Here is a 140,647-nt window from a genome sequence, read left to right as displayed (position 1 = left end):
ATGCCAGCTCCTCCCGCTCAGCAATGCGAGATGGCCCCGACTCTAGCAATTCTGTGGGCGCCTATTAAAGTTTCATGACGATCACTTACATTTAGAGAGCCTTTCTTGGTTTACAAAGCTCTCTCCGTCCATTATCTCTTTTCATCTGTGGGACGGAAGAAGGTTTTTCTCCATTTTATAAATGAAGCAAATAAAACTGAAGTGTAGCATCGTTGCCCGTTAATCAGCAGCAGAGATGGATTCCCAGCCGTGGTCTTAGGTTCCAAAGCGTCCAGCCTGGAGGTAAGTAGCTCACCTCGCCCAGTGTTCTTCTACAATACAAATCATCGGCAAATGAGCCTGGATCTCTCTGGGGGTAATGCACCTGATTTAGGACTATAAAATCTGAGGGGCTGGAGTGATAGCACAGCGGGTAGGGCATTTGCCTTGCATGCGGCCGACCTGGGTTTGATTCCCAGCATCCCATAGGGTCCCCTCAGCACCGCCAGGGGTAATTCCTGAGTGCAGAGCCAGGAGTAACCTCTGAGCATCGCCAGGTGTGACACAAAAAAAAAAAAATCTGAAATGACTGGAATAGAGAGGGGCTCACTAAGACAATGATGGTTGGAGGGATCGCTCGGGATGGGAGATGAGTGCTGAAAGTAGAGAAAGGACCAAATCTGATAGCCGCTCAGTATCTATATTGCAAACCATAATGCCCAAAAGTAGAAAGAGAGAGAGTCTGGGGGAATTTGTCTGCCATAGAGGCAGGGGTAGGGTTGGGAAGGGGGGTAATACTAGGGACATTGGTGGTAGAGAGTGTGGACTGGTGGAGGGATGGGTGTTTGATCATTGTATGATTGAAACTCAAACATGAAAGTCTGTAACAGTACCTCATGGTGATTCAATAAAAAAAAATCTGAAATGAAGGAGTTGGAGCAATAGTACAGTGGGTCCAGTATTTGCCTTGCATGTGGCCAACCCGGGTTGATCCCCAGCAGCCCTGAGCCCCCCCAGGAGTGATCCCTGAGCACCACTGGGGCAGGTTCCCAACACCTCCCCACCCAAAAACAAAATCTGAAGTGACAGAAAGCCAAATCAAACTAAGTGAGAACTGAATTTCTTGCTCACTTAACAGAGTACTACGGCGTTGACTGCGAATGGGTCCAGGCACTTAAACTATGTCCTCACGACTGTCTCGATCCCTTCCTTAGCTGCACGTGTGCTATGTACGTGTTATGTGGCCGGTTTTGCTCTGCTCTCCGTGTCCTTTGGATTAAGAGGTGCTTCTCTTGGTGTGTTTTCGCAGTGGCAGAGAAGCATGGGCAGGGCGGAACCGGATACCAGCAGGAAACTAACAGGCAGGAGCTCTGAGGGACCCACGCTGGAAAGCAGGGAAGATGAATTGGCCAGACATCACAAGTTATTCTTCTGTTTATTTTTGTTTTGGGGTCACACCTGGTGATGTTCAGGGGTTACTCCTGGCTCTGCACTCAGCAACCACTCCTGGCAGTGCTCAGGGGGCCCTTTGGGATGCCGGGGATGGAACTCTGATTAACTGTGTGCAAGGCGAGCACTCTTATCTGCTGTACTATATCTGATCCCTGTTGATCTTATTCTTAACCAATTTCTGCTTGGGGTGTCAGCAGAAAGAAAAACTCTGCAGAAAGAGAGCGCCTCCAGGGGGCTGGGCGGGACTTAGCGGCAGAGCCCGGATTCCACCTTCCCATCCCCCTCCCTGGGTACATACACACACACACACACACACACACACACACACACACACACACACACACTACCTTTGAACGAGAGCAGCTCCATCTTTGAGTGACAACCGGAGGTCTGTCTGTCAGGCATGGCTATTTGAGCTGGCTTATGGCCAACCAAGCCTTGTCTAGGACTGCGGAATATTCCCATTACCTTGGCCTGATTGGATCCCCTATCTGAAGAGAACAGTGACGGGTGGGGCTGGGAGCAGTGACTGGCTGAGTTTTACTAAACTCAGGGACTGACGAGGCAGGCAAGTTTCTTTAAAGAAAAGAAACGGGCCAGAGCATTCACCTTGCACAGGGTGGACCCAGGTTCGTTCCTTGGCACCTCCTAGGGTCCCTGGGGCCCACCAGGAGTGATCCCTGAGCACAGCGCCAGAAGAAAGCTCTGAGCGCTCCTAGGTGTGACCTCAAAACAAAAGATTAAAAAAATCAATGTGGGGGGACAGGGCGGAGCAGGCCCGAGGGACTGAGCCCTGCAGCAGGGGCAGCAGAGAAAGGAAGGCTGGAACGTGGGCTCGGAACCCGGGGCCAGGAGCTCCCACGCAGGACACTCGGAGACAGTCACCGGGACGGCCGCTTCCTGGCAGCATCTTTGGTTTCTCCCTGGGGTCTCCCCCTCGGGTCTCTCTCCTTTGGGTCTCTCTCCCTCGGGTCTCTCTCCTTTGGGTCTCTCTCCCTTGGGTCTCTCTCCCTCGGGTCTCTCTCCTTTGGGTCTCTCTCCCTTGGGTCTCTCCCTCGGGTCTCTCTCCCTTGGGTCTCTCCCTCGGGTCTCTCTCCCTTGGGTCTCTCTCCCTCGGGTCTCTCTCTCGGGTCTCTCTCCCTTGGGTCTCTCCCTCGGGTCTCCCCCTCGGGTCTCTCTCCTTTGGGTCTCTCCCTCGGGTCTCTCTCCCTTGGGTCTCTCCCTCGGGTCTCTCTCCCTTGGGTCTCTCTCCCTCGGGTCTCTCCCTCAGGTCTCTCTCCCTTGGGTCTCTCCCTTGGGTCTCTCCCTCGGGTCTCCCCCTCGGGTCTCTCTCCTTTGGGTCTCTCTCCCTTGGGTCTCTCTCCCTTGGGTCTCTCCCTCGGGTCTCTCTCCCTTGAGTCTCCCCCTCGGGTCTCTCTCTTGGGTCTCCCCTTGGGTGTCTCTCCAGGAAGACAGGGAACCATAGCTCTCTGCCATCCTCTCCTCCCGGTGCCCGGCAGGGGGTTGGCGCTTTCCCTGCTCAGGGCACTGATGGAGAAGAGCATAAGTCAGGACTGAGCGCCCCTAAGTCAGCCCCCTTTGGCCTCTGTTCCCCATCCGTCAGGAGGGAGGAGGTGTAGAATGAGTCTCTGCTCTCTCCATCACCCAACATCCCTCCAGTGAGATGCCCAAGTCTTAAGGCCCCAGATGCTGGCAGCTTTGTTCTCTGCCAACGACCCCGAGAAATAAACTGAGTCGACCGCCTGCCTTCACCTGCCTCTGAGCTTCCCAGCTGGCACAGTGTACAGATCTGACAATGCTTAAAATTCGGGGCTGGGATAATGATGCCACATCAGGACAATTTTAGAAAGCTACTGCCTATCCCATCATTTCTTTAGGAGCAGCCCAGGAGGGCGCTCGGAGGGTTTATACTGTGTCCTGCCTATGATCCCTCACACTCCCGGCTGCTACCCAGGGACAGCCCCGGAACCCCCAAACCCACCACCAGCGCCCTAAATAGCACGTAGCTGAGCACAAAAAGTCAGATCTGGCAACAAACAGGTTGAGCAGTGCTGGGACCCTCTCCGAGCCGGAAGATCGTAACCTCAGGGAAAGGTCCTCAGCCACGGGACCCCAGGGCGCGCAGGACACTTAGTGACCTTACATGCTTCTCGTTTGAGTCGCTGGTTGGAGATTCCGTCCGGCTGCCCGCTGAGTGGGTGCCGCCTGCACGGCTCCCTGTCTGGCTATTTTTACCCATCACCCCCTGGGAAGCGGGGCTTCATCTGCCCACTTTACAGATGGGGAAACAGTTTCAGCGCGCAGATGCCAGAGACAGCCGTCAGGGTTTGTCCAGGAGCCGAGCCAGATCTGCGCGGCAGATGCTAAAGCCAAAAGCTATTTTCTGCAGGGAAGGAAAAGTCCCACAGCCCCTGGCGTCCCCGCATCCCGGGGCCTAACCCCGAGCCGGGGGCTGGCGGCACGTGTCTGTCTGTCACTCCGGGCCCCCCAGGTCCCCGGGGCTGCGGGGCTGCGGCTCCGCCGGGCCAGGTACTCACCGCGCAGTCCCGGCAGGGACGCCCCCCGCGCGGGCGTGGGCGGATCGCAGCTCAGGGGTCCCCGTTCCCGGGGGACCTTCAAGGCCCCGAAGACCCCGGCGCGGGGGCACAGGGCGGGGGTGCAGAGTCCCCGTTCGCCCCCGACCCCGCCGCCGCCCGGCCGCGCCGCGACCCTGCAGCCGCGCGAGCCTCCCCGCGCGCCTCCCCGCGCCCCGCCCCGCACGCCCGCGCGGGAGCGCGTGTCCGCCGCGCGCGCCGCCGCCCGAGCGCGCGCCCCGGCGCGGGAGCGCGCCCCGGGGAGAACCCGAGCAAGATGGAGGCCGCGCCGAGGCCGCCTCCAGGGCCGAGGCCGCCGCCGCGGGGAGCGCCGAGCCGGGCCGCCTAGGCCGCGCCCGCCGAGCCCCCCGGACCGCACCAGGTGGGTCTCCCCGCGCCCCCTCCCGCGGCCGTCCGCGCGCGCCCGGCCCGGCCTGGGCGCGGGGCAGCCGCCCCCCCACCCGGCCCTGCCCGGGCCCGCCGGCCGCCCGCGCCGGCCCCCCGCGCCGCCGGGCCCCGCGCGCCCCTTCCCGTTCCCGGCCCGCGCCGCCGGGCGCCCCCAGCCCGCATCCACGCCTGGCTTCGGGGGCGCCCCCACCCCGGCCCGGTGTCCAGAGCCTGCAGCCAGCCCCGGGCTGCCCCGGAGCCTCATCCTGATTCTTCTCGGCCCGCCGAGACCCCAGGAGCAGCCCCCCTCCCCGCCGCCCCTCCCCCCAGGGCAGGACCCTTCGCCGCCCGCTTAGCGGCTCCCGGGGCGCCCACCCGCTCTCCAGTGCCCCCTTCCTGGACGCCAGCCCCCGAGCTTCTCCCTGATCCAGCCCCCAGGCCCCTGCCCGGCTCCGCTCCTGCCCTTCGCTCAGTGCCTCGCCCGCAGCCTCCGTCCCCTCTCCCCAGGGCCCCTCTGGCTCCCCGCAAGCCGCCCCCCTCCGCCCCGGCTGCCCCACGACCACTTTCTAGACGCTCCCACACGCTCCCAGCTCCCCCATCCTCAGTCCTCGGAGTCCTTGCCCCCCAGCTTTCACGTGGCACTTCCCGGGCTCTCTAATTGGAAATCCCTGCGGGCCCCTCCAGACACCGCCCCAGCGCTCCGCTGACCCGCAGCTAGCGTCCTCGCCGGCCCCGCCCCGGCCCCGCCCCCAGGGCCCGGCCCCGCCCCCAGGACCCTCGCCCCGCCCCGCCCACTGGCCCCGGGGCCCCGCCTCCAGCGCCCGTCTTCGCCCCCCCGCCCCCGCCCCTGCCCCCAGCCCCGCCCCCAGAATCCCGGCTCCGGCCCCGGGACCCCGGCTCCGGCTCCGCTCCGCTCCCAGCCCCCAGCCCCCAGGCCCCGCCCCGGCCCCGCCCCGGCCCCGCCCCGCCCCAGGCCCCGCCCCCGAGCCCCGGCCCCGCCCCGGCTCAGCGCCTCTCGCGTGCTCCCCAGCTCCCGGCCTCAGTCCCGGGCCGGCGGCCCGCAGCCCCGCAGCCCCGCCGCCGGCCCCGCCCCCGGCACCATGCTGCCCTCGCAGGAGGCCTCCAAGCTCTACCACGAGCACTACATGCGGAACTCGCGGGCCATCGGCGTGCTCTGGGCCATCTTCACCATCTGCTTCGCCATCATCAACGTGGTGGTCTTCATTCAGCCCTACTGGGTGGGCGACAGCGTGAGCACCCCCAAGCCTGGCTACTTCGGTCTCTTCCACTACTGTGTGGGCAGCGGGCTGGCGGGCCGGGAGCTCATCTGCCGCGGCTCGTTCACCGACTTCAGCACCATCCCGTCCGGCGCCTTCAAGGCGGCCGCCTTCTTCGTGCTGCTCTCCATGGTGTTGATCCTCGGCTGCATCACCTGCTTTGCGCTTTTCTTCTTCTGCAACACGGCCACGGTCTACAAGATCTGCGCCTGGATGCAGCTCTTGGCAGGTAGGGGAGGGGCGGGCGGGCGGGGCCCCCAGGTCAGGCGCGGGTCAGCCCCCGCCTCGGGGGAGCCGGACGCGCAGGCTGCTGCTCCGCCGCGGTGACCATCAGCTGCCCGGGGAGGGACTCTAGGAGGCGGCAGCGGCGCCTCTGCGGGTCTTTGGGTCCGCGCGGTTCCTGCTGTGCGAGCACCGTGCGACTCTCTGAAGGCGTCTGAGTGAGGAGTTACTGGAGGTAACGTCCAGAGATTGGGTGTTGACCTGCACTGGCGGGCACCAGCGGCCCCCCTCCCCTGCTTGTCGGTGGACAGCGCTCCTGGTCTTAGGAAGAAGAGGCGGACCCCGGGAAGTAGGTGCGCGTGCGCCGGAGGAAGGGCCGGCGGCGAGCCCGCGCCTGGGGAGTCTTTAAAGGGTGTGTGAGGCCGGGGGACAGCAACGGGCCGCAGCAGAGACTTTGCGTGCAGGGCCCCGCGCTCGCGCCCCTGCCGGGCTCGGAGTCCGAGCACTGTCAGATGTGGGCCCCAGACCAAACTCGAATAACGTGCGGGGTCCTCGTGGGAGGGCTGTGTCCCGTTTCCCCGAGGTTGGGGGTGTGGCTGGTTGGGCCTCGCCTCCCCCCAGGATGCAGAGAGTTCTGGAACTGCGCCCAGTGAGAATGAGGGCCTCCCTGGGGATGCCCAAGTGTTGGGTTGACACAGACGTCTTACCCTGGCGCCAGAGAAGGGCTTTCTGGAAGGGAGAACTGCTGAGCCCACTTTCCGGGGGCCATTAGTGGCCGCGTCCCCACCCACCCTTCGATTGAAGGCGGATTCCGAAGACTCAGCACCTTGGGCCTTTGCCTAATTGCTGGGAGGGAAGAGGCTGGGCTGGGGCGGGCGGGGAGTCTAGGGGCGAGGGTGCAGGAAAGTGTGCGGGGCGTGTAAGCTGCGGGGGCTCACCTGGCAGTGCTCAGGGCGGACTCCTGGCTCTACTCAGGAGCTCCGCAGGGCTTGGGGGACCATACGGATTCTGGGCTTGGGTCCTGGACCTCCCCGCTGTGCGGTGTCTCCATCCCCTACACAGGCTGTGTGAACAGCGCTGGCCCCTTCCACGCAGACCCCGAGGAGGGCGTCCTCTCCCTCTCACTGAAGGGTCCGTGCACTGCGCAGAGCTTTGTGGGGAATTGTCTTCAGAGCTTGGGGTGATTCTCTCGCCCGTCATCCCTGAGGGTCCCCTCTGCCGTGCAGCGAGGGGGATTTTCAGAAATGGTTGGCAGCCGCTCAGGGTGGAGGGTGGGAAATGCGGGGTACGGCGACATGGGCGTAAGCCAGCCGTGAGGTAAGAGTTGGGGCCACTTAGGACCCTGAGGAGGCTTGCACAGGACTTGCTCCCCCAAGTCCCCACCCCCGAAGCTCCTCCTGAAGAGGCAGATTGTGGATGTCCCGCTGGGCTGGCTCTTTGCCCCCCACAGGAAGTGAGGGTATCTTAGGGCACTTGGGCATCTACGGGGTGTGGGCATCCCTTTGTTTCTCAGAGGTCCCCAGAAAGTGACCTTGTGCACTCTGCTGGTGGGAATAGAGCTGATGGAACCGCGTGTCACCCGGCCTGGACCAGACCCACGGGGCTGCCCGCCACTCAGCCTCCCACATGGGTTTAATCCGGGGGTTTTGGGGCGCTGCCTGCCCACCTCCATGCAGTGATAGAACTCAGGATCAGCTCCTTTAAAGCCTGCCTTCCTAGCCCCCGTTCTACTCATTCATTAGTATTTTTTGGGGGGCACACCCAGCAATGCTCAGGGCTTACTCCTGGTTTTGTGCCCAGGGATCACCCCCCATGGACTCAGGGGACCCGTGGGGTGTCGGGCATCGAACCCATACTGGCTGCTGAGATTTGCCTGCATATCTCTGCTTGATAAAGCGGCCCAGGACAGGAGCCTGGGACTCCTCAGCCAGGTCTGGCCATGGGTTTGGTGGGAATCTGTTTCCTCGTTTGTATGTTGGGGGACTAACCTATATTAGGTGAAGACATTTGAAGCATCTGTCTCTCTCTCTCCTCCCGCTGCCCCGTCTCTTTTTCCTTTTTGGGTCACACCTGGTGGTGTCCAGGGTTTACTCCTGGCTCTTTGCTCAAGAATTACTCATGACGGGGCTCAGGGGACCATATGGAATGCCGGGAATTGAACCCAGGTCAGCTGTGTGCAGGACAAATGCCCCCCCCGCGCCAGCCCCTGAAGCATCTCTTTGCCCCCGGGGCTCCTGGAGCAACTCTCTTATGGGACTATTTACCCTGAGACGGGCAGAAACCCCTCCTGCATCCCTGCCCTCAAATGAATTTGTGTCCAGGTGCTTTAGGGTCCCGGAAGTGGCGTGCACTGGGCCGGTGGGGAGCTGTTCCTCATCGTGTCTTGGTGGCCCTGTGGGCATACAGCACCCGAGTTCCAGGAGTGTGGGTGAAGCCCTGCACTCGGGCGCGTCCCACTGCTGCGACCTTCCAGTGGCCGGGACAGAAACCAGGCATGGGCGAGCTTAGGGCAAGGCCCTGGCCAGGCTCCATCCCCGCCACCACACAGAGTCCCCTGAGCCCCACCAGGAGCCAGTCCTGAGCACAGAGCCAGGAGCAAGCCTTGGGCACCGCCAACTGTGGCCCCAAAGGCAAAAACAACAAAAGAAATGGAAAACAAAAACAAAAACAATAACCCAGAGCAGTGGGCTTGAATCAATAAAAACGTCAAACGAAGGGGAAGGGTTTGGGGGTCCCAGAATCTCCGTGGATCTGGCCATGGCGTGGGTGTGGGACTTAGTTAGTCCCACTGGGGATGAGTCTCTAGGGCATGTTCTCCGTGCTGGGGGCGAGGGGGGTCACCAACTGTCCTCTTGGCCTCATCTGCGCTGGAACACCTGCATTCATTCTCCAACGCCTCTGTCTGTCTGTCTGTCTGTCTGTCTATCTCTGTCTCTCTGTCTTTTTTTTTTCTTTTTTGGTCACACCCGGCAATGCACAGGGGCTACTCCTGGCTCTGCACTCAGGAATCACTCCTGGCGGTGCTCAGGGGACCCTAAGGGATGCTGGGGATTGAACCTGGGTCGGCCGCGTGCAAGGCAAACGCCCTCCCCGCTGTGCTATTGCTCCAGCCCCCGTCTCTCTCTGTCTTTATGTCTCCTGTCTCTATCTGTCTCTCAGTTTTCACTCGTTGTGTATGTGGGCAGAGGGGTTGGGGGGCTCCCAATCTCTGCTCCCTGCTGGAAGGCTTCACACAGCAGGAGTGCAACATCTGCTCCTTTGTGGAGCCTGCTGCCATGCCAGGCGGCTTCTCACTGGCCCACCTGACCAGGTGCCCACCTCTTCCCCATCTCCGTGTGTCCAGGATCGAACCCAGGGCCAGAAACCTCCAAGGCACATGTCGCACTGCCCCGTGTGTCCACTCTTCTGACCAAGCAGCGGGCCGCCCTGCTCACATGTGCTGGCCAGGAGGCAGGTCCCGTGGGCGGGGAGGTATGGCCAAGGGCCCTGGACAGTCCAAGCAGGGCCCAGGTGGGGTGCGGCCACCTGGGTGAGAGCAGCCTCAGCCTAAGCGTGCTGTCTACCTCTGGACAGCTGCAGAGGCGAGCTGGGAGGGGCCCGGATTGCCCAGGACCTCCCAGAGCTGGCAGGGATGCTCAGGTCTGTGCAGCTGTGGGGGGCCCAGGAGGAGTTTGTTAGGGGGACTCCTGAGCCTCAGAGGGCGAGCCACTCGGCCAGGGCCAGACAGGTGGCCATGGGGGTGGGCGCTCTGGAGGGGACGCAGGGTTCAGGCCACTGGGGGTGATGCTGTTCCTCCCTGCCCGCCTCTCAGCTGGGAGTCAGCACGCGTCTCAGAGGGACGTGCTTGGGGGCGCTAATGGGGTCCATCCCCGGCAACTCCCTCTCCACAGAGCACTAGGAATATCCCCCGAGCCCTGCCAGCTGTGACCCAGAACAGAACCCCCAAATGGCCATGCCAGGGCCCAGGTGCGTGAAGGAATCCGGGAGAGCACTGGCTCCCAAGTCCCTGCTGTGCGTTGTTCGCCCCGGGCGGGGGACTGAACCCCAGTGTGGGGTGTGGGATACTGCTCCCCAAGGCCTGGACCCCGGCCCTGCCCACCTCTGGGCCTCAGGCCTGCTGCCGGCCCACTCGTGGGGAGCCCTTGTGGCAGAGAGCTGGGCTTTTCTGGGGTGATCAAGGCCTTGAGTGGAACGTCTCTGGAATCTGCTTCGCCCCTGTGAAGGGATAGAGACCACAAGTGTCGGCCCACGCGTGATCGCCAGCGGGCTGGGGACGCTGCAGAAAGGGGAGGTGTGGTGGGCGTGGCCAGAGGGGACCCAAGGGGCTGCTGGCAAGGGCTTGAGTGGCCGTCAGAGGTCACCCCCCCCCCCCCGTCTGCGGGGCCGCAGGCCCTCCCAGGATGACCCCAAAGAGGACACAGCTCGGGTCTTAAAGGAGGGGGGCAGGGGCCGTGTATGTTGGGGGGCGTTGGGAGGAGCCACACAGCCTGGGGACAGGAAGCCGGAGCGTCCAGAAGTGTCCAGACCTTCCCTTCCCTCTGGGAGCAGTTCCCGCCTGCCTCTGTCTTGTCGCCTGTGGCACCGGCCTGTGTGGCGACTCTCCCTTCGAGGACCCGCCCAGGAATCGAGAAGCAAACGGAGACGCCCCTTTAGACAGCTCTGCACGTCAGTTAACTACCCATGAGATGAGCGCTTCAAACTTTCTCTCTCTTTTGGTGTTTTGGGGGACACCAGCTGTGCTCCGGGATGACTCCCGACTTTGTTCTCAGGGAGCTCTCCTGGCGGGATGTGGGGGGACATACGGGGTTCCTGCGGATGGAACCAGAGCCGGCCATTTGCAAGGCAGACCCCCAGCCTGCTGTGCTTTCTCTCCGGCCCCCAGTGCGCCTGAGCTTAGGGGCTGAGGGCAGCAGGACTTGAGCATCTGTTTCTGCCAGTGGTGGCCCTGGGAGCACTGGGGTCGGGAGTACTGGGTGAGGAGCACTGGGGTGGCCCTGGGAGCACTAGGCAGGCCTGTAGCACTGTGGTGTCTCCCTCCCCCCCCAGCTCTCAGGGCTGGCAGGGCTGGAGAGTCACTTCCTGTGATTGCTCAGAGCCTGGCGGTGCTTAGGGGACCCTGTGCCATGTCAGGAATCAGGCCCAGGTTGGTGGGATGGGACAGTGGCGCCTCGGCCCCCGTCCTGTCTCCCCAGCTCACTCATGGGCTGGCTGGAGGCCTGAGAGAGAAAAGGAAGAAGCTGCACTGGCCGGCCCGCTTTGGGGAGTCAGCTGGACGCTCCCCCTTAGAAAATATGCAGGTCTGGGGCGGAGCAGTAGCACAGCAGGGAGGAATCTAGCTTTGCATGTGGCTGATCCGGTTCAGTCCCCAGTATCCCAAACAGTCCCTGGAGCACCACCAGGAGTAACCCCTGAACCCCTGAGCACCGCCAGGTGTGGCCCCAAAACAGAAATTTAAAAAATGTACAAGTTAGTGGGTTTTTTTCTCCCCCCCCCTTTTTTTTCCTGCTTTGGCAGGGGTCCTCCCAAGAGATGCTGGGGACCACCCAGAGTTTACCTGGCAGTGCTTAGGCAGTGCTCAGAAGACCATGGGGTGTCCAGGTTTGAACCCTGGGCTCACTGACAGGCATGTGTCCCAGTCTTCAGAGCTGTCTCCCTGGTCCCAAGTTTCATTATAAAGGGGTCGTGTCTGGCGGTGCACTGTGTAACCTGTATATAACTGAATAGCCGCCTTTTTAAAAAAACTGTACTATTGCTCCAACCCTTTAAAATTTTTCTTTTTTGGGGCCAGAGAGAGGGTACAGTGGGTAAGGCTCTTGCTTGGCCATGGCCGACCCAGGGTCGGTCTCCTGAGCCCTCCCAGGAGTGGTCCCTGAGTGCAGAGCCAGGAATAAGCCCTGAGCATCACTTCAACAATAAAAACTTTTCTTTTTCTTTGGAGGTCACACCTAAAGGTGCTCAGACCTTACTCTTCACTCTGACTTCAGGGATCACTCCTGGCGTGCACCAGGACCACATGGGGTGCTGGGGATCAAGTCCTGGTTGGCCATGTGTGAGGCCAGCACCCTACCTGCTGTGCGGTCACCCCGGCCCCCTAAGTCTTTTCTAATGTACTGGTGGGGGGGCATGTTCCAGGCCACACCCAGTGTTGTGAGGGGCCACTGCCACTCCGTGTTGGAGCACTCTTACCCCCTGCCACTCCGTGTTGGAGCACTCTTACCCCCTGGCAAGAATTCTTACGAACCGGATCTGAGCCTCGATGGGCTGTTCCACTCACCACGTTGTCTCCCAGTCTCTGGCTCTTTCCTCGCTTCTTCTGTTCCTTTGAAGTGAAGCAGCGGCGTCTTCGATGCAGGGGCAGCCGCCCGGAGCCCCGCGTCTTCTTCCGTTGCCGTGTCTCCTGTCAAAGTCAAGGTCACGTTTCTGTCTCAGGGCCTCAGGGCTCCGGCTTTTCCTTCCAGTCTCTGGTTTGTCTTGTTTTGAGGTGAGGGTGGACTCCCCTTGACCCCGCATCAGCGGGGCGGGGGGTCCCGGCATCCTTGTGATCCATCCGTTGGTCATGGACACGGGGTTCCCTCTGGCCCTCGGTCCTGCTCCATCGTCCGTACGTCTGTCTTGTGTGTGTCTCGTCCTGCCCTGTGCTCGTCATGCTGCCTTTTCTCCCCCGTTCTCGGCCGCCACAGCCCATCCACTCTGCCAGGCTCGGGGAGGTCGGGGAGGTCCAGCCCGGGAGGGGGAACCCTGCGTCTCCGCCTGCGATCCGGGCCCGAAACAGGCTGCAGGTTTGCTGCCCCCTTTCCGCGTCACCCCGGCGCTCGGCCTTTCGCGAGCTCCCGAATGTGCTTTTCTTGGGGTGGGGCAGTGTCCGCCCTTAGGGCATCTCCCTAGCTCGGAAGTGGTTCTGGATCCATGTATGACTGTTGCTTTACACAGTATATAGACCGATTCAAGAGATTATGGGGCTGGAGTGATAGCACAGTGGGTAGGGCGTTCACTTTGCACGCGGCCGACCTGGGTTTGATTCCCAGCATCCCATGTGGTCCCCAAGCACCGCCAGGAGTAATTCCTGAGTGCGGAGTGAGGAGTAACCCTTGTGCATCACCGGGTGTGACCCAAAAAGCAAAAAAAAAAAAAAGATTTTTCTGTAACAACAGTGCATGATCAGACTGTCACCTTGGGACCATGCAAATGCAGCCATGACCTGTATCTCGTACCTTGCCCCGGGAGCGGGGCCTGAGTGCCTTCTCCCGAGGCGAGACAGACGCGGGGGCCAGCCTCGCCCACGCAGCGTGCCTGCAGATACTCTGCCAGATGATCCCCGTGTGCAGTGGAAGCTGGTCTCTCCTTTTGAGCGCTGACAGACACATCTAGGTGGCCCAGACGTGGCTCAGGGGCTGGGCACCTGCCTGGCAGGCGTGGCGCGGGACATGGATCCTTGGCATGGCCCCCACCCCTGCCAGTGCCCGGTACAATGATGACAGCGCTAGCGATCGGGACCTGAAGAACTCAGCGATGACAGAGAGGAAAGGGGGACGGGGTGACAGCTGGGAAGTGCCGTGGCTAAGCGGTTCCCCCACACCTCTGGGTCCTGGAGGGTCCCTCGCAGTCAGACACCCCAGCGCCTGAATCCTGGCATGGGGAGGAGGACCAGGTGTCCCGGGGCCCCTGTGGACGAGCAGGCACCCCAGCCGCTTCCAGGGGCTTTCCGGTGGGTAACCATGTGGACAGACCCTGGTACCAAGGGGACCCTTGGGAGTGAGTGTGATGGCTGTAAGTGGTTGGGCCCCGGGTCCTGTCACTGGGTCCTGCTTCGTGGCCTGAAAGGGACAGGGGTGGGGTGAAGGGGACTGCCTTCCAGAGAGTTGGGGTCCGAGTTCTCTTACTTACTTATTCTCGGAAGTGCCAGGGGGAGGGGCAGGGCCTGGTGAGGGATGCTGAGGAGACGAGGCGGTCTGGCAGAGAAGGGCGGGAGTTAAGGCCCCTCTGGGTGCCTGGAGCCCCGGAAGCAGAGTGCAGGGGAGGCTTCCGTGGAGATGGAGGCGCAGGGTGTTGCCCGGAAGTGAGCGGGCGAGGGCGGGCACAGCTTGGACACTCTTGGGCAGCTGTCTTGGGCCAGTGCTCAGATGAGGCGGTGCCTGCCTGGAGGAAGGACCATGTCCTAGAGCCGGAGCGTGTGGCGATGGCGCAGAGGGTGGGCGGAAGGGGAGGGTTGGTGGGAATGGCTGTGGGGACCACATCCGGGCTGAGTGCAGCAGAGCCGAGGGGGGCTCAAGGTCACGGAGGCTCCAGTGTGTGGTGGACAGTCCGGAGGGATAGGGGAGGCGGTGACCCTTGTGGCTGGGACCCCGAGTCTGGCCTTGGGAATGCTGCAGACAGGGCCCAGGAACTGGAGGTGTGTCCAAGGGAGGGTTGGGAGCGTCCAGGCCACAGCAGGACTGCAGGGGACAGAGGGTGTCCAGTGCCCGAGGCAGCGGGTGCAGGGGGAGGTGGGCCATCCCGGACTCCCTGGGGCTGGGGCTGGTGGGCAGGGAGCCGCCCGGCTGTTTCTGGAAGCTGCATAGGCTGGGCTGGGCTCAGGGTGGGCCTTGAGGTGGGCAGCAGGGGGTGAGCCCCTTAAGAGCCCCTTAAGCATGCAGATGCGGCCTGGGGCCCGCCATGGCGGGGGGGCTGGGTCTCGACTGGCCACGGGGGCTCAGACTTGTGCTGGGGTGCAGACCTGGTGGGGAGAGGCCCGAGGATGACCCGAGGCTGGGGCTTCCCTTCCACCGCCTCCTCTCGGAGCCAGACCTGGCCCTCGGAGTCGAGCACTGTGGGGGAGCATTGCCTGGCATGCTTGAGGCCCTCAGATTGGTCCCCGGCTCCTCCCCAGTGTGATGTGGCCCCCCTGGCTTAGCCCCACATGCCCTGAGCATGTCCGGGACCCCCGAGGTCACTGAGGCTGGCGGGCTAAAGTGCTGGTCGTTGGCTGCCTCTGCAGCCAGGCAGGTTCTGGCCATCTCAGCTGCAGCTGTGGCCGCCACCGTCTCCACGCTCAGCCTGAGGGACTCAGAGCTGTGCTCGCATGGCACATCCTTCAGAACTCCTTATTTTGTTTTGTGGGTCACACCCAGCAGCGCTCAGGGCTTACTCCTGGCTCTGTGCTCAGGAATCACTTCTGGCGGGGTGGGGGGACCACATGGGGGCCGGGATGGAACCCGGGTCCGCTGCGTGCAAGGCAAACGCCCTGCCCGCTGTGCTCTCCCTCTGGCTCCTCTCTGTAACTCTTTGCTCTGTGTTTTTCCCAAAATAGAGTCACATCTGGGGGTCGGAACCAGGCACACAGCCGGCCACTTGGGCGTGCCAGAATTTCCCAGTTAAGCAGCCGCGCCAGCCTTTGTTGTTTAAAGTTCACAAGAAAGACGGTTCAGGGCAACAGTGCAGTGGCCTAGGGCCCGGGTTCGATCCCCGGCACCGCCAGGGGTAATTCCCAAGCACAGAGCCAGGAGTGAACACTGAGCACCACCGGGTGTGGCCCCCAGTTTTATTTTTAAACCATAAATAAGAGAAAAGAGGAAGGAAGGAGTCCACAGAGGCCCACAGCCCCAGCCAGCGCCCCCCCATAGCAGACAGCCCCTCCATTTAGGCTTCTCCTGCAGTTGCTCTGTCCACCCCCCCCCCCCACACACACACACACACAGCGTTGGGCGTGGAAATGGGTCCCACACAGGCAGGGCAGGCCCGCAGCCTGCCAAGCCGGCTCCCTGGCGGTGAGCTTGACTTTTGACGCTGTCCATGGTCCTTGTGAGCTTTGCGCTTCCCCTGGTCCTCAGGACTCCCTGCTCAATGGAGCCAGCACAGCTGCGCCCCGCCCCGCCCCCGCCCTGCCCATCCCACCCCTCCCGGCACTGTCCATCCCGCCCTCCGTCCAGCACTGCCCGTCCTGCCCGCCCGTTGGTCCCGGTATTGCTCCCGGCGGTTCCTCTGGGGGGGGGGGGTGGCTGAGGGCGCAGCCCTCCCCGCGACCCCAGAACTTTTTGTGGGAAACGGCCGGGCCCTGGGCGGAGACCAGGCCAAGACGCAGCTGGGGACCCGCCGGGAACCAGGAGCCCGGAGACCAAGGTGGACCCTGGTCCAGCGGGGACCCTGACCTGCCCCACTGTCCTTGGGCAGCGCTTCCTCGCGCCCTGCCCGTCTCCGGGGCTGAGGGGGGGCCGTGCCGCTTTCCCAGCTCAGCCCACCGCTAGGGTCGCAAGGGACCCAGCCCCTCCGTGGGTCCACGCCTCCGGGAGTGTCCGGGCGTACTGGGGTCGGGTGGGCTACATCGGCTCCCTCTGCAGTGGGTCCCTCCTACTGTCCCCACCCGCGGACAGAGCCTCACCTGAGGGGACGGAGCTGTAGGGCAGCAGGTGGCCGTTCGCCTTGCATGCGCTGACCCGGGTCCCGTCCAGTCCCGTCCCCTCATGGTGCCCCGAATCTGCAGAGTAGGCCCCTGAGCACGCCAAGTGTGGCCCCAAGGACACCCCCCCAACCAGATCATCCTCCCAGGTGCGTAGAACAGGGGGTGGCACCGGTATGGAGCTGAGACCTGTGATCCCGCAGGACCATTCTGGGTGGGGGAACCTGCCCAGGGGACTCCTGGCAATGCTGGGAGACATTTTGGTGATGGAAACGGGGATGCTGGTGTCCGCATCTGGGATATTCCCCCTGGTGTCTGACCTCTGCCCCCCAGACCGTCCAGATGTAGCTGAGAAGCCCTAAGGGTACTGCCCTGGGTTTCGAAGGGGGGCTCCAGCTACTGGGTGTGGAACCCCCAATCCTTCCCCCACCCCCGGCAGAGTCTCCAGTGCGGCAGGGAGTCCAGGCTGGCTGTGAGCACCTCTGGGTTGGGGGGCGCCCTTCCATTCGAACGTCGCCGTGTAGTTCTGCATGCAAGCACCCAACCCCCCAGATTTGCACCCCGACCCTCGGCCTTCATCTGGGCAGCGCGCGGAGGAGGGATCAGGTGGCGGGGCAGGGGGAGAGCCAGCGTGGCCGGTGTGCGCTGCCTGGCAGTGCCAGAACTCCCGACTGATGGGGAGGAGGGGGCCCGGCGCGGACGTGAGCAGATGGAGCCTGGCCCAGAGCGGGGGGTGCGCGCGGGGAGACCCCAGCAGGGAGAGAGCGGGAGCGACGCCCGCGAGTGAGCTCCGCGGTGGTGCAGCGAAGGGGCTGCAGCTGAGTGAGGCCTGCGAGCCTGGAGGCTGGCGCGGTTTCCATGGAGACGGGATGCTCCCGCCGGAGGGGAACTGCTGCACCGCAGAGAGGCGGTGGAGGGGGGAGGCGGGGCGAGCCGCTCTCCGCTGCGCGCGGTGGAGCCCGGGAAGGGGGCCCCGGGGGAGGGCTGGGGCGCTGCGGGGAATCGAGGAGCGTGACTGCGGCTGCGGGCTCAGGTGCCCCCGCGTGCCCGCCCCGGGCTCGCCCCGCACCTTCTCTGCAGCGGCCGCAATGCCCCATCCGTCCCCCGCCCCCACCGCTCGCTCGCGGGCGCATCCCGCACCGGGCGCTGCCCGGAACCCTTCCGGCTGGGGGCGGGGCCGCCCCGGGAACCGCGCGGACAGCGGCAGGTCCCAGGTCCGAGCACCCGCCAGCCCAGGCGCGCGGCCCGCACGGACGCTCCACGCTCCGGGTCGGGTCGTCGAGGCGCCTTGGGCCCGAGGGCCGCGGCCGCCCGGGTACGGGTGCAGGCGGGGCTTCGGCGAGCTGCGTTGGCTCTGATTGGCTGCGCGGGGCTTCCCCGAGCCAATCGGGTGTCAGGATGGCAGCAGGTGCCGATTGGCTGGGGTTCGGCCCCGCCCCTGCGCGGAGGCGCTGCCCAGAGCGCAGGCCCCGCCCCACGCGGTGAGGGACCCATTCATTGAAGGACGGTGGTCGCCCCCTCCCCCCACCCCCAGAATTGTTTCCCGGGTCTTGAATAAAAGGGGGCTGGAGCCATAGGGCGCTTGCTCGTGCACCGCCGGACTGGGTCCCCCAGCACCCCCAGGAGCGATCCCAGAGCACTGATGGGGAAGAGCCCCCTTGGTGGGGCTCACCGATCATTTGAAAGAATAATAATAGAATGGGGCAGAGGGGCTGGAGCGATAGGATAGCGGGGAGGTCGTTTGCCTTGCACGAGGCCAACCCGGGTTCAATTCCCAGCATCCCGTATGGTCCTCCAAGCACTGCCAGGAGGAGCAGAGTCAGGAGTTCCCCTGCGCAAAGCTGGGTGTGACCCAAAAAGAAAAGAAATAGGGGCAGAGAGACAGTCCAACTAGGTTAGGGTTTTCACCCTGTGTGCAGCTGACTCGGGTTCGATCCCAGGCATCCCATTTGGTCCCCTGAACCCGCCAGGAATGGTCCTTGAGCACAGAGCGGGGAGTAAGCCCTGAGCACTGCTGGATGTGCCCCCCACATAAGCCGTGTCCCCAGGGAGGGTGTGCACAGAGCATCGTGTGTCACTACCCGAGGTATGAAGCCTGGGTTTGACTCTGCACCGCGGGCAGGCGGGCAGGGCTTGCTGGATTTCTCTTACGTCCAGGCAGGCTTGTTGGAGGAGGTGACTTGACGGCCGAGGGAAAGCTCGGTGGGTTTCAGGGGGGTGCTCCCGTGCCCGAGGTTTCCGGACCCCTCAGGACGATGCCTGACCCCACCGCTGGTGCTCATCATGACCCTCTCTCCTCTCCACCCCCACCCCCAGCTTTGTGCCTCGTCCTGGGCTGCATGATCTTTCCCGACGGCTGGGACGCCGAGACCATCCGGGACATGTGCGGGGCCAGGACCGGGAAGTACTCGCTGGGGGACTGCTCGGTGCGCTGGGCCTACATCCTGGCCATCATCGGCATCCTCAACGCCCTCATCCTCTCCTTCCTGGCCTTCGTGCTGGGCAACCGGCAAACGGACCTCCCGCAGGAGGAGCTCAAGCAGGAGAACAAAGGCGAGTGCGGGCCGGGGCGGGGGCGGCCGGTGCGGAGTCCCGGAGAGGAAGCAGAGATTGGAAACGGAGAGGACAGTGGGACCCCCTGGACAATCATGGGTCACTACCCCACACATCCAAACGCGGGTGCCTGGAGCCCAGGAAACAGCCCTCAGCACACGCCCTGGAGAAACGTGCAAGAGAAGTTTCACACTGAACCCCGAGGGGTGGGCGGGAAGGGGGTGGGCTGACTGAGCCTCAGTGTGGAGCCGAGACACGTCTTGGAGGGCTGATTGGAAGAGGAATAAAATCACGTTCCATGAAACGAGAGGCGTATCTTTCTGGAGCCCGGGCCCTCAGCAAGACGCATTGCTCGTTGAAGCGTGCACCACCTGTGGCCACGCTGTGCTTTTGATTGACCTGTGGCCTTGGGGTCACGCCCGGCAGTGCTCAGGAGCTTGGTGGGCCCTTGCAGGTGCTGGCGGTCGTGTCAAGACAGGTGTGATACCTGCCAGCCCCAAGTTAGTGCTTTTTAGAAGAACCAGGTGGGCCCAGATCAGGGGCGCAGGGTCGAGATGCCTGCCTGGGATCCGGCATGTGGGCCCGTCCCTGGCACTGCGTGGTCCCTCAGCACCGCCGCCAGGTGGCCTGATAAATCTGGCACCACAGCCCGGGTAGCACCAGATCTGGGGGGCTCACGTTGACCTGCCAGTGGGTCACCTGAGGGTGGGGCGGGGCGGGGCGGGGAGGGGCAGGCCGCCGCCCCAGATACAAATAAATAACCGAGTGAGGGTGGGGAGCATAGTGCAGAGGGTTGAGGGCCTGGCACATGCTGGCCCTGGGTCTGATCCTGGCACCGTGTGGCCTCCCAGAGCCCCGGAGTGGAACAGAGGAGGCTGCCCCCAAGGAAAGAACTCAGGTGTGAGAAGCAGGAGAGGTGCGGCGAGTGCCAGTCGAAGGGGGCAGGAGCGTGAGGGGGGCTTAGTCCGTTGGGGTCTCCCGGCTGAGCCCACAGTGGTCCCCGTTGCGGGTCTGGTCCCCAGCGCGGGCCAGGGGTGAAGCGGCCTTAAAAGTGAGGAGCCGCGGACCGCACCCCCCTCTGCGGGGCTGGTCTGCACCCCAGTAAAACAGTGTGGAGGAGCGCGTGCCGCAAGCCCTGTCCTCCGCGGCGCCTCTGGGGACCGTGCGGGCCTGCCGTCCCAGGGGGCACCCCGCGCCCGGAGTGCGGGCCGGGCTGCTTGGGGGGTGGGGGGCAGACACCCACGTGTCCCATGCGCCTGGGTCTGCGGCAGGAACCCGGAGTCTCGCCCGCCGCCGCGTCCTCGCGCCAGCAACGCGCTGGGACTGCCGTGGGCCCTGCACTAGGGCCGCGTCTCCCGAAGATGCCCCCTCTGCCGCGAGGGGGTCTTTTTGGTGGAGTCCCGTTCCCGGGGCCACACGCCCCCCGACACCACCAAGTACCCCGGGGGTCCCGGCACTGGAAGTCGGACCCACCCGCACAGCTGGGCGAGTACCACTGGGAGCGGCCCGCAGCCCCCCAGACTGTGGGGAGCAGGTGAGCGCAGCGTGGAGGCCCCCACGGGGGAGAGGAGGTCGGGGAGGCTGACGGTGGGCCGCGTCCCCGCCCCTGCCCCGCGCTGTCCGCTCCCTCCGGCTGCCTCACCCCTGCTGAGCCCAGGTGATGCGGGGACTCCCCGGTTCCGCGGTGTCACGCGTGTGCGGGCGGGGCCCCCTGGTGGCCGTTCCCGGGAGTGCAGGTCGGAGGCCTGGGGCCCGGGCGGCCCTGCGGGGCCCGGGGCGCGGTGGGCGGCGGGCGGCGGCGTCTGACTCTCTCCAATTCTCTCTCTCAGATTTCGTGGGCTCCACGGTCAGCTCCGTGCTGCGGCCAGGGGCCGACGTCTCTGGATGGGGGGTTCTGCCCTGTCCCGTCGCCCACTCACAGGGGCCCTGAAGGCTCACGGCCGGCAGCTGACCCGTCCAGCTTGTCCTGTCTCCTGCCCTCGCACCCTCCGTTCAGGCGCCGAGGGAGCCCCCAGATCTCCGCGAACTCACCTGCCAGCTGCCTGCGAGCCCGGGGCGGGTGCGGCGGGGGGTGGCCGGGCCCGCTGCTGCCTGTGTGACCTAGGGGAGCCGGACCCGTCCTCAGCCTCTCCTGAGCTCTGGCGTGGCCAGGAGTGGCCCCAGCCGGCCCCTGACCCCGGCCCGGGCTTCTGCCTGCCTCGCGCTCAGCTCCTGCGCCCGGCGAGCGCCTAGACCTCGCCGGCTGACCGTGACCCACTGCAGGCCTGCTCGGAGCAGAGCCCGGCCCGGCCGCTGCCCACGGGACTGTCCAGGCCCAGGTGCCCCTCCCCCCCGCCGCCGCACCCGGCCTGTTTTGTACAGCACAGATTTCTCGGCCCTGGTGTCAGGGAGGGGGGCCGGGAGGGGGGCCACAGGGCATCAAGGGATGCGCCCCCTCCCGCGTCCCCTCGCCCTGGGCCTCTGCCAAGGGCAGAGACTGTCTCGCCTCTGATAATTTTCTGCGTAACTTGAACTTGCAGGTCACCTCTGAACAGGGTACCCCTGCCCCCCCAGGCCTCGTCACCTCTGAACAGGGTACCCCTCCCCCTTTGTCCTCTGTCCCCTGCCCTTCCTCGTCCTCGTCCTCGTCGTCGTCCTCTTCCTCCTCCTTGCCGGGCGGGCAGTGCTTTAGAGCTGAGACACGTGTGCGTGTGTGTGTGAAGGCCGTGGCGGGGGGGCAGGGAGACCTCTGAGGGGCCCCCAGATCTCCCAGTGCCACCTGCTGTTTCCCTGCAGGGGGTGGGTGCAGGGGTGCGGGCCTGCCTCCCAGGGGGTGGCGCAGGAGGCGGGGCTGGTGCCCAGGTCACAGCTGGTCCCCGTGCATGGTGGGGGTTGGGGTGCAGGAGTGATGCTTCTCCGTGATGTAAACCAAAGCCCAGGGCTGGGGGAGTCTGGGGACCCCGACGGTGCCTGTGCCCAAGTGGGGCAGGGGCATGAGATCTGTCACCCTGAGAGGGCGGGCCACCCCCCGGGGGACAGGCCAGGGCAGCCGGCAGCACCCGCAGTCCCCACCAGCCGGACCCAGGAAGGTCCCAGTGGGGGGCTGGGCCCAGCTGAGACCCCTGCAGAAGACTCCGCCCCAGGAAGGAGTCCACATCCCTGGGACAGGTGACCTGGCTGTCACCTGGTGGAGACCAAGCAATGCTGTGACCCCGAGCGCAGCGTGGTCTCCGGACCCGAGCTTTGAGCAGCCTGCCTTGGCCTCCCACCCCAGAACGGGGGCTCTCAGGACAGTTGGGGCGGCCCATGGCTGCCCAGTCCCTCCCCCCAGGGAAGGGGTGAGGACTGCGGGCAGGTACCCCAGTGCTTGCTAGTGCGCTGAGCAGGGCTGCAGGGGCCGGCCCCGCGGGGCTCTTCCCCCCCACCCGCCACTCCAGAACCTTCCACGGGCCTGGAATTGCCTGTGAAGGTGCCGGCGTGTCGTAAGGGTGGCTCAGTGTCATCCACACCCGTCGGTCAGTCCTGTCCAGAAGTGTCCTCTCCTTCAGCGTCCAGTTTAGTGACATTCATTTCGGCCCAAGCCCTCCGCTGCCCGCCGAGTGCCCGTGCAGGCAGAGACGTTTGAATAAATTTTCTGCCACCCGTGCCAGCCGCTCCTTCTCTGGGTGGGCCCCGGCCTGCCGAGGGGCCAGCGCTGCCCCTTCCTGCTGGGCCCTTCAGGTCTCCAGGTACCTCAGGGCCCGAGGCTGGGGCTCTGGCTGCCCTCCCGTCACCTTCATTTCTTCTGAGGGGGAACATTCTGGAAACACCGCAGGACTGAGCCACAGCTTGGGGGGACCTGAGAGATGGTCTGGTGTCTGGACATGTCGCCGCACGAGCATCCACGGAGGAGGCCCTGCACCCCACTGACTCGGGACCCTCCCCTGGCCCCGGGCCCCTGGACAAGTCCCCTTGCCCCTGCAGCCCTGCCCGGGTAAGGGAGCTGCTGAGCGCCGCCTCAGCTGGGGGACGCGCGTGGCGGTGCCTGGTGCTGGCCTGTGTGTCCCCACGGCCGCGCCGGGTCGGGACTCTCCGCCCTGTGCCCCGGAGGAGCTGAGCACTTCGGCTCCCGGGAAGCCAGTCCAGGCTGGAGAGCTCAGTGCTTTGCGCCGCGCTTCGCAGCGGCAGGCCCGGGTTCCAGCCCCGCACGCATGGTCCCCCGAACGCCCCTGGGCGCAGAGCTGGGGGAGGCCCGGAGCACCTTCAGGTGTGGCCCACAAACAAATAAAGTCTTTATTAAAAAAACGCACAGAGGTCAGCGCGCCTGCTGGAGTTGCGATTGTCAAGGTAGGAGCTCGGGGGCGTCGCTCAGCCCAGAGCCGGTGACGGCGGGGTTGGGACTGAAGGTGGGGGCGGGGCACGCGGGTCGGCCCAGGAAGAGGAAGCCGCTTTGGGTGCAGGGCGCAGCGTTTGGGGACACGTCTCCTCAGAGACGGAATGGACGGGGTGTGCGGATGGGCAGGACCGAAAGGAGGCGGGGGAGGGGGAGAGGCAGGGGGCCGGTGGGCTGCTCTGCTGAGCTGGAACCCGGAACGGCCGCCTTGAGGAGGCAGCTGGCCGGACAGGGGCCAGAAGGCGGGGAGTGGGCCCCAGCGCTCTGCATGACCCTGGACACGGGGGCAGGGGTGCGGCAGGGCAGGCCCCAGATGAGGGCGTGTGCAGACATCTGGGATGAGCGCAGAGGGGAGGCGTGGCAAGAGGGCTGGGAGCTAAGCGGGCTGGGGGCACCCACCAGCAGCTGGGGGTGGGGGGGCCCACATTCTCCTCACACGCCAGCTTCAGCCCGCCCGTCACCCCTCCTGGTGCCAGGCCGAGAGTGTGGGGCTTGGCGGCTTCCCCTGCCAGGTGGGTCTGATCAGGGCTGCTGTCCCTGCTGCCCGTGGTTCCAGCTGACCCATCCGCCCACCCCTAGACCCACGGAGAGATAACGTTTTCTGGAGGGTGAGTTTTGGGGTGACGCCTGGCAGTGTGCAGGGGCTGTTTCTGGTGCTCTGGATTGAACCTGGGTGCAAGGAAAGCCCCTTGCCCTCTGGACTGGCTCTCTGGTCCCTGGTCAGTTTTTGAAAGCAAAGCCGGTTCCCCAGTTCTACCAAGAGGAACAGGAATGATACTTTGGTTCTTTCCGTTCATTGGAACGGTGCTAACACGGCCCCATGGTGGGCCAAGGAGATAAAACAGGGATATTACCTTGCACTCAGCTGACCTGGGCTTGATCCCCTGAATCCCACATGGTCCCCCAAGCCCTTCCAGGAGTCATCCCTGAGCACAGAGCCAGGAGTAAGCCCCGAGCACTGCTGAGTATGGCCCACAAAACAACTAAGCCCCCTGCGGCTGATATTAGTAGGTTTTTTTTTTTTCTTTTTGGGTCACACCCAGAGGTGCTCAGGGGTTCTTCCTGGCTCTGCACTCAGAATTACTCCTGGCAGTGTTTGAGGGACCATATGGGATGCCGGGAATCGAACCTAGGTTGGCCATGTGCAAAGCAAATGTCCTACCCGCTGTACTGCCACTGGCCCCTGATGAGCAGTTCTTTACGTTGGCCTGAGACCTTGGCCCTAGCATGAATAGGGTACACAAGGCAGTACTGGGGGCCAGAAGAGTCGCACTGGTCTCCTGGCGCAGGGAAGAAACCCAGGGCCCAAGTCACATGAGGACTGGGTGGGACTGTTGGTTTCTCAGGGAACTGTTTGAGCTGGGCAGCGGGCACAGCTTACTGAAGCACAGACGGCAGAGGTGAGGGTTCGTGCTGCCGTTTGTCGGGGCCGAGCACCCAACCTAGGGCTCTTTCAGGCAAGACCCAAGTCCCACCACAGGGTCCACCAGTACCTCCACAGAAGGCTCTGTGCGACCCTTCCTGCCCCTACTTCCTCGTCCCTTGCACCCTGCAGACTTCCTCCTCACTGGCCGTATCTTGAACAAAAGCCAGTTTCAGACTGCCCGTCATCCCTCTCTGATGACGCGTGATAGGAAGCATCTTCTCAAACGCTGGGTACCGGGGGCGGAAGTGAGAGTCCAGCATACAGTGGACGGATCCTTCGCAAACTTTAACAATCCAGTGTGGGGCTGGAGTGAGAGTCGTGTGTGACTTTCGAATTCATTCATGTCTTATCGAATCCCCACGAGACAACAAAGTTGCTCACGATCGGGTTTCAGTCAGACGGTGATCCGGCACCCGTCCCTTCACCAGCCTACACCTTCCACAGTTCCACTGTTATTAAACACTGTTTTGTTTTTTTGGCCCACCTTCTGGGCAATGCTCAGGGAGGGCCCACGGGCTGCATGGGTCGGACCCGGGTTGGCCACGTGCAAGGCAAACGTTCTCCCCGCTGGACTCTCGCACCCCACTGTTCTTAACACCATTTTCATCTTCCAGGTCTATCTGAAATTTGTCATAGATTATGCTTTGTGGCCTCCAATTTACCTGCTGGATTGTCTTAACAAGTCAGGAAAGCCCACCTTGCTCCGCTTTTCAATCTCCTTCAGGTCATGTGACCAAGTTAAGCACATGACCATGAACTCAACAGATAAGCACAGCAAATCCAGACGTTCCAAAGACTGCCAGGGAGGGTTTAAATTGAGGCGCTAGGGCCAAACGAATAGGCTGGAGCTACACTGAAAGCTGTTTGCTGCCGCCCTGTGATGACAGATTCGTGAGAATATGTACCTGGGATCACCAAATGCACTTACCAGGAACAGGCTTGCTTTCTTAAAGAAATCTTGAAGATTTATACTTAGGAATTTGTGCATAGATGACCAGCCAGGCACAGGTCTCCAGGGTTGGCCTAGCTGGGGACTGAAGGCCTTTGGCTGGCTCAGCACCTCTCACCTCCCACCAACCCCCACCCAGGGGTGCTCAGGGCTTCCTCCTGGCTCTGTACTCGGGATCACTCCTGGCGGGCCCTTGGGGTGCTGGGGATGAAACCTGGGTCAGCAGCGTGTGGCCGCTCTCTCAGGCCCCCGGTAACTCGGAGCTTTGTTTTGGTAAGGAGTCTGGTTAAGGGTCCCACTGGGAATCGCAGGGGAATCTGAGTTCTCTCTACTCCTGCCGCAGTCAGGAATATCTGAAAACGCTTCCCGTTCACTCCTCCCAGAAAGCGCCAATCAAGAGGTTCAAATCCTCACATTCGTTTTGGTTTTTGAGCCACACCCAGTGGTGCTCAGGATCACTTCTACTAGTGCTCGGGGGAAGCTTCGAGTTAGTGTAAGAGCACTGCTTCCACCCAGGTCCTCAGGAACACGTGTAACCCAGAGCCGCCACCCGCGGGTTGAGAAACCATGAGTCCCTCTGTGACCCCGGGAGCTGCAGAGATCTCAGGGGTGGGGGGTGGGGATGGGAGTGAAGAGGTGGGGGGGGGCCTGGTTTGCTCCCCGGCACTTACAGGGGAGAGGAGTCAGGAGTAGGTGCCGTGCACCGCTGGCTGTGTGGCCGCTAAACTGGCCCCTCCCCACCACGCCAACAGGAAATATCAATGGTGGAACTTCGGTCTACCAGTGGGCTGGAGGCAGCGTTGGAAGCCAACAAACGGGGCTGCAGCTTTACTGCGTGTTACAAGCACAGGGCTGTGTGGAACGAGGGACTAACAGACCCTCTGTCGCTCAAAGGCCGGCGTCCAGCCATCTGCAGGGTGGGATTATGCAGGTGAGCCCCTCCACGCCCACCTTGGGACGTTCTCCTCAAGCAGAACCGGACGGAGGCTGCAAACAAACCAACAGGCGCCTGGAACAAGTCGAGGAGCCCAAACCTCAGCCTTGAGCAAATCCAATAGCAGATGCAGAACAAAGGTGCCTCGGATCTCTTACGTGGCGTTTGTCTCACTGACGTAAGAGAGGGCCCGAGAGACAGTCACGTCACGCCACGGGCTTCTTCCACGTCCGTCCAGTATTTCACCGCGTACATAGTTCTTGATTATAATAGTTTCTGAGCCACAGCCAGGAGTGCTCAGGGCTTAGTCCTGGCGGCCTTGGGGGACCGCATGTCGTGTTGGGGCTTGAAGAGAACGAGGCGCATGAGAGTAAACACCCACCCACTGGGCGACGTGGCCCCAGTTCTCAGATTCTGGATTGGTCCATCAGCTAATGGACACTCGTCAGCAGTGAACATGGGGCGCAGGTACCGTTTTATTCAATACCCAGGAGCAGAATCTCTGGCTCATGCAGTTTTTATTAGTGGTTGGCAGGACCGAAGGCCCGTTCTCTACAGGGGCATCACCCTTCCCACCACGGCTGTTCTCACCCCACAGTTCTCACATTTCTTAATTTTGCTTTTTGGGTCACACCTGGCGATGCTCAGGGTTACTCCTGGCTCACGCACTCAGGAATCACTCCTGGCGGTGCTCGGGGGACCATATGGGATGCTGGGAATCGAACCCGGGTTGGCCGCGTGCAAGGCAAACGCCCTCCCCTCTGTGCTGTCGCTCCAGCTCCAGTTCTTACATTTTTTGCCTCTTTCAGTGTGAGGTGAAGACTCAGGGACAGGCTTTTATCTTTTGGGCTGCGTCTGGGGGTGCTCAGGACGGACTCCTGGCCGGGACTGGAGGACCATATGTGGCGCTGTGGATTGAACCCAGGTCAGCTGCGTGCAAAGCGCCTTACCACTGTGCTCTCTCTCTGACCCCTAATTAAAAACAAAAAAACCTTTTCTATGTATGCTATGAGTTATTTTGGATATCGGCTACAGGATGTATGATTTGCGCATATTTCCGTATGTCTGTGGATTCTTTATTTTATGGCTTACGTTGCTATGCAAAGAAAGACACTCCTGAATATCACTTGGTAACGCTGCTGCTGGCATGCGATGGAAACCCTTCATCCTCACGCCGGTCAGGAGCTCTGTCGTTTCCTTCCGGGGCTGGATGGTTTCAAGCTGCATCGCGTGTCCAGGGTGAGACGGCGGGGCCCTTCCCCATCACCACGCGCCGAGTTCCTCTGCCCGCAGCTCCTCTGCGGAGGGAACGGACCCGCCAGCTGTGTGGCTCACCGCTGGGCTCCTCATCCATCAGTCCATGTTTGATGTCACAACGTGACATTTTAATGTTGCACTGACTCTTCAGTTTTTTTCCTTCTTTTTTGGGTCACACCTGGCGATGTACTCCTGGCGGTACTCAGGGACCATATGGGATGCTGGGAATCCAACTTGGGTTGGCTGCGTGCAAGGTAAACGCCCTACCCGCTGTGCTATCGCTCCAGCTCCTTCATCCCCCCCCCTTTTTTTTTTTAAGTTTCTGACTTATTCCTGGCTCTGCACTGAGGAATTAGTCCTGGCAGTGCTCAGGGGACCTATGGGATGTTGGGGCTTGAACCCGGGCTTGGCCGCGTGCCAGGCGATCTCTCCAGCCCCTCTTCAGCGCATTCTGTCCTCGCGTGCAAGCGTCAGCAATTCGGGGTCTGCTCCCTGGCCGCAGTCCTTTGGCGCACGCAGAGGTGCTCAGGGTCTGTGCCAAGCTCCACATGAATCACGAAGGCCCGAAGGACTGTGAACCCCCAGTCCCGAGCCCGCTGAGGGCACCTCTAGCCGTGCACATGACAAAGAAAGTCTCGATGTGATCATTATTATGGTTAAGAATTTTATTATCAAAATTATTACATCTCTTGTGAAAGTTCAAATGTTACAGCAAGGTGTAAACACTCCACTTGAGAAAGAAGCGACGCTTCTTCTCTTCCAAGAGCCCCCCCGCCCCCCGCCCCGCCCCCCAGAGGTCTGGTCTTGACAGCACCCTGCCCACACGGAGTGGCTGGGGCTCTGCACGCGGCAGGCAGGGTGAGGGCTGCCTGCCCGCTGGCCCTCCCCGGCCGCAGCCCAGGGGAGATGCAAACCCCAGCGAATGGAGACATTTACATCCATTGTAGAGAATATACAAAGAAACCGGCATCCCAGGCAACAGAATCCACTCCCAAAGCTCTCCCAGACGGACGGGTTTGTGGGGAACCAAAGTACTCCGCTGAGGTCTCAGCATTCATTAAAACAAAACGAAACAGAACAAAACAAAAACAAAAAACAAAAACAACAAATCTCCCCTCAATTGAGCAAACACCTGATTTCAATTTTGAAAAAGTGAAATTTCGTAACAGTCACACACAGAGAGAAGACTGTGCATATGATGGGCAGAGGGTGGGGCGGGGGGAATTGGGGGGAGGAGAGGGAGAGGAGGGGGGTGGGGCGGGGGAGACAGGGGGGAAGGAGGCTGGGGGGGGCGGGGAGGAGAAAACGAGCCGGGGAAGGAAGGGAGGAGGGAGACTCACAGTATTATCTTGTCCCAAAGAAAAGAAGGTCCGCTGCAGCACCAGGATCGACCTGCCTTACATCTGCTACCCTACCATGGTTATAACTGAATACAAAATTAGATAAATAAAAACACGCCGGAGATTACAGTAAACGAGTGAAAGGAGGAAGCTGGCAACCGTATGGAATTAAGAAGGTCGTGTAGCGCCCGGGCTGCGCGGGGCCACACAGGCACAATGCACTGATGGGGACGCGGCTGCTCGCGCCTCAGTGTCGGGGCCCCGAGAAGCGCCCCCAAAGCAATCACACAATCAGTCCTGTCGGTGCCCGGCCTGCCGCGGGCCGCCCACTCCTGCCTCCCGGGGAGCAGAAAAATCCACCCGAACGTTTCCCAGACGCGCCGGCCGGGGCGGAGTGGGCCTTGCCTCCCGCCTCCCCCGGCTCGCGCCTGCTCCCGGCAAACGGTGCGGCCGGTGCGGGGTGGGGATCCCCCGGGAGACTCTGCCCCGGAAAAATCAAGCCGTGACCACGCGCCCCGCGGAGAGCCAGGCACCCCGGGCCAGCGCCCTTCCCGAGCTCCGCTCCCCCTGCCGCCTGGTGGTTTAAGACACTGGTGGGGAGCGTTCCGGGGCACCCACATACCTACCTTTCTCCTTAAGTGCACAAAACCCTGACACTAGCGGATGGCTTGGGGCTTTGAGATGGGCTCTCTTCGCTTTTTGCCTTTGAAAAGAAAACTTTTTAAAAATTAAAAAAAATTTATTTAAAAAGATGTCCTCACTGCACAAGTGACTACAGGCTACAGGCAAGGGCGGGAGACAGGCGCAACACGACTCATTGCACTTAGAACCGTTACTAACCCAAACACCACTGGCTGCCAACACGGGGCCCTTCGCAGCAGGGAGCACTTCTTTAGAGTCTCTGCTTCAGACAAGATCTCCACCTTTCCCCCGGCCAGCGCCGGCCGCGAGCACAAGTCCTGTTTCTTGTCGACCGGCCCCTGCCCCGGGCCCTGGGCCCCGGCGCCCCCGCAGCGAGCGAGCGGGCGGGCGGCCGTCCCGGGCTCGCGGCGGCTGGAAGGAAGCAGCTGTGGGCTCGTCCCGCCCAAGTGCCCGCGCCTAGGAGAGGCCTGTGTGCGTCTCGACGCCGGAGCCCGCGAGCGGCTGCAGCCGGTAGGGGTGCAGGCCCCCCGCGCCGCGGTGCGGGTAGTGCTGGGAGCTGGCGGCCGCGGGGGCCCGGGGGGCCGGCTGGGCGGCGGGCGCGCTGATAGTCCGCAAGTCCGACGGCAGCGAGGCCCGAGAGTTCTGGGGGTGGGGGGCGGAACTGGGCGTTCCTGTGCTGGACTGAGAGACGGAGTCTGAGGCGGGGGAGTCGGGGGGCCCCTGCGGGGTCGGGCTAGCAGCGGTGGACGAGCAGCTCCGCCGGGGGAGGCCGCTGCCCGAGTGCGGCTGGCTGCTGTAGTAGCCCGGGGTGCCCGCGAAGGGGGCCGAGTCTGTGGACACGGGGTGGGCGGGGCTGGAGTAGGACGCGGAGGACAGGGAGGACTCGGAGGGGCCGAGGGACGGGGGGTTGCCGGGCCGGAGCGAGGCAGTCCGGAAGCTGTGCCCTGGAGACTGGGTGGGGTGGCCCCGGAAGGGCGAGGAGCCCGGCTGCAGGAGGCTGTGGGGGTCCGTCCGGGGGCTGTCGCACTGCACCAGCTGCGGAGAGGCGGGGAGCGTCCGTGAGCCCGTCCCCGCCGCCGCCCCGCCCCCACCCGGCGCGCAGCCCCCTCACCTGGTAGCCGTAGCGGGAGGGGCTGTACACGGCTCCCCGGGCTGAGCTCAGGCTCTCGGGGCCCTCGGCGTCTGTGGGGTCTGCCGGGAACGGACACTCAGAGAAGTGCTGCCGCCGCTCGCGAGCCACCAGCGCCCCCTCCACCCGCTGCTCTCTGGGGACGGCCCGAGTGGGCGAAGCGTGAGCACTGCGGGCTAAGCTGCAAACACCCGATCTGGCCTTTTGGGTCTGGGTCACACCCGCGGTGCTCAGGGGCTCCTCCTGGCCCTGCGCTCAGGAATCACTCCTGGCGGCGCTCGGGGAACCGTATAGGATCCCGGGGATCGAACCTGGGTCAGCCGCATGCAAGGCGAGCGCCCTCCCCGCTGTACTATCTCTCAGGCCCCTGACTTGTCTCCTTTCCTCTTCGTCCTTTAAGGTAGATTTCCAGGCTTTGGAAAGACGAGTGACAGATGAGTAGCAGAGCCGAGAGAGCAAAGCGACCGCTACATCTTGCGGCTGCTCCGCGAGTGTGCCGGGCCTGGGGCTCACCTGCGTCCTTCTCGGCGCTCGTGCTCTCCCACGTGGGCGACGGCTCTCCCTTTTGGGTCACCCGCACGCTGTTCCGGAGGGCCTTGGGGATGCTCCCGCCTTCTCGGAGCCGCTCTACTGACGTGGGGACCATCCTGCGGAGGGACAGGCTGTGAGTGGGTGGCACGCAGAGAGCGCCCAGAACCTGCCCACCGAAGCGCCTGCAGAGAGGCACACAGTCACCGCTGGACCACACCCGGGGGCGCTTGTGGCTCAGGACCCCCGGTTTGGGACTTGTTCCCCCACGGAGAGCACGTGCCCAGCCCGCCGAGCAACCCCCAGGTCCTCAAGAAGCGCTTGGTCTTGCTCGGTTGTCTGTGGGTCCCCCAGGTGCGCACAGCCCCCAATCGCTGCTCCCACAGATCACAGAGCACAGGGGCGCCGTCGCGAGGGGACAGTCTAATCGGAGGGAGACACACGCAGCGGCTGCTCCTGCCCCACCTGGCCCGGGCAGTGTCGGACCAACTGTTCGGTCACGAGCTTCACTCACTGGACTCGTATCTCGTGTCTCCTGGATGTCACTCAGGAGTCCGGAACTGCTCTGCCCTCACACTCCCTCGTCCATTCTCTCACTTTCACTCTCACTCGCCGACTCTCTCTTTCTCTCTCCCACACTCTCACTCTCATGACTCACTCACGGGACCCACGTACTGAACGCCAGGACCACGGATCAGGGGTGTCCCCGAAAGCAGCTGAAGGCCTGAGTTCCGTCTCGGGAACAGTGAGGAAACAGAAGAGGCCATTTAGGGCTCGGCCAATAACGCAGAGGACCCGGGCCCAGGGCCAGGCCAGGCCAGGGCCAGGCTCTGCAGCTGCTACCCTGCATCGCCGAAGGTCCCCCGCCAGCGGCACGCTCCTACGCACAGACACGGCCACGAAGGGCACTCACCAGCGGCTGCTGATACTCTCCTGGGGTCTGCAGTGAGACGACGAGCCTCTGGAATCGGTCGGGCTCGCGGCCTCCAAGTGAGACATAGAGGAATGAGACGGGGAGAATTTCTTGTGAGGGGAAGACGGGGTTCGGGACGAGGAGCCCTGCACGCCGGCGTCAGACAGCGAGTTGCCGCCCTGCCCGGCGCCCGCAGACTTGCTCCGGCTCTGCGCAGAGTCGCCGGCCCCTCCCGCGGAGTTCTCCTTGGCTTCCTGTTTCCGCTTGCGATACTCTAGCAGGGACACCTAGAGGGAGCCAGACAGCGCCATTCAGGAGGGACGACGGGCTCTGGCGGGCCGCGCGGGGGAGCCAGGCACCAACGCCCCGACCGCTGCCCTGGGGACGCCTGGGGACGCCCCCCGCCGCCCCACGACCCCTCGTGTGTTGTGCAGATCAGAGAGCACCGTTTGTCCTATAGATAGGAAAACGAGGGAAAGAAACAAACAGTTACCTGTTTATATCTCGGCAAGCTAGTTCTAAGAAAGCAATGTTTGGAAACGTCTCCACTCATCACTTCTCCGCCTCCCCTTCCTAATGCTCACCGGGCGGCCGCCGTCCTCCGGCTCCTTCCCTTCCCGGCTCTTCCCAGTCGCGCTGAGTGTGCGACTCTGCCCCCCACGACCCACTCCGACCGTCTTCCCGGTACAATATTTTGCTTGTTCCCAACTAGCCTGAAACTCTGCTAGGGCAAAGGCCGTGCTAATTTGGCTTTTTCGCTTTAATATGAAACACAGAATTTGGCAACAATTTTTCTGAAACAAACCACGATTTTAATCTCTTCTGCACGAGATAAATGAAAAACAAACGAACACCCCCCCCCCCCCCACAAAGACAAACAAAAAAAAAAACCCCAATGTTGTTTTTCCCTTCTGGTTGCTGCTGTCCACACAACTGTCTTCAAAGCCAATTCAAATGTGTTTTTCTGTCTTGGTTTTTGGGTACCAGCTGGTCGTGCTCAGTCACTCCCGGCAGCGCCAGGTGGGACTCTAAGGGGTGCTGGGAATCAAACCTGGGCTGTCGTGTGCAAGGCAAATGCCCTGCCTGCCACCAGGGAGTGGGAGTGGGGGGTGCCCACCCTGCCTGCTCTGCTCCTACATGCAAGAATCGCTCAGCTTCTGTTGGAGACGCGTGATACCAGTCTCCTTCCTTGAGGTACTCTGGAACATGCATTGCCATGGTAACCAAGCGATGCTCAGACAATGCCACCCCCCCTCCCCGCAGCTACCAGAGCCATTAAGGAAGCCCAGGGAGCACAAGGGCACAAGGCAGATGGGCCGGCAGCCCTGCGGTGTGCTGGCTGTGACCAGAGCGAGCCACACAATTGGCCGACGGGGACGGGAGAAGCCAGCACACGGGAACTGCGCGTGACAGACGCCCAGCACCCCGCCCCCTCCTGGCCGTGCCCGTGCAGCAGCACTCAAGTGGGGATTTCAATTTGCTGAAGAGTCACAAAACCCACCCAGTTCTGCTTAACAGCTCACACAGAGCGCCACGGTCGGCTTTGTTTCACTACGTCGAGAGCAGCGCCATTGAACTGACCCACCCACAGGCTGCACAAGGGCCCAGGAGGGCACTCGCCTTGCATGCAGCCAACCCGGGTTCGATCCCCGGCATCCCATAGGGTCCCCTGAGCACCGACACACAGAAGGGCCTGGAGTGAGAAGTGCTCACCTTCTTCCTCTGGGGGGGGTTCTGGGGTGCGGATGGCAGTCCGTCACAAGCCCTGTCGCCGCCCGGCGACATGGATCCGCGGGAGAGGTCTTTCATAAAACCATGTTCGTATCTGCTGGCAAAGCCCTCGGCAGGGGAGCAATAGCCCCCGTCCAGATGTAGAGGCTTCCGATCCCCGAGCAGGGGGGACCCCCGGTACAGCCCGTCCGCCCGGGGCATAGCGTTCAGCGGGGAGTAGGCGTACATCAGGTTAAACTCGGTCCGAAACGAGGCCTGCTCTGAGTTCCGCCCGTCGCCTGCATTCCTGCTGGGAAAGCCGGTGTCCGCCGCGGCGCCGTGTGCAGCCAGGTCCGAGTGCCCCGCGCTGATGAGGGAGGGCCGGTCGGCGCAGCTGTTAGTGTTCGAGTCCAGGTAGCCCACTTTTGTCAAGTCCAGGTCTTTCCGGTGACAAAGCTGAAAGAACAAGAATCAACGGAGACATGGGACAGGGGGGAAAGGACAAGGCGGAAGGGAAGAGGGGACAGAGCAGAGGAGAGGGTCATTAACGGCTGTCGCGTCCACGCGGCCGACAGTGCTGAGAGCCCCGGGCCTCCCGCCCACGTCTGCCTGGGCAGAACACGGACAGTGGCAGATCAGGGAACTGGCCAGCGCCACTATCCTGCCTCTGAGCCTTACACAGGTCGAGCGAGTCTCCTTCAACGGCATCCACATGACTGCGACTGGCCACCCCGTTAGGGTCACCTGAATCCCGGGATGCTGACAGACGGGGCCGGTCAGGAGGCTTATGGCATTAGTCATGACTACGTTAGGACCGATGGAAGGTGGTGGCGGGGGGTGGGGGGAACAGAAGCAGATGGAAAAATCGAGCTCTTAAGTTACGGGTTCAGGAAAGCGAAGTGGCATCGATGACAGCAAGCAACCAGCTCTACATTCGTGTTTGGTACGAAGTCATTTCTCCTAAAAACTGACAGCTATTCTTCTTCCTCTGTCCTTAACGTGACCCAGGCACCTCACTGCGGACGGCAGCGACGGGAGAGGCCGCCACCGCGCCTCAGCTCCTGTCTGGCTTCGTCACGCCTCAGCGCCAAGCTGTTCTCCCGCTGGGCCACCTGCAGCGGCCTCGTAAGGAGGACGGGGAGCAGAGAGCGCGCCGTGCCGGCCTCGAGGCGAGGCTGGGAGGATCCCTCGAAGCTCAAGAGCCCAGAAACCCCGAGGACCGGAGGAAGGGACTTTCTCAGTTCCGTCCAGATCCATGCACATGCCGGACTCAGTGGCCGTGCAGGATCATTTACTGGCGGAAGTGGCGCTGGTTTCTAAGCCTCGTCGCCCAAGAGACTCACAGGCTTCCTTAAAGCCGGAGCCTGGTGTGCCCACGGCACGAGCTCCTTGTCCACAGCACGCCGACGCGCGGACACGCCAAGGCCAGGGTGACGCCATTCCCCCGCGCACCCAGTGAACTCAGACACAAACTACAGCGAGGCTGAGACTCCCTGCCCGGCAGCGGCTCCATCTGAGGAGTGAAGCCCGCGCCTGCAGCCAAGGGACAAGCTGCGGCTCCCGTTCCCGACAGCCTCAGGCCCTGGGCTCTACCTCCAGCCTCCCTCCCACGTGGCTTCTAGGCTTCTGGATTGCGGCCCTGAACCCCTCAGCAGCCCCCTCCCCCCAACAGCTGCTTCATCTTCCTCCACCTACATCCGGAGTTGAGAGAGATCAGTCACCCGTGAGAAGGGCCGCTCCGCTGTGACGGCAGGTCACCCCTCAGCCCATCACCCCAGTCACGCAGCCCCCGGCCTCCCCGCACACTCACTCTCCGATTCCAAGTGACATTGAGATGGTGTGATAACTACCTCGGGTGACAGGGACTCGGGCCTATTCGCAGGGGAACTCTCGGGGGAGGATATGTTCTAGAGGAGGGAAAAGCATCTTGTTACTCATCTACTCAAGAAGCAAAACAAAACAAACAAAAAATAAAAGCAAAGCAAGCATAGGTTGTTAGCCGGCACTTTTTCTTTGGTGGGGGGGTGGGGGCGCGGGGTGGGTCGGGGGAAGAACAAAGATGTGCAAGGGAAACGTTTAATCGCAGAACTCATCTCAGCGAAGAGAATGACTTTGAACATGCTTCCGGGCGTCTCCGGAAGCATTCAAGGGTAAACTTGTTATGACTGCATGCTTGGCGTGAGCATCAAGTGGCTGTCAGTGAAGCGACAGGGAACCTCGTGCCATTCCACTTTTATTTCAGGTGAGAGTTTAGTGGCCGACAGGTGTTAGAGGGACGCCCGGCCTCGACGCCTTCCGAGGGCCCTTCCCTGCACTCGCGCTACCCCAGCCCCGCGGCTCGACCTGCTCCAGCTCTGCTTAGCACGCTGGGGGCCACCTGGGTCCTTCTTTGGGGGAAAAGGCCCAGCTGGCCCTGGCCCTGCGCCCTGCACTGAGAGTGTGCTCGGCTGAGCTCCTCAGGACGAGTCACGGGAGAAATGACTGACGGACACTCCAGCTCACAGACCAGATGGTCCTGGGCAAGATGACACCGAATCTGTCCGCCCCTCACAGTGTTCTCTGATCCCATTCGCATGCTTGGAGGCTCTGTGTCCGAAAATGAAGCAGCCGCCCTGTGGTCAACAGACACTGGGCAGCGGGCTCTGATGGTGCAGGATGATGGAGACAGCATGTCGGGGCAGATCCAGTTACTGCCTGTGCCTGGGTGGGAGACCCCTCGGGCCGCTGCCGTTCACTGAACACGCGGGGAGGGGAGGGTCACTGGTGCCAAGGAGAGGCTGTGCTACGCACGCCCCGAGCTCTGCTTCTGGCCCCACCCAGCAGCTCACCGCTGGTCCCTGCTACTCTCTACTCCTCCCGCGCCACGAGAGAGATCTCTCGCTTTGCCTTTCTTCACAAATATTCCTCCCCCGGGAAGATGAGCGTTATCTGTGACACAGCTTTCCGAGATCTGCCTCATAGTCTTGAATGGAAAAAAGGGATCTCACTTCCTTATGCTCAAATGGAGGGAGGGCATGGTCAAATCTTAATAACAGTCGACTTTCCTTAGATGACAAGAATAAAACAGTAAACAGGTTTAATTCTGGTCACACCTGGAGGTGCTCAGGGACGGAATCTGGGCCCCACAGGGTGAGCGCGCGCTCACGACCCCTCCCCCGGCCTGGGACCGCTGAAGGGGCGGGGCTTCCTAATGCGAAGGCCCCTTGCCCTGCTGACCTGACCGGCTGCCATCATGTTCGACTCTGCGCTACCGGGATGATTTCTGATCTTCCCTTTATCAAGAAAGTATTGTTTCAGTTTGTATGGAGTTCTACTGTTATCCAAAATGCTAGAAAGAGTCTAAGGGGAACGAAACTGGGCTGTTCGAGAGGGTCACTAGCCCCTCAACTCCAATTCACCTTTATCCATACACTCTGAAGCCCCATCTCGTAACCTACAGCGGGAACGCAAGGGCCCTTGGGGGAAGGTCCTTTCACTGACTGCCTGCTGGGTGAAAGGCCCCTGCATCGGCAGCGAGGCCCAAACCAGCAGCACTACTGTCTGGCTAAAGGGCACGACACGGGAGTGTGGTCGAGTGACCCCTAGGAAGCCAACGAAGCCAGCTCCGACCCCCAGCCCAGAGATGCTCTACAAGGCTGCTGCCTGGCCGAGACAGCCACCGCTTTCGGCGGTGTGAGTGCCTGAGGCCAGGCACTTGACGACATTCTCTTGGTCTCATAATACTACAAGGGGGGGGGGGGTGCACTGGATGGAACACTCCCGTTTTTCCAAGAAAACGGAGAGAAATGCAAACCAGGAGCAAAGCTGTTTACAGGCCAGAAGCCAGTATTTTCCCATGAAGGAAGAAACAGATTTAATTACAACTCAAACGTTCAATAAAACAAACAAAACCCTCACATATATTCTATTCATCAAATGTGCTGTCACTGAAACTTAATCAGAATTACTTTTTGAAGTAGTAATCCGGTGACTATAATAAAGTTTCTTTTTCAGTGACGTTTTTGGCCGCGTCTGGAACTGCTCTGGGGGAACACTAAATGCAGGGACTGGACACAGGGGGCTGCGCTGGGGACCATACAGCGAGGGCTGGACACAGGGGCCTGCGTTGAGCCCATGCTCCAATCCTGAGCTTCACCTAAGGCTGGAACAGCCTTTTATAACATGTTTCCACCTGCTTTCTACTTCTCATTCCTAACATACTATTACAAAAAATCCCAAAACCCAACCCCCCCCCCCCCCCAATATATATAGAGAAAAAGATCTCCCATAAACGATGGCCCAATGCATGCTAATGCCTAAGGACACCAGGAGGAAGAACAAGAAAGAGCAACAGGGGAAGACACGTCCCTGACTTAAGTCCTAGAACGGAAGGCACGGGCTGCACACCTGGGCCTCGGGCGGGCGCCAGGAGACTCCTGGCAGCGCCTGGGCCGTGTGGCTGGGCGCGGGGCACCACGTGTGCTGTGGGGCAGTGCCCAGAGCCTGTCTGACAGAGAGCCGTGGCCAGCAGGCAGCAGAGCTCCGGCAGCCCCGACCCGCTGGCCCTGTGCGAGGGAGGAACGCTCTATCGGGGCGCGACAGGTTCCCAACGACCCAGAGCAAATGCCGTCCAACGGGGGATGAGGAGGCACACGATGACTTCCGGATCCAGCACTCCCGACAACCAAGCCCAAATCACCTCGAACTGCAGAGGCGTGTTGCAGCGGCTGGCGGTGGTCAGCGAGGCCACGGGCGAGAACAGGAGGCTGTAGCCGTTGCGACACTCGTCCTCCCCGGGGTGGGCCGGGCCAGGCCTGCTCCGCTGGGGGCTCTTGGAGTCGGCGTTCGGAGGGGGCGGCGTGACGGGAGAGAGAGGCTGCAGTAACTTGGTGACGTTCTGCTCCATCAGGTAGCGCGACTTCCATTTCTTTAAGGGGCTTAGCAGGTCTGGGAAACACAAAGGGGGAAGGCTGAGCGGCCAGGGGAGAGGGGGGTTCTGGCGCGACGCCCTCAAACCAGCCCTCCCAGCCCCCCAGCCGAACCGCAGCCCATCAACGCCAGGAACCATCGCTCAGAGAAACAGAGAAGCTCTGAACGGCTGATACCTGGGGCAAACGGTCTCTCCAGAGGAAAATTAACTTTATTTTTCTGGGTTTGTTTTTGGGCTACACCTGGCGGTGCTCAGGGCTTACATCTGGCTCTATGCTCAGGGATCACTCCTGGGGCTTCAGGGACCATGCGGGACGCCAGAGCCCGAACCTGCTGTACTCTAACTCTTTTTTTTTTTTGGCTTTTTTGGGTCACACCCGGCGATGCTCAGGGGTTAGTCCTGGCTCTGCTGCACTCAGGAACTGCTCCTGGTGGTGCTCAGGGGTCCATGTGGGATGCTGGGTATCAGATCCACTTTGGCCGTGTGCAAGTCAAACGCCCCCACCCTCCGCCCCCGCTGTACTATCTCTCCAGGCCCTGTACTCTATCTCCAGCTCCAGAAAAGAAACGTTTTTTTTTCTTTAAAAAGTTTCTTTCTCAATCTCCAGCAGTCAAAATCATCCTCTGCCAACATCTTAGTTATCAACTCAAGCCAAAACACACATCCTTCTTTCTCAAACCAAAATCCTACTTTTACTTAATAGTTTAAAGGCATTTGTTCATTTAATACTAGAATATGGGAACTGCTGAACTAGATACGTGGGGGAAATTATCACATAAGAGTTTTACCAGAGAAAATACACATAAGCCACATGTAATGCCTCAATAGAGGTGATTATACTGCTTCTGCGTTGGTGAACAATCAGGACGACTTTCAGGCACCGAATAAGTGGCATTTAGCATCAATTACCAGCTTTAGTTAGAAAAACTCCACATATCAATATTAGCATCACCATCATTTTATTTACGTGTTTTGGGTTTGGGGGCCATTCCTGGTGGTACTCAAGGCTTACTCCTAGCGCTGTGCTCAGGAATCACTCCTGGTGGGGCTTGGGGGACCACATGGGGTACTGGGGATCGAGCCTGGGCAGCATACAAAGCAAGCGCCCTGCTGTGGTACGATCTCTCCAGCGCCATCACCTCACTTTAAAGCAGTAAGGACGAAGTCATCGGAATCCCATCTATATTCACAATTCAACTACTAATTCCAAGGGTGGTGAACGAGGCCACTTTTGTCCAGCCTTCAAGGACAAGTTCTGAGATAGCTGTGCTTCAGGAAAATCAACCTGCGGCAGGGATTAGAGGGAGGGAGGCCAATGGGGAAACTGTTTAAAGTCTCTACAATGCGGTCAGCAAAGAATCACGAGGCACTGAGCTAACAGCAGCTACTGAAATGGAGAGGGGGAAAAATCAACGCGAAACACACGGGTGAGGCACATTTTTCTTTCTGTTAACTGAGACTTTTTAACGTTCCTAGATTGGAAGTACATTCGTATTTTCCTTTTGTTCCAGATACTAAGTTTTCTTATTTTCCTTTTCTCCTTTTGAAAAGCGCCTAGGTATAAAAAACAAAACAAACAAACGTGATTTATAACTTATATTTAGAATACTTTTTATATATTTCAAGAATCTCAGACAGTGTCTTGTTACAAAGACTTGCTATACTGCAGGTCTACTACAAACACGTATGTGAGGAAGTTCACTAGGAGGAGCTGGGAAATACAAACAGACGTTGCCCACCCCTCGATCCACTTACAGGTCATTCGGGACACACTTAGCATGAGCTCTCGCCGTGAGCAAAACAGAGCTGATGTTCTACCCTCAACTGAGATTTAGGGACCAATGGGCCAAATTCATGGTCATACTATTACTCATTAATAGTTCCATATTAAAAAACAACAACAACGAAAACAATTCCACTTTTCTATTTTTTTCCCATATCTTACAGTTTTCAACTATGCAAAAATGTCCAAGATAATGTTTATGAACATACCTATACAGACATTTGTTTTCTGGGTTTTGGGGCTACTCCTGGCTCTGAACTTGGAGTCACTCAGTACTCAGGGCACCATGTGGGATGGGGGAGCGAACCCCGGTCAGCTGTGTGCAGGGCAAGGGCCCTCCCCAGGGCACCATCTCTCCAGCCCCAAACACGTCCAGCCGTGCTCAGAGGGAAGTTACTCTTGGCTTTGCACTCGGGAAGCCTGGTTTCTCCGGTTAAACAGGCATATCATTTGTACATAATAACACAACCGCCTAACTTACCAGTGTTTTAGTTTTAGTTTTTGAGCACGACTGGCTGTGCAAGGCTCAGGGTGCAAGAGGTTGGCCAGTGCCAGGCAAGCGCCCACCTGCTGCAATGTCTCTCTGGCCCTTTAACCAACATTTCTTCCAAGCCGGCTGGGGATGTGTGAGCGTGACTTGAAGGATACTTTGTTAAACAGTGATGGTCTTAGTGGGATAATGGACAGCCCAGTGTGAGGGCTAATGTAATCAGTTCTCCCCAGGAAGCAAGATAACTGGTAACTGTTTCCAGACACGTATCAGCACATTTGCTGCACTAATCACCCCCTCTTCCTTCTGGTTTGCTAATAAATTACATGAGCATATTTTTGAAGAGTGAACTATCTTTTATTTTCACATATTTATTTCAAAATATTTACGTTTTTTCATTGTAACATGCTATTCTTCATTTTCTTATAAAGATTTTTATCATCAAACTATAACTGCAAAGAGTATGGTGTGATTTTTGGTGGAAGGAGAGGTATTAATTTGATGAACTGAAATAAAATTTTGGTGTCAATATAATATTCCCTCAAAAGTATGTGCAAGGGGCTGGAGCGATAGCACAGCGGGTAGGGCGTTTGCCTTGCACGCAGCCAACATGGCCGACACAGGTTCGATTCCCAGCATCCCATATGTTCCCCTGAGCACCGCCAGGAGTGATTCCTGAGTGCATGAGCCCCTAAGCATCGCTGGGTGTGACCCAAAAAGCAAAAAAAAAAAAAAAAAAAAAAAAAAAAAAAGTATGTGCAAAAAAAGTAACCTAGTTCTTTTTATCAGCTGAAATGGGCTGTCTTTATTCTGTAGGTCGTATGAAAAACACTACAAATAAGTTCTAGTCCACACTCTACTTTTGTGGAACAATTAACCAATTTTTTTTTTTTTTACTACTTTGACTTTTGGCTCATGCCTGGCCGTGCCCATGGACTATCAGAACCGCAGGACAGAGTCCAGGCTCCCTGACGAGGCCAGCACTGCTACCCACTCTGCTTTCTCTAGCCCAAGTAGTAGATTTTTTAAAAAAAAATTTAGTTTATTTTAATAAAGTTGTTCACAGTAAATTATTACATTTATTATTACAACACCAATCCCACCACCATTATTACAAATACTCCCACCGCCCCCAAAGCCCGCCCTAATTTGTTTTGTATTGCTTGTTATGAATCCGCTAAAAATGATTCAAAAGAGTTTCCATAGAGGAAAGTGTGTGAAGGCGGTTGTAGCTCACCCTGGAGTCACTAAACCAAGTAATATTTTAAACTCAGGTTATAAATCTTAATCAAATTGTCAACAGGGATATAACGCTCCTAAACACCAAAACGGAATCACCTTGAGGTTGTTACAAAGTTGTTCATGACCGAGTTTCAGTTAGGAAAGTCCCAGCATCCAACCCTTCCTTCATTACTGTACATTTCCTGCCACCAGTGTCCCGTTTCTCTCCCCCCGGCCCCCACCCCCAGCCGGCCTCCGACAGGCACTTTTCTTCTCCCTCCCTCCCTCTTTCCCCTTTTCCTTTCAGGCTCTGGTTCGTAATTCGGTTCCCGAAAGGGTATCGTGTGCATCCCTTTACCACCTTCCAGCGCCCGGTTCTTGTCCAGAGGGATCATCTCCCACTATCACTGTCACCGCAGTCCCATCTCTGTCCTAACTGCCTCCCCTCCTCCCCGCACTATGGCAAGCTTCCTACCACAGACCATTCCTCCTAGTTATGGTTCCTATGGTCTGAGGATTATTCTCGCATTATGTTTTTTATGTCTCACAAATGAGTGCAATCATTCTGTGTCACTCTCCTTCTGACTCTGTTTTACTCAGCATGATACTCTCCATGTCCACCCACGTATAAGAAAATTTCATGACTTCATTTTTCTTAATGGTTGCATAGTATTCCACTGTGTAGATGTACCACAGTTTCTTGATCCATTCATCTGTTCTCGGGAACTTGGATTATTTCCAGATTCTGGCTACTGTGAACAGTGCTGCAATGAACACAGAATGCAGACAGCTTTTCTGCAATGTGCTTTGGGCTGCTAGGGTATATTCCCCGGAATGGGATTGCTGGTTCGCATGCAAGCTCAGTTTCTAATTTTTTGAGGAATATCCATATTGTTTTCCCAAAAGGCTGGGCCAGTCGGCGTTCCCACCAGCAGTGAATGAGTGCTTTCCTCCTCACATCTGCATTAGCACTGGTTGTTCTTTTCGTTTTCATGTGCCAGTCTCTGTGGTTTGAAACAAGATCTCATTTTTATTGTGATTTGTAGTGCCCCAATTATTAGTGATATAGAGCATTTTTTCATGTGCCTTTTGGCCATTTGTTTTTATTCTTTGAGGAGGTTCCTGTTCATCTTTTGGCCCCTTTTTTTGGATGGGATTAGATTTTTTTTTTCTTGTAAAATTCTACTAGTGCCTTATATTTTTTGGTGATGTATTAGCCCCTTATCAGATAAGTGTTGAACAAAGAATCTCTCCCATTCTGTGGCTGTCGTTGCATCACGGCCACTCTGACCTTTGAAGTGCGAAAGCTTCTTAAGTTTAATGCAGTCCCATTTGCTTGTCTCTGCCTGGCCAGCAATGTTTTATCCTAAAAGATGCGGTTGGCTTCAATGTCACGGAAAGCGTTGCCTACATTTTCCTCTATGTACCTTATGGATTCCGATCTGACACTGGGTCTTTAATTCATTTTGATGTGACACATGTGCATGGCGTTAGAAAGGGATCTGAGTTTATTTCGTTTACATCCCGTGGACTTTGCGAAGCACCGCCTGTTGAAGAGGCTTTCTTTGCTCCACCCAACATTTCCTTTTATTGTAATTAAAACATTTAAAAGACTTTTTTATTGAATCACTGAAATAGACCCTTTTAAAGCTGCTCAGAATGAGGCCTCAGTCATACAGCGTCCGAACACCCATCCCTCCGCCAGTGGACGTTTCCCAGCACCAGGGTCCCCAGGTTCCTTCTCATCACCCCCCACCCCCAGCCTGCCCCCAGGGCAGGCACTTTTCTTCTCTCTCTTTTTGGGCGTTGCGATTTGCAACACAGATACTGAAAGGTTATTATCCACCTCACATTTCTTGCTTCTTTATCATAAATTCGAAAGTCGTATCTCAATATTCAACTCTGTTTCACTGAATTGAGGGTCGGTCTTTATCCTATTTGTTGTTTTTGGGCTACAAGCAGCAATATTCAGGGGTTACTCCTGGTTGTGCACTCAGAGATGACCCTTGGCAGTGCTTGAGGTCTAGGACTGAGCCTGGGTTGGCTGCACACATGGCAAAAGCCTTACCCACTCCGGGGGATGGAGGGGGAGATGGAGTGGGGGGGTGGGAGGTTACTGGGATCACTGGTGGTGGAGAATGGGCACTGGTGGAGGGGTGGGTACTCGATCGCTGTACAACTGAAACCCAAGCACAAAACTTTGTAAGTTTACAGCTGTTCCTCATGGTGTTCCATTAATAAAAACTAAAAAAAAAAAAGCCTTACCCACTCTTCAGTCCATGCTGTTTAATCGCTACTTTGTAGTACAGTTTGAACTTAGGTTAAGTGATGCCTTCCATCTTTTTCTTCCCAAGAATTGGGGGAGGGGAGTGGAGAAGTTACTGTTTCATATGAATTTCAGGAGTGTCTAATCTATTTCTTTGAAAACTGTCACGGGTATCCATAGAGGGGCTGCACTGAATTTGCACAATACTTTGGGGGAGTATTGCCATTTTAATAATGTTAAATGTTAATGAGCAGGGGGTCTATTTCCATTTCCCTGTGTTCTCTTCAGTTCTTGGAGTCGCATTTTGTAGTTATCTTCGCATAGGTCTTTCACCTCTTTCATTAAGCTGATTCGAGGTATGTGATTTTCTCAGGCACAATTTTGAATGAGATTGTTTTACAATCTTTTTTTTTCCACTTTGTGTGTAAGAAAGCAATGGGCTCCGGCATATTAATTTTTTTCTTATTTTTTTTTCCTTTTTGGGTCTCACCCGGAGATGCTCAGGGGTTACTCCTGGCTCTGCACTCAGGAATTACTCCTGGCAGTGCTCGGGGGACCATATGGGATGCTGGGAATTGAACCCGGGTCGGCCGCGTGCAAGGCAAACGCCCTACCCGCTGTGCTATCACTCCAGCCCCCGGCATATTAATTTTGTAACCTGCAAGTTGCTATATAAATCTCGATTCTAACAGTATCAAGTCGCCTGCAAATAGTGAGAGACCGACCTCTTTGTTTCCTATCTTGTGCCCTCGAGATCACTCTCTTGCCGACTTGCCGGGGGCAAGGACTCCCAGAACTATACTGAACAGGAGTGGAGAGAGCGTCTTGTGCCTGGTCTCAGAGGCAAGGCTTTCAGTTTTCCCTCACCGAGTATGTTTGCTGTGGGCTTGTGGTAAGTGGCTTAAACTATATTGAGGAAAGGTCCTTCCGTTTTATTGAGTTTTCATCATGAATGCATGCTGGATCTTATCAAATACTTTCTCTGCTTATACTGATTTTGCTTTCTTATTGACAGGGTTTATTATGTAGACTGCTCTGTGTATGTTAAACCATCTTTGCATCCCTGGCATGCATCCTACGTAATCAGGCTGTACGATCTCTCCGATGAATTGTTGGATTCTCTTTGCCAGTAATCTGATGAGAAGCCTTGTATTAGCCTATACTTCTCTTTTTCTGTGGTATCTGTTTTTGTATCAGGGTGAAGTTTACTTCATTCAAAGTGTTTCTGTTTCTTTAAATTTCCTGGAAGAGGTTGAAGAGTTTTGGCAGTAGGTCCTTTTTAAAGGTTTGGAAGAATTCACTAGTGAATCCATTTGGACTGGGACTTTAGTTTTTGAGAAGACCTTTGACTACCATTTCAATTTCCTTGCTAGTGTCAGTTTTGTTCAGGTACTCGATAACAACTTGGTTCTGCACTGGCATATTATAGAACTCCAAGAATTTATCCATTTCTTTTAGCATGAATATTTTTTCTGGCACGAAGATTCTCAAAGTAATCTCTGAGGATCATCTGAATTTCTCTGGTGTCTGCTGTAATGTTCCCTTTTCATTTCTGATTTGGTTTTTCAGCCCCCCCGCCCCCCCCCCGGTAATCTAGTGGTTTATCAAGCTAGTTTACTTGACCTGATACTCTTACTACAAATTCATTCTCTCAATCTATCAGTACAATACTAATTCAAATATGATATAAAGAAACATTATTTACGCAAATCGATTTTCTACAAAATTTCAATTTTTCTAGAGTTTGTATTGGCAAAGATCTAATTCCACCACATATACATGTCTAGTGGTCTTGGGACGGACCCCACAGTGCTCAGGTCTTTCTGCTGGCCCCGCGGACAGGGCTCACTCCTGTCTACTAGGGAAGGGGATGTTACTTACTGGGAATCAAGCTTTAATACATGCAAGAAGGGCCTGACTTTCCTGTTCTGTTTTTAGGTCACACCCCGCAGTGCTCAGAACTTCCTCCTGGCTCTGCACCCAGGAATCACTCCTGGTGTGGAGGAGGAGACATGTGGGATGCCAGGGATCGAACCTGGGTCGGCTGTGTGCACGGCAAGCGCCCTCCCCTCTGTATTTTCATTACAGATAATACAGATAATAATGTATTATCATTACCTATCTCTTTTTCGCCACTCACGTAAAACTTGCAAAATAATTTATCCTCCACTATCATTTTATTTTGCCTATTGCCCTCTGTTTCATATTCACATACATTTTTGCGGCAATGACCACTGAGCTTGTACCTGGCCCTGATAAGTATCTTCTCAGAGTAACTTCGAGGTCCTATAATCGAACCTCAGAAACAAACTCGTTTCCCCAAGTATGAGTGGTGCTAGCTGTCACTGTCCAACAACCTTCCATCGTCATCGCATGCACAAGTCCATTCTGGTTGGTAGATTACAAGTGACATCCCCACTCTTCACCCCGAAAAGCTCAGAACGATTCTGATGCTCTTTGAAGCCAGAGAGTGCATTTATTGTTCCCGTCAAGGAACATGGAACTTCATTTCCTCAGTAACGGCTTATGCTTATGCCTCACTAGTTGCAAGTCTGACGAGGAGGGGTCGAGAGAGAAGGCGGTAGGCTGGAGTCAAGCATTCCAGAGATGTCCCCAACCACTGCTGTGTGTGACCCCAGAGCAAAAACTCAAAAAGAAGTTGGGTTGAAAAAAAAGTTCATTTTCTTAACAGTTAAATACTATTAAATTTTCACCTAGGTAGCTAGCAATTATACCTCACAATGGCTAACTCTGAGCTCTGAAGTTCGTCGGTGAGGCTCTCCTAGACACAGACACCGACACCGACCATACCTTGCCCCTGTCAGGACAATTCCATAAAACTTGAGCTGTCGGAAACTTCAGAACGTTTACTTATTCTCTGTATAGTTAACTGTGGTGATGAATTCGGGGGTGCAGAGGTGGTGAGTATTGGGATTTCACACTGGCTTTGTCACATTTACACTTGGGACTGGGCCAAGGCCCTGTAAGCAGGGGCTTGACCAATGGCTACATCACTGACACTGTAACTCAGAATCTTCAATGTACCTGAATTCTCTTTCTTTGGTCTTTGGGCCACACCCAGTGATGCTCAGGGCTTATTCCTGGCTCTGTGCTCAGTACTCACTCCTGGCAGTGCTCTGGGACCACATGGGATGCTGGGGATCGAACTTGGGTCAGCCATGTGCAAGAAAAAAATCCTACCAGTTTACTCTTGCTCCGCCTGGTAGCTATATCATTTCTGTAAATGGTCCATGAATTATCCTTAATTAACAGCATTCAGTACAGAATGAAAGAGCAGAATTTCTAGCTTGGGATTTGATACTCTGAGCAAATACCATACATTTTACAACCAGAACTGAATTTTTTTTTTTTTTTTTTTTGGTGCATGGGGGATGGCTTGGGCTGGAGCAACAGCACAGTGGGTAGGACGTTTGCTTTGCACACGGCTGACCTGGCAGACCTGAGTTCGATTCCTCCTCCCCTCTCGGAGAGCCCGGCAAGCTACCGAGAGTATCTCACCTGCACAGCAGAGCCTGGCAAGCTCCCCGCGGCGTATTCGATATGCCAAACACAGTAACAACAAGTCTCACAATGGAGATGTTACTGGGCCGGTTCGAACAAATCAATGAGCAATGGGACGACAGTGCTATTTGCATGGGGGATGGTTTGGGCCACACCCAGCAATGCTCAGGAATCATTCCTAGCGGGGTCCGGGGACCCATATGGGATCAAGCCAAGGTTACCTGCATGTGAGCTGAGAGCCCCCGGCAGCATCACTATGTTGATTCACAGACGTGGCCAAGACTGTCACAAAGGGCCCGATCTCAGAGTTAGGGAAAGGCAGGCCGGTTCATCAGGCCAGCTCACTCAGCCTCTATTATAATAATCAATCCTTGTTGCTTTGTTTGGCTTTGCAGTGCCCAGGGACGTCTCCTGGCAGGGCTCTGGGGACCGTGTGCGGTGCCAGAGCTGGCACCCGGACTGGCACCCCAGTTGGCTGCATGGAAAGCCAGAGCCTTAACCTCTGTGCTGTGGCCAGCTCCATGCCCCACTTTCTAGATGCAAGTCTCCTTGGTCTTCCTACCGACACAAAGCACGGCTCCTGATTTATACTGACTAGCAGGATACCATGCTGCTCGCGCGAGTCCTTCAGGGCAAGGTGTGTCTGTGGAACGCTTCCCACTGCTTACGCTTGGAGCAGAAGCAGCTGAACAAAAGCTGGTGGCTAACAATTCTAATTTCATTCCAATCAGGGCAGGTAGTAACAAAAACACTTCCCTGGCCAGTCTTTGCTTGTCAGGACACGACTGCACACAACCTGCTTTTCTTGAATGCAAACACACACACACACACACATACACACGCGCGTGCGCGCAACTGCACACCCACGCATCCACAGCCTCCGCCCAGGATTTGTGTGTATATCTGACACAAGATTTCCCGAGCTTAAATACACATACATAGCACATATGCGCACACCCCTCCTCCACCCATGATTTGTATACATATTTCAGACAAGAGCTCCCAAACTCATATACACACACCACAAGTAAAAATGTTCATTTGTGGACATATTTGAGATATGATTTCAGTGAAGTTAACCAGAGATAAAAAAATAAAAAAAATGGGGGCCGGAGCAATAGCACAGCAGACAGGGCGTTTGCCTTGCACGCAGCTGACCTGAGTTCGATTCCCAGCATCCTATATGGTTCCCTGAGCATCGCCAGGAGGAATTTTTGAGTGCAGAGCCAGGAATGACCCCCGTGCACTGCCAGATGTGACCCCCCCCAAAAAAAGAACACACAACCAAAACTACGTAAATCACACGGATCTTCCCTTTCTCCAAATACAGGATCATAAAGAGCTTACATTCTGAGGGGAAGGGCCACACCCACGGGTGCCTGGGTGTTATTTCTGACTGTGCTGAGGCGTGAGCCCTGGCTGTGTTTGAAGGGCCATAGGTGGTGCTGGGGATTCAAACCCAGGACCTCTGAGTGCAAGGCAAGCACCTCACCTGTGTACTATCTCTCCAGCCCACCTATACAGAACTTCTATAAACCAGATTGCATCAGTAGAAGTCATTCTCAGAAGACATTCTTTAATCCAAGAGTGTCTCCACGTGAGTTACGCAGGCGCAACATAGCTACGCCCCAGGGAGCCCAATGCAGTTCCAACCTTTTTCAGGGTCACTGGGAAAAACAACGGGCCAGGAAGTGTTGGATGACCCTCTTGTCTAAATTTCCTCAGGACTCTGAGCTGGATGAAAGCCTGTGTCTTCTGGAAATAATGCGGCACTGACGGCGCAGCCCGGAGGAGCAGAGCGACAGCCCGAACCACGCGTGGCCATTCCTAGTCTGTGACCACGCATCCTTCACCCAAACTCCCCCCGCCAGGCACCTACGTTTCCGTGCCTTCCTGCATTCTCATAGCCCACTGCTTTACTGGCCTTGTTCCCTCATCAACAGGACAAAGATTCCCTGAACTTACTACTTAAAATGCATCTAACCTTTGAACAACCATTTCTGCTGTTATCTGTATACTGTCTAGTTCCTCTTTGTCGTCCTGGGAAACTGATCCCTGCCTTGAGATCTCTCTCTTCCTCTGTAAAGACAGACGTAAAGTGACTATTTAGAGAACAAGGCTATTCATTAACTTTTGGTAGTAGATTTTTAAAGTAATCATACTGAACAATTTATGGAGGCCTGGAATAATCATTGCTAATGTGATCAGAAAAGCTTGAAATACATACCTGCATTATCTTTGCAGATACTCGAGGAGCTACTTTCATTACTTTGGTATAGGTGCTGAGTTCGAGTCTCTTGGGGTACAGGTGATGTCTGCGTCATACCTTCTTCTAAGGCTTGCTTTATCCAGCGCTATAACAGGGGAAGAATCAGGGAATGATTAGTACTCATTTACAACTACACTTTTTAAGAAGTATCTTTCTATTCCTCTCTTAAACGTATAAACCAAGTCATTCCAGGGTATTAGACGGCTAGAGAGGCAACGGAACATCCATTCTGTTGATTCCACTGTCAAGTACTTTAGGCGGGTGTTTCGGCAGATTATTCTGCCAGGCCAGGCAAAACTGAGAAAATACAGATTCCAAGCAAAAATCAAAACCGACAACAAAAAATGATTCCAATTTAGCTTTCAAAAAGCTTAGAGCACCAAAGCCAAAGGTAAGACGCATGGAGAAAGACGTGGGTCACGGAGAGCAAAACAAAGATACAAAGCAGGCAGGGAGGGAGTGGGCCGGGCATGCGCGGGCTGGCGTGTCCGAGTGGACACGGGCAGGAGTCTCGGACTGGGTGAGAATGAACAGATCTTCGACAAGTCCCAAGTACTCCCCGGCGGGCTGGACTCTGAGCTGTCTCCTCCTATCAAGCAACCGGGTAAACTATGTACCAAGAACGCCAATTACCACAATAAATACCCTTCTGCTGAAGTCAAGAACAGAAGAGAGCCAAAGGGCTTGAATCAGCTGCATTCTGTGTAGTGAATGCTGGAAGTTAGGATGACGAGAAGCAGATTCTGTGAGAAAGCAAGCTTGCACAGATGAGGACGCGGCTGTGTTCAGGGCAAAGCGAAACCTCACTGATTCTGGTCTGAGAAAGGGCTACAGGGTTCTCACTCATTGGAGTATCTCTCCCTTTCCAACACGATACTGATTAGAGGCTTTTGGGGGCTGTTTTGTTTTGAGGCCATACCAGGCAGTGTTCAAGGCTTACTCCTGGCTCTGTGCTCAGGGCTCACTCCTGGCACCTGGGCCTTCAGCTGGGCTTGGCAGGATTCTATGGCTCACAAAGAGATTAAGTTTTGGTAAACACCAAATTCAGAGTCAGAATCCCCCCAAACACAACAGCAGAGGGGACTACAACCCTACATCTTTAGAGAACCAATAGTAGATGCAATGTTCTTCACCAAAGAAAGTCAGTGATGAGCAGTTTCACGGCACGTGAAATAATACTGGACCCCTACGATGCAGAGGACCAGATCACAGACCAGATGCAGAGGCAAGCCCAGACCACAGATGGGCTCCAGCACAGAACGCCGTGAGCACATCACCAGCGGAGACTCCAAAGAGGCCCTCTGGTCGCCTGGATACAGAGCTCCAGGGACAGGCAGGGAGGGCGAAGGCCGAGAGCCTGTGACGCACACCTGGAGGGAAGCGGCCCCCTTCCGAGCAGGTGAGCAGCCTCACGTGGGCTCCTGTCTCTGGCCCAAGAAGCTCACTTCCTGTAGTCGGGTACCCAGCAGATGCACTGTGAAATACGTGTATGTGACAACTACGACAGAGGAAAATGGACCGGGCCAGGGCACTCGGGACGAGGTCGGCTGCGCTTCCCTAGAGCAGAGCCAGCCAATGCCAGCAAAGCCATCCGCTGAGACCGTCTGGGCCGAGGAGAACACAAACGTCGGCCGGATCCAAGTCTCAATCACCTCTATGAATAATGAATTAACTTCAGAGCTCCTCATAATTCCAGAACCATCCCGGGCCCTGGAGTTCTTTACGCAACAACTATTCCAACATCACAAAAAACTTGCCTCCTTCTGAAGCTCTGTATTACAGCTTTAAGATACTTTAAATTTTTAATTCTCTCTCCAGAGATGAAGAGCTAAAAATGCTTTAAAAGGACTCGTTAGGGGCTGGAGTGACCGCACAGTGGGTTGGGCTTGCCTTGCTCAAAGCCATCCCAGGTTTGATCCTCAACCACACACAGTTCCCCAACACCCCCGGGAGTAACCCCCGAGCATCGCAGGGCGAGGCGAAACAGTCATTAGTCTGGGGAAAGAGCAAAGCAGCATTCAGGATCTGGAGTCCAAAGATCCGGCTGTGCCTCCTTCTTGGCCGAGCCCGGCCTAACTCTGGGCAGCTCACTGAACGCTTTACCAGGTCATAAGGGCGAAGAGAGCTGGTTCACGTGGAGAAAGAGGCCACACGGCAGGAGGCTCAGCGAGGGCTTGTTCAGTGGAGACTAGAGCTGGGTGCTCAGGCGCACGCTCGGGCCGTGAAGGGCCGGCTGAGGCCTCGCACGTAGCCCCACGCTCGGGCCCTCACCCTCATCCTCGCCTTGGGCCGTGGGGTTTCTTCTCCAGGATGGTTTGACTGGGTTTCTAAGAAATCCCGGAGATCAAACAGCCCACAAACATGATCACAAGGGTGAGCCGAGCGGGGAACAGGACAGACCCCGAAGGCTTCCTTTCCGAAGTGAGTGAGGGCAGCGCTGACAAAGGGCGCAGAGCAGGCTTCGTAAGAACTATGATTCAATTTAATACAGAAACGCCGGGAGCATCAGGAAGCATCTGGGTGCAAACATATATATAAAACCGGACACTTCCCTCATCCTCATGAGAAGATGCCCCCTTTAACCAGAAAAGACCAGCAGCCTAGTAGTGAAACACACCCTCAAACTATTTCCGCAGAAGTAGCTTTTTTCTCTCCAGTCTATTGTTCTGGGGGGCTCTGTTTTCTGGGCCACACCTGTCGGTGCAAGAGCTTACTCCTGGCTCTGAGCTCAGGGGTGCCGTGTGCAATGCCAACATCCTCCCGGCTTGCACTATTTCTCCGGACCCTTGCCCATCTATTTCATCTATGACCTTCCTCTGGTTCTTTTTTTCTTCAGAAATGCATTATAATTTTGCTTAATTGGGAAATGTTCTTTACGTCCCTGTGCTTGAGTCCTTTCTGACCAATAGGAAAAGAATTCTATTCCATTCTCATCCAGGATCAAGCTGATTTCAATCTCTGGATGAAAAACCCAACTTCACTAATTATGCCAAATAAAAGCTATCTTTGCATAAGGCATACGACACGTTAATAAGTATTAAAGCCGCGATTTACAATAATTCACATCTAAAATAATCTTAAAAGACCTAATTTAAGCCAGAATCTTGCTATTATCATTCAGCATACACAGCTTGAATTCTTCTAAACCTATGACGACACCGGGATAATGCCTGCGCAAAGCCTATTGAAGGCAAGATGGAGCACGGTCAGGCCACTCACGGGACAGAACAGGGGTGAACTACGTGGGGCTGCTACTTACAAGGGGGAGAGATCAGTGCAGTCCCGAGACCTCCACTGCGAACCGCACGCGCCTCTGAGCTGGACTTTCTACCACCAGATTTCTACACAACTAAAAAAACCCCATTTTTAAATTTCATGGGACTCATGGGAAAAGCAATATACAAAGATCATAACTGGGCCCAAGAGGACCCAGATGGCTTTACCACAACAGGCCAGTCTAGTCTATCACTTAAGACTTCACCATTCACCTTCAGCATTTGTCCACCCTTCCGGAGGGGCAGGAAGAGGCTCTACACTAAATGGCTCGATGGGATGCGTCAACGGGCATCCTAAGTCTAGCACTATGTTCAGACAAAGGCAGAAGAAAAGGTAAGCTGTAATTTATTTATTTTGGGGCCGTACAAAGTGGTGCTCAGGGGACAAAATGGGGTGCCAGAAACCAGCCCAGGCCAGCAGCGTGGAAGGCAGACGCCTGACCTGCTGTACTTTCTCTCCAGCCCCTGTGAGTTGGTCCTCTTTTGTATCTGGCCACATCCAGCAGTGCTCAGGGCACACCCGTCTCCACACTCAGGAATCATTTCTGGGGGAGATGGGGAGACCCTCTGGGGAGGCTGGCTGGAAACCGGGTTTCGCAGTGTGCACGGCAAGCCCCTGCCCGCTGGACTATCTCCCCAGCCCCCGTGAGTCGTTACTGTTACTGACAGACTGGACCGAGCTCTGCGTGCCACACCGGAGTCCACGCGACTGCAGCAGTTACCGCAGGAGAGAGGATGCGAACATGCAGCAGTTTCCCTCCTGCCCAGAGACGCCCAGGGCCCAAGGGATAAGGGGGCCGGTTTGTAAGAAACCATCTTCAGAGAATCTGGTCCCCTTTCATCACTTAAGCAAACTGCCAGCCCTCTCTTTCCGATGAGCGCGGCCTCTGAGGTCATCTGTGTCAACGGCATCACCCACAAGTCCTTTTGGAAAAGATCTCAAGGTCGCTTTTCTCCCTCTTTTTTAAATGCAGGAGTACTGCTATGTATTCAGCCACCGATTAGCTGATTATGAATTGGGCATGAACTCCACCTTACTCCCCCCCCATTTTTTATAATTTTATTTATTGAATCACCGTGAGAGCGGTTACAGAACTTTCGGGTTTAAATCTCGGTCATACAATGAAACACCCGTCCCTTCACCAGTGCCCATTTTCCATCCCCCAAACCCCTAGTATACCCCCATCCCACACCCTCCCCCTACCTGTAGGGCAGATGATTTCCACATTACTCTCTCTCTACTTTAATTACATTCAGTATTTTGACACCAGACCCACCATTATTATTTGGACTTTTACCCCAACATTCAGATCTGCTGAAAAGGCAACAGTAGACAATCTGTATCCTATTGCTGGTTATGAATAACATATGATGTCGCGTGGCTGCAGCGTGTGATTTTGAAATTACGAAATTTTAACAATTAAATCCGGAGGGATTTCTGCCAAAACCTGCTGGGTTCCGAGATTTGTTCCCGAGTTTCTTGGATCATGGCCGTTAAGCAGCTTGATAAAGACCCAGAAAGGCCATTTGTGGGCGGCGACACGGGGTCTCGTTGGGACAGGGAGGAAAGGGCTGGCACCACCCCCATCCCGTGAAGCCCCACGTGTCTCGTCACTGAGAGCCCAAACCTGACTGTCCAACGGCCTCTGGAGGATGGTGGCCACCAAGCTGCCTAGGGGCAGCAGGCGGAGGGACAGCACCCTTTCCCCCCCTGGAGTGAAGGCTGCTTTTCTCTTTTTGAGTTCTGGTTAGGAATTTCACCCAAATCGGCCAACAGCGACTCCAATCCTCAGTGAACAAGCGGTCGGGATTTTGTCTTGGGTGTATGGGTCCCCGCTGCCTCCTCCCCTGCGGCCCACAGCTCTCGTGCCCTGCCATCCTCCCTCTGAGGAAGACCTGCTCTTTGGGGACAGCGAAAAGCTTAAGAGTGGAGGAGGGGGGAAGGCCTGCCCGAAGGCGCAGGTCGGAGCAGCGAACAATCTCCAGCAGCATCCTTGGGCACAGAGGCTGGCACTGAGGGAGGCAGCCTGGGGCTTGAGGATAAGAGAAAAGGCACAGACTTGACCTCAAAGTTAGACCCAAGGAAGGGGTGCCCTAGCTTCGAAACGTGAAAACAACCATCTATCTGCGGGAATGAGCTATCCCCAGGAGACGCCGTTGGAAAGTCTTCAGGGCTCCAGGGAATAAGAAAGAGAGCTCCAAAAATAAACAGCCATGAAAAACCACTGCCACTGTCGCCCAAACAGCCGTATCTCCAGAGAGGCAGCGAGGGAGGGCGTTTCAGAGGAGGCTCTGCGGTCCAAACGGAACGGCGGTCCAACTGCTTAATTCCAAGGAACAGAAATTATGCCACTGCAACAGGACTCTTGCCTTGTGCTCAATCATCTGACGACAGTGACGAGGTTAAGTCAAACACTGGTTCCATTTTCTTTAGTTGCTCCAGAGCAGAGGCTTTCAATGGCTGCCCCAAGGCCCCCCATCTCGTGTACCCGGGGTCCAATCTCAGCAGACCGTCCCAAACGGACTTACTATCCAACACCATGAGAGCACCCAGGAGAGAGTCCTTTGTGCCGCGCAGACTCACTCAGCAGTCCTGAGATTTCTCACAGAGACAACAGTGAACCCTGAGCACCAGACACGCAGTCTCTGCCCCACCTCAGTCCACCTGCGGTCTCCTGGCTGGACAACGAACTCTTCAGGAACTCTGGTGGGCAAAGTGTGGCTACCGAGAAAACCGTCAGCTGTGCCGGACGACAGGCACTTCGGGTTCAGAACCAAGCAAAGAGCCAGGCGAGCAGAGCCGTGGCGGGACGCAGGGGACATACCTTCTTACAGGAGCTGAACATGCCGTCAGGCAGAAGCGGCCGGCGTCGCCTCTCGGGGATGAAGGGGGAGCCGAAGCGAATGTAGTGTTTGGGGGTGGTGCAGATGAGGGGGGAATGGACCAGGCCGGGCAGCATGTTCAGAGTCGTGGCCAGGACAGTTGGGTCCGTGGTGATGCGCAGGGGACACTCCACGGGGCACTCCTGCTTCTCCGCTTTGTCGTTCAACCACTCGGTCACAAGGTACTAGGGCAGGAGGACACCCGAGTCAGCGCTGCGGCCGGCGGGCGAGAGCGCGGGCACTGTCCTCCCGCCCTCTCCACCGTCACCGAGGCGGGGCTGATCCCGGCCACCAGCAATTTAACTCTGCCGGAAGCCAAGGACAGCAGGGGACGGCTCGGGCCCCGCCCAAGCTCCTGGCCGGCGCCCCTGACCTCTGCCAACAGGAAGCGCGCCGTGGGTCATCACGCACCTTTTTGGTTTTGGGGTATTTCGCGGCGGCGCGGTTGACATGGGCCCCGGTGACTGAGGCAAGGGCCGGGTCGGCCCCCGCGGCCTGCCGGCTCTCCCCCGCGCTGTCCGTGCTCCCGGGCTCGGCAGGCGCGGCCGAGCAGTGGGCCCCGCCCTCCTCCAGGGCCGCCTGCGCCGCCTCGGCCTGCTGCGCGCTGGCCTGCCGCTGGCGCTTCAGTCTCTGGGCTGAGCTGGCCCGGTGCCGGGAGATGCGGCTTTTGGGCCGGGGTCTGGAAGGCTTTGCTGGGGGGGGCCTGGGGATGGGTTTCTCTACGGCGGCCTCCTGGAACGAGAGAGAAAAGAAAGGCTCAGCAGGCATCGGCCAGGATTCCATCCCGTGTCTCTTCATTTTAAGAATTCAGAATGTTAAGCAATGAAAAAGCAAGCATTTAGAAATTTTAAATATGACTCTTATTGAAAAATAAACAGACACTGAAACCAGCTAATGTAGCTGCAGGTAGATGCCGGAGTCATTTCTTTTCCTAATATGTACTCATGAAATAGCCAACAAAAGCCAGCTGAGGCGGGGCGGCTAATTCTAGGGTTCCCAGCAAGGAGGACAGGAGAGAGGCGGACAGGAGCTCATCTGGAGGTACCGGACAGGGCTGGCTTTCGGGAGCGCGGCTGTGCCGAGAGGCGGCCGGGCGGAGTGAGTTTCAGCAGCTCACCGCCAAAAACTTACCTGGCACTAACAGGATGAAGAAGGCTTATTTATTTATTTATTTTGGGAGTGTTTCGGGGTGAGGGGAGAGCGCTACACAGGGTGGTGATCCTAGCTCTGCACTCAGGAATTACTCTTGGCGGGCTCGGGGGACATTATGGGATGCCAGGGGTCAAATCCAGATCAGCCACATGTCAGGCGAACGCCCCACCCAGTGAACCCTCGCCCTGGCCCCTGAATGGTTTCTTCTAGTGTCTGACCATTCAAGCCTTTTCCCCGCAGCCCACACATCACTCACAAAACGCCTTCCGTCCCAACGACCTCATCAAATACAGTAGGAGCGAAACCAAAAATGTCAGCTTCGTTCCCAACACAGGCAAGCAAGGCGTGCAAGCCCCCTTCACCCTCTTACCCCTGCTTGAGAAGACCGCCGGGTGTTCACGCCCACACTCTGGGGCGTGCTCGGGACAGTGACGTTGGGGACAGGGTTGCTGGCTTCCGCTTCGGGGGCCTCTGCTTTCTGCTCTTCTCCCGCAGGAGTCTCTGAGGCGGCGGTGGGGACCTCGAGGTCAGAGCTGCTCTGTTCCAAGGGCTGATCCCGCCGTTTCTTCCTTCTCTCCAGGTTCTCAAAAGCATGCATGATGGCTTCGACCTTCCGATCTTCCCGGGTCTGAGAAAGAGCACGAGCATCAGCGCCAGGTCGCGGGTAGGGGGTGCAGGGCGAGGCAGGTTTTTAGAAATCTTGCTACTGGAAAACTATTTCAGAGACCATTAAGATGACACATGTGTCTTACGAAAACAGGAAACTAAAAGCACTTCCCCAGCATCCCCCGACGGTTCATGAGCACTGCTGGGTGCGCCCCCCACCCCTCCTAAAAAAAGGTAAAAGAGAATTGAAAAGGCAGGCTAGGTCAAAACTGAACTTGAAAAAGGACATTTTGAACCTTTCCTTTTGGGCGGTGTCCCACTCAGCCCAGGGGCTCCTCCTGGCGTAGTACTTGGGGGTCAGCCCAAGGCTCCCACATATAGAATGTGCCCCTAGACCTAGGCCCCAGGACAGTGGGGGAGGGCGTTGGCCCTGCACACAGCAGACCTGGGTTCAATCCCCGGCACCCCTCTGGCGTGATCCCTGAGTGCAGAGCCAGGAGTCAGCCCTGAGCACCCCTGGGCATACAACTTCCCCCCCCCCCCAACCGCCAACCTTTGGGTCTCTCTGGGCCCGGGACGCTCTAATACATAAGCACAGTCCCCAGGGCTCACTGCGGCTGAGCCCTCCCTCGGGCGGCTCAAGGCCTTTCTCCATGGCTCTCTGCTCACCCATTTCCACTCCGGAGAAGCCTGTGTTCTCCCGAACACACACTTCTCCACTTCTCTCCCCTCACATCTTTTGTTTATTTTTATTAAAACACTGTGATTTACAAAGTTATTCATAATACAGTTGTTCCAGCCTACTTAGTGTTCCTCACATCTTTCTGAATTAATTCTCAATAAAAATTACCTTGCTTCACTAAAGGAGGAAAAAAGTCATCAAAACTAAATATTTTCTTTGCATTTTCAGAGTACAAAAATAAGCAGAATTTATTATACTTTTCCCAAGCATGTAAATACATGTGGGTAGCTTTGGTGACAAAGAGTTTAAGTTCACATGACTGAGTTTTAAATTATTTTTGGTCTTGGGGATATACCAGTGGTGTTCAGGGATTAGTTCTAGACACTGGTACTGCTGGGGGTGCTTGGGATGGTGGGACCAAGGGCATCGAGACAGAGCCTCCCGAATGCAAAGTGGGACGCCCCCCCCATGTTCTGTGGGGGGACCAAGACTGAGCCTCCAGAATGCAAAGTGCCCCCCCCCCATTCTGTGCAGGGGATCAAAATTTAGCCTCCCGAATGCAGAGCATGCCCTCAAACCAATGAATTATTTTTCTAGCCCATGACCAAGTATTTAAAACAATTAAGACAAAATTCTGGAATTCCTGGATGGACATCTCAAACTACAACACTGATACACCAGGAGCAGCACAGCGGACTGGATGGGATAGAAAGGAGAAGACAACCGACCTCGATCAACAAAACACAAGCACCTGTTGTCGTAAGCCTGGAACAGCGCTTTCATACACGGACACAGTGAGATACAACAGATTTTCACTTTCTTCTAAGTAAATGTTTTTTTGATCATTCTGTTAGCAAATTGTTGATAACACACAATATAAAATAAATTGAGAGTCTGCTATGGGGGCACGCTTAAAGGATGGTTGGGAAAACTGGAGACAATGGTGAAGGGAAGGTTGTGGGTGGCAGGATTGGTGCTGGAATATTGAGTGCCTGTAACGAATCATCACGGACAATTCTGTGAACCAGTGTTCATATAAAGTTAAGGGGAAATTCTCCATATGGCTTACCTACTCCATGTAAAATCCAAAATATATTAACAGATAATTGCTTTAAAAGTGTGATGAATCACAGGATTATTACCATAACAAGATTCAAGTATAAAGTAAAATTTAACGCAGTATTTTTAGATTCCAGAGTTGGAAAAGTGTATGTGTAAATGAAAGTGGGCATTTTTTAATATTATACTGTAGCTCTGTAGCACTGTCCTCCCGTTGTTAATCGAGTTGCTCGAGCGGGCCCAGTAACATCTCTTTGGTGAGACTTGATACTGTGTTTGGCATATTGGATATGTCACGGGTGGCTTGCCAGGCTCTGCCGTGCGGGCACGATACTCTCGGTAGCTTGCCAGGCTCTCCGAGAGGGGCGGAGGAATCGAGCCTGGCTAGGCCGGGTTTGCTGCACGCAAGGCAAATGCCCTACCGCTGTACTATCGCTCCGGCCCCAATATTATACTAAGTGGTTATAATTTTATTTACGTCAGTCAAAATCATACAGTAATCACTAACTGGCCCTTATCTGTTTTCTGATCATTCTATTTGCCAGTTCTTAAAGTGGTGTTGGAATAAGCAATAGAAAGTAAACTTGTTATGTGCCGAAGGGGCAGGTTGGGAGGGAAACGGGGGGTATTGGTGGAGGGAAGGCCACACTGGTAGTGTTGGAAGACGAAATGCCTGAAACAACCGTATAGTGAACAACTTTATAAATCATGGTACTTTTAAATAAAAATCAACAATAAAAATTGAAAACGTAATGCCTCGGAATTGTGTTTCGCTATGCAGACCTCCTCATCTTTCTGTGCACTGAGGTAGCGAGCGACCTGGCGTCCTCCTACTCAGCCACCCCGGGTCCCAGTTCACTTCTGCTCTTGTTTTACTTTGGGGGCCACACCCAGAGGTGTTCAGGGGCCCTGTGGGATGCCAGAGATCAAAGTGAGAACAGCCACGCAGTGACAAGTGCCTTATCCCCGCGCAATGTCTCTGCTCCCACACCCCCAAGGATTTCTGGTTCAAAGAAAGGAAACCAAAACCCAAGCTGCCAGTGACGGACGCTTTGGAACCACCACCGGCTAACAGACACACAGAAGGACAGACTGACAGCTGTGCAGGCATGCATGGATGAGGCCCAGCGCTTAGCCTACAGGTCATGGTGCAAAGAACACAAGCTGCAAGGCCCACGCCCACAGGCTGTGGGCAGCAGCAGGGAGGACGGGGCAGACCTACCCTGCGGCCGTGAGCAGGGCTCTCCTGCGCGTCGGCAGCCTCTTCTTTCTCCTCTGCCACCTTTTCTTCAGGATTGTCTATTTCCTTTAAGACAGAGGCAATATGCATATATATATATATATATATATATATATATATATATATATAGTTCTACTCTGAAGTTTTAAGAAAAATCAATTTGGTTTTTCCTCCCCTAGTAGCTAAACCTTCTGGAAACAATTTCTGGTGCGTCATGATATTATGCACGAGAGGCGACCAGGTAAAGTCATGCTAAGACTCCCGTTCGTTGGGCCGGAATTAGGAAAGGAAGTGGAGTGTGTTCTTGACAGTGTGAGAACCCAAACCCCCATGTGCTCAGCCACTTTCCCATGGCTGCGATGCTCTACCCCGAGTGGCCCGGAGAGGGGGGAAGGGACGCCTCACAGTTCCGTGCTCGCGCGATTACCTCGTTGTCACTGGCCACCGGGGCCTTCTCCGGAGCCTGTTCCGGCTGCTGGCTGCTGTCCTCCTCGGCCGCCTCATTCTGCTGCTCCATCTCGAGCTCTTTCCGTCGTGCTTTCCGGCGCCGAGTTTCGGCGCCGACGGTCGGGAGGCTGGGAGGGGGTGGGAGGGGTGGGTCTGCAGCATTCGGGTTCCTCTTCTGGATAGGGCAGTTCCGGTTCCCCTTGTGACACGCACAGTCGACCTTATAATTACTGTCCCAAAGAAAGAGCGACAGCACCTGTGTCAGGACTCTGGAAATCAGGCAAATCACCATTCGCTCTAGTGAAACTCGCACAGCAATTTCCTCTCGTTTGTTTTGTTTGCACCCCCCCCCCCCTTTTGGTTAATTTCCTGGTGTTATCTATTATTTTTTCAGCCCTACCCTGCAGTGCTTGTGGGTTGCTCCTGATCATGGAATGCCTGGAATGGAATCTGGGATGCCGGGGCTACAGACAGCAGGTAGGGCACTTGCTGGCCTCACACCCCACTCCACCAGGAACGATTTCCTGACCGTCATCAGATATGCGTCGCCCCCCAAACCAGAACAACCTCAAGAACCCGATACAAATGTGGAATTCTGGTGTGGGAAGATGCACTCTCACCCTCTGAGCTGTGCTCCAGCCTGTGGCCCTCATGCTGCCTGCGGGAGGCCCGTGAACACTCTCGTGTTGTTTCTACAAACAACCCTTCCCCACCCATAGGCAACAGAAAGAAAAGCCCTCACGGAATTCAACTGTCTTCATTTGGTCTAACAGGTAAGAGTAAGAGTGCGAAGTGTTAACCTGTGAAATAGTATACAGTACTGATGCTAAACATCAATTCAGCAAATAAGCTTTTTTGCCTAAAATGGCCCAGGGAGGAAAAAACAATCCATTTCTAAAGCCCAAAAACCAAAAACAACAAACACTGTCCTCCCGTTGTTCATCGACTTGCTCGAGCGGGCCCAGTATCGTCTCCATTTTGAGACTTGTCGTTACTGTGTTTGGCATATCGGATACGTCACGGGGAGCTTGCCAGGCTCTGCCGTGCGGGCGAGATACTCTCGGTAGCTAGCCGGGCTCTCCGAGAGGGCGGAGGAATCGAACCTGGCTCGGCCGGGCTGGCTGCGGTGCAAGGCAAACGCCCTACCGTTGTGCTATCGCTCCAGCCCCCATCATAATTTATGAATATTCATGAGCTGGCACCTGTATTTTACACTGCCATCCACAGGTAGGTTACAAGACTTGACTGGACATGAAGATTCTTTAGATTGGCATCCCACAGGGCCTCTGGCACAAACGCCGTGTCTGTAACAGATACTTCTGTACTTCCCAGGAGTATTGCGATCATACTCTTGGTCATTCTTACTATACAGGCATAAAAGCCAAAACAAAATCTAGTGCTAAGTAGTATAGTATCAGGCAAGTGCCTGTTTTTAAAACCCGTGCCCCAGAGTGACTCTGACTATCCCTCCAGAGCTGGTAAGCAGAAAACCCACTACTCAGCAAAAGATTACATTTAAAAAAAAAGGGGGGGGGGGATTGGCAAGGGACAAATGCAGAGGCGTGGGATAGCTCCGAAAGGTTCTGGGCCTTACCAGTTACTATACTCATAATCAAAGGCGATGGTGACCTCGGCGTCCTTAGTGATGGCAGATACGGCGTAGATGCAAAGGTGGATCATCCCGTCGGCAATCATGTGTCGCACCTGTGTGGACAAGACTCGTGGTTGGTGACTTGTCACACAGCCTGGGAACACGCCTTTCACCCACGGGGGCTTCCTCCCACTTCGCTCTGGGAGCCTATTATTTAAGCGCTCCACTTCATTGGCGATTACTTAATGGCTTGAAAACTTCTCGAAAGAAATGAGAGAAACCTCAAGATGTTAGAAACCAGGTCTACATCATATTTTCCATTGTGCAAGAGAACACAAATTCCTTCGACTGTAAACACCCCCCCCCCCCCCCCCCCGTGGGTTTTCTCCCTGTACTTGATGTGGGCATGGATTCTACAGGCAGTGACGAGCTCGCGACGTGCCCGGGCTCTCCTGGAACAGGACTCCCAAAAGGACTGAATTGCAACAGTCTGGCCTGATGACCCGCTGCACTGTCCCACGAACTTCTTCGCTGTAACCCCCTGACTCCCAACAGCTCTCTGTAACAGGCGAGCCTGGCGATGCTCAGGGGTTACTCCTCGCTCTGCACTCAGGGAACCATAAGGGATGCTGGGAATCGAACCCGGGTCAGCCGCATGCAGGCAAACGCCCTACCTGCTATGCTGTCGCTCCGGGGCCCTGGTGGTCCCATTAAAGAGAGGTGGCTACCGAAATCTCACCTCTGCGTTGGGCGTGCACGACCTCCTGATGAAGCGAGCATCGTTACCGAAAGTGCGCGCGTCCACACACATCTCGACACCATTGAATTTTGAGTAGAAGAGCACGAAGGGGTATGGTCTAGGGACACAACGAAAATGTCTGTGATTCTCAACACAAGTAAAAAGGCCACCCCACACCTTCAGACAGGAAGCATGTGCTGGCAGAGGCGAACACCCAGGTCCGCCTGCTTCTGATCAGAGTGAGCGCAAAGCGAGGGGCACTTCCCTTGGCAAGGCGCCGGCGCCGGCACCGTGGAGCTTCAGCTGCAGATAAAGTGACGGGCCCCGGATCCCGAGCACCTCCTCGCCCCAAGCCATCCCCGGCAGGGCAGCCCGTGCCCAATCAATGATGTTCTTACTTTTTGAAGAAATGCCCGTTGACCTCGAACTGCTGCCGCAGCATGACCTTCCCGCGGTACTCGATGATGAGCGTGTCCAGGGCCAGGTCGCGGGCGGCCCTCAGGATCTTCCGGTGCTTCTGAACGCGAGTGACTCTTCCCAGCTGGAGCTGCGGCAACCAGAGTCCCCGTGTCAGGCAGCCGCAACGGCTCACAGACGCCCGAGCCTCTGGGAACCCAGGAAAGCGCGCCCAGATTCCGGGCTTTACTTACAGACACTCTAGCTCAAATACCGCAGGTTTTTGTAATTTGATAAAAGTTCATTTTTTTAAGAAAAAAATGCTGTTTTGTGAATCTGCCACCCACCAGAAAAAAAGTCAAAAGATGTAATTATGATTTTTGGCATCTTTACATTTAATGTAAAGTGAAACAGATTAAAATATCATTCATATTAATTTTTTGTTCTGTTTCTATGCCACAACTCCTGGCGGGCTCAGGGGACCACACAGGATGCTGGAGATTGAATGCAGGTTAGCTGCAGGCAAGGCAAACGCCCTACCCACCCCACTGCACTGTCTCCCCAACCCCTCATTTCAATTATTAAAAAATTATTCCTATTGATATTGGATGTAAGTTTTGATTCCAATTTATCTATTCTTATTTTGAGGGGGGGAGATTACTTGTTTTTACTGGGCCACAGCTGGTTGTGCTTGGTGGTATGTGGTACCAGGGACCAAATCAGAGCCAATGGCATCCAAGGCAAACTCTTGACCCCTAAACCGACTCTCTGCCCACGCTGTTTTACTTCTTTTTTTTTTGTGGGCAGGGGAGGGGGTGTCCCACACCTGGAGATGCATGGGGGTTACGCCTGGCTCTGCACCCAGGAAATTACTCCTGGTGATGCTCAGGGGACCATGTGGGATGCTGGGAATCGAACCTGGGTAGGCCGTTTGCAAGGCAAACGCCCTACCTGCTAGAGCTATAGCTTTAGCCCCCCACCCCCAGCTGTTTTTTAATGAATAAACAAAATTTTATAAAATTATATTATATTAAATTATATTATAACATATATTCGGATAGCTTCCGGTTACTATGACCTCATTTTGGCTAAAGAAGACCAGTAACCAAGCTAATTTGCTGGTCCGATTATTTGAAAGAAATTCCATAATATGTTCTCCTCCTTAAAAAACCCTACTACTTACTGGAGTCTTTAAAGCTCTGGACCCTTACCTGCATTTGGGAACCAATAACAGTATTATTACAGGCCAACTCAGTCTTATTAATGGTGTCTAAAATAGCAGGCTTGCCCACAAACTCCTTGCTCGAGTGGAGGTGCTGTTCCAGGGCGTTCTGCACGTCGGCACTGTACTGGTTAGCAAAAGCTTCTTCATACTCATCAGTCCACAGTCTGATGCGATTTTCCCATCCCTCGGTTGTATTCTCATCTAAGTTCTGGGCTTCGGAAGGAGAACTCTGTGGAAAGCAAAGGTCAGGCAGGTCAGGAGAAAGCACGACTGGACAGCAGAGGATGGGGACGGGCGGGGCGGCTGCCCAGGCTTGTGAGTTGTGAGGCCCGGTCTACCGTCGCAGGAAAGCTCCGTTTCCTCAGAAGTAAGAGAGACACTCATCTGAACCAAAGCCCAAGGCCATAGCTTTGATTTGATGACCATCCTTAAGTCACAAACATTTTGTTCATAACCAAGAAAACAACACCAGTGTTTTCAATGAGGGAATGGCAGACTGAAAACGCCCTGTCACTTCAGTTCTAATACCGAACTCGTGCGCCAGCCCACTCTGAGTATTATTAATCTCAAAGGGAACATCTTTTCCTCATGGGTGATTCATTCTTTCATCAATACAATTAATATACATGCACCTCTAACATCCACGTGACCTCAATAAAGAATCTCATTTCTCAAAGATAAATTTATCATTTTGGAATGTGTCTTTTTAGCATCCGATTCTTGATGTGAGGGAAGGAGGATGGCTGGCCTGGCGGAGAACTTGTTGAGGAACTAGGTTGACCTCTGGTGCGATGGTGTCTCAGTTGCATCACTCCAGTGTGATAGGCCCAGCTCAGGTCTGACACCGAGGACTTAAGGGGCAATCGAAGAGCAAACATAGAATGGGACAATGTCATGCCAGTGACCAACAGAAGGAAAGAAAGGCACCGTGACACCAAAACCACTTGTAAGCTCACGGACACATGAACTGGGCAAAAACAGGTCAAAGAAAGTTAAATATTGGCTCCATAAATGATCTGGAAAGCACTGCTGGCCTCTACCAACTGCTTTGAGCCACCGCTTTTCATTTGTTTGTTTTGGGGCCACACTTGGCGATGCTCGGGATTACTCCTGGGCTTGTACGACTGCTTCATGTGGTCTGTTACGTGTAATACACGGCTGCACCTGGCAGGAATTCACCAGTCAGGGACTCATGAACATGTCTGTCTGCTGTGGCCGTTCTCTGCTCACTGAAGACACCGCTTCAGCTAAGTTCAGAGCAGTGGTTTCGAGTACCCAGGTACATCTGCTGATACCGGGTCATACCTTATTATCATACCTATGTGTGTGTACATAACACCGGCAGCTAATCGTTATTCCAGGAGGCTGTCAAAGAGCATCCAAAGAAAGACGGTCCCCGTTCCCCAACAGAGGACCATCTGGTTCAAAATCTCTGCATGACGAGACTAAGAAACCCAGGCAAGGGCAAAGCCTCCTGTGGGAAAGCCTCTGAAACCATTCTGCGTGCTTCCACTGGGCTGTCTAAAGCTCTTACAAATAAAATGAATTCTGAGGACAAAATCTGTGACTTAGAACTGTGGTAGAAATGATATCTTTTACTGCCTAGTTTTAAATATGGCTAAAAGGGTTATCTGTTAACAAGTGAAAGCTGAATATTATTTGCAATTTGCATATGTTTTTTCTGGGAGAGCCTGTCCACAGCTTTCAAAAGGTGGCAAGTTCCAGTGACAAGCCTATCCAAGAAAAAGGGCTTATCAGCTGGGATTTAAGATCACCGCTAAGAGAGGAAATAAAGAGGCAGTCACGGGGCTGGAGGAATAGCACAGCGGGTAGGGCGTTTGCTTTGCATGCGCTGGATCCGGGTTCGATTCCCAGCATCCTATGTGGTCCCCTAAGCACCGCCACGGGTGATTTCTGAGGGAGTCAGAACTTACAGTTCTGCCTTCAGTACATGAGTACATGAGTACACGAGTACATGTACCTGGGTACATGAGTACAGTATAGGAGTATATGCCTTACAGTATATGAGTACAGAAATATGTTGTGTTCTAAAATGTCCTAGCATTTGGGGTCCTCTCTAATAATACACATAAATGCACCCCTCTTCATAAAACTTATTTTCACTAAAAAAAAAAAAATTTGGGGGGTGGGAGGAACCTTGTTGGGTCACCCCTGGCAGGATGCTGGGGATTGAACCGGGGTCGGCTGTGTGCAAGGCAAATGCCCTCCCCGCTATGCTACCATTCTGGCTCTTCAGTGAAAGACTTTAATGTTTATATCATATAACAGGGAAAATCTTGCTGTGATATGCACATATTTAGAGACCTGGTAGCACTGTAGCACAGTCCTCCCGTTGTTCATCGATTTACTCGAGCGGGCCCAGTAATGTCTCCATTGTGAGATTTGTTGTTACTGTGTTTGGTATATTGAATATGTCACAGGTAGCTTGTCAGGCTTTGCCGTGCAGGCGAGATACTCTCGGTAGCTTGCCGGGCTCTCTGAGAGGGGCGGAGGAATCGAACCCGGCTTGGCCGGGTTGGCTGCGCGCAAGGCAAACGCCCTACCGCTGTCAAACAAGGTCTTAATTCTAATTAAATGTGTTGAAGCCACATGCAATGACTGAAAGTATGCTATCCCCCTCCATACAAGGATGAAGAAAGACTAGCCAAGGATCTTTGAGACCCTTTCTTCCTTTCTTTCTTTTCAGTGGGGGGAGGCGGCCCAAACTCCGTGTGTTCTGGAGACCACATGGGATGCCGGCGACCCAATCCAGGTCTGCTGTGTGCAAGGCAAGCGCCCTCCACGGTCTTATCACTCGGTCCCCGATCTCTTTGCTTTTAATCACCATGCACCTGAAAGTCTCTTCTGTTTGTTTGTGCTTCTTGGGTCCCACCGAGCAGTGCTCAGGGGAGCACCTAAGTACCGGGGATGGAGCCTGGGCCTGCCGGGTGCCAGGCAAGCGCCCTGCCACTGTGCTACGACTCTGGTCCCTAGAAAGGATTTGAAACCACTTGTGTGATTTGAAGAAATTTTTTTTGAAGAATTTTTAAAAGCACATACTTTTTTTATTCTTTCACTGGCCAAAAATCATGTTTCACAAGTGCTTTTGTTAGATAAATGACGAAAATGAACAGGCGAGCAGCCCCTGGTCCGACTCTAGGGTGAGTGTGCCGGGGCTGAGGGCACTCCACAGGCACCGCAAGGCGAGTCACCCCGACCCACAGCCGGAGACGCTCCCTCCCTCCCCTGGGCACTGAAGCCCACCTCGCACCGAAAGATCCCGGTCACGAAAACACAGAGTTAGGTAAAGGGACACTGATTTTACAGGAGAAGTAGCTAATGAGAAACTAGTAACAGAGAGTTGATTACCAAAAGGGACACTCGCAGAATGGCCAAGAGAAGCTGCTTTAGAGAAGGGAGAGAAGTTCTGTGAAAACCTGAACAACAATCACAAGCCCAGAAGAGCAGGCCAGAGAGGCAGCACAGCAGGAGGCGCTGGCCCTGCATGCAGCCGACCGATTTCAGGCCTCAGCACCGTATCCGGTGCCGGGAACACTGCCAAGAGTGAGCCCTGCGCACAGCTGAGTGTGGGAGGGAGGGGAGAGAGGAGAGTGAAGTAAAGGGAAAAAGAGGAGTCCAAGACTCCCAGACCCTTGTTGCTGGGAAAGATGCTGAAGAAGACGCACAAGAGGAAATGCAGTGAAACACAGAGAGCTGAAACGCAGCGTGGAACAGTGGCCCCAAGCTTCACGCGCAAGGACGCCAGGCCCCTCTGGAAATGCCCCAAGAGGAAAACGAGGAGAACAAAGCAGAGAGCGAACCCGAGACTAGAACACCGAGACGGCCAGAGCGAGTGTTCTAGTATCCGTCCCCTTTTCCTGGGCAACCAGGACAATGGAACTCGCCACACCTAAGCAGAGTCGCGGAATTCAACGGTCATATGATGGAGCCGGGCTTCTGGGCGGCCACCCCACCCCAAACACACTGCTCAGAGGAGCCTCTGCTGTGCCGTGTTCACTGACGCTCTGTGCGGTAGCTGGAAGCCACCTGAGTGCTGAGCAGGGTTGCACCCGCGGGCTGCAGCTACACGGTGGGATACTCGGGGCCGAGGAAAGATGAAGGCATGAACCCGCTGGCACATGTCGGGCCGAGGGGGTCAAGGCGAGTAAGAGGGACAAACCAGAGGGCGCTGTGCTGTCCCCTGTGCGGGTCGTAGGAAGCACGGTGGGGAATAACAAACGCCGAAGCCACAGAGACAGGAAGCCTAAGGCGGGCTGGGACGTGGGGGCGGGGGAGAACCAGCCAGGGGACAGGCCAGCGGCACAGAGGGGAACAGGGAAGTCTTCACGGCTCAAGAATTCCCAATTTTGGAATTCAGAAGGAAACAAAGAGCACTCCCCTTCGCACACGTGGGAGCAACCACGCTGCTGCTCTGGCAGTGAGAAAGATTTCCTTGAAAACTCCGCCGAGAACAGAGTGAGGCACCGCAGCACCACGGAAGCGCGGGCTACTCAAGACAAGCCTTTTGGCTTTTGGGGGGCAACAAGGGCGAAAACATCAATCCACTCAAATGTGGCGGAAGAAGACGGTCAGATCGTGTGAGGGGCGAGGCGCCAGGGAGCCACTGCAGGGACGGCGGGGACAACACCCCGGGGCTTCCGTGCCACACGGGGCCGGGTGTCGGCCTGCCGGGGCACCGCGGGGAGAGAAGTCGGGCCGCACACCCCGCGCCAGGAGGAGCCGAGATCCGCACGCGAGCTCCAAGAGCGAGCCCCGATTCCTCCCGGCCTCACACCCGACACGCGCGTCTCTCTTCCCCATACCTTGATTTTCTTCGTCTTTGCTGCTGCGCGACCCTTTTCTGGACTCTTTTTCCGCTTCTTGGGTTTGGTTCTTCTAACGGTTAGGGTGATGCTTGTCGGCGTGTGCTGTGTTGCTGTGTACAACACCGTGGAGGGAGAAAGCTCCTCATCCCAGCTCTCGGTTGCGCTGCTGTCCCCACCTGGAAGGTGGCGTTTAGAGTTCACGCTGTGCCAACAGCCTGGAAGGGGAACTACAAAGAGCCCCAAGCCCGGGAAGCCACGACTGCTGCTCTCAGCTCTGGCACGAGGCGGGGGTCTGCCGGCGGCCCCGTTGGGCAGAGAGCCCCATGCCGGCCCTGCACGGAGGCCCCGAGGTCCGCCTTGTCATGGGACAGGCGGCGGTTATCTGAGGGTGTTCCCAGGCTGCTTCGACCGTTACGGGGCCAAAGGAAAGGTGGTTTCCGCCACGCTCGGCCCAGGACCAGAGAACGAAATGAGGTTGCAAGATGACTGCTGGGGGAGGGGCCGGGCGGAGGGGTGCGGGGAAGCGCTCACCTGATATGTTGTCCTGCTTCCGCCGGTGGAGTCTAATAACCTTCCCCCTGCTCATTCCCCTGGAGAGGGAAAAGAAACTCGCATAGTCCTGGGGTAGCGCCTGGCGCGGCACGGCGGGCGGGAGAAGCGGCTCTGTGGACACTGCCCCCTTCCGCCCGCCCGCCCGCCAGAGGCTGCCTGGACCTTCATCTCCTATCAAAGTCAACTGCTTTAGCCTCAACCTCTCTTTCCTTGCGGCCAGCAATTCTCACCTAGTGCAGAGAATTCGCGCCAAGGAGCACTAAGGGACCATCTACATCGACAAACACAAGAGAGAAGACTTTGAGCTGCGCCCCCCACCCCACGACCGGGAGGAGCCCAGCGCCCAGACCCACCTGCACTTGTCGCAGTTGAGAAGGAAGCCATCCTGAGAAAGACCACAAGGACACCAGGTGGGAACGGTCTCTCCTCCAGAGTTCGGGCTATCTCCGCAGCGCTCCTCCACGGGCGACGGCAGGCCGTTCAGGTCCGAACGAGGGATGATCGTCTGGACAGGGGGAGAAGCAGGAGGTGTCGGAGGAGGAGGGGCTCCGTAAGTATGGTCCTGAAAATAAGATTTTTTAAATCAACAGTGTCCAAACACTGGCCCCTCTCTCCCCTAAAGTAAGAACACGTGGAAAGAAAGAAGAAAGCGGTACCCTTCGTTTGGGGGGCTTCAACCAGCCAAGTGATAAAACGAAAGGCCAAGGTGAACTGGGGCATAAAAACAAGAGCAATGATGCAGGGCTGGACGTCCGCTGGAGCCCAGAAGTGCGAAAGGGGCAACTTCGTCATGCTGCAGGCGCACATTCCGAGAGAGTCCCGCTGCGTGGGAACGGCCACGCCGCAGGAGGCTGGCTGCGGGGAGAGACGCGGAGGCTACTCACAGCGTAAGGCAGTCCTCGGCACCCATGCCTCTGAGTGGTCCCATAGTTAGGAGTGGAATACACGCTCTTCTCATTAACTGCTGGACTAGCTTCCACAGATTCAGGGCTGCACAGGGGCGAAAAGCAACGCATGATAGCATAGCACCTAACCTCCCGGCAGCCGACACTTAACCTCCCCTCTAGACCCGCCTCCTGCCACACCACCAGCCACTAGAATTAAACAAAAAAGAAAAGAAAAGGAAAAAAAGAAAAAAACTCCGTGAGGCAATCTGCTCAGGGGCTAAGCCTGGAACTAACAGGGCAGTGCTGTTACGCGTGCACCGGCGTGACAGGAAGCCGGGAGAGGCAGCTGTCCCCAGGCAGGCAGCTGGGAGACAAGGTGTCCCTAGCGACAAACACAGACGTACCAGCTGAGCGGGGAGCTTCCCCTAGAGGAGCCACTGTGGGCTGCTTTAGACTCAGAGCTATTCTTCTTAATTGGATCGCTTAATACTTCCATGAAACCTCACATGACATGTGCAGTGAGGGGGGTGACGAAAGTGCCTTCCGCACCGCCCCCGGGACCAGGCCCTCTTCCATTCACTACCAAGACAGGAAGCCCTGAGGAGAGCACAGGTAAAAACAACGGCATCTTATATTTATCAGACCGCTCATCTTGAACCCCCACACCGTCCAGAACTTCAGAGCAATTATTTCTCATCTACAACTGACATGCAAGCACACCACAGAGACACCGAACAGCCGCGTGGCGACTCCTCGGAGAATCGAAATGCAAGTGCGCCCCGACGTTCTTCGTCTAGCGACATGCTAGCAGCAGAGCTGGCCGCCACTCAGAACGACCCATTATTTCTCCGTTCGGTGCTTTTTAGAAACAGATTCTTATATACAGGTCCACGTGTACACGCGTACATTCATTTCGTCTCTGCAACCACTAAATCCGGTACACACAGTGCCCCACTTTCAAGGAGGGGAGCCGAGGTGGTGAGGTAACATGCCTCCAGGACTCGAAACAGTGTCTGACTCCAAACACTGCCTTTTCCTCGATCCCGAAAATCTTTGGAAAGCAAAGTAACATTCTACCTTTTAGGCGGTAACACACACAGACACAAAACGTGAGTAGCAAAGAACAAAAACCGAGTATTGGGGTTAGAAAAAGACCTTCAACTCTTAACTGCTACCTGGTTATTAGCTTTTGGGGACTGAAAGATCATTAGAGAATACACTTGTATAGCTCTGCAGAACTGAGCTGAATAATGGATTATCTGTCATTGAAATGAATCAGAACAGAGACTCACACACTAGGAACGCCCCAATCAAGCCTAAACTCCCGTCGGAATGGGAGGTTCTTCCAGGGAATCAAGATCAGTCTGTCTGCACGACCCTTTTCCTGTTCGGGATACACAGGCTCGGTACTTGGCAGGAGTATTTCAAGTCTCAAGTACGCATTTCAATGCGATGCAATCAGCGGAGAAGTGAGGGATAAAAGAAAACGCTCAGATACGCATCCAACTCACCCAGTCCTATGCTCCGAAACTGTAGGAAGGGGTCTGATTAATGACAGCAAAGGGCTTTTCTAGGTGAAGAAGAGCTCAGACATAGGAAAGCATTCTCTCGTTAGTTACGTGCATGCACTTTATGACTTAAGAGTATTTGCAAGGTGGGACTGGGGTGGGGGTGGGGGACATCTAGAATGCAGGTCGGTATTCTTGAGCAAAAGGCGACACGCTAACCGAGAGACAATCAGCTCGGAGGATTAGCAAACAGGTGGGGTTTCCTAAATGAAACCAAAGGCAAACGAGCATTAATGAAATGAAGGTAGAATTTAGTTTCTGTGATGGACAGTGAAAATAAAGCAATTAACTTTTTTACAACATTGTTGATTTACTGGATTAACAAGTATTGCAAAGAGCTACACATACTTTAATGAAGAGATTTTGCACCACTGAACACCGGGGTGAAATATGACAACTGTTTATTAGAAATGGTTTTGAAGGAACCAGGAAAAAGGGAAAAGTTGCATGAAAATACAAGATGGCCATGGAGATGGGGCCATGTTGGCTTTTCTTACCCATCTCCAAACCGGCCCAATACGCACATACGCACGGCATGCGCGACTCTAGGGAATGAAAATAAAATGCCTATTGGGGACGTTAACCAGCCACCCCGCTGCACGGAACACAGCGTTTCCTCTCCGGCTATCTGAGCCGAACGCCGAAACTGCAGCTCACGTTCTGATTAGGAAACGGCAATATGCATTTCGGTTACTGGTTAAACGTGAAAAGATGAACTATTGGGTTCCCTAAGACATTTCGTGCCACGCAGCCGGCCAGTCCATATTTTCGGATGTGTTTTAGATTCTGCAGTGCTGCCTCTTTGCATTAGTCGACTGCTTTGTTCAACTGTTGGAGTCTCTTCTCCAATGTCAGAGTGACAGCTTGGCCCATACACAGAGACAAACCAAGCTCGCAACAGTTCTACCCCATCAACTCTGCTCCAAATGTAATAGGAAATAACCTAACAGAAAGACCTGCAATTTAAGGCAGAACCATAAATTCCAAAGAATTACTTGTTTCTACTGTCTCTACACAAAGAGATTTACCAAGAGATATACAAAACATGCAGAATGCATATGGCTGCCATCAGATCGAAAATCCCAGAACGGAATTCAGTGGAGTCTGGGCTCCAAACCAGGGTTAATCCCAGAGCGTTGAAGAGTTGACTCTGCCTGGCAGTGGGATTCGCAGGATCCAAACCATTAATAATGCAGCAGAACGGTATATACAATGGGTACAACAGCGCGGGCAGCCTGCGCTTTAGAAAAGTTATGTAACTATGTAACCATCGTTTTGGCCATAGTTAGCAGTATTCTTGTCTGAAAACTATGGAAGCAAATATTTCCAGGAAACAGAAATAATGCAGTCAAATTTTTAGGCCAAAAGTATTTTTTGTTTCTGCAATTACTTCTGGACTTCCTAGCAACATTTATGAGCACTGTGGGGGGGAAAATACCAGTTTCAATAATTACTCACTACTTTAGGTTCATTTCTTTTTTAACAATCCAAACTCACTGACTTCATCTCTGTTCTCACAAGCGTTAATGCTGCTTAGCTACAGTTTGCTTTTAATCCGTATAGGAGGTAAGTGGCTGGCTTTATAAAAGTTCATCAGCATTATACAAAAACCACCTACTAATGCAACGTAATTTTTAAGTGAAATAATTGCAAAATTGTAAATCTCAGCTTTTGGTAAAATCAAATCTCTTTGACATGCAGAAAAAAAGGAGGGAGAAGGGGAGAGAGAGAGGGAGAGGGAGAGGGAGAGAGGGAGAGAGAGGAAGGGGGTTGGGGAAGAAAGAAAAGACTAAACAAGCCAACAAGAAACAAACGGGGGGGGGGAAGTCCTGTAAGGAAATTACCCCCCCTTCCCACCCCCTCCCCCCTTTCCCTTTTTACACGGGAATTAAGACCCCAAAGCTGCTTTTTCGTCCCGGACTACCCCAGAATAGCTTTTACACTGCTTCTCGGGTACTTTCAAGTCTTCCTCTTTAAGGAGGTCAGTACATATTCATGATACCCTAGGTGGTTTTGTGAAGAAATGCACATTCTACAATCACATTTTCGGTCTTAAGGCAGAAAACCACTCTTAACCAGGGATGCAAGTGAACCCCCAGTTCTGGTACAGATGTTGCGCTTTGCTGCCCGGGACTGAAACCGCCAAGAGAAACGGGAATCCGAGCGACACCCACCTCACTCAGGAAGTGGCTGTGGGATCAAGAGTCTGAACTGGACCTGAACACATTCAAAACACCAGGATTGCTCCAGCCCAGACCCTAATCCCTGGTCCTGCCTGGAATAGACTTGGCTTCCGGGGGATGCTGCCCCCTAGGCCCCTTGGCTCTCTGTCGCTGGACTCTCACATCCTGCTGTGGTGCCACTTCGTCTTGAAAGGTGGGGGGCTTCCACTTCCTTTCTGTAAGCAAGGAAGACCGGGTACAAGGGAGGTAAAAGGACAAGAGGGGGGGGTCTGTGAGCAGGGGGGTCTTGGACAATTTAAAGGAGAAGGGACACAAAAGACTCAAAGGGTCACAACCGTGAATGATAAAGTTCCATAATGAAGGCCTACCTTCATTTGCATTTCGCATTTAAATTCTTCAAGAACTGAGAGTCTATTTTAGGGATTGGGCTTTTCGACAAACTCTGAATTCCTAAAGCTGCTCTTAGCTGAAAAAAAAGTTTGGTACCACTGATTTTGAAGGTCCTCTTTCTAGGCAATGAGCATCATAAAAAACATGACATCACTTTCCACCCCCCGCCGCGTGAGAACGCCTCAGCAACTGCCCCGTTACTCTAGGACAAGGAAGATACGTAGGAAGAGGCCTTCAGGGAAAATCAGCTCCAGGGAACTTCCCTACGTCCACCGCGATCGTTAACTCCGTGAGAGCAGGCAGGGCACCGACTTCACCCGAATCTCCCCCCGCCCATCAAAAACAAGGGTCACCCCTACTTGGTGAGCCTCAATCTGATGCGTCAGCAACCCCGCCCTGCACACTCCTCTCCTCTAGACCCCTCTGCCCTCCAGCTTCTGGGGTGGGGCAGGGAAAGGGAAAGGTGGTTTACAGCAGACTGGGTTTAGAAGCAAACAGTCCCTCCGTTTCCCCTCCGAGGCCCAGAGAGCCGTGTCCACGGACAGGAAGCAGCACTTACTCGGATCCAGCAGCCATATCTGAGTAGGGTGTGTCTGGTGTGGTGACTCCCAGAGGGACCGCAATGCTCATGACGTCCAGCACGGCAGAGTGGGGATTACGGGGTCCAATTACTGGAGACTGGCCACTCTGGGAGTGGGGGCGAGCTGCACAGTCTCAGCCAACATGTTATGGACATGAGGAATCCTGCCAGGGAAGAGGAAAACACCCGGTGACAAGGCTGTTCTCGACAGGTTCTCCGTGTGGTCGAGGGGGAAGGGCCCAGGCAGGAGAGAGAACGCCGCGTGCATGTGAGGCCCAGAGTTTGATGCCCGCGCTCCACTGGGGTGATCCTACCCCATCAATCATCTCCCCCCAAACACGAATGAAGTCTTTTCCCATCCTTGAACCGGTCTTTCATGGGGGTGGGAGGGCACACACCTGGTGCCGCTCAGGACTTCCTTCTAGCAGGCTTGGGAGACCATACAGGGTGCCAGGGATCAAACCCGGGGTGGCCACAGGCAAGGCAAATGCCCTACCTGTATTGCTCCAGCCCGCTAAACAGGGTTTGAAAAACATAAACGTAAACAGGGGCTACACTTGGCTCTCGGTTTATTATATGCTTGACGTTCAATAATTACGCTCATTTGTCGTTTTTACGCAAATATTTCTCCTTTGAGGTAGTGCAAAAGTAATATATAGTTCTTCAAGGTTATGCCTAAGTGTATTTCCCTCAATCTACAACTGCTCAAACAAAATTTTCTAGGACTTAGTTTAGAAAGTTTTAAGACTGCTACCAGAACCCCATCTGCTGCCTACAAGAAAACCACTTAAGCCTGGCACGTCTCCTCCTCTCCCTGTCTCCCCAGTAAGGAAAGACCCTCAATGGCAAAAGGCAGAGGAGTGGAAAGCAGTGTCCTGCAGCTGGATTCCTTTTCTTTGGTGATGGAAGGACCAAATCCGGGATCTCACATACGACAGGTGACTTCTTCACCAGTTCAGTGTCCCGAGTACAGAAGTTACACGCATACCTGGCAATTCCAGGACACAGGCCCGATCCCTCGCCCAAAGCCTCCCAACCAGCCCTGAAGACCCCTCGCTGTTTGCTGGTGGGGGATCCTGCTGCACCCGAGCACCAAAGGGCACCCTCAGATGGAAACTGCAGCAGGGCCAGAGTAATCCCTGGGTTCCAGAGCACCTTGGGGAGAGCACCACCCACCCACCAAACAACAACCCAACAGATCAAGGTCTGCTTCCTTTAAACTTAAGAGGTTAGAGGTCAATCTTTTATCTGATTCAGTAGCACTGCTCCTTACTACTATCTCGTATCTCATTTTGATATTAGAATCTGGTACTAGGGAATATCGGATTAGTGCATTTTGCAGGCACTAGTCATTGAATAAAGACTCACTTTTCAAAGAGCACAGTTTCCTGACAGAGAGAAAAGTTTTGTATAGGGGCTGGAGAACAGCTAGAACAGTGGCTGACCTGAGTGATCCTATGACACCAAATAAGGTTCCCTTAGAACCACCAGCAGCAATCCCTGAGCACCGCGCCAGGAGTGCGCCCTGAGTACTGCTGGGTGTTGGCAAAAAAGGGGAAACTTTGTGAGCAAATGCAGCTGAGGACACCTTGAGGTGATGGCCACAGGCAGGGAACTTTGCATGAGTACTGACATGAGCACTGAACCAGCTGAATTTTGAAACAGACACATGAACACTTTATTCAAGGGTGGAAAGTAGAAGTAGGGCTGAGCGCAGAGGTAAGGTGCTTGCCCTGCAGCCACCTCACCTGGGTTTGAACCCCAGAACTACGTGTTCCTTGAGCCCCAGCCGGAGTGATCTGGGAGCGCAGAGCTAGGAGGAAGCCCTGAGCACTGCTGGGTTTGGTGCCTCCCTCCCCCCTCCCCCCATAGCAGCCGTAAGATGAACAGATACGAAGGAATAATGATGTAGACGAAATTTTTGCATGTTTTTATATGGCATAAAGTCAGTATGGCTGTTTAAAAAAATCAATTATGTTTCAATTAAAAAGACAAAAAAAAATCACAAAGATATTCATTTAAGACAACACCAAAGAAGGTTAAGGGTTGTTTAAACTCAAAATACCAAATGTAGTAAACAGCAAACAATATGAGCACACATTTTATGAATGGAAGAGTTAGTTACAGGGCCTCCCCTGTGAGGGCCGGTGGGCTGCTCGGCCAGTGATCCTGGGCCCAGTGAGGGTCTGCTCGGCCTGTGAGAACGTTTAGACGGCACATAACGTGAGATGCTCTCAGCGGATCTTGAAGAAGTCAGTTCCTGTGCACCAGAAGGAGGCAAAGACGGGGAGGGACACAGCGCGGAGCCTCACCGTGCAGCAGGGCGTCCGAGGCTGTTCAGCCAGAGGCCACACTGTGCAACTCACACAGAAGTGAACGGGCGCGTCTCCCGTCTCTGGCTTCCGCCCAGTCCAGAAAGGAGAGTGACTAACACTGACTTTCTGCCTCAGGCCCATGTTACATGTCAATGTTTCTTTCCCGAACCATATTTCCAAACAGAGATCTGGCAGTTTATCTTCCAACTCTCTGTGAAACTGAAATAAAATCTACAAAAGAAAAATACTTATCAAATAAGCAAAAAAAAGTACAGTAAAAATACTGTCTCGCCCCCTCCCCCCACACCCACACACACCTCTTTGGCTCCACACCTGGTGATGCACAGGGGTTCCTCCTGGCTCTACACTCAGGAATCACTCCTGGCGGTGCTCAGGGCACATTATGGGATGCCGGGGATCGGACTCGGGTTGGCTGCGTACAAGGAGAACACTTTATGCACGGTACTATCTCTCCGGCCTTGGAGATATGTCTTTACATCTCTTTTTCTAGGACTAGCAGTGCTGTGGGTGCTGTGGAGCGCATATTAACATCTAAAACATTAAAAAGGGAAAAAGTCCCAAACAAAGCAGAAACACGAACTGAATTTTACTTTCCGCAGAAGGCCCCCTCCGCCCCGCCAACTGACCAGCATTTACAGTCTTTAGCCACAGCTGTTCCTTCTCCACAAAAGGGTTTTGAGATGAAAGATAACACAGGGAGAGCAGGCGCACAGCGCAGGCTGCGTGCAGAGGGCGCTTGCTTGCTTGCTTCAGCTGACCTGGTTCAACCCCCAGCACCCCAGATGGTCCCCCGAGCCCTCCAGGAGTGATCCCTGGGCACAGACCCATGAGTAAGCCTGAGCACAGCTGGGTGTGGTCCCAAAGCCAAAAAGAGAACTTAGAAACCTAAGCTGCTATTCTCTTATTTTTCTGACTAATCTTAAAAAGACGATTCAAAGAAAAATTACTTTATGTAATATCTCCATGATAATGATTCAAAGCCTAACAAAATTCTGACTCAAGCTACTTTTACAAGGCCAGGGCCAGAACGATGGTTCGATGGGCTGAGTCTAGCTCTGCACGCAGGAGCCCAGCGCACCGCCAGCCGTGAGCCCCCAGCACAGAGAGAGGCAGGAAGGGGCACCTGAGCACCTCGGAGTGAAGAAAACAGACCAAGGAAAAAGGAGCCAAGAGGAGAGCAAAGGAAAGGGGCCAAGGCTGAGCGCAGGCCCCCGGCCCTCGGCCAGCGAGTACGGAGGACGAGGTGCCACTGCACCACGGGTATGGCCCGCGGTTCCGGAGCACGCCCAGGACTGGCCCCTGAGCAGAGCCAGGAGTGAGCCCTGAGAACAGCTGGGTGTGCCCCCCCAACACATTTATAGTATTGAGGTTTCCACGACTCAAAAAATGGCCACGAAATCAAATTTCTTAGTAACTCTGAAAATAATCCTTTCTCTGAAGGAATTATGTAGCACTGCGGAACATTCACCTCTTATGTTAAGTGAAGAACTTCTAAAGGACAATCTATATTCAGCATCTTCTGTCTCTGGAGGGGCCACACGGCAGACAGTGCTCAGGTGGATAAGCACGCCAGGCCCCGAGCGCACTTCAGCTGTGTGCAAAGCCTTACCACCACACTCTCCCTCCACCCCTCCTGCAGTACTTTCCTTCTAAGAATATGAGCCTTGTAAATTAAGACAAATTGACTATCACCTATCAGAGAGCCAAGGGAAGAGCCTGGAGCGGGCACCCACTATCAACAGGTGGGAGAGGGTGGGACACTCTCCCGTGGAGGGCCCGTCTCTTCATCTCACAAACACGGCGAAGGAATTTCCACCTTATCCTCTGCTCTAATTCCAATGCCAGAACAGTGCCAAGAACGCGGTGGGTATTTGAGGAGTGTTGGTAGTGAACAGAGAATAATCACCATCATCTCAACACATGACTGAAACTCATTAAAGGCGGAAACGTTCAAACAGTTTTTAAGAATTTGGCTCAGTCACCTTTTGGTAAACCTCTGGTAAAGGTAAAGGTAAAGGCCCTCCCGTTGATCTTCGATTTGCTCGAGCGGGCCCAGTAACGTCTCCATTGGAGACTTTGTTGTTACTGTGTCTGGCATATAGAATACTCTCGGTAGCTTGCCGGGCTCTCCGAGAGGGGCGGAGGAATCGAACTCGGGCCGGCCATGTTGGCCGCTTGTAAGGCGAACGCCCTACCGCTGTGCTATCACTCCTCTGAATAGGAAGTTTCCCCAAAATTATCTGTCAGTAGCTCTGAATACCTAGGAAAAGTTCAGACATAAACTTAGTACAGAGAAAAGTAACGTTCATGGACACAGAGAATAGAGTTCTACAGTAACTTTCTTTCATTTCCCTGCATCTCGGCCACCCTACAGCCCACCTGCAACTAGCACTGAGACCCCATCCTCAGTAAGGCCAGGCCCTCAGGAATGGAAGACGATCCTTATTTGATGTGAGAAGCGGCAGACCGCTTCACAGGGCCAAGGGCCACAGGGGCCATCTGCTTCACTTCGAATCAGAACGCCCATTTCCAGGGCCTTCGTCAGTTTCACCCTTTCACAAATTCAGGCCTTTTACCCAAACAGCAAAATTCCTCTAAGTCAGACAAGGACATCGTGCAAGTTCAAGGCCAGAGAGAGAGAAGAGCAGGTTGGGTGCTTGCTTTACACACTGCTGACCTGGGCTCAATCCTTGGCATCCTCAATGGTTTACCCAGCCCCACCCGGAGTAATTCCTGAGCACAGAGCAGGATACACCCTGAGCACTGCAAGGCGTGCCCCCCCCCCCCAGTACAAGTTAATACCGTTCTTTTCTCCTCCCTCCAGTGGGTCCCTCCCTCCAAGGTCCCTTCTTGCAGCAATCTAGTCCTTTTCCTATCTCTATGGAAAACTAATGCCAAAGGAAGTCCACTCTGTAACAGAAGCACGCGGACACGTGTGAATTCTGAAATCAGAGCCATAGAAGTTGGGGCCAGAGAGAGAGAAGCAGTGTTGAGGAACTTGCTCTGCACACGGCTGACCCTGGTTCAGGACCCTTCAAAACAGGGTCCCCGAACACAAAGCCCGAGTAAGCCCCAGCATCGCTGCGTGTGGCCAAACACCACGACGCTTCCAACAAAACCCGACCAGGGCCAGGGCAGCACAGGGGAGAAAGAAAAAGCACACAGCCAGGTGTGGTCCCTCAAAACGAAAGAAGCACAAAAGGCGACACTACTCGGGGCCAGAGTGGCGCCCCGTGGGTAGGGTGGTAGGACGACGGCCTTGCACGGGTCTGACCTAGATGCGGTCCCAGCAGCCCTGATGGTCCCCGAGCCCACCACTTTCATGCAAGGGGGAAAGTTCCTGGCATGCACATGGGCCCCCAGTGCTGCTTAGAGTAACCCCTAAGCACAGAGCTGGGAACAGACGACCCCTCCCTCAAGTAAGACCCCAAGCCAAACAAAAAGGAACCATAGTAACTTCTTAGAAGAAGAAACAGGTGGTGAGCCAGGAAACAGTGCAATTTGCCAGTCCCCAGGTGAGGCATTGATACCGGAAGTGCTAACAGGTATGGGAGAAACTCATCTGTGGGATCCCTGTTTCTAAGCCATAGAGATAAAATATACTTTACATCGGTCTTTTGATGGAATACCAACCTAAAAAAACCAGAAAACAAAACATTCTTTAGAAACTTTTCAACGAGCCTTCTTATAATTATTATAAAAAGAAAAGGTTTTGCGGCAGAAGAGACAGCGTGGCAGGCAGGGGGCTGGCCTTGTACGTGGCCCACCCAGGTCCCATCCCCAGCATCCCATATGGTCCCCTTAGCACTGCCAGGAGTAGCCTCCGAGCAGCGCTGGCTGGAGCCCCTCTTCCCCCCAAAAACAATCCCCAAAAGAAAAGCAAATGTATAGACAAGAGTAGGAAGAATAAGAAGGGGGAAAACAAGCTACGAGGCAGGACACTTCTTCAGCAACAAAAAACTGTGACAGAGGGAAAAAATATATACATATATAAAGCAGGGAGAAAAAAGTATCAGAATTTCACTTGAATATCAATTTGAGCATTTCCAGAATAAACCAAAATCTACAGGAACATAAGTACTTGGACTCAGAAACAGAACCAGCCTGTCTCCCAGTACCGGGTACGCTTTGGAGAAGTCACCATTTACATGCAGTTTCTAGGGAAAAAAGCTGTTCTACAGAACATGCCAGAAATGGTTTATAATTACCCGTCTTTTTAATTGGGTTCAAAATAGTTTCTGTATGCGTCAGTCTGACAGTCTCCCCTCTATGTGACTTGCACAAACCCATGTGATTTGTCTGGTCACTCCAGAGAACAGACAGAAAGTGTTTCTAGAACAATTCCAGCAGAGTCTTCAGGAAAAGAGATTGCATCAGCCAGGTGAGCCGGAAGCAGCTGGGAGTCAAGCAGCTCGTAAGGGCCGATCCCATGAAAGGGACTCAGAACAAGTGGGCCTCAGAGAGGCCAGGCCGAGGCCCGGCAGGGGGAGGGGGAGGGCGGGGCGGGGGAGAGGGGCCTCGACTGCAGGCTGTCTCGGCGGAGGCTGCGGACCTTGGCCTCCCTCCCAGGAATGACGCAATCCCGATGCACAAGATCGGAGAACGCCTGCTACCAGCCCATGCAGGCAGCACTCGGCCAGGGCGGGCGCAATCTCGAGCAACTCTCCGCCACTGCCTGAGCGCCCGGCTCCTCCTCAGTTTCGGCCGCCGACAAAACATGGAAGCCGCATGGATTTACATACGAGCCAACAAACCGTGCTCTCAAAGTATTCCTTTTCACTTTCTGGCAGCCATCAAGAAATCTGAACACAACTACAGCCATTTTTATAAATGTAATTTTTCATTCATAGGAACCGAAAGATTGCACATTAAAAGCGTTTTATTTGTACATATGTGTACATATGAGAGTGCTCATTAATTCAGGTTCAGACAGGGCTAACTTTGAAACGAGCTGAAACATGTTTGAAAGCAGCAAGAGTGCGGGGGGATGGCAGGAAGCAAGGCTTGCCCTGCACACGGCTGGGCCCAGGGTGGGCCCCACAGCAAGCGCGCCCCCCCGCCCCCCCACCGACAGGCATGTAGCAGACAACAGAGCTCCTTCTCACTTGGACCGTCGGCAGAGGTCAGCACACTTGGCAAGGGCAACAAAGCGATTCCAGATCTTCTAAGGTTGACCATTATTTCTGTCATATTAGTCACAACTTCCTATTTTAGGGTCTAACTTAAAAATACCCTCAATTGAAAGCTCCTCCTTGGATTTCTCTCCAGCCAGGCGCTCCCCACCCGGGGGGGGGGGGGGGGGGCGGTGGGAGAACGGATGGGGCAGCTCACTAGTGTCACGACCTCAGGTTCTTTGCAGATATTGTTTCGCTTGGGGGGGTCAAGCACACAAGTGCTCTGGGCTTATTTCTGGCCCTGCTGAGGGATCATTCCTGGTGGCTCTCGGAGACCATATGACGCTGGAAGAACTAATCTAAGTCGTGGTTTGGTTCTAAGCAAGGCAAGCACCCAGCCTGCTGTACTGCCTCTCCGGCCCGTATCCTGCACCCCGCCGCCATGTACTAAATGAAAGGCCCTGCACATAATAGACCAGTTTCCAAATAACAACTAGTCAGAAGCCATTACTCAAATTTCTCCCTTAATTGGATCCACAAAACACAGCATCTGGAGGCATACTCTGAACTTAGCGTTTTAGGCCCATACTATTCCTGTAGTTAAACTCTTAAATAATGAAATAATGAAAATTAAGAAACAGTATCTGTATAATTCAGAAGCAAAAAAACCCACAAATTTATCTTAATAAAAAATTTCAACTAGAATTAAAAGAAAATAATCATTAACATTCAACTTTTGCACCTATTGATTATTCAAAATCTATTCCACAGTGAATTTATTCATTTTGGGGCCACCCCTGGCTGTGTTCAGGGTTTAGTCCTGACAGGGCTTGGATGATCACATGTGGTGCTGGGGAATCAAACCCGGCCCTTACCCGGGTACTATCTTTCCAGCCCCTGAATTTATTCTTCAGTGCTTCTCTGTTTAAATTTCCTTCTTCGGAGTTTCAGTAATAGGGGGAGATAAGGCGCTTGCCTTGTACGTGCCACATGAATCCCTTGCACCGCAAAACACCCCCAAAGCATCTCTAGGACGGATTCCCGAGCAGAGCCAGGCGTGAGCCCTGAGCACTGCCTGGTGAGACCTGCAAACCAAACCCTAACAGCAACAGAAATAAAGAACAAATTAAAATGCGACGAAGGCCCATCTGCATTTTATTTCCCCAACCAACTTCTCTGAGAACTGACGTGGTTGCTGCATAATACCCCTCTCTCATCTCCACCCTACACTGAAGCATCAAGTGAAACTGGTGTGTGCTTCTGACTTGGGCAAAGACGAAATACAGAAGGAAAAACAGGAAAAACAGAAGGCTTTGGGAAGTTTAAGAACCAGCCTACAACTAAGTCTGGTGACCCCCACGGTAGGGGAAATCACTTTTAAAATAAGCTCGCAATTACCCACAGCAAAATCTTTGTCCTATATTTTTGTTAAATGCCGGAACCGAGGAGACAGTCCGGCGGGGAGGGAACCTCGCCACACATATTCCCCGAGTCTGCGGGAGAGATTTCTGCACCGCCAGGTATGGCCCCCCAAAGCAACAAAAAGATCCTGAAACCGGCGCTGGAAGAGGCGGCCAAGTCCCAGCTTCTCCGCGGGCAGCCGAGACCCGCCCATCCCGCTGACTCAAGGCCGCAGGCCTGGCAGATGCAGCGCCCAGAGTGAGTGGTTCTCTGGAACCTTTAAATATGCGAGCAGTAGAAGGAGCTATTTTAGCCCGAACATGGCTTGCATTCTTTTTCCTTTTCTCCAACAGTGTACTTTAATTTCGCTACAGTAGCCAATGTGAGAAGTGGCTAAGGAGGACACGGGGAGGGTGAACAGGGAGATAATGATAAGCACGGGCAGGAGCAAGAGGACGTTCTTGCCCATCCTGAGATCCAGGCTAACCTGGGTACCAGATCCACGTAACCTGGGTAGCAGAACTGAGGGTGGCAATCTGAAGGAAGCCAGGAGAGGAAGGGTTGAGAAGCGGTTCAAGTGAAGGGGAGCCAGGGCCCGGGGGCGCGGGGGAGGGGAAGCAGAGAGGAAAAGAGGGGAAGGAGGAGAGTGAGCTAGAGCGCACAGCAGTGGGCACTCGCCTCAAAAGCTGCTCAGGTTTGATCCCCGGCACCCACAGGGACCCCCAGCAGCAGCAGTGATTCCTGGCGAAGAGACAGGAGTAAGCTCTGAGCACTGTTGGGTGTCGCCCCAAAAGCAAACAGAACTCTGTGAGGAAAAGGGCTGGGCTCCCCGAGTCCTCTGGATCCAAGGTCAGCAGCTCTCCTGGTAGCAACAATGGCCATCCTGGGGGCCTGGGCGTGGCACTAGAAACCCAGGCCTAGAAATGCTCGAAGTTCACCAGAGGCTTCATTAAAATCCAGGCATTTTAAAAATCCAGCGTTAGCCTAACCCAAAATTTAAAAAAATATTTTTTGGAAGGGGGTCAAGGCCAGTGGTGCTGGGGGTCAAACCGGCAAGCGCCTGTCACCTCTCCAGCCCCTCTGCAAAACCTTTTTATAACCAGAACAAATGTCATTAGACATACAAAATTGCACTAGAAGTGCCAGGATGAGTCATACCCAAATAAAAACAAAGTATTACAAATTTGAGAGTGAGACAAAAAACAACAACAAAGAAGCACTTTATTGGCATTCATGCAAGACACGGGCAGGTATCGGGGTCTCAGGCGAACAGGCCCGGCTCTAAGGAAGGTTTTCGGCTTTAAGTAGAAAATCAAGCTGACGACAGCAAAGAACTTTGAGGGCCAATGTCTCCCAAGGACATCGCTTCCAAGAACAACATTCTTCAGACTTCCTTTCTCTTTTGGTTTCTGGACCACACCCAGCCATGCTCGGAGGTTATTCCTGGTTGTGCACTCAGGAATTGCTCCTGGTGGTGCGCCTGGAGATGCTAAGGGATGCCGGGGATCAAACCCAAATTTGCCGCGTGCAAGGCGAGCGCCGTACCGGCCGTGCTGGGGCTCCAGCCCCAATAGGCTCAAGATTTTCGAATGGTTCTGCCCTAAAACGTTTGGAGTCCAGGCAAGCTGACCACACCGAGAGGAAAATGACCCTTCCTGCCTTTCCAGCCAGATCTTCCTCCATTTCAAACCCTGAAATGGGTTCCACACTGACACAGCACTCACACCCACTGTATTTTTAATATACATAATTTCTCCAGTCAAGAAGCTCAGCCTAATTATTTTACAAATAAAGCAGAGCTACAAAATTAATACCTCACACACATAACGGTGTTCAGAATAAAGAAAAACTAGATTGTCATGTATTTTGAATACCACCTAAGACAGCAACATAAAAGTTAAAACAAAAAACTTGAAATCAAGCACCTATTTTTGGTGTTACTTTAGACCAACAAATCTAGATTAAAATCCCTGGCTGGAGAAATGATGCAGCGGGCAGGGCACTTGCCTTGCACATGACTGACCCAGTTCCGTCCCCGACATTCCATACGGTTCGGTTCGCCCTGAGCACTTCGAGGCACGCCCCCCCCCCCCCCACACACACACCACACTCTGTCCTCCCATTGTTCATCGATTTGCTCGAGCAGGCCCAGTAACGTCTCCATCGTGAGACTTGTTACTGTGTTTGGCATATCGAATACGTCACGGGGAGCTTGCCAGGCTTTGCCGTAAGAGCAAGATACACTCGGTAGCTTGCCGGCTCTCCGAGAGGGGCGGAGGAATAGAACCGGGCTTGGCCAGGCTGACTACACGCAAGGCAAACGCCCTATCGCTCAAACAACACCAAAAAAATTCCTGGCTCTCCAGGGATCTATAGACTCCACATTCTCTAGTTTTGTTTCTGGGCCACACCTGGGGGTGCTCAGGGCTCACTCGGGTTCAGTGCTCTTGAGTCACTCCTGGCAGAGCTCTGGGGACCATATGGGATGCAGGGGATTGAACCTGGGCCAGCCGCGTGCAAGGTCAGCGCCCTCTGGACTGTGCTCCGGCTCTGGGCCCAGGTTTACCCTTAATGCTTGGCCGGAGCAGACACGGTTCAGAAGTGTGCTGCATGACTGGGAGAGGCTCCGGGCAGCACCCCTGCCGAGTCCCTAAGGGGGAAGGCTGGAGACAGCGCAGGGCGTAAGCCAGCCAGGTCCAATCTCCAGCACTGAGTAGGGCCCCCAGGCCCCATCAGGAATGGCCCCAAACAAAACAAATCAAAAATATCCCCACCCACCCCCAAGAAAACAAAAAGAAACAAAGAAATGGAGACTCTAAGCTCCAGACCTCTCACATCTTTCTAAACAAGGTCCATTCAACACAAATGGCTGAGTGGGGCTGAGGGGCAGAGCAGAAGGGTGCTTGCCACACGCCCATCTCCGCCAGATGCAGCTCCCAACAAACCCCCCTTACTTCAATGATTTTTTTTAATCCAAAGCAGGAGAGGCAAGTTCCTCAGGTAGGCCTGCGTGCCAATGGCTGCATCTTCACAACTGTGAGGGGCAAAACCCAGAACCAACCCCCTTTGCCCAATCCTGATGTGCTCTCCCACTAACGAGTCAGTTCCCCCTCAGAAACACCCCAAAACCACTCTCCAGTTTATCAGTCACATATTGGGAATCTCTTACTGTTCTGACAGAATGAATCGCCAGCTGGGCACAGAGAAAATTCTACTAAAGAGCGAAGGAACCAGGTCACATACACAGATACACATGTCCTGTGACCCCTGGCACACTGCACGCCCGAGACAGTTTCCAGAGAGGTAAAACCAATCTTACATTTCCACACACAGGAGAGTCTCTTCCCTTTCTCCCCCAGTTTCAGACAATTTCAATTCTAGCTTTCACCAGAGGCTTTTCTCCACAGTAAGAGACCTACAGAGAAACTCAACTGCACATTCTCAACAAGTCTGACACATTCTCGGGACTACCGAGTGGATATCCTTTTGTTCTCTAAGATTCTTCTATGCTAAACAGAACATCAGTCTTTAAATTAAGTTTGGCCAGGGATCTTCAAAATGTAATTTAGATGAGGCACCATTTTCAAACCAAGGTTCTTAAACTTCGAGCTAGGGGTATGGCTGGAGGCGCAGTACAAACAACCCGGCCTGACTTCCGAAGGGTTCGGGACTGTCCCTGTCCCTGGTGGGACCGACAGAGGCGCCACAGGCTCAGCACGCACATGCTTTGGGCTGTCGAGCGCCAGCACCACACGGGCACGAAGAACAGAGCCAGAGTCTCACGCAGCCTCTCAGCACCAGCAGTTGTGACCCCAAAACAATGGACCCCCCCAACAAACAAAATGATCTAGCAGTCCTGCTTCAGGGACACAAGATGTAATGTCTCATTAAAAATTTAAGAATTTCTTTTTAGTTTCTGGGCCACGCCTGGCGACCAGGCTCGAGGGACCTTCTGGGGTACTGGGCATGGAGTCTGGTGAGCACTCCGCCCCCCGAGCTATGCCTCTGGCCTGACACTCCATTTCTAAACACCCTGGGAAAGAGAAGAAATGGCGAAATACGAAGAAACATGGCAACAGCAATCTGCTAGAAGATTCCAGAAACTGACTAATGCTGTCGCGCAACTACACGTTTGTTTGTTTGTTAAACCTCACCAGGCCACCAGGCAACCACCGGGTCCAAACCCAAGGCCCCGGACAGAGGAGCAAGCTGCTCTTTGGGGGTCGGCCCTGCAGCACACAGAACCGGGGGGCGCCTCTGCTTCCCTCCGGAAACAGTTTCCAGGCTGTCCTTCATGCATCTTCCCACAAACAGCCTCACCGATTTAGGATCTCAAAGTTGGACAAGAGCAATGAGCTGGTCTCATTACCTCTGAGGACTTAATTCTCCAATCTCCTCTTATTCTTCCATGATATTAGCCTTCCCAAAGCAAAATTCTGCCTGCTGGGTTCAAATGTCAGCCTGAATGGAACAGGACATTCTATTCTTTGCTTATTAGCCAGGCATCTGATTCCTCCCCTCCAAAACTTTATCTAATACGCTTTTTTGGGGGGCTGGAGCGATAGCCCAGCAGGTAGGGCATTTGCCTTGCACGCGGCAGACCTGGCCAACCCAGGTTCGATTCCTCCGCCCCTCTCGGAGAGCCCAGCAAGCTACCGAGAGTATCTCGCCTGGCAAGCTACCTGTGACGTATTCGATATGCCAAACAGAGTAACAACAATCTCACAATGATGGAGACGTTAATGGGCCCGCTGGAGCAAACTGATGAACTACAGGAGGACAGTGCTACAGTGCTATCTTTTTCATCCATAAAAATATTTATTATGGCGCCTGAGAAATGGAACAGTGAGCAGGTAAGTCTTGTGTGCAGCCGACCAGGGTTCAATCAAGAACCTCTAGGAGTGATTCCTGAGCAGAGCTGGGTGTTACCCCCCCAACAAAAACAAAAACAAAACAAAAAAGCAAAGAAAAATTTTAAAAGGAGAAAATCTGTACAAATACAAATCCAGGGAGACCCGAGAATGAGCTCCTGAATCCTACACAGTTCCAACCAGCAGCTGATTCGTGGTGAATTCAGATCAAAGTGAAATTGGTTGCTTGTTTGTCCCCCAAATGAAGACAGAGAAGGGGATCGTTCTGACGCAAAAGGTTATGATGGGGAATAAGCCTAATGCTTATTAATACTCAGCTGGACATCTGCTGAGTAATGTTCAGGCTTCCTAACTGTATTCTTCTGGCCACTAGGAATGTCTCAGTCCTTCTTCGGGGCCCTCCCTTCACCCCACCCTACACTCGGCAGCTGAAAGCCACATCCCACAACTGCTGTCACGGAAGCTCATTTATCAGACCAGCTTCATAAACCCATGGTTAAATGTCGAAACAGATGAACTAGCCACAAAAATTCGTGGATACACTGGCCTCCCAGCTGAGAACTCTGGGCACCCCGGGAGGGGGCAGCCAAGGCCAGCGGCCACACTCACATGTCACAGCCTCCACGCAACGGCCCGACTCCACCACCTCGCACGACCAAGCTCGGCAGATTCCAAAGTCCCCAACATTTCAGGTACACCGGCCTTCAAGCGAAGAGCCGTGGGGTCTCCCACCCCCACCATCCTTCCAGCAGGCCTGGCAGCCACCCCACACGCCACTGCCCCCGCCAGGTAAGCTCAAGGCCAGTTTCCGCACAACTCCTCCAAGCTCTCCAGGCCCAACAGCCCAGTCGGAGGACACCAAATGAGACGGGAAAGGAACAAAGACGCCAACCAGGCTCAATAAACAAAATCATTACAGAGAAGGCTCAGCGAGCAGCAGCAGCTTAGTACACCCTCAGACAAGGACTTACTGTCCCCAAAGTGAAATGTAACAATTTTCGAATTTTCTTTTTCTTGCTTTTGATAATTGCATTAGTTATTTAGTTGTAACAAACAATATATAACACATAATTTGGGGCCTGCTAAGGGTGCAGGGCTTGGGGAATGGTTGGGAACATGGAGACAGTGGTGGAGGGAAGGTCACACTGGTAGAGGGCCTGATGTCGGAGAACCGAATGCCTGTAGCAAACGCATCATGAGCAACGCTGTAAACCAAAGTGTTTTAGTAAAGGTGTGTGTGAGGAAAATGGATCCGTCAATCAAGAAACAGGTAACAAAAAAGGCAGCCAAGCAGTTGTGGAAGATAGTGACATAGCAAATGTCCAACAATGGGCTGATATCCAGAAAACTAAAGAACTCACACAAACCAGAACAATGAAAGCAACTTCATTTTTTTCAAATGGTGAGCAAACCCTGAATATTTATTCATGGGTGATAAAAGGGGTTTGGAGTGACGGTACAGCGGTTAGGGAGCTACCCTTGTATGTGGCCAACCCAGGTACGATCCTGAGCACAGAGCTAGGAGTAAGCCCAGAGTACTGCTGGGTGTTGTCCCCAAAATCAAAAAATAAAACAGAATCAAAGTTGACAAATAAACCCAGACATAGGGGAAAAATGGCCAACACATCACTCGTTACAAGAGAAACTCACTGTCACTGTCCTCCCACTGTTCATCGATTTGCTCGAGCGGGCCCAGTAACGTCTCCATTGTTACCGTGTTTGGCATATTGATACGTCACGGGTAGCTTGCCAGGCTTTGCCGTGCGGGCGAGATACTTCCGGTAGCTTGCCGGGGTCTCCAAATGCAAGCCAATCACAATGAGCTATCACCTCACACCCAGGAGTGGCCAAGCCCGAAAGGACAGAAAACAAAAGTTGGTGGCTAGAGAAGGGAAGGTGGGCACATTGCTGGGAACGTGAATTAGTGCAGCCTCTCTGGGGAACAGAAGATGCCTTAGAAAGTCCAAGGAGAACTACTGTGTGATGCAGGGACACCGCTTCCAGGGATGCTTTGGAAGACAGTGGCTGAACAGCCCTCGTCTCTGCACTCAAAGGGAGGCAAGAAGCCGTGCCTTTGGGACAACACGGACGATCAGTGAAGTGCCACGAAGTGGAGCACACTCACAGGCGGTTTCACTCAGACACGGATAAAAATACTGAGACTAAGCTTAATGAAGACAAGCCTAGGGGCTGGAGCTACGGCACAGCGGGGAGGGCGTTTGCCTTGCACGCGGCCGACCCGGATTCGATTCCCAGCATCCCATATGGTCCCCCGAGCACCGCCAGGAGTAATTCCTGAGTTCAGAGCCAGGAGTAACCCCTGTGCAATGCCGGGTGTGACCCAAAAAGGAAAAAATAAATAAAATAGAATAAAATATTAAAAAAAAAGATAAGCCTAGACTTTGGTGGGAAGAAAGGCAGCTACAGAGAGAAAATAGGGGGTAAGGGTGGAAACAATGGCTGTAGGGTCTCTGGGTGGTGGGATGGGAACAGGACCCTGGTGAGTGCAGGCAGATCAAAAGCCTTTGCCCGAAAATTCAATTACAAACTTGTCCGAATATTGCGAACTGTAAACTGTAATAAACTCACTGACATTGTTTCTCACTGCTGGCTTTTAAGCCACACCTGGCGGTGCTCAGGGGACCCTATGTGGTACCGGGGACCACTCTGCCCCTAAAACATTTACCTCAGATACTAGAAAACCATGAATAATTTAGAAGTCTGAATGCTCTTTTTCTTTAAATTCTTTTTTATTCGGCGCACAGGGCGCCTGCCGTGCACAGAGTCAGTCTGGCATTGATCTCGGGCATCGCAGAGGTCCCGAGTCCTGCCAGAAGTGAGCCCTGAGCACAGCCAGGTGTGGCCCCCAAACAAAATCTTCCTTTTTTTCAGGAGGCAGAGCTAGTATGGGAGCTAAGGCGCTTGCTTGCGTGTGACCAAGCCTGGTTTGAGCCCCAGCACTACACAGGGTCCCTGAGCACCAGTGGATGTGGGCCAACACCCTCTTCTCGCGTGCCCTACCCCCCCCATACACAGGGAATGCAAAGGCTTCCTCTGGAGATCGAACTGTGAAAAAGTTGTCTAAAACCATGACAGAGATACTCATCTTTGATCCTGCTTCAGTAAATATTTCAATTGAATTTGGGCCAAAATCTTCATTTGGTAATTAATACTTACAATAAATCAGCCCCAGGACACTGACAAAACAGTACATCTAGTTAATGAATAGAACTGACATAGTAAGCTGTTCCAAAGCCCAACGCAAAATTTAACCACAACCATCTCCTAGGTGAAGTTTTCCCGTTTGAACTGTCTGTTGGTGTCTGTGTCTCTGAGCACCGAATAAAAGGGAATGACACATGATAGCTTAAGATTTTTATTTATCTAGTTCCCCCTTTTCATTAGAACATCTATACTTATTTTTTCTAACCAAAATATTTCTAAGTGCTAAATATGATTCCTTGAAAAATGAATATATTTCCTTTACTAGTACTTGAGAACCAACATAAAAATAAAGATTTTTAAAAAATTAATCCCTCTGCCCCAGAATTTAGCAAGCATTTTTCCAGATCACCACTAATAAACTTAGAGTACTAATAAATTTAACAACCTAAAATAAATTTATATTCCTAATATTTCTTAGGAAAAATATTTTTTGAAAACTTTATTTTTTAAATTTTGGGCCACACCCAGAGGTGCTCTGGATCAATCCTGATGGGGCTCGGGCGATCCCTTGGGGGTGCTAGGGTGGAACTATCACTCTGGCCTCACCAGGGTTGCATTTTAAGAAAGTAATTACCTGTTGACTTGAAAAATACGCTGTTTGGGGGCCACACCTAGAGTGCTTGGGACTTATTCCTGGTGGTGCTCCTGGGATCATACTTTTTCTTAAGGAATCTGATCTATCCTTGATGGGAGTAAACAATCGGATGCCTTAGTAAATAAATATATCCACTGAATACTAAGGGTGACCAAAAAGGGGGAGGGGAGTCCCAAAGATCCATGCTGACCCCCTCCATTCCAACAAGACCAATGATGTCACAGCCAGCCCTGAATTTTGAAACATTATGTGATACACAGCCGGTCAATTTTAGGGATTCCTCTGTTGCTGTTTCTGGGAGCCACACTTGGCGGAGCTCGGGGACCAAACAGGATGCTGGGACAGAACCCGAGCCAGCTGTGTGCAAGGCAAACACCCTCCCTGCTGGACTGCTGCCCCAGCCCCCAATGAATTTGGTAACTTGCAAGAATCCAGTAAAATGTTAAGACTGCAGGTCAGATGGTAAAGAATTAAAATGCTTCCTTGGCAAGTGGCCGATCCCAGACTGATCCCGGAGTAGCCCTCCCCTCCCCTCCCTTCCCCTCCCCCCATCCTACTGCCGGGTGACCCGCAAGTCCAAAAGAGTAACATACATTTTTAATCCCTCCCCCACCTTCATATGAAAGCAAGAGAATGGACCAAACTTTCCACCTGCGCTAGTATCAAAGTCAAAAACTTGATCTTTTGGCGGCCAGAGAGAGGGTACAGGGACTATTCAGCCACCGGCACCATGTACGACACCCCCAAACACCACTGGGGGTCATTACTGAACAGGGTGTGCCCCGCAAAAAACCACCCCCTCCCAAATTTGATCTTGAGTATTCAACTTGTTTCTGCTTTCTGCATACCTTCAAGTACGCCTTGAAGGTATTATTTGCACAGAGAAGCTCATGAATTCCCACGGACCTGCTCTGCTGAGAGAGAGCACCATTCAGTCAGTCTAATCTCTACCTGGAGGGGGTAAGAAGTCCATTGCGCTAGGAAAACACTGACGGGGTCAGAGATGGTGCAGTGGGTTGGGGCACTTGCCTTGCTTGACGAAGCTGGCCCAGACTGGATCCCTGCCACCCCTGCAGTACCCCGAGACTGTCATTACTATCTTGGGGCCACACTGGGTGCTGTAGAAGGAGGGGGCAGGGCAGGCAAGTGGTGCCAGGGACAAACCAGGTCAGACATACATGTGCTCTACCCCCAGCCACGGCCTTGCCTGCCCTGAAAGGGCAAAGTCATTATGTGTCTACACAGTCAACTTGATTTTTACATTGAAAATATCACGTGATAATCACGAGAGGAACCGGGCGCAGAGCACAAGGAGCAGCGACAGGGAGAAACTGCCAAGTGCCAGGTCTCCGGGCCCTTTCAAGTGAAGAGTCTGAGAAAAGCAGCACCAAAACAAGCACCAGGAGCCGACGTGGCTGCAGACAGCGCACACGGCAGGCACTGCCCGGCCACCCTCCTACCTACTCCCAACGCCTCCGGGGTGTGCTCTGTGGAGGTGAGTGGGACTCGGTCCCCAGCACTGCACGGTACTCCTCCCCCAGCCCAATGCCCAAGCACCGCCGCGGGTGCCCATTACCAGAAGTGAAAAATGTACCAAGAACCACATTTACTCATACTTTCAACGATCTTCAGTCGACAAGAAATCTCATTTCATCTCATGTTTTCCACAGCAAACACCAGCACTTGTGTGAACTCGGCTGCACACGAAAAGGATCGTCACTGTATCTGTATCTATAGATGTATGTGTGTTCTTTACTCCTGCGATACAAGGTTATTTCAACATACCCAAATCAATAAACGTGACCTACTGCATTACAGATGGCTAAAGCAGAGAAAGGCAGTTGAACAAGGAAAGAAACGCACCGCTGTGCCATGCTCACGGGGTGGCTGCAGTATGCCGCAGGCCAGAAGCCCAGGCTCCACGCCCACCACCGCACGAACCTCGCCCCAAGCACTGGCCGAGGGCAGTCTCTGATGGTCACCAGGTGTGGCTCAACACCGGAGTAAGAAAAAGAGAAGCCGATGTGGCCAGCAGGTTCGGTGCCACACTTACTATCAAAATCCCAGGTCCAGGTCTAGCTCAATGGCAGCTCAATCCCTGTCACACGCTCAGCGCAATCCCAGCACTGCTGGCGACCCCCAGGGCCACAAGAACGCGCAACCCCAGAGAGAACAGCCCAGTGGGTGACTCCTGGTCACTGCTGCACCAGCAGCAACAGGGAACAATAAAGCGTCAAAGAATTTCCAGTGGTGTTTTTCACAAAAGAAAAAAGAAACCTCTAAATTCCTTTTCCAGAACCACACAACATTCCAAAACCTGAACAATCTTGAGGAAGAGAACAAGGATAAAGGTATCACACTTCCTGATTTCAAATTGTATTACAAAGCAATAGTAATCAAAATGGGACCTAGATGGAATAAAAACAGAACACCCTGGGGCCGGGGAGATGGCAGAGAGGCAGAGCGCTGGGCCGCAGGAGGCTGACCCGAGGTTGATTCCCCGGCACCCCATTTGGTCTTGAGTCGGGCCAGGAGTCCTCCCTGAACAGAGTCAGAAGTGACCAGAGAATCACTGGGTATGTGGCCCCAAACTCCCCTCCCCACAAGAGATAATATTCAAAATATATAGGGAATACCTACAAGTAAAAACTAAACAAACCAGTTTAGGATTGGGCAAAGAATTTGAATATTCTTCTGAACACACAGAAATGGTCAAGAAGTCCTTACAATGGTGCCCCACACCAGCAACTGGCATGGAAATGTATCCAAAACTACAGGATATCATGTCACACCTAGATTTTTGAGCGTATTGAAAAAGAGAAACATTACACAATGGCAGCAGGAAATGCAAACGTGTAGTTACTATGAAAAACAACGTGGAGATTCCTCAAGAAATTAAAAACAGAACAGTGCATTCAAGTTCATTCCAACTTAATTCAGAATAACCAACAAGTATCTTGCAATGGGTATTTGAATAAAGACAAAAATGTGCTATCTATTCATCTATCTTTATCTAAGAGCTACCTACCATGGAATACTTTTGCACAGAAAAGTCGGGGGGGGGGGGGGGGAGAAACAGTAGGGAGGTCAAAGCACCGCCTTGCAGGCGGCCGACCTGGGATCTGTTCCACACGCCACATTCAGTCCCCAGGGAACTGCCAGGAATCATTCTGAGTGCGGAGCCTGGAGTAAACCCCGAGCACTGCTATGTGTGGTCCAAAAACACCAAAAACAAAGATTCCATTGGGGTTGGAGAGACAGGACAGTGGGGAAAGTGCTCACCCTGCCAGAGCCCACCTGGGTTCGACCTCTTGACATCCCATATAGTCCCAAGCCTGCCAGAAGTGATCCCTGAGCTCAGAGTGAGGAGTACGCCTTAAATCTTACCAGTTATGGTCTAAAAGACTAGTGTACAACATGAATGTTAAATTTGATAATACAATAATATACATTAGAACTTACGGGTTCTAAACAGGGAAAATAACTCAATGGGTTACGTGCATGTTTTCTGCGTGGAGGCGGTCTGGCTTCAATCCTTGAACTGCATGGTTCTCTGAGCACTGCCAGGAGTGACCCCAAACAATGCTCTAAGAGTGATCCCTGAACACTACAGGGTGTGGCCCTCACCTACCCCAAAATAAGTTACAAAAAAATTTAAAAAGAACCTACAGTTGGAGATAGCACAGACAGTAAGGCACTTGCAGTGCATGTGGCCACCTGGGCTGACCCTGGCATCATCTACGGTTCCCTGAGCACTGCCGAAGTGGGCCCAAGCCCCACCAAAGGGCAAATAAATACATAAGGCTGCAATACTTACATGATGTATACATAAAACAGACCACATATCATGTTATACACTATAAACATTACGATTCTGTCAGACCTCAACAAAGTGAAAAAACAGGAGCAATCTGGTGTCACAGTTTTATCAAAGAAGGCATTTGGGAGGAAAAGTTCTGTTGAAGTCGTAGGGGCAAAATGTTTGTGTGCAATCCCAATGTCCATGGACAGATGACTAGATAAAGAAACTGCGGTACATACAATGGCATACTACAAGAAACAACGAAATCGCGCAGTTTGCCGCTACGTGGATGGATCTCGGCAATCATGCAGTGAATTAGGAGAAGGGCAGACACAGACTGGTATGTGGGTATGAAGACAAGAGGCAGGGGAGTAACAAATGCCCCAGAGCAGCAGGAACTGAGAACTGGTCTTCAGTAGCAGTTTAATGGGGCGTGGGGGGTGGGGTGCGGTGCCGCTATGGTCTGTAAACCACAGTGCTCAAAACTAAAAAGAAAAAACCCCGTAACTCGGGTGCCTGAAAGCCGTTTTAGATCAATTTAAATCTAAATGTCTGAAAAAAGAACTTGGATCTCAGAGAGTTTTGTTACCCTGGAAGTCTCCGCTCCGTGAGGCTGGAGAGAGAGCACAGTGGCAGACACATGCCTTGCCCTCAGCAGACCCAGGTTCGATCCCCAGCACTCCACAGGGCCCTCTTGGCCCAGAGTGCAGGACCAGGAGGACCCCCACTAAAACACACCCCCAGCATCCTCAACAAGGCAGAGAGGCTCACCGCGCACCAGTACATGCTCTGTAAGCAGGAGCACCAGATCTGGTTCCACCGCCCCCATCACTGGCACAGCACGTGTCCCCTGAGCACCGAGAAAAGAAGAGTAACTCAGCTCTACTGGGTGAGGCCAAAAACCAACAGACTCTTCATTCTTCCCACAGCAGAGAGGCAGGAAGACGAGGTGCGCTGTCAGCACAGAGCACTGCTGAGAGAAGGAGCAGAAAGGAGTGTCGAGAACCCGGCTTTTCCCACTTTGGAGAAGCCCATGTTTCCTCTCGAATACCCAGCCCCCTCAACACACACGCTCCCCCCCTACACTTCTCTAGTAAATGGCTTCCAATGAAATTATCCTGCTTCTTTAAAAAAATTTTTTTGCTTCACTCTTCACACAGTTTAGAGAATCAAATACTCTTAAGAACAACTTTCAAAACGGGTAGATCAAGACAGTGGGTAGGGTGCTGCCTTGTAGCTGACCTGGGTTCGAGCCCCAGCAAATATTAAGTTCCGTATGGTCCCCCAAATCCAGCAGGAGTGGTCCCTGAGCACTGCTGCCTGAGGCTCAAAAACAAAAAAAAAAAACCCTTCCAAAATAAATACTTATCGGATTCTAATTTCCTACCAGTCACGGTGCCATCAACCCCAACGTTTAGTGGCTCATATAATGGTCTGGCCGACTTCGTAAGACACTTGTACCGACTCAGCCAACCAAGTTTCCCCACCTGAACGACCTGAGTGACCAAGTCATTCGTGATTCCATTTCAGGTAAACAAAGTTCCACCACCGACCGCCTCACCACCGGCCACTTCCCTCCACCAATGTCCTCCCTGCCCTCTGCCTAAACTCACCAAGTAACCTTATCTAAAGCCAGAGAGAAAACTGTCTCAACCAAAGTCTATCAGAAGAAAAATAAAATAAAATCTAACCATGACTTTCACCTCACTTCGACCTTCCTACCTGGGGGTCCACCATACCTATCACTTCTCAGGCGCTACTCCCTCCCTGCAGTGCTCGGGGCCACGTGAGCCCTGGGCCTGCACCTGGAAGCACTAGCCCTTTGGGTCACCTCCCCAGCACCCTGATTTACCCCTTTAAACCAATACGTACATCTAGAACGTGATGGTATTATGATTTAGAAAAGATAAAATATACTTATCTAACGAAAAAATCTAACAAAATATTTAATATTAAAGCTCTTTTTGGTGTGTTTGTTTTGGGGCCACACCTGGCTGATGCTCAGGGGACCATACAGGATGCTGGGGATTTAACCTGGGTTGGCCACATGCAAGGCAAACTTCAGTCTCAATATTTCATATGCTTAACGAGGAGGGCTAGAGAGAAGAGAGTGGGTAAGATGTCTGCCTTGCATATGGCTGACCCGGGTTTCCTGAGCACAGCTGGGGTTTAAAGGTGAAACTTAAACTTTTGGGCTGGGTCACAAGGGGCAGTCAAGTTTAGACTGCAACTAGAAGGACGGAGAGCTAGAACAGTTGATAAGGCTCTTGCCTTGCACACGGCCAACCCAGGTTCAAACTCGGGCATGCAATATGGTCCCCTGAGTCTGCCAGAAATAATTCCTGAGTGCAGAGCCAGAAGTTAGTTATCCCTGAGCACAGCCGGTGTGGCCCAAACACAAACCAGAAAACCCCCAAAGCCAAACCAAACCAAACAAGACTCTGCAACCAGCAGAGCGGTAGTGCCGTGGAAAGGATGCTTGCATTGCATGTGACCATCTTGGGTTCGATCCCTGGCATCCCAAATGGTCCCCTGGGCACTGCTGTAAGGAGTGATTCCTGCAGGCAGAGCCAGGAGTAACCTCTGGGCATCTCTGGGCATGGCCCAGATACAAAATAACAACAGCAACAAAAAGACTCTGCAACCAGGGTTGGGACTGGGGCCTGCCTGCCAGTGGGAGCCCCGACCGCAAGCCCAGGCACCAAGGCAACGGAGCACCCAACCTACACTGCCAACCAGCCGAAGAGAGCGGGCTACCTGCAGCTGGCGTTTGAAGAGACCATTCATTTTCTAGAAAAACAAGGTCTTTATGTTGAACTGTTTATACGAAGTCAAGAAATCGGGAGGAAAGAAAAATCCTTTTTCCCAGCCAGTGCTCTAAAACTACCCCAGATAGTGAGTCTAGAAGCAGAGAGTTACCAGGAAATAGAATAACTTAAATGTTTCTTGCCTTACAATAGGATTATTGTGACAAAGTATCATTTTAAGTACTTAATGATGAGCCCGACAGGTCACACAGAGGGGAGAGCTTGGGGAGAAGCCTGGAAACAGGTTCACTACCAAGGTCCAATTTCACCTAGTGAAGTTTCCTGTCCTTGTAAATCAAACAATCATCTCTGAAAAATCTGAAAGTGAAACAAATTAACCTCACTGCCTATCAATCTGGTGGCAGGGCCACAAAGAGAACTTTTGGAGTAATTCTCAAACACTGTCATTGGACAGGATATCCCCGAGGACTCCGCCTAATGGCCCAACAAGCAAGCCACTTTCCAGCAATCCTACACTCTGCTACTCGAACCCTGCTAGCTACAGTGTGCTACAAAGCACGGAGGAACCAAGTTGGTGTCAGTGGAGACTGGGGTCTGAGGCCCTGGGAAGAGAACAGGCCCGGCTGACGTGCACATGCAGCTGCTGAATAGAGCTCACCCAGTGCCAAGACCTGATAATTTTACTTAACACACAAACCAGGGAAAAGAGGAAACAGTTGCCATTCCTTAGTGCCGCCCACTGACAGGAACAGAAACAAGGAGGACCCACCTACCCAAGAGCAAAGGACAGGGCTGCTAGCACTCAGGGCTGTGGTTTCTAAGTACTACTTCCCACGAAAATATAAGAGATTTTTGCAGAAATAAATTAATGCCAAGTTTGGGGTAGAAAATGTACAAAGTCAGTCTGGAACATCCTGTCATCGAAAAAAGCAAGGAATCAACTGAACAGCAGACCAGAAAAATAACCGGAAATAAATTAGTCAGAAGGACTTCGGGACCAAATCAAAGGTGGACAATTTGGAGGTAGAATACACTAACAAAGGGACTTGAGAGAGTACAGCGGACAGGGAGCTCTGCCTTGCACGCGGTCAAACCCAGGACCGGACACGATCCCCCAAGAGCTGCCAGGAGTGATCTGAGTATGGAACCAGGAGTTAACCCTGAGCACTATTTGGTGTGCACCCACCAATAAAATAAATAAAATATCAACAAGGAGCTGGAGATGGTACAGGGGTCACAGCACTTGCCTAGCAGAGACTGGCATCACATACCCCAGCAAACCTGGATTAAGCCCTGATCACCCATGGGCTCTCACCCCACCAAGAATGATCACTGAGTGCAGAGGGAGCAAGTCCTGAGCACCGCCAGGTGTGGCCCCGTACTCAACACAAATGTCTATGGACAAGTGAGTGGAAATATCAAACTCATTTCAAGTCACAAGCGCACAGTAATATCCCACCAATCACCTCTGCGGAGTGGTAGAGTGTTCTGAAAATTTGGCAAGACAAAGGGGGAAAACCTCCAAATATGTAATCTGCCTTTCACACTCAAAATGTAGCACTGTCCCCCCGTTGTTCATCTATTTGCTCGAGCGGGCCCAGTAATGTCTCCATAGTGAGACTTGTTGTTACTGTGTTTGGCACATCGAATACATCACGGGTAGTTTGCCAGGCTTCGCCGTGCGGGCAAGATACTCTCGGTAGCTTGCCGGGCTCTCTGAGAGGGGCGGAGGAATCAAACCCAGGTTGGCCTGGTCGGCCGAGTGCCTCGTAAAGTCTTCTGAGAACTCCTTTAAGTTCCGGACATTCATTCAAGGACTAGGAGGGCTTCTCCTACTCAACTACATTATCTGTGTGAATCCAAAATATTTTCTTCAGTCTGCAACCAAAACAAGTTATCACTTCTAATTAAATGCAGAAGCAACCATGAGAAAGCATCTGTCTTCTATTAAGTCATCAACACTAAAAATGTAAAACAATGACTAAAATTCACATAAAAAGTAGATGAAGAGACGGCCAGAGCAACAGGACAGTGCTTCGCTTGCAGGCAGTAGGGCGCTTGCCTTGCATGTGGTCAACCTGGGTTCAATCCCAAGCATCCCATATGGTCCTCCTGAGCCTTCAAACAGTGAACCACGAGTGTAAACTTAGGAGTAGACCCTGAGCACCATCTGGTATGGCCCAAAAACAAACAAACAAAAGTAAATGCAGAGAAAGCTGTCCATATATTAAAGGTAAAGGCCCTCCCGTTGTTCATCGATTTGCTCGAGCGGGCCCAGTAACGTCTCCATTGGAGACTTTGTTGTTACTGTGTTTGGCATATCGAATACGTCACGGGGAGCTTGCCAGGCTCTGCCGTGAGGGGCGGAGGAATCAAACTCGGGTCGGCCATGTTGGCTGCGTGCAAGGCAAACGCCCTACCGCTGTGCTATTGCTCCAGCCGGGCATGGTGGCGCGCGCCTGTAGTCCCAGCTACTCGGGAGGCTGAGGCCGGAGGATCGCTTGAGTCCAGGAGTTCTGGGCTGTAGAGCGCTATGCCGATCAGGTGTCCGCACTAAGTTCGGCATCAATATGGTGACCCTCCGGGAGCGGAGGACCACCAGGTTGCCTAAGGAGGGGTGAACCGGCCCAGGTCGGAAACGGAGCAGGTCCATATATTAGGTTATCTCAAATGACACAATAAACAAATGATCTTCAAATTCAAAGAGTAGGGGCCAGAGTGACAGCACAGTGGGTAGGGTGTTTGCCTTGCATGCAAGCAGCTGACCTGGATTCGATCCCCAGCATCCCATATGGTTACTCGACCACAGCCAAGAGTAATTCCTTAGTGCAGAGCCAGGAGTAACCCCTGAGCATTGCTGGGTGTGACCCCAAAAGCCAAAAAAAAAAACAACAACAAAACAAATTCAAAGAGTAGGCTTCTACAGGGTAATTTTTCCGAACAAGTCTAGGACGCGAAGAGAGGGAGAGAGGGTGAGACCTATAAATCTGAAAGCCACAAACATCAAGTGCAACATATGGAATTTAATTTGAGCAAATGGGAGCTTTTAAATTAATGGTTTAAATGAAATCCAAAAGGAGCCCCCTATTCTCCCCTCTATTTTAATGGTTTTAGAATTGTCTTTGGGTTATACCTGCTGGTTCTCAGGAGTACTCCTGGGTCGGTGCTCGAGGGACCATGCACTGCCAGGATCAAACCCAAGCCTTCTGCCTGGAAAGTATGTCCTTCAGTCTGCTCCACTATCTCTGCTGCCCCTCGGTGAAAGGAAAGCAAAATGGCATTCGGAAAACTGCTCCTTTGACAATGGGGACTCAGGGGCCAAAGGAATGACTCCAGCCTCTGGCACGGAGGGGAAGGAAAGTTTCCTGCTACAGTCCCAGGACCCCCTTGATTATAGCACAGGCAATTTCAGGTGGCATTTGGGAACGTATCAGGGAAGTTAAGGTCGCTCTACTCTAAGACACTCAATTTCCAATCATTTTCACAAGACAGTTGCCTTGGGCCAGCCCGGAGGCCCACTGCAAGGGTGCATGCCTCCGGGTTCAATCCTAGCACAGGGGAAGAAAGGTGCCATTCAATCCTCTGGGAAACTGCCTTCCACAGAAACACAGTCCGGATGATACTGAAACAAACGAACAAACAAACAACACTACAATATTCCTCACCAAGAAAAAAAATTAATTTTCATCTCCCTTGCCCGGCACATGCCATTTCATATTGGGACCCTCTTCTTGTCGTTCTGTGACTCTGCAAATCCCAGCCCTTTCTTTTCATGTCCACTATCCCAGAACCGATGAGAGGCAAAGTCCCCTTGACCAGAGCCTTGGGCTCCCGCAAGCAAGCGCGCACAGGGCTTCCCGGGCCTCTGACCCAGCCAGTCCAGCCCCGCTGCAGCTTATGAACAGACACTTGTTCCTGGCAACTCTTCAGAGCTGCAGCAGGGGGAGGGAGGGAGAGTGAGGTAAGAGCATCTGGGTCAGGTCAGCGGGCGTCTCCAGTCTCCAGAGAAGCCTCGGGGCTGGCTTCACCACCAACCTGCTCGAAGTCCTCACAGCCTTTTAGATGAGGGCTTTTCTAACTTCCACTTGATTTTATTTTTTTGGTCTTTTCGGGTCACACCCAGTGTTGCTCAGGGGACCCTATGGGATGCCAGGGATCGAACGGGGACCGAACCCGAGTCGGCCATGTGCAAACGCCCTCCCTGCTGTTTCCCATTTTCAATAACTGCATAAACTCTGTGGTTTGGGGATCTGTTTGTGAAACGAGTCACCAAAAAAGGTGACTGCCCCAGAAATCTGAAATTCCATAGATTTTAAAATACTGGGTAGCCTAATGAGGAAAAATCTAAGAGTTTGCCTCAACTTTTAGCTTCTTAAAATGCATACCACCACAAAACCAACTTATTCTTGTTTTGTTCAATGACTAAGATAAAATACTAAAATTCAAATGGCCATAAATGAAACCAAACCATAAGAACAAAATACTTAAAAAGAAACTTCAGAACGACAGTCTCAGCCCTGTTCTACTCTTCCTGCTGCTGCTGTCAGTGCTGGGGGCAGGCGTGCGGGCTGCCACTGAGCGCCATTCCCCGTCTGCTCTGGGTATGTCTTCTGCTGTTGATTAGGTTCTGGTTTTCTGAGCCACGCCGGAGGTGTTCAGGGCTGATTTCTGGCTCCACGCTCAGGGGAGCATACGGGGTGCCGGGGATCCAACCCAGGTCAGCCCCATGCAGGCCAAGTTCCCTGCCCGCTAGGTTAGCTCCCCAGTCCCTGTGTTAAAATAAGTCCCTGTGTTGCTTATTTTAAGGGCATTCCACCAAATAAATCGAGGCTGTAAACATATCGCCTAATAGTCTGCCCCCAGAAATCAAGAAAACAAAAATGTATACATCTACCAACAAGTGTCCCATCCAGCGTACAACCGATCACTGTGCCAAGTTCTCTTTGCGCTGTAAAACTGAAGCGGAAAAACGCAGAGTGCCCTTCTCTAGGGCCTATCCCAAACGTTCAGAAGAATGAACATTTTAAATCACCGCATCTCACTGTGGCTCTTCCTTTCCTGTCTGGTTTCTTATATAACAAGTCAACTCTTGATCGCTCACAGTAATAAAGGGAAACAGAACATAAATGCAGAGACAGGCTAATTACCAACAGGTCTTTCCAGGTCCTTCCTCATAACTCACCCTTCCTTGGATACCAAGAATGCCCACATTGTTGATTAATAACTGCAGCTCCTCCTGCTGAGAACGGCGAGAGCACACATTTTATGTGTTGTGGCATGCTCAGAGGTTGGGGGAAGGAAACAGAATTTTTCAACATAGGCCAAAGATCATAACAGGATATGTCTAAGAAACCAAGGGGTATGTGTGTGTGTGTGTGTGTATGTGTGTGTATGTGTGTAAATCTTACAAAATAACGAACACGTGCAAAGAGCATAACAGGATATAAGTAAAAAACCTTGGGGACCATGCTGTTTGTGTAGAAATCTTATGAAATGATGGCCAATGGGTGCCAACATGAAACACTGAGCTCCATCAGGACAAACGGGGGGATGGCTGGGGCCACACCAACAGTGCTCAGGAGTGGGGGACCATATGCAGTGATGGGGATCTTACCAACTGTACTGTCCCCTCTGGGCCCAGTTCTTAAATATCACGATATTAGGACATCCGAACCAGATGGTAATCCCTAAGCATCATAAATACCCTGTGCCATAGACAGCACTGCACAGGGCTGCTGAAATCGATGGGTTTTTGAGTCTTCATGTGTCAGGAGTCGGAAAGGAAAATCTCAGCATCAGGTTATAAAAACAAAATTCGTTGCTGGCCGGAGGAAGCTCCTGGGTAGTATGCCTGTCTTGCACCCAGGAGGCCCTGATGCCCAGCACCAACCACATGCCCGAATGCCAACCCAATGGCACAGCTTCGCCAAGACCCTGCTACCACAACCAAGAGTCTGAAGATTCCAGATTAGAGAAACAGCATCAGAAAGATTTTAAAATTTGCTTTCTGAGGATGGGATTTAAAGACTTGAAAAAACAAATCATACAACAAGCAAGAATTGACAAAATCCAGTATTCAAACAATTTCACCTCCAATAGGGTAAAATTGTAAACGTATACACAAAGGTTTCATTCTTTACCCATAAATCCAAGAAACACCAATACACACTGAAAATATTGCCGACAAAAGACATTCTACCTCTCTTCTAGCTAATACAGGGGCGTCTGATGGTTAAAATGATAGTGTCAACAGCCAACGAAAATTAAGCATGCAAAACATCTTTCTGTAAAACAAAGGATTTAAAATGCTTCATCAAGGAAGAACATTTGAAGGAACTAGAAGCTTCAAAATCTCTCACTGCTGGCGTTTAAGAACAGGATAGGTCAGTTTTGTATTGAAGTACAGATCATCAAACCTACAGCCTCACCGTGATAAAATATATTTGCCCAACCAACGTCCCCCCTTTGTCCTAGTTTCTTTTTCTGCTGGGGAGCAGCACTGGGGATGATAATAGCAGGAAGTAAGGTGGAGCAGCTGGATGGCCGGCTGGAGCAGAGGCCCTTCCCCTGCAGCCTACTGCCGGCTCCTCTTATTGAAACCGAGATTAGCTGTCGCTGAATCAATGAAGTGGCCAGAGCCTTTGGAATCAAAATGTGCCCTCCCCCTCCTGCCAGAACTGGAGTGTAAGGAGCCCATCTGAAGGGAGTGCTGTTTCGCCCGATGGCTGCCTCTCGTCCCGTGCAGGTCTCAGCACAGGTAGGGAAACACTTGTCCGGGTGTGGCCAAGGCGGCCTCCGTGCCAGTCCCTCACATCTATGGGAATAATCCATGTTAATGGATAATAAAGAGAAACGACCACGAGAGACCTCTAGAGAAATACAGAGTCCAACGTAAATTTCATCTCAACATTGTTACTGTTATTTGACCGATAAAAACCATCTAAGGGCAATAATTAGTCACTCTAATTTCCCTTTCCAGGTCAAAATACTAGACCATTACTGTGAAGTCCATTACACACAAAGGTGTTAAGTGGGTTACACACTTTTCTTCTACAGAGATGAATGACAAAGAACTTGTTCAAGTTTGCTAGAATATGACAATGTGGGGCCAGAGCGCATACAGCAGGAAAGGCACTTGTCACAAAACTCAGAGTTTAGTCCCCAGCACTGCACATGGTCCTCTGGCCCCACCAAGCACCGCCAGGAGGGATCCCCGAGCACGGCTGGGTTGGCCCAATACTCTCATCCCCAACAGAGCCATGCCAATTATTTCTAAAAATTTATTTCCTTAAAGCTTACCAAGCATTTAAGTACCTCAGCACATAGACCTTCATTAATGAGCAATCCTTTTGAAACTCCAAATAAACACTATTTCATTTGAGAATGCAACTCTTTAATTATTATAACTGGTCTGACATTCACTTTAAGAGTGAAAGTATTGATCAGAATACTGATTGTTTCAACTTGATCATTATTATAAGATTGTGGTTTGGGGGCCACACCCAGCTGTGCTCATGGCTTACTCCGGGTGGGGTGCAGGGGATCTTTTGAGGTGCTGGGGACTGAACCCAGGCCAGTACCCTACCCAGTGTGGCCTTCTTTCAACGTTTGAATGCAAACTTCCACTGGGGCCTGAACTGCAATCTCCCATGCTGACTCTGCTGAAAGGGGCAGATAACCAACTAAGCTCTCATCTCTTCCACTCTTAAGATTATGCCACTCTAATAAACTGGATCCAGCCAACCCACTTTCAGTTTGGAGGTCAGTACAGATCTATCGAAGGTTGAGCCTAAGCTACAAAGTAGGCGAGGGAATAACCTCAAGGGATTGTCTAGTCTCCAGGAAGGAAGAATGAGAGTGAAACAGTATCTTTTTACTTAGCATATTACACTGTGGTGACCCACACACAAACCTGGGGTAATCTGCAAGTAACTAAACTAAGATTGGCGCTAACATATCAAATACACATAAAATTAAAACGTGACATATAAAACACAACCGTTTGATAGTGAGAGCGAATTATTCTACACATTCTAATCTAATCCCAAACCAATAAAGATGTGTGCTGAGATACAGAAATTTTATTCTTCTAGCATATTTGACTCCATTTCTGAAAACTCAGACATCAGATGCCCTAGAATGATCTACTTGGAGGAGATCTGCATGTGGAAGCTGGAGAGCACAGTTCCCTTTAACCTACAAAGCTTTAGCTTTTCATTTTTCCTTGAGGAAAAAATGAGTCCCTACAAGATATTCAGAAATCTGCTGAATGTGGGGTTAAGAATGTAAGGCTGGCACCAATTCAGTGCACTAGCAGGAACTACAGGCCATTTCTTTAATAGTATGCCAAGCCTACCCAGCTCCCAGAGGAAGGCACCTCCTCTCCTTCCTATCTCGGCCCCTCCCCCGCCCCCATCACTGCAGACCCCTTTGTCCTGCCCTGCACTTATCTAGCTGTTTGGCCATATTGACAGGCCAGCCAGAGGCATAATAAGGGAGTCGGTCTGACATAGGCAGCTGGCAATTTGAAACAAAAAAATCTTCCTTTCCTGCTACGACCAAATCTTGCTTGCCGGTCTCTGGTGTCCCCCATGCCTCTAGGTCTCAAACACCACAGCGGCAAATTTGGCATTTTCTCTCAATTGGGTAGCATGACTCAAAAAAACTTTAGTTCTGCATATGCAAATAAATTGCCAAATGCATGGCTTTCTCGGTGACTCGGTGACTCGTAACACAGGCCAAGGAGTGGCTGCCCTGGGTTTGTGTCTGAGCTTCAAACACTGCAAAGGACTAAACACTTCACTCTCGTGACTTCAGCCCACCACCCAAACTCGAGAAGGCGCAGACAAGAAACACAGAAAAGCACAGGATATAAAGTTCCACCAAGCCAACGATCAAACACATGGGGGAAAAGCAGCCGAAGAGTCGTGTTCCAAAAACACTCTGACATTCTTGCAATCTGCAGAGAATTCCCCTTCCTCCTCTTTGTATCAGAGGCAAGGGACCCTCACATTTCTCCCTCAGGGGGCCAGCACACAAAATCAATGTGATGGCAAAACTGAGAGGCAGGATGGAATTACAAATTCTCTGCTCGGTGAGGGCAGAGAAAGTAAACTGAGATTTGGCTTCATTGTTCCTTGATTATTTTTCCTAGTTCCCCTTTGTTAAGTACTGAGAGTCTGACCATAGATCTTGTTGGAACAGAGAACTGTCTAACGTGGTGCTAGCTTCAACCCCCCCAAGTTTCGGAATAACGAAATTTACAATAGAAAAAAATCCGTGTCTCTGATTTGACAAATCTGTGTTAATAAGGGGAATCGCTAGTTTACCTTTCATGGACAACTCTTCACCATGAAAACATTCACTGAATCAAAGGCCAAAAATGCCATTTTACCATTTTTTGCATTTTACCATTTTGGCAGCAAGAAATGGTGTCAGTCCCTGTCTTTGATAGGCATGTTGCATTTCTTCTAAGGCATGCACGCCTATGAAAGGATGTTTTTACTCAAACTCCAAGTGGCCACCATGCTTACTACACACAGTACTATCTTTTGACGTTTTGCAGAGTCAAAAGTTTTGTCTTAAACTGCCCCCACTGCAAGAAATCTTCATTTTTTTTCAACATGTGAAGCAACTTTTCTAAAATTCACTGGGAGACATTTCAGTTTCAAATTAAAGTGACTAATCGCCAGGACTGAATCAGAAATTATCAGGACTTAAAAAATTCTATTAGTGATCCACTTTTTCCTGATGTGATGCAGCTTATAATCACTGTCACTAATTATGATCTAACATTCATAAGCTGTTTTAACATGAAAATAAAGGAACTATTTGTACATCTCCATTTTGCACAGTATTATTTTCCTGACCAAAGGCAAAAAAGAAATGGCCCCTCTTCCTCAGAAAGACCAGAATAAGTTTAGAATATGTTTCTGATACAAAATAATTACCAAAGTCTTTTTTTAAAAATTAAAACATGCTTTAAGATAAAATGCTTAAAGCCTATAAAAAAAAGACTTTGAAACACTGAAACATCATGTTTAAGAAAAGCCAATGGAAAACCTATGGAAGGGTAGATCACCTTTCGGTAAAGAACACAGTAAGTTCCAAACAGGAAAAAAAAATAACTGGAAAAGGAATTTTCCTTATAACGCAACTAGATTTATAAAAACAAATAGGTGATAACTAGGGGTGCCTAAAACATTATCAGTCAAAGGTTCTGTTTCATTGCCCTGCTTACACCACTGAGAGACCATGTAAGCCACATTTGTGAATGATAAAACTCATTTCCATTCTGTTGGTTCCTTGCCACAATTGCCAGAACCATAATCCACTTTATAGATGACTGAGTTTTAAGTACATCGACAAAACTGAGCATATCGAAATTCTGGGGAGGAAAAACATCTCGAGGAGGCAGGAGCCTTGGGGGGAGGAAAACAACACATGGCATCTGTGAAATAGCGCGCTGGGGGGATACTGGGGTGCTGGTTCTGCTACGAGGCCCTCCACACGCAACAGACTGCCGGCTGAATCAGAGCGCTTCCCGGCTGCAGGAGCTGTGGGGGGCGGGGAGCCCACGCAGGGGCTGGGGCTGGCAGTCTCAAGTATCCTGCACACTAGACTTATTGGATTCCTGAATATTCCTCTAGCCTGTCCTATATTTCAGATGGATGGCAGCCAAGCAATCCCTGTGATCTCAGAAGACTACAGCCATCTCATACATTATGAATCAAATGGACAGGCCCAATTCCAAAGAAATAATCTAATATGGTGAAGTCTCTTACTATTATGGAAAGAAATTAAGAGAATATTTGAGATTATATTTAGAAACCATTCTGAAAGGGGCAACTGGTTCTCGTTTCAAACTCCAAATTTAGTAAAATATATATTCAATAAGGTAAATAAGGCCCAAGAAAGGAAGGAGACACACACAAAATACCTCAAAATTGATCCAATGATCAATTTTGGAGAAAAACTCATTTGCTGCATTAAAAATTTTTTTTTCTTCATTCTGGATCGCAGGAAGATCCTTAAATTCTTAATTCCTCTGGTCTTAAATAGACTGAAAAACTGAAACTGGAATGGAACTTGCAGTCCTGTCCAGGCACAAATCCCAAGATGAAAACCAAAAATCTGCCAAAAACCCAAAACCAGAGATAAAAGAGTCTTGAACCATGATACAGCTTCCAGATGATCTCCATAAATGGGTAAAAAGGTTATGAATTGTCAATTCCCCTCGCCCCACCGATAACATGTCAATCAGCTCGACAGCCACGGTTCCCAGGAGAGAGGGCTCCTTCTGGGCGTCGAGGCAGCCATGGCCTGGGTGCAGCTCCCCGCGGGCGCCCTAATGGACGCTGCGCTGCTGTCCGTCCCTGGAGACAGTGGCCAGCACCACTCAAGCTTCTCACGTAGCAACCAGAGCTCCGGAGCCAGCAGCTGCTGCCGCCTCGTCTGCTCAGCCCGGCGATCCAACCAAAGGAACAACCTTCTTCTTACCCCACCCCCACTCCCTACTTTTTTTTTTTTTTGACCAGTGCTCCAAGCCAGAGGGGCTGGAATTATGCTTTCAGAAGGAACCAATCCTAAGGTCACCACGAAGGCCTTTTATTAGGGGGAGGAAAAAAAAAAATCAGCATTTACCAAATTCCAAACAGCCATTTTAATGAAGACAGCAATTAGGAATGGAGACCAAGTCTGTTTTCAAAAGCAATTTTCCAAGGTCTTTTTAAAGCCCAATTACATTCGCAGATAAGGACAGGGCCTGTATCATGTTCTAGGAAAGGACATAATTCATTTTTCCGTGCACAACGACAAGACGACATGAACCTTAGCCTCTGATCCCACGACCAGCTAGAATTTTTGGCTCCTGCAGCCAACTATGGCCCTTCTGAGAAAACTAGAGTGGGGACAAATAAAATGAAAAAAAAAAGAAAAAAAAGAAAATTCCTACGTCCTCCAAGAGACCCAGAAACCGCTGGCGGTGTGTTTCCTGCGTGAGCCCGAGCTCCAATCCCACACAGCCCAAATCCGCACGTATAATTTTACCGAGTGACCTAAAAACACCCACGGTGGGAAACTGGCCATCGAGGACCGTGCCCGAAGAGGGAGGACGCGCGAACATTCTCGGGAGCAGCTCGTGACACGCAACTCGGACGGATTCTCCCGGGCACCTCTGCCCAACAAAGAAAGGTAAATATGACCTTGGCCACAAACAAGTCGTCGAAAGGCAACTTGTCCCGTCGAGGGATGCCGGGGGCCCGGCCGAGCTCGGCCGCCCCGGCCGGCGCAGACAAAGCCCCGCGGCGCCGGAGCCCGGGCCGGGCGCGGGCGGCGGCGGCACACGTTGCACAAGTAACATGAGAAAGCAGAAAACGCAGGTCACACACACGCGCGCGCGCGCCGGACCCACACCCGCGAGCGGGCTGCGGCAGCGGCGGCCGCGCGGGGCCGGCGGCGGGCGGGCGGGCGGGCGGGCCGGGCGCCCATTAGCATAGCCGGGGCTTTCCCGGCCGCCAAACTTTCCCTCTCGCGCCGGGCCCGGCTGCGGCGCGGGGCTCGGCCGGGGGGCGGCGGGGGCCGCGGGGCCTCTGCGGCCGCTCCCCGCCGCTCGCCCTCCACGCCCCGGGCAGCGCGAGCCTCCGCCGGGCCCCGCGCCAAGGCTCCAAGGCCGGCCGGTCCGGGGCGAGCCGGGGGCACGCGGGCCCCGGGCCCCCCGGAATGCGGCGCGGCGGGGGGCGGCCGGGATGGGGGTGGGGCGGGGGCGATCGGGGCCCGAGCGCGCCGAGTTGTCACAGGCCGCGCCGCGGGGGTGCGGGCGGGGTCCCGCGCGCGGCGGCCGGGGACGTGGACGGGGCAGCCCGCGGGGCGCGGGGGGGGGCGCGGGGCGGCAGCATCCTGCGGGCCGGGCCCACGGGGGCCGGGGGAGGTGACCCTTCCCTCCCGGGCCCGGGGCGGCGGGCGAGCCGCCTGGGCGGGCGGACCCTTACCTGGTCCCAGGCGCGGCCGGGGCCTGGGCCCGGGCTGCGGCGCGCGGCACTCCCGGGAGGCGGCGGGACTCGAGTTAGGCCCCGCGCGGCGCCACGGCGTTTCCTGGCCGGGAATGGCCCGTGCCCGGGAGGTGGGGGTGGGGGCAGAAAGGCGGAGCGAGCCGAAGGCGGGGAGGGGGAAGGGCCGGGGCGGAGGGGGCCGGCACTACAGTGTTGGCGGACTGGCGGGACTAGGGCTGCGCGAGTCTCTGAGCGCAGGCGGGCGGCGGCCGCCCCTCCCCCGGCGGCGGCGGCGGCGGCGGCGGCGGCGCGGCGCGGCGCGGCGCGGGGCGGCGCGGCGGCGGCGGCGGCGGCGGCGGCAGCGGCGGCGGCGGCGGCGGCTCACTCAGCCCGCTGCCCGAGCGGAAACGCCACTGACCGCACGGGGATTCCCGGCGCCGGCGCCAGGGGCACCCGGGACACGCCCCCTCCCGCCGCGCCATTGGCCTCTCCGCCCACCGGCCCGCGCTCATTGGCCGAGGCGCCGCCAATCAGCGGGAGCCTTCGGGCCGCCCGGAGAAGAGGCTGTGCTCGGGGGCTCCGGCTCCTCAGAGAGCCTCGGCTAGGTAGGAGCGCGACTCGGGCCGGAGGGCGGCCCGCCGGCCTGGGTGCGGGCGGGACGGCGGCCGGGGGATGGGGCGAGCGGGGGCCGGGCGGGAGCCGTCCTCCCCGCGGGCGGGCGGGCGGGCGGGCGGGAGCAGGGCCTAGGCGCGCTGCGAGGGACCGGAGGGCTCGGCGGGCCGGCGGCCGCGCGGCCCACCCTGCGGCAACCGGAGGGGGAGGGAGAAGCGAGCGGAAAAGGCTGCGGTCCGGATGGAGCCCGGCTCCCGTGGAGGGCGGGCGCTTCCGGCTCGGCCCGGCCGCTGATTGGCCTCTTCGCCTCCCGCCGTCTGCGAAAACACATATGGCGTCTCGCGGTTGGCCCGGCGCGCGGTCGCTCAGGGCTCGGAAGTGCGCCACGCCGAGGGCCGCTCGCCCTGCCCCCTGCCGCGGGGGGCCGGGGAGCGGGCGGCGGGCGCGGGCGGCCGGCCGGCCCGCCGCGGGGGTTGGGCAGTGAAAGTGGCCCGGCGCGGGCGCGCGGGCGGGCGGGCGGGCGGGAGGCCTCCCCCGCTCCGGGGAGCCGGTTTCCCCGCCGCCCGCGCGGCGCCGCCTGCTGATTGGCTGCCCGCGGGCCGGCCCCCGGCTATTGGCTCGGCTCCGGGCGAGCGAAACCACCGCGCGGGCCGGCGGGGGAGGCCGCGGGCTGGGCCCCGCCGGGCCGCGCGCCGCAGTGTCTGGCCCCGCGCCTCCGCGCGACGTGGCAGGAAGCGCGCGCCGGGGGCGGGGGCGGGGGCGGCGGCGCGGCCGGACCCGCCCGACCAGCTCCGGGGCCCGGGGGCGCGCGCGGGCCGGCGGGGGCGGGTCTGCCGCAATCCCCTCCCGGCCCCCGCCGCCGCCGCCGCCGCCGGCGCCCTCCCCCGCCATCTCGTCATCGCCCGCGAGCCGGCCCCTCCCCCCGGCCCGGCGGGACTCGCGGCCCGGGTGGGGGTGGGGTGCTGGGCGTTGGCCCGCGGGGCCGGCGCTCGGCGGCCGCCCCCGCCTGCACTTGGCCCCGCGAGCCGGGCCGGCGACCGGGGTCGCTGCAGCTCGCCCCCCCCCCCCCCCGGGCGGCCCTCCCCGGCGCTCCTCTTTCTCCCACGGCTGTGCCAGCTCCAACCGTCGCCAGAGAGACAGTTGGCGTTCCTGTGCAGCCGGTGGGTGACTCATGGAACCAGACGGGTGGGTGCCGCCGCCAGCTAAGGCAGCTGCCCCGGCCGGCCTCGTGGGTGCGTGCCCCGCGCTCCACGTGACCCGCGGCCTCGCCGAGGGGCCGGCCCTGACCCTCTTCCAAGTGTAGTGGGGAATGAGCGCGGGATTTCATCATCTTCCTTTCGGGCCCGGCGACTCGGCTCCCCATCCCCCCGCGTTTCCGGCCTCGCTAGAGACTGACCTCGGTTGCTGTAGTGCCGCGATGACGATCATGATGATCGTCTGCAGTGTGATCGTCTGCAGAGTTGTCCCGGGGACCAGGCCGGCCTTTTGTTTGCTTCCCCGCCTTGAGGCCGTGGCACTAACCCACTGAGTTGTTTTGTAGATTAGAAAACCCACCCACCGTGCATCAGAAAACGGCCTCCAGGTGACTGGGGGCGTCAGGGCGGCCCGGGTGAGGGTCCTGCAACGAGGAAGATCCAGCGTTTACGGCTGATGCAGAGCCCGAGTGGGCTGGCCCGGTGCTTGCCTCCTCCAGGACCCTCGCCCTGATGCTGGAGCCACCGAGATTCTAAGCCTTGCCGCCTTTCTCCTTGCTGGTCAACCTCACAATAAAGCGTTTTCTCAAACACTGGCTCCATCCTGTTGGCTTCTGTGCTCGGGCGGCCGGGGAGTGGCCACCCAGACAGTCTTGCCCAGAAGTTTGGCAGAGTCCGGTTCTCCTCATATGACTTGCTTCCTTGGGGTCAGGGTGTGTTTGGGGCAGTCGTTTGTCCATCCCCTCGGGATTGGGTGGGAGGGGCGGAGATTTTGGTCCTGGGGAGAGTGTAGTCGAAGGAAACTTAAGTCCAAGCTCTAGAAATTGCAGAGATGGAAATTCTGTTCTCCGTGCCAGCGAGTTCTGGTCCAGTTGTTTGTTTCTCATGCTTATTTGATTTGTCTGTTGGAAATTTCCTCTGGTGACCATAACAGCCCTCTGCATTAAACTCCATGGGGGTTCCTGGATTCCCTCACAGGCCCTCTCAGACCCCATAGGTTGTCTTCGGGGGACTGTGGGCCTTGTGGGCCTGTGTCCAGATTTAGGGCAGAAGGCGTAGCCGCAGTCTTGTGGGGCTTTCCCTTCAGAATACGCCGGATCCTGGCTCAGGAATTCCTGAGCCCTTTGTCCTCCCGGCCCTCTGGGGTTTAGAGCCATCCAAAACACACCACTTGGAGGGGGTGGGGGACAGGCCAGCGGACACTGCCCTCCCAAACCCAGCATACCCCTCGGGTCAGGACTCTTGTTTGAGTTGTCGATTGTCACCTTTCAGGATCCATCCTCCAACGTGTTTTTAACTAAGAACTCATGAAAAATAAAACGTTGAGTGGACCTCATGTGTCGTGAACAGTGAACATACATGGGTCCTGAGTTACAATGCTGCAGATAGGTTTAAACTGTAACTTAGAAAGAAATTTTTTTGAGGCACTGTAGTTTGCAAAATTTTTCTTGATTTTTCAGGTATACAGTGTTTCAGCAACAATTTCTTGACCATTGTCCACTCCTGCCCCCTATCCTGCCTCTATGGCAGACACAATCCCCCCCCCCCACACACACACAACCCACACTCACACTGTTTTCAGCACTGTGGTTTACAGTATGGGTAGGGTTTCCTGCCTAGTGCTGCATTCCCTTCGGCTCTGAGTGACCACTCCCCTCCACTATTCAGGCAGGGCGATTTCAGTTAAGGGGAATTCTAGCAGCACTTACTACTAACCCCTGAAGCTCTATACAGAACCCTCACCCCTTTTTTTTGGGGGGGGGACACACCAGGCTCTGCTCAGGGCTTAATCCTTGCCCTGTGCTCAGGAATCCCTCCTGGCAGTGCACACGGGACCACTTAGGGGGGCCTGGGGGCAGAACCTGGGTTGGCCACATGCAAGGCTGGCTTCGTGCCCACTGTTCTTTCGCCGGGCCCCGCCTGTTCCACTTGAGATTTTCACAATGGGAAGGTGCTTTCTACGGAGCGTCTAGAGCCTGTTTACCTTCATCTTTGCATCCCATCACCCCAGAGGAACGAAGGAAAAGGCTTGTCAGGAAGCTCTCAGTGCCATATTTCATAAACAGGAAAGTTAGATTCTTGGGAATATCAGAATTCTCCCCTTCTGAATTTCCAACTTGGGGTTTATGGCTAAACCCTTAGATAAAGCTTTCAAATGTAATGATGAGTCATTAAATTGGGTTGTAAAATGTAACCAAGCATTTTCTACTAAAAAAAATGGAGGGGCTAGAGTGATCGTACAGTGTTTGCCTTGCACGCGGCCAACCTGGGTTCGATTCCCAGCATCCCATATGGTCTCCTGAGCACAGACAGGAGTAATTCCTGAGTGCAAGGCCAGGAATAACCCTTGTGCATTGCTGGGTGTAACCCCCTCCCCCCCCCAAAAAAAAATGGAGGGGTGGACAGTTGGGCTGTACCAGCTATGTTCTGTGGTCACTTCTGATGGGGCTTAGGGCTGTGTGGGCTACCAGGGATTGTGAATCTAGGTCAGCTACCTGTAAGATTAAGCACCTTACCCTGGTACCAGCCCTCAAGGAAAAACTTTGAGCCGCCCTAGACTTGGCCTCCCACGTAGGAGAAAGCCGTTTGACCTTTTTTAGTAAGTCCATGAGTGCCAAGGCAAAAGTCTTGGGTTGCTGCAGAAAACCTGGGCCACTGCAGAGGCCTCTTGCCTATTTCTTGAAATAGCTGAATAGGATCACATGGATGGCCTCTCCGCTTCCAAATGGCAGCTGCAACCTGGGACCTTTTGTAAGAGACATCAAAATTCACACCAGACCAGCCAACCATAGTAGATCCGGTGTTACTACTTAGGTGCTGCTGGCTGACGGGGAGGTGAGGCCAGCACTCTCCTGCTGGATGATCCCGATGGCAGATCAGAGCTACTGTGCCCAGCAAACCCTGCTAGTTGATTGGGGTTTTTTCTTTGGGGGGGGGGTGTGTGTGTGCAGGAGGACACCGGGGTGCATTGGAGGAATCACATGGAGCCAGGTTCCACCTCATGCAAGACTAGCACCCTAGTCCCTGGACTTCCTCTGCAGCCCCCAAATCCTGTGACTTCGGGCTCAAACTTGATGTAAGAACCACGGCGCTGTGGCAGGGAGCTGGTGGCCAGTTTATTGTAGCAGGCTCAGCTTGACCGTCAGCCACTGGGAAGTCCTGATGTGGAGATGTGCACAGAATGAAACTGTTTCATAGGTGGGGTCTCCAGAAAGCTGTCGGTGGGGCGGGTTCAATCCCCGTGTCCCACATGGTTCCCTGGGCACTGCCTGGAGCAACCCTTGAGCACTGCGGCTGTGGGTGCTGCAGGCGCCGCTGGCCTGCCGACTCTGCAGCTGGCCTGATGCCCTCACGTGGGACCTCTTGTCGCAGAACTGATTTCTCTGACCCACACACTGGGGGCTTCGGGAAAGAGGGGTGACAGTGGGGCGTGAGCACGCCAGGAAGCGTGGGTTTGATAGACTCACACTCCCAAGAGGGGCTCTAGTAACCCATCACTGTAGAAAGGCCTAAAGAATTGTTTTTAGAGGAAACAGTAGGGCTGAGTTCAAAGAATGCAAGTCAAGTACGGGCACATTTCTCTTTCCATGCTTCGAGTAGGTTGGAGAAGGGGTGGGGGTTCACGCTGGCTGTCCTGGCGGGGATGGTGACCCGTTCAGGACGTGTCCAGAGCTGTGGCTACAGTGGGAACCATGTTGGGCCCCCAGCCTCGTTTACCCGGAGATAGTGGGGTCCCTGGTTCTCGGTCCAGACGTGGGAATGGAGCCTCCGAAGCCGGGGCACCCGTCCCCCATGAAGCGATTGAAAGCAGTTAAGCCTGGGGTCCTTTAGGCTTGAGTGGGGGTGGTGACCGCCAGTCAGGAACTTGCCCCCTCCCTCCGTCCCCACTGGCCGCACCTCCACAGAGAACCAGCCAGAAGCAGATTATCTGGGGAAATGAGAGGCGCTGACCCCCCTCCCCCGCCAGCTACCATCCTTGGCACCCCATGGCTGGGTGTAGCCCCCAAACCAGCTGCCACCATGTCTTTTGCTTTAGGGCCACACCTGGCTGTGGTCGGGCCTCAAAGCTTCCTCCTGGCTTTGCACTCACTGATCACTCCTGGTGGGTGCAGGGGACCATACAGGGCGCTTGAACCTAGGCTGAATGTTTGCAAGGCATGCCCAAATCCAGGGCTGGCCGGGGGCTCTGCCACTGCCACTTGGCCCCAAGGAACTAGATGCTTTCCCTGTTGTGGGACTGCTTGCTCTGCCTCGTGGCTGTTTGCCAGGGCCTGAGCCCCACGCCTTCAGTACCTCCGAGCCCTTCCCAGTCTGGGCACCTGTCTGCAGCCTCAGAGGAGAACTTCATGCTGCTCAGTTTTGGATCATTTGTTGGGTTTCGTTTGGGGCCACGTCTGGCTGTGCCTCCTTTCATATAGGGTCTCTGAGCACTGCCCGAGGTCACTGCTGTCACTGCTGGGTGTGACCCCACCCTCCCACCCCTCTTTACCTGACTGCATGCTTTGGGTTCAGTCCTCAGTGGATTTTTTAGCACTGCCAGGAGTACCCTCCATATCCCGCTGGGTGTCATCCCAAAGCAAAACAACAAAAAATCTTGCTTTCTTAAAGGGACTTTTTTTCCCCCCTTTGGATCACACCCGGTGATGCACAGGGGTTTCTCCTGGCTCTGCACTCAGGTGGTGCTCGGGAGACCAAGTGGGATTCCTGGAATCGAACCCAGGTTGGCCCTGTGCAAGGCAAACGCCCTACCTGCTGTGCTATCAAAAGCACTGTAATTTTTTTTAATTTTAATTTGGGTTTTGGGCAACACCTGTCAGTGCTCAGGGATTCCTCCTGGCTCTGTGTTTAGGGATTATTCCCTGCTGATCCCGCAGCAATATGGGGTGCCAGGGATCAAACCCAGGTCAGCTATAGGCAAGGCAAGCGCCTCATGCTCCAGCCCCTAAAAGGTGGTTTAAATATTCCATGTAGTTCTTTTTGGTTTGTTTCCCCACTGAAACCATTCCCTCAGGCTGGATTTACAAGGCTGGAGAGTACTTGCCTTGCATGTGGCCAGCCCTGGTTCAATTCCCTGGCGCTGCACATGGTCCCACAAACCCCTCCAGGTGTGATCCCAGGGAACAGAGCCAGGAGTAAGCCTTGAGCACACCCAGGTGTGGCCCAAAAATGGAAAGGTGTGTGTGGGGGGCGATTTTTAGTGCGACACAACTGAATGTAATTGTTGGCTGTATTGATTTTTGTTGGTTGAAATTGGTTTCAGATAATAGTTTAAACCCACAAAACTCAGCAACCAGGCTTCTTTATAGAGAAACTTGACACGGTGATACTAACGGTGTCACAAATAGTTCTCATCTATTCATAAAGCAGCTGATGTTTCATGGCCTGAGAGCGTTTGTCACCGAGTCCTGAGTTTCCTGTACAAACCATTGCCCGGCACCTCTTCCGGTGCTACGCTTCCTCTGTGTCCTGATAACCCGGCTACGTTATCTTCCTTGGAAAAGAGCCCTGTAGCTTCTCTTACTCGGGAACAAAAGGACTCTAGGGTGCCCTGGGCGTGCATGAGGAAGTCCGATGTTTCTTTTGTATGGACTTTGGAGTTTCGTTTTGAATTTGCCAAACTGGAACCTGATGTTTCTTATATTTAAGCAGACGTGGAGGTTTGGCAAAAGAATGGTTTGTGATTGTAGATCTGGATCATGAAAGGGAGCGGTCACCTGGGAAGGCTTGCGGCCAGCTTCCTGGTGGACCTTGTTCTATCCCAAAGAAAGCAGCCGGCAGGCCGGGAATCCTGATTTCAGTAGTCACCTAATGGATTGCTGCTCCTTTGGTGCTGTGTGTGTTAGCGTTAGTAACATGGTATCAAAAATAAGGTCTAGCTAACCCTGGCTTGAGGGTGGGTGTGTGATTGTTAGTAACATGGTGTCAAAAATTTGCTCTGGCTGAACCTGGCTGGGGGGGAGGGGTAGTTGATAGTAACATGGTATCAAGAATTAGTAACGGCATCATTTGGTCTAGCCGAGCCTGGCTTGAGGGAGGGGGTATGAGGGATGGGGTAGTTATTTTAATATGGTATCAAAAATTTGGTCTGGCCGAGCCTGGCTTGAACTTGAATTTTCCCTGTTAGAGTACACACTGGTCACCTGAGACCATCTGCCCATCTTGTTTACTTTGTCACTCTTGCCACTTACATCCAGTGAATACTACAGGCAGAAGCTAGTGGAAATACGGAACTGATAATACTGGTATCACACATGTGCCGGTGTGCCAAGCTCTTGCCGGTGTATTTAGTGTGGTCAGAACCCCATCTCGGGGGAAATGACAGGGTGAGCAACTTTCTGTAAATCCACAAGCAAACTTAAGGGCCAGGAATTTGGACTCACTTGGGGCTGGAGCAGTAGTACACTGGGATGGGCACGCTTACACGTGCTGACCCAGGTTTGATCCCCGGCATCCCATATGGTCCCCTGAGTGCCCCCAAGTGTGATCCCTGAGTACAGAGTGAGGAGTAAGCCCTGCACACAGCTAGGTGTGGCCCCCAAGACAAACTAGACTCACTTGCTTTGTAGTCGTAGTCAATTCATTCCACTACCTTAGTACTTAGTCAATACATAGTAGTACCTTTCTTTGCTGGAACATGGGGGAGGGGGGTTTAACTACTTACAGAGCTATAGAAATAGAGAAGATTAAAGAGCCCATTTAGATCCTTCCACAGTGAGAGGCACGAAGTGATGGTCCAGAGAGGGATGGAAATAGAACGGGGAGGCAGTTAGAGGCTCAGTGAGTGGAAGGAGGCGAGTTCTCACATAAAGATTCCTGAAGTCTCCTCGCTGTCCTCGTCCTCCGTTCCACGTCACTGCAGCCCCCGCCCCCAGCCCCGAATATTCGTTCCATCTCATAATTGTGGATAACCTAGGCATTTTTCTTATTAGTTTGCTCCCCGAGGGCGAGACAGTGCCTGTTGATAAAGGCCTAGCACAGGAAATCATCAGGCCAACTCTGTTTTCCTAAGACTTGAGAAGTATTTCCCAGCACCACGCAGAGGCCAGGCGCTGTCTCATCGGCTCCCATCACTGACCTTAAAGAGACCCTGTGTGTCCTACAGTCCGGGGTGGTGCATTTGTGGCATCACTGACTTTCATGAGCTCGGTTTGGGGATTTTAACTCCTATCATAGCAACCCTCAACACTGTTGCTGAAAATACCAGTTTTTACTATGCCTAGGTATATGTGTATTCTGTTGCCTTGTTATCCAGCTTTTTCTTTTCTTTTTGGTTTGGGGCCACACCCAGAGGTCCTCAGGACTTCCTCCTGGCTCTGCACTGAGGGCTCACCCTTGGAGGAGCTCTGGGGGCCGGATGGAGTGCCAGTCTGAATCCGGTCGGCTCCATGCAAGGCAGCTGCTGTACCCACTGTGCTGTCCCTCCAGCTTGAAATATTTCCTAAAACAAATTTTACGTTGAGCTACAACTGTAGGGTTTTACTATTCTATTCAAACATAAACCAACTTATGTCTTATGCCACCTCAAAACGGACCGTTGACAGGAGTCTGGAACGACTCGGGGAGAAAGCACTGTCTCCCGTGAGGCCCTGGATTCACTCTCCTGTACCCCCGACAAACGGAAACAGAATGGGTCACTGCTTAAAGCATCACAACTGTTCAACCCAGTTACATCGTTTTTGTAAAACTGCTTATAAGGGCAGGAGAAGGTAGTTAGAGGGGTTGCCTGGCATGTGGCTGACCCTGGTTTAATTCCTGGCACAGCATGTTCCCAAAGTACTAACCAGGAGTGACCTCTGAGCACCTGATTCACGATGGCCCCCAAGCTCCCCCCCCAGAAATTGCCAAAACAATGAAATTAACACGGCAGAATTCGCAGTTGGAAGAATTGACTCTGAGGCCGGATGATTGGGGCTGATGTAACTGCCTCACAGCCTGAAGCTGCAGCTCTAATCTGCAGTGCTGTGTAAGTGCCCAGAGCACTGTGTGTGAGCACTGCCGCTGTAGGTGCCGGCAATGCCACCGCCAGAGACATGCGCATCCTCTGACCCCTGCAGTAACAGCATCAAAGAGGGGAAGGGCTGGTGGACTTGGCCCGAGGACGGGGAAGGGCCCCTGCCTCTGTTGCAGCCGTATGGGCGGAGTCAAGAGTCCCTGAGCGGAGCCAAGATCTCTGAGCACCATGTGCAGCCCACCTGTGGCCAGAAAGGAAAGAAACGGAGTTCAGCAATTCCAAAGACATTGGGTAAGGGGCCAGAGAGACAGACAGGTACCACGCTTGCCTTGCACGGCCAGTCTGGGTTCCATCCCCAGCACCTCATGGGCCCCTGACCGCACCAGGAGTTCTATATTTCACTTCAGGGTAGAGTTTTATCTTGAACAGTTGCTCTGTTTACCTTGGAAAGCTCAGTTCTGGGGACGGAGTGATAGTGCAGCAGAGTACTGGTCCTGCACGTGGCCAGCCCAGGTTTGGTCCCTGGCTCGCGTCCCCTAAACCCACCAGAGGTGATCCCTGAACATAGCCAGAAGTAAAGCCCTGAGCACAGCTGGTGTGGCCCCAAAAGAAAAAAAAAATCTTGCCCAAGAGAGGAGACAACTGGTGTGTTATTGTGGCGTGCAGAGAAGCTGGAGAGGCCGAGGTCTGATGCCCTTGGCATGAGGTGCAGTGTCCAGGCTGGTGTGTGGGATCGTGACGCAGAGAACTGAAGCTGGCCTGGGCGCTCGGGGCACGTGCCCCAGCCCCATGTGCCGCTCCCGGGCCGGAAGTCCCAGGGTTTCTGGTGGAGCTACTTCTGTCGCAAAGGGAACATTGGCTTCACAGCTTCACAGCGGGAGCACACACGGCAGCTCTGGGGCTGGAATGGGAATGCCCTTCCACGCTGTGCATTTTCAGTTTTGATTGGTTTGGGGGCCACGCACGACTGTGCTTACTCTTAGGACTTGGGACCGAGAGGGGGTGCTGGGGATTGATGCTGGGTCGCCCTCGTGCCAGGCAAGCACCCTCCTCGTTGGGCTGCCTCTAGCCCCCTACTCTGTATTCTAGCCGCACTTTATTTCCAGTGATTGTCCTGAAATTCACACATGAAGCCATCGTCATGGCCTTCAGGCTTGGATCCTGTCCCCCCAGAAGTTCCCACACTCCAGCTTGCCGGAGCTGTAGGCGTCCTGCGGAGGCCCATGTTGCAGAGAACGCTCACCTCACTGAGAGCTGAGGTTTAATGTCCTTTCCAAGCGAACCCTTTCAGAATACTTCCAGCTATTTCCGGCTTCAGCTTGTCTTGGCCCTCAGCAAGGGACTCCGGAGCCCGATGCAGCGCTGCTGCGCCACAGCCTACGGCTGTGGCTGTTTCTGAAAAGTCCTCTTGCCATCTATGCTCTCGGGCAGCGCCATGACCAAACGCTTCCTGTCCTAACCACCAGGACGTCGCCTGTCCCTGGGAGATTGTAAAACCCGTCCCTGTGTTCGCTCCAGCTTCCCCCTCCAGTGCACATTCTCCTCGGCCAAGCCTAACTCCATCCTGTGCATTCAGATGATGGATCGCCATCCCTGTAGCCTAGGACAGTCACAGCGAGGCCCAGTGTACACAGAACAATCCCACGCCTTCTCAGTCTGTCCCTCGGCCATACCTGTCACCAGGTACCAAGCCTCGTACTATGCAGATGGCGGAGTTCTTTTGCTCAGTCACACCTTGTGATACTCAGGGCTTACTCCTGGCTCTACACTCAGGAATCCCCCCTGGTGGTGCTTCGGGGACCGTATGGATGCCAGGGATGGAGCCCAGGTCTGCCACATGCGAGGCAAGTGCCCAACCCACTGTCCTATCGCTCCAGCCCAATGTATTCCTGGCGGTTTTACTCAACCACAGGCTTATCATCAGGATTAAGTATGTGATGGAACAAGCATAAAGTGACTTTTGACAACTAATGGGCCAGAAAATATAGCAGGGAAGGTGCTTGCCTTACATGCAGCCAACTTGGTTCAATCTCAGGAACCCCGTATGTTGCCCTGAATCCTGCTAGTCAGGAATAATCCCCTTAGCACAGCTGGGTGTGCCCCCCTCCCCCACCCTTCTCCCAAAGCGTTTGGTAATGAAACTGCTGGAAGGTTAGTACAGGGTTAAGGCCATGCATGTGGCTGACCCTGGCACCACCCTCAGCTCTGGAGGTCCCTAAACACTGCTAGGAGTGATCCCTGAGCACAAGAATCAGGAGTAAGCTGAGCACTGCAGATGTGGCACAGCCCTGAGAGCTCCAGAAATGCCGGGGGGAGGCAATCTCGGTAAATATGGGCGCAGACTGACATGTTTCTTGTGCTGGTTTTGCAGGTGGTTGACCTGTACTTAAAGATTCACACGCTTACTTTTCAGAGAGGAAAAGTGGTTAAGATAACCGAAGGCAGCTATTTGTTCTGCTGGCAGAGAAAGCTCTGGTAGAAAACTTTCGAGGGTCTTAGCTGTAGTGTGAGGCGGGATTGCAGAGGGAACCAGAAGGGCCTGCTGGCCAGGCTGCTGCTGAAGGAAAATGTTCCCTTTTGGAATTTCCTGTGCGTTCCTGGGGAAGAAATACTGTCTTTTCATTCTAAATGTGAGATAGCAGGAGCAGAGCGCCAGCACGGTGGGGAGGGTGCCTCACACACAGCACCCAACACGGTCCTGAGCACAGAGCAGGGGCAGTGCCTGCGCCTGCTGGGTGTGGCCCCAGCCGCGCACAGACCCATGCGAGGCATCCAAAGGAAACCAGGCAGCGCTGTTACGCTTCCAGTGAAGAGGAGAAGCAAGCTGACGACGGTCAGAGATCCCTACAGCCCCCCACCTGGAAAGGAGCAGAGATTCTGTATATGCAGACCAGAGAGGATGGGGAGCACTCGACAGACGCAGAAACTAGGGGGACCTTAGTTCAAGGGCTGAGCTAGTGCCTAGGTTCAATCCCGAGCACTGCCAGGAGCACCCCAGAAGCACTCAGCTGGGAGTAGCCCCTCAGCCCCCATCCCCCAAGTAGAACACACACAACCCCCACCCAAAAAGAACTTTTGAAAAAAAGACCCGTTTGTCTCTGTCCTCGGGTGTCTCTGTTCCTTAGCAACTCGGTGCTGAGGTCATTTCCTTTTCCCCTCTCAGGAAGGGCTCTGGAGCGGAGAAAGTCACACATTATGAACAGTTTTCAGGAAGTTTTTTTAATTCAAAAATATATTAGTTTGTCTTCTAGTCCTTTTGAGGAACCAATAAACATCTGTTGACAGGTTTGACTTTGAAAGCAAAACAATCTTGAACTGAACAGAAAAATAAAAATTCTTTTCAAACTTGTTGGTCCCTATTTATTTTCAACGTTTGACTACTATTTACAAATGGAAATGTCCTAATTACTAATAGCAAAGTACCTTGGCAATCTTCTGTATTAGTTCGAAATACATGCATTTCATTTTTATTTTGGGGCCTTACCTGGTGGTGCTCAAGGATCATTCCTGGTGGGTGAAAGGCACACTATACTATTGGTCAGGCCCCTTATATGCATATTTTAATACTTGAGACAGATGGGAACGTTTCCTATAGGTCTCATGAGGCAAACACTCTCCACAGCATGTAATGACGCTTTCTTTTCCAAGGTTGAGAAAAAGAAAAGGCCTGGTTAGTCATTAACTAGCAGAGCTGCATGGGCAACGAGCGCGCCCGGCTTAGGAGGGTCACTCAATTCCGGGCTCCGCCTTTCCATCAGGCCAGGGTAAAACTGCAACTGTAACGAAGCCTAAAAATAAAACGTTCTAAACCCAAATCCCAGAGAATTTTTGCTTTCACAGTCATCTTTAAAGTATGCTAAACAAAGTACTGATTTCCCAGTGACTCATCCCTCCTCGGACCTGGTCACGTCACATCCTGTTCCCATCGCTGAAGCCACCTGCCGGCCCAGGTGGGCAGCTTCCGGCCATCCAGCCTGCGCTCCCGGGGCCCTTCACGCGGACACGGAGGCGCACGGGGATGAGTCATCTCCACTTTCATTACCAAGGCGTTCTTTCGCCATCGGGTGCCGCAGGAGCATACGCTTGAGGTGTCCGTTTCAGGAGGTACACGGCGGCGTGGAGACCCCCGATGTTGACCCACACGGTGTGCACCTTCCGCCACAGGTGACCCATTCCAGACAGTGCCTGTGTACAGATGAAGCACAAAGGTAGGAGCTGGCAGGCTGTCTCTAGGCTGACGAGAAACGGCCTCAGTCTCCGGGAGAGCTGGAGAGACCGACAATATAGACGTTCCACCCCCGGCACGGCCCTGAGCACAACCTGCACTGGGGGGAGGGGGCACGTGGGCCACACTTCTGCATTCAGGAGGCCCAGGTTCGCCTGCCGCTCCCAGTAACTCGAGGAGTGGGCAGCTGAATGGGGCCTGCAGGGAGCAGGCCTGCTGGAGGCGCTGGGAGAGCTCTGTGGCAAGGCAGCCTCAGGCCCTCCCTCCAGCAAGTGGGCGCTGCTGGGGATCCCCAGCACCGTGACCAAACATGCACCGGGTGGCCCACGGCAAGCCCAACGCTGAGCACTGCAGCCCCAGCACAAACCTCAGTGAGCACCACCAAGTTCCGTGACCCTTGTGCCATCACCACAACAAACAAGGACATACACGAAGACCTGCTTCCCAGCACGTCAGGGCAACAGTGAGTTCCGAGCCAGACACGCACCTTGGTGAAGCATTTCTTGTCCTGAGTGAGGAGCACGGCCCGGCCTGTCCCGGGCCGACACACGCGGCTCATCTCTTGCAGGCAGGCTGGGTAAAGGTTCCAGTTCCTCTTCTTCGAGCCCATTCTGTGAAGAGAATCGGTAGGTCTAAGCGTTTACAGAAACATTTCTTTGGACAACTTCAAATGACCTGATTCCTCCTCTTGCTGAGGGTGAGAAGTGGTCAGATTCTGACAGAGACCCGTAACGGAATCCTTTATCCCAAGAGGCAGAGCACGCTCTTCCTCAGTCTGTGCACGGTCATGTCACCGGCAGAGGTCTAGACTGAGCCACAGCGATGCCATTTTCAAAAGGAGCCTCCGGTGATGCTCAGGACCCAAATATACCTGACCCATTCCTTAGCTCTAAGCAGAAACTGAGCACAGGAATCCAGTACTCACTGCTGTGAGCTTGCTCTAAGGTACCGGGTATTTCTGAATACAGCAGAGACAATGTTAGTGAGCACTCGACAGCAAGCCCGAGTAAGACTCCCACTTAAGAAGGCCAAAGCCCACCTTTTCCCGAAGGGCATATCAGTGACGATGATGTCCACAGAGCCAGTTCTCAGAGGCAGGTGGCAGATGTCCCACTGCACAGCGTCTATAGGTAAGCCCCACGACGGGCTCCTGTGGGTCAAAGGAAAGGTGCGCGATGAGTCCCAATATGAAGTTAAAAGAAAAAGGCCGGAGAGGAAGGAGAGCCGGTACTGCTGGAGGGTGCCTGCCTCCAGGTGGCCCCCCGGGTTTAATGTCCATCACCCCATCTGGTGCCTTTGAGCCCTGCTAACACAACCTGAGCACAACCAGTCCGGGGGCACCTGCCTCACAGGGGAACGGTCCCTATCTCTCCTGTGCTCATGTCAGTCACCAGCCCGGAGCACTGCCAGGTGTGTCCCCAACACCAAACACATAAACCAGCCCCACACAGACACTGCTCCATGGGGCTCAGCGCATTCCCTGCATACCAGACACCTGGGCTCGACACCAGCACCAGATGGTCCCCAAAGACGCCAGGTGCGCCAGAAACAAACAGCATCTGAAGGCCTGGGCAAGAGCGCCACGTCTGGAACGCACGCTCGGCCCCTGCAGCCCAAGGCTGGATTGGGGCACCCCGTGGTTCCCAGGAGCACCGCCTGGTGTGCACCCCCCTCCACCCCAATACATAGAAAAATCGTCAGTGAACTTGAGTCTCATGTTCGTTGGGCTGATGATGCCACGGTGCACGAGTCAACAGGACAGGAATGATTTAAGTCCAGGACATGTCACAGAATCTTTTAAATATTTACCCTTCTTTAACTTGGCCCTTGCTCAACAAAGATGCGATGTTATTTGCTGCTCTATTGACAGCCAATGGATTATTATCACCGGCAATATGGTAGCAGTTTGACCATTCAGTAGCCCCCTAGAAGACAAGAGACAGAATTAGCAGCAACTACAAAACCAAACAAAGATGAAACACCAGTTATGGATAAATGCGAGAGTCCAACTGCACTATCCAACGGGCCGGTGCAAGTCTTTCCCGAAGCACTGAGGCCCCAGCCCTCTTCTCTGCCGAAGCCCCCTCACACTCCAGATCCCATAGTCAAGCCTCCCCCTCACGGCATTAACTCCCGCTCCTGGCATCTCACCTGCCCCCTGCTCCCCACGGAACACTCTGTGCCTACCTCTACTGCCCTATCTGACTTCTTTTAAATATTTCTCTCCTTGTCTGCCTCTCAACAAGCCAGGAACTCCCTAGGGCTGAGCCTGGCCTCCTAGTCAGCCTCTCACCACCAACCCGGCACAGTAAAGCGTTTCAGACCCTAAGTACAAAATACAATGGGAAAAATTTAGCCACATCAAAATGACCGACCCATAGAATCCTGTGGCTATGGGATCTTTATATGTGCTTTCATAGTGGAATATTTGAGAACTTCAAAATAAAGTACAATCTCTTTGTATAATCGTATGTCTCTATTATGTCATTTTAAGTCTAAAGCAAGTCAACAGAATGCTGGTTCCAGCTGTGACAGTCCTCTGTATAAAGGGGTGACGTTCCAGCCCGGAGCTGCAGTGTTCGACAGATTCACGGGTTTCTGTCGAGACAGAAGGCTCTGCCCTCAGGTGAGGGCTGAGGAACCATCTTCTCCGCAGACTGCAACATGCCTCACTCCCGAGTCAGCGGGCAGGGACGCATCCCTGAGGGTGGAGAAGGGGCCGCGGTGTCCGATGAACGCCCGCGGGGGCCCGACACCCCAGTATCCGTTTCTTCTAAAACTGGACAATTTTTGACTCTGAGCGAGATGTTTTGTAGTCTGTTCAAGTTTTAAAGTGGGATTCTGATTAAGTACTTATCCTTTGTCGTGAACACACTGTGAGCACATGCCACGTTTCGCCCCAAACCTGTTCATGCTGATCCCAGAGCAAGTGTGATTTCCTCCCCTGAGGTCCCCCGTGTTTCCCCTTGCAAGGAAATGGTTCGTCTCTTCATCCTGTCTGGGGGGGGGGGGGCATCAGGACCCTGCACCCTTCACCGCTTCCTCACTACAAAACCTACTGCAGCCCAGCCCCCAGAACCCTCCCAGACGACTGAATTTTCTGTGTCGGTTTCTTCAGCCAGGCAGACTTCTCAGACAATAGCAGGAAATCGCTCAATTTTCCTTCTGGGATTTAAATTTTTTGTTGTTTGTTTTGGGCCACACCTGGCAACGCTCAGGAGTTACTCCTGGTTCTGCACTTGGGACTCACTCCAGACAGGGCTTGGGGGAGTGCCAGCAGTATGGATGCCGGGGGCTGAACCCTGCTGGCCGTGCGCAAGGCAGGCAGCTGGCCCGCTGAACGATCTTTCCACCCCTAATTTTATTTATTTTTTTGGGGCCCCCCAAGCCTGGCCTTGCTCAGGTCTTATTCCTGGCTCTGTGTTCCAGGATCACTCTGGCAGGGCTCAAGGGAGGTGCTGGGGATCAAGCGTGGGTCAGCCGCCCACAGTGCCCTCCCACGTGTCCCATCCCCCGCCCCCCACCCCTAGCTGTTCTTCCCGCTGGGAGGTGGGTCTGCTGGTGTGGATGGAATCCAGGGTCAGACACAGGCAGCTCTGCTCCTCCCCTGCCCAGCTTCCCCCAACTCCGAAGCTGGGCTATATCCCTGCGCTCTACTCGGACTGGCCTGAGGTACGCTCCATGCACACACTTCCTGTGCTCCACCAGCTTCAGTGTATTGACCATGAGGGCCTCTTCCACGTTAACCGATGCAAGGAAACTTCTGTTGGACACTTTTCAAGTAACAGTTCGTTCCCATTTTTGTCGTAGACACTTTCTTGGGCTGAAACTCTTTAGTCCACTCAGTATGATAGTAACTAGCAAAACAATGTAAGAGTGCCTGAGACATAGGCTCTCTGGACATCCAAAAATTCCTGCGTTTCAACGACATAGATTTTTTTGTTGTTCGGGGGCCACAGCCAGTGGTGCCCAGGACTTACTCCTGGCTCCGCACTCAGGAATCTCTCCTGGCGGGGCTCAATGACCCCGTGTGGTGCTGGGGACTGAATCCGGGTTAGTGGGCACAAGGCAGGCGCCCTACCTGCTGTAATATTGTTTTTTCAGCTGTATCTTAACGACATTAATTCTAAGAACGTAAGTAAATTCCGAAGTACAATCTCACTTTATAGAAATGAAACCATCTCCCTCCAGTTTATGTTTATGCCTTTGCTAATTTTTTTCATTCAAATCTCCAGTCTGTCCACTGCAGAAAACTGACTCATGGGTCTGTAATTCTCAGCCTTCCCCCGGGAGTTCCTGGAACAAATACCACTAAAACCTGATCCAGATCTGGCCCGCGATAAAGAGTTTGTGTAACGCTTAGCGCAGGATAATGCTTTCCTAGCACGACTCTGCAAACTTTCCAGAACACTGATGCAACCTTGATTCTGTTTGCCACACCCGTTAGGTCTAGCCTGTCACCAACGTGTGACCCCTCGCTTGTGTGGAAGCCTGAGCCGTCATTACCTCTATGGGGATCGCCCCAGTTCCACACATGGGATCGACGATGATATCTGTGGGCTGAGGAGCACAGAGCCTGGAGGGAGGAAACAGCCTGTGTGAGGAGCGTCGCCCAGAGGTCGCAGGTCATCCCCACAGCACGGGCCCAGCAGCACATTCTATCGCCCTTGCCTTAACCGCCAGCACAGCTGCCCACCAGTCTCTGCAAGATCCTGGGCTCTGCTTTGGCGGTCCCTCCAGCCCCCCCAAAAGTCAAGCATCTATTATGCAAGCACAAAGGAATCAATACTGATTTCAGAGATAGATGTGCTCGGGCGCTGAAACGTCCCGCAGGTTCTAGGCCCAGCATCCCATATGGGACCCTGAGCACTACCGGGACTAAGCCCTAAGCATGGCTGGGTGTGGCTCAAACCTAAGACTCCCCTCAGCCCCCTCCCCCGCAATCAATTTGTCCCAAAGGGCTGGGGTGCAAGTTCTGTCTGTCCGAGGCCCAGGTTAGACCCCCGGCAACTGCGGGGAGCAAGCCCCGAGCACTGCCGGATGTGATGCCCAAAAATAAGAAAAATAGAAACTTACAATTATGAATTGTTTCTTGATGCTGAGTGCTTAAAATTTTTACATGCAAAGTTCCTTTTGCTATCACCTGCAAGCCCATTTCACACCCAGAGAGAATGTGGCTGCCGGGTAATTTTCAGCAGGTAACAGGTGCTGCTGCAAACAGGGCCAACATGGGTGGCGGGAACGGTATGCTCTGATCCAATTCCTGGCTCTTGTGGTTGGTCCCTGAGCACCAGCAGGAGTGAGCCCTGAGCACAGAGCTGGGAGTACCCACTAAGTACTGCTGGATGAGGCCCCCCAAAATAAAAAAAAGCACCGCTATCTACCTGCGTTAAACATCCCACTATCCTTCTTGATGAATCCTACCCGTTTTTGTTTTAGGGTTTTGGGGCCTCCGCTGGCACAGCTGGAGACTATCCGATGCTGAGACTCCGACGCAGGCCCCCGCACGCAAAGTCGCGGCCCCCACACGCCACACTAAGGTGTTCTGAAGACCAGGTTCAGACCAAGGTGTCCAATGCCCGCAAGACCCGAGCCAGCCTCTCACCTGAGCATCCCGTAGGCAAGCGTGGATCTGAGAGTCGTGGGTCCAAAATGTGTGATGTTTCTTCGGTGAAGACTTTCCTCGGTCAAGGCAATGCCCACAATAACTTCGCTATCGTGGATATTCAAAAGAACCTATGGTAAAGTTTAGCAGGACAGAATCAATAGCATTAGACCTTTTGAGCTACATGGATTAGGATTTTTTTTTTTAATCCAAGGCTTTAATTTAACTGAGGTAGAGTTTACGTGTAGTAAAATTTTTTTTCCCCATTTATTTTTGGACCACAGTGGGTGAAGCTCAGGAATTACTCGTGGCAGTGCTTGGGGGACAAGATGGGGTGTAAGAGATTGAAACCAGGTGTGCCACATGCAAGCCTTCCCTGCTGAACTCTCTCCAGCCCCCGAGACATACGTCTTCAGCGTGGAATTCAGTGGCTTTTTACTTGGCAGGCTGTGAAACTACCAGATCCACAAGCAGCCCCCAAACATCAGCGGGCGCCTCCTCTCCTGCCACCCAGACAAATCACTGATCTGACACCTACTCGGTGCTCAGATAAATAAAATCATCTAGCATACAGTAAACTTTCAAAAGTCTGTTTCATTCCTGGGCCAGAGATACAGCCCAGTGGGCAAAGCTCAGCAAGGTCCCTGGTTGTCCCTGGTACACTGCCCGGATCAATGCCACACGTTTGACACCCCCCCCCCCCCCCCCCCGCCAACCCACGGAAAACGTCTATTCTGTTTTGTCTGTTTTGGTAAATTATCTATAAGGAGATTTGCTCAAACTTTCTTTTGGGCCTCACCTGGAGGTACTCAGGGCTGACTCCTGGCTCTGTGCTTAGGAATCACTCCTGGCAGTGCCCGGGGGACGATATGGGGTCCCCAAGTTTGAACCCAGGTCAGCGGCGTGCAAGTCAAACACCCCAGCTGCTGTATGTCTCCAGTCCCTTACACCCTGAATTTTCACAGTTACAAATTGTGTTTTGAAGATTTATGGGTTTAATATACATTAAAATCTTTTGAAATACTTTCCAAAATTCCCCTTTCACTCAGATGACCCGGCTGTTAACACATCTGCTTTATCATTCTTAGTACTTTTTAACTTGACTCAATGTTTTGTGACATGTTAACTAGACAAATATAAACTATTAAGTTTAAAAATGTATGTAAAAATAGGGACCAGAGAGGTAGACTACCGGGCAGAGTGCTTGCCTGGTACGTGGCTGACCTGGGCTCAATCCCCAGCATCCTATATGATCCCCCGAGCACCACCAGGAGTGATTCCTGAGTGAAGAGCCAGGAGGAAGCCCTGAGCACCGCCGGGTGTGGCCCCAAAACCAAAATTTAAAAAAATGAGAAAACTCAGTCTTTACAGCACTCATCAACTAAGCATATGGAAAATGCACATATATCCAATGTTTTAAATATATTTACTTATTTAACCTTCAGGATAAATGAAAGGTTTATAGTTTGGCACACTATATAACCTGCAGATTTTGTAATAATTTATTTTGCAAGAAAGCAGGGTAAGAACATTCCATGAAGCTTTGTAAAATGCCCAGAGAGTATCTCATATAGAGTTCCACGGTGGAGCTAGATTCTTCTCAGTAACCTGAGCTCTGAATGACCACAACTACAAGCCCCATGGCCCGGGGTGAACTGCTTGAGTGATGAAGCGAGCTGGAAACCCTCCCTGGCTCCGAGCACCTCCCCAACCATCACAACCCCAGCCCGCACCCACCTCCACGTCGAAGTTCGTCATGTCAGCCTTCCACTGGAAATATTCCTGAACAGCACCCCCAAAATCCCTGGCAGCCTCATTTGACGAAAAGCAGTGTTTCTCCCCAGCCCGGTTGCAGGTCACTCTGAATTTCAGCACTTCGGGCTCAGATTCCCCCTTGGAGTTTTCCTCCGTCTCATCTCTGCGAGACGCCAAGTCCTCACCGACCAGCGTGCAAACATCCTCCCGGATGGCAGGATTTTCATAGTAGTCCGAGAGATGGGGATCCGAGGGCTTGCTGGCGGACTTCTTCGCATCTGTCTTGTCTGTTTTGTCTCCCTGTCCATTTTCGATCTTTTCTTTACTCGAATTTGGATTAATCTTCTTACGCTTCGTTTTCTTTTTCTTGAAACTGGTGTTGATTTTCCACACCTTTAAGGGGTCAGACCATGGGAGTTTCCCAGCCAATTCTTCAAAATCCTTTAGAACCTCTTCCTACAAAGGAGAGAAGATGAGATCCATTCTTTACCTCTTTAACTTTACAGACGTAACCCCCTACTTGGTCTAGAGAGTTTCTCTGGGAGTTTCTCTGGGAGTGCAAACCCAACTGCGAAAACGGTCGCAGGGGCCACGGTGCTTGCCTTGCATGTGGCTGACCCTGTTTGATCCCAGCACCACAGTGACCTGAGCACCATGCGGAGTGACCGCCCTCAAACACAAACAAACTAATGCCTCTACGAAATGACAAATTCCTAGAAAATGAAGATACACAGGGCATGAGAGGAAGTCCAGTGAGCAGGGTGCTGTCTAAGCTAAGAGCACCGCCTGCTGTGAACCCAAAACAAAAAGCCAAGCAAAAAAATAAATAAATAAAAGAACAAAACAAATCAACGTCAAAAGCACAAAAACTGCAAGTAACGCTTCACATTTGCGGTGTTCCTGCGGCATGCTGCCGTGTACGTCTATGAAGCGATGGTTTTCTAGTCCCCCGGGGCTGGGCACAAGTCAGCCCCGCAGAGCTGGAAGCCCGTCTCCCTGGGCCGCGCATGGCTGTCCTGCAAGACGGAGCTATCACTCAGTGCAGAACTTACCCCACTCAACTCATCTCAATGCTCAAATAATACAAACTGTAGGAGGGCACCAAAATCAAAGAAAAAGAGATGGTGCCTGAGTGACAGTACAAGCAGGCAGGGCACTTGCTTTGCGCACAGCCAACCTGGGTTCAATCCCAGCATTCCAGTAATTCCAGAACACAGAGCGAGGAGTAACACCTGAACATTGCCAGGTCTGGCCTCAAAACTTAAAACAATTTTGGTGGGGAGAGGGGGTTTAGGGCCACACCCCACAGTGCTTGAGGGATCATCCCAGGTCAGCCGTGTACAAGGAAAGCACTCTACCCGTTGTATTATCACTCCAGCCTTAAATAAGTACTACAATTTAATCTTTAATTTTTCTAGGCCATGGATTCTGGTTTTTGAATGCTTTGGAAACCAACCTGCTACTGAAAAGGAAAAATCCCGAAAATCAAACATGTCTTAGTTTTAAAAAAGATGATTTGTGGGGCCAGAGTGCTTGCCTTGTATGCAGCCGACCCAGGTTCTATTCCTGGCACCCCAAATGGTTCACTGAGCACAGTCAGGAGTGATCCCTGAGCTAAGAGCAAGGAGTACGCCCTAAACACAGCCAGGTGTGACCCCCCCCCCACACACACAATTATTTATAAGACAATGAAATACTTTTCAAGCATACATTCTGGAAACTTGATGCCAAAATGATACAGGAGAACATTAAAACCTTACAGCAATCTATTTTCAATCTTCAATTTGGCACATCTGCATTATTTAGCTCAAAGACGAAATACATAGGGGAAGCAGAGCTTTTGCTGCTGTCGTGTGGAGTTTGGGGGTCACAGCCAGTGGTTACTCGAGCCTCTGCACTCAGGGAGATTCCTGTGGTGCTGGGGATGGAGCCTGGGCAGAGCCTATCCGTTGTACTCCCCACCCCCCCAAAGCTATTTTAACAAGTGAAGGCGCACTGAGGTATTACCTTGGCTTTATTTCAAAAATGGAGTTTGAAGAGAACGCAGGCCGAAACCAAACAGTGCAAGGAAGCATTTCCTTGCTCTGGTTCAACCAGGAAGCAATTCTACTTCGAACTTATACTCAGAGCTAATTTTAGGTACCCTTTGTAGAAAACCAAGCAATTTCATTTTTTACTTCTTATAAATTCTATTTCAATGCCGACTTTTATTCATTTGTTTTTTAGATTTACTTGGGGGTCTCGAGGACTATTTCTGGCTGTGCTCAGGAGTGAGCCCTAGTGATGCCAGGGAACCACATGACGCTGACGCTCAGACAGGTCGCCACTTGCAAGCAGCACGACGACTCTGTACGAGCAGTCCAGCCCTCAGGACTGATAACCAACTTTTGCTATTCCTGCTGGATGTCAGAAATCAAACCCGAGTTTTCATACATGTGAGCCAGGCACTGCCAGAGCTGTATCCCAAGCCCCTGGAAATAACGCTTAGGTGGTTTAGGGATGGTGAGTGTGAGAGCGCCTGTTCTGCAAGTATGAGTCCCAAGTTCAATCCTGGCACCACCACGTGTCCTGCATGTTATTTCTGGCACCTCAACGAAGTTTCAGATCCCTGGTGTACCACAACCACAGTTGTGAGTGTCAGATAAGCCATCAACACCACGGTTTGCATAACTGAATTCTACTGTGTAAAGTCTCTCGTTCTGGTCTTATAAAAGCAGTAGCTTAAAAAAAAAAAGTAATACTGCCAGGACTGGTGACACAGCACAGCAAGCAAGGCTCCTGCCTGGCACTCGGCTGGCCTGAGTCTGCTCCCCAGCACTGAATACAGTCTCCCAAGTCCCACCAGGAGTGATCACTGAGCACAAAGCCAGTAGGCTCCAGCACTGTTCGGTGTGACCCCACCCCCCCAAAAAAAAATTAAAAATAGCAGCAAGCAGCAATGCTAATTGACAGAATCAGAAAACTGGAATGATCTACGGCACCACATTTGGAAAAGCTCACCTTTGTCTCTTTGAAGTGGTAATCTTTAAATTCCTGAACAACCACAAATAAATTATCCACTGATCTCAGACAATGAACCTGGGAAGGAAAAAAAAATATGTTAGAAGAAAATTTCCGGAAAAGGTTTTGAATCACACAAACCATCAACATTTCTGTTAAAAATGAGGGTCAGAGATTTTAATAGTTAACACCTATAACTCGTATTTAAAAACATCCTCACCGGGGCCCGATAAATAGTACAGGGGGTAGGGCATCTGCCTTGCATGCAGCTGACCGAGTTCAATCCCCGGCATCCTACGGATCACGGAGTTCACCAGGCGTGATCCCCGAGCACAGAGCCAGGAGTAAGCCCTGAGCACTGTGGCATATGGCCTAAAAAACAAACAAAAACCATTCTCACCCACCCATTGTGTCCCGTCTCTCTGGTCATCCATAAGCTCTAAGAGAAATAGAAGGACAGATGACAAAGGGCTGTTACGAGCTAAGTGACCCCCCCTGCCATGTGAGAATGGAAAGAGAACAATCTGCTGGTGGGAGAGGGTGGGAGTAAGGGGGGTGGGGGTGGGATTCGTTGGATTTCCCTCTTAGCTCTCCGCGGGCCACTGGCACCGCAGTCGTTTGTGCTCCCGACCTGAATTCTGAGCTCGGCAACCCCGGGCACACAACTTCTCCCTAAACTGAGGAGTCAGGTCCCAACACTGTGCCAGGTGGTCTTCACGGGGACAGCTTGGAGGCGGGTGGGCTGAGTTTCCCTCCCCACACCAGCAGAACCCAACCATGCAGTCATGCTCAAGGCCGCTCTCCACAGGCTTGGACGAGCCTCACCTATGGGGGAACCTGCAGAAAAACCCAGGTATGCGTGACTGATATCTCCAAGCTCGCTCTGTATGGGGCTGGGCCTCCTCCCCCCAGCTTCCCAGTAGCTTGGCAGTCACACTCTCAAACTGCCCTCAGCGCCATATAATCTTATCAATGGACAAGATCAAGAGACTCCGAAATAAAGCTCCTGGAAGAGAGCAAAACAGAACGTCCTGGAGTGCAGCCGCGGACCTTTTATACTCTAACCCACTGACGTACCAAAAGTAGCACACGTTTGGGTTTACCGTACATGCTCGTAATCTCTTATACAAGGGCTTAAATGGCTCCAGGATGACATACGATAATTGCCACACACTTTCCTCTTATCGTGGTGGGAAGGTGCATGGTGGTGGGATGGGTGTTTGAATGTTATCTGCAATGAACTATTGTGAACAACCTTATAAAAATAAAAAATAAAATAAACTGAGTCAGCCTTACGTGTCCTTAGGCTAGTCACCCAGGATGGACCTAGTCACCCAAACAAAAACCACAAATACTCAGGCCTCTGATGCATGCAGCCAACAGTACTTTCTTCCTGAAAGGTCTGAGCAACACCTGGGGCTAGGGGCTACTCCCAGCAGCGCTCAAGAGACCAGGAGGTGCCAAGCAACAAACCCTACTACGTGCATGCAGAGGGAGCACTTCGGTGTGTCGAGCAAACCTAGCGGTGATTAAAGCACATTAAAGGATGACTAGAAAGATCGGCAAATCCAAGGCAACTGAGCACGCACTGGATTTTTTGGCCTCTGCAGGGGTCCCAGAAACCAAATGCTTCTGGAGGTTTATGATAGGCCTGAGAGATAATGGCAAAATGAAACAAGAGGAAACCCAGCCTCTGCCCTCGCTGGTCATGCGCACTGACACAGAGCTTAGCTTTTCTCTCAGCAGAATGGCTGCCCTTCACTTCTCACCTCCAAGACTTCTCAACAGTTTCTGTCAGACAGATTAAAAGACCAATCTCTTCTTATGATTCAAGTTGAGTGGCAGGAGAGCTAGTACATTGGGTAGGGCGCTGGCCTTGTATGTGGCCAACCCAGGTTCAGTTCCCAGCATCCCATATGGTCTCCTAAGCCCCACCAGGTGTGGCCCAAAATTTGAAAAAAAAAAAAAAAAAGTACATTCAAAGATAGCAGACCCCAGATTTTCTTCATATTCACAAAGAATCCTGTTAAATTCATGTCTAAAAAATATAAACTGCTTTTTAAAAGACAACATGAGGAGAGACCTCACAGGGCTGAGGGTCACTCTGCATGCAGGAGGCCCAGGCCTGACCCCAGCAATGCATGACCCTGGAGCACTGAATTGGGAGTGACCTCACCTGCCATTGGGAAGGGCCCAAAAGCCCCCACAGCCCCCCTCCCAAAAAAACCCCAACTAGTCAAATTTACAAATTTGACCCACAGAAAAGTGCAGAAAATAACAAAAAACAGGTGTGGGGGACAGAAAAGCAAAAAGAATTCCAAAGAGGTCTGTAAATCAAAATGCAATCATTAGATAATGAATTCAGGAGCTATTTTAAATAGTGCTACATTCCAACCTGAGCAAGGCTTTCCACTGAAATGTCAAAATAGATCTTGCCCCGGTCTTTGCTGATCTTGCACAATGATCGAAG

General features: G+C 53.7%; 3 protein-coding genes across 16 annotated transcripts in view; 1 reads left to right on the top strand and 2 right to left on the bottom strand.

Moving 5' to 3' along the window:
* Positions 1-4,231: 4,231 nt before the first annotated feature.
* Positions 4,232-20,886, top strand: LHFPL4 (LHFPL tetraspan subfamily member 4). Of its 3 annotated transcripts, XM_056129774.1 has the most exons (4): positions 4,233-4,386; positions 5,422-5,897; positions 18,579-18,815; positions 20,645-20,886. In XM_056129774.1, exons 2-4 carry the CDS (start codon positions 5,492-5,494, stop codon positions 20,743-20,745), a joined length of 744 nt encoding a protein of 247 aa, XP_055985749.1. In that variant the 5' UTR covers positions 4,233-4,386; positions 5,422-5,491; the 3' UTR covers positions 20,746-20,886. The 3 variants fall into 3 exon arrangements, with proteins under 3 accessions (XP_055985747.1, XP_055985749.1, XP_055985748.1); XM_056129772.1 differs by lacking the exon at positions 20,645-20,886 and having other exon boundaries at positions 4,232-4,386; positions 18,579-19,093; XM_056129773.1 differs by lacking the exon at positions 20,645-20,886 and having other exon boundaries at positions 4,248-4,386; positions 5,507-5,897; positions 18,579-19,093.
* Positions 20,887-30,155: 9,269 nt separating this feature from the next.
* On the bottom strand, positions 30,156-114,089 carry SETD5 (SET domain containing 5). Of its 12 annotated transcripts, none has more exons than XM_056129743.1 (25): positions 76,715-76,854; positions 76,134-76,231; positions 75,757-75,980; positions 72,419-72,611; positions 72,012-72,117; positions 71,481-71,689; positions 71,107-71,165; positions 70,573-70,751; positions 65,736-65,978; positions 64,527-64,675; positions 64,129-64,246; positions 63,393-63,502; positions 61,779-62,028; positions 61,334-61,417; positions 58,135-58,392; positions 57,024-57,344; positions 56,555-56,797; positions 50,413-50,539; positions 38,673-38,920; positions 33,998-34,450; positions 32,285-32,571; positions 31,357-31,490; positions 31,155-31,256; positions 30,826-30,905; positions 30,156-30,749 (listed from the first exon to the last, which is right to left on the bottom strand). In XM_056129743.1, exons 4-25 carry the CDS (start codon positions 72,508-72,510, stop codon positions 30,171-30,173), a joined length of 4,431 nt encoding a protein of 1,476 aa, XP_055985718.1. In that variant the 5' UTR covers positions 72,511-72,611; positions 75,757-75,980; positions 76,134-76,231; positions 76,715-76,854; the 3' UTR covers positions 30,156-30,170. The 12 variants fall into 12 exon arrangements, with proteins under 12 accessions (XP_055985718.1, XP_055985723.1, XP_055985725.1 ...); XM_056129748.1 differs by having other exon boundaries at positions 71,481-71,632; XM_056129750.1 differs by lacking the exon at positions 31,155-31,256.
* Positions 114,090-126,797: 12,708 nt separating this feature from the next.
* The window catches only part of THUMPD3 (THUMP domain containing 3), a 15,236-nt gene continuing 1,386 nt past the window's right edge, over positions 126,798-140,647 (bottom strand). Inside the window, exons 2-10 of the mRNA XM_056129481.1 lie at positions 140,573-140,647; positions 138,178-138,255; positions 135,160-135,633; positions 133,423-133,553; positions 132,324-132,393; positions 129,627-129,742; positions 128,857-128,967; positions 128,305-128,428; positions 126,798-127,777 (exon numbers count right to left, since the gene is read on the bottom strand). The exon at positions 140,573-140,647 is cut by the window's right edge and continues 214 nt beyond it. Coding sequence (XP_055985456.1) covers positions 127,631-127,777; positions 128,305-128,428; positions 128,857-128,967; positions 129,627-129,742; positions 132,324-132,393; positions 133,423-133,553; positions 135,160-135,633; positions 138,178-138,255; positions 140,573-140,647 — 1,326 coding nt within the window. The 3' untranslated portion in view covers positions 126,798-127,630. The remainder of the gene's footprint in view (positions 127,778-128,304; positions 128,429-128,856; positions 128,968-129,626; positions 129,743-132,323; positions 132,394-133,422; positions 133,554-135,159; positions 135,634-138,177; positions 138,256-140,572) is intronic.

This window comes from Sorex fumeus, unplaced genomic scaffold (assembly GCF_029834395.1).
Source record: "Sorex fumeus unplaced genomic scaffold, SorFum_2.1 ptg000072l, whole genome shotgun sequence".
NCBI lineage: Eukaryota > Metazoa > Chordata > Mammalia > Eulipotyphla > Soricidae > Sorex > Sorex fumeus.
Note: the sequence above shows the minus strand (reverse complement) of the source record. Positions and strands in the feature narration are given on the sequence as shown.

Bases quoted from the DNA above. Each gene is read 5' to 3' on its own strand.
- LHFPL4 (XM_056129772.1), top strand. From the start codon at position 5,492: ATGCTGCCCTCGCAGGAGGCCTCCAAGCTCTACCACGAGCACTACATG. The intron at 5,898-18,578 runs GTAGGGGAGGGG...CCCCACCCCCAG, and splicing joins CTGGATGCAGCTCTTGGCAG to CTTTGTGCCTCGTCCTGGGC.
- SETD5 (XM_056129743.1), bottom strand. From the start codon at position 72,510: ATGGAAGTATTAAGCGATCCAATTAAGAAGAATAGCTCTGAGTCTAAA. The intron at 71,166-71,480 runs GTGGGTCTGGGC...TTCCCTCTCCAG, and splicing joins CTCAACTGCGACAAGTGCAG to GGGAATGAGCAGGGGGAAGG. The intron at 64,676-65,735 runs GTAAGGGTCCAG...TGGTTGCCGCAG, and splicing joins TTATTGGTTCCCAAATGCAG to CTCCAGCTGGGAAGAGTCAC.